Source organism: Leptodactylus fuscus, chromosome 11, assembly GCF_031893055.1.
Source record: "Leptodactylus fuscus isolate aLepFus1 chromosome 11, aLepFus1.hap2, whole genome shotgun sequence".
Classification (NCBI taxonomy): domain Eukaryota; kingdom Metazoa; phylum Chordata; class Amphibia; order Anura; family Leptodactylidae; genus Leptodactylus; species Leptodactylus fuscus.
Genome location: NC_134275.1, coordinates 36,822,584 through 36,966,762, shown reverse-complemented (window position 1 = coordinate 36,966,762; position 144,179 = coordinate 36,822,584). Strand labels below are relative to the sequence as shown.

At 43.6% G+C, this 144,179-nt stretch overlaps 5 protein-coding genes across 9 annotated transcripts in view; 2 read left to right on the top strand and 3 right to left on the bottom strand.

Moving 5' to 3' along the window:
• The window catches only part of PIP5KL1 (phosphatidylinositol-4-phosphate 5-kinase like 1), a 20,535-nt gene extending 15,849 nt beyond the window's left edge, over window positions 1–4,686 (top strand). The window contains exons 8-10 of the mRNA XM_075259688.1: window positions 1,233–1,345; window positions 2,503–2,665; window positions 4,136–4,686. Coding sequence (XP_075115789.1) covers window positions 1,233–1,345; window positions 2,503–2,665; window positions 4,136–4,568 — 709 coding nt within the window. The 3' untranslated portion in view covers window positions 4,569–4,686. The remainder of the gene's footprint in view (window positions 1–1,232; window positions 1,346–2,502; window positions 2,666–4,135) is intronic.
• Window positions 4,687–9,084: 4,398 nt separating this feature from the next.
• Window positions 9,085–9,975, bottom strand: PIGH (phosphatidylinositol glycan anchor biosynthesis class H). Its single transcript, XM_075259697.1, has one exon. The coding sequence runs from the start codon at window positions 9,899–9,901 to the stop codon at window positions 9,338–9,340; it is 564 nt and encodes a 187-aa protein (XP_075115798.1). The 5' UTR covers window positions 9,902–9,975; the 3' UTR covers window positions 9,085–9,337.
• A 5,669-nt stretch (window positions 9,976–15,644) lies between these two features.
• Window positions 15,645–37,264, bottom strand: SYP (synaptophysin). 2 transcript variants are annotated; one of them, XM_075259629.1, is made up of 7 exons: window positions 37,183–37,264; window positions 31,280–31,345; window positions 25,959–26,083; window positions 23,666–23,864; window positions 21,960–22,151; window positions 20,992–21,301; window positions 15,645–16,564 (listed from the first exon to the last, which is right to left on the bottom strand). In XM_075259629.1, exons 1-6 carry the CDS (start codon window positions 37,198–37,200, stop codon window positions 21,011–21,013), a joined length of 891 nt encoding a protein of 296 aa, XP_075115730.1. In that variant the 5' UTR covers window positions 37,201–37,264; the 3' UTR covers window positions 15,645–16,564; window positions 20,992–21,010. The 2 variants fall into 2 exon arrangements, with proteins under 2 accessions (XP_075115730.1, XP_075115731.1); XM_075259630.1 differs by having other exon boundaries at window positions 21,007–21,301.
• Window positions 37,265–47,775: 10,511 nt separating this feature from the next.
• On the bottom strand, window positions 47,776–120,532 carry CACNA1F (calcium voltage-gated channel subunit alpha1 F). 4 transcript variants are annotated; one of them, XM_075259660.1, is made up of 49 exons: window positions 120,426–120,532; window positions 120,104–120,290; window positions 116,464–116,740; window positions 115,103–115,208; window positions 108,837–108,976; window positions 107,860–108,002; window positions 106,267–106,419; window positions 101,942–102,138; window positions 100,104–100,207; window positions 96,070–96,230; window positions 94,651–94,734; window positions 93,651–93,732; window positions 93,363–93,389; window positions 91,811–91,971; window positions 91,450–91,675; window positions 89,253–89,460; window positions 88,347–88,467; window positions 87,908–87,986; window positions 86,715–86,757; window positions 86,231–86,276; window positions 86,005–86,140; window positions 84,423–84,552; window positions 84,272–84,331; window positions 83,239–83,345; window positions 81,478–81,565; window positions 80,007–80,114; window positions 79,362–79,414; window positions 71,369–71,515; window positions 70,535–70,736; window positions 68,832–68,990; window positions 68,109–68,219; window positions 67,894–67,977; window positions 66,445–66,465; window positions 65,614–65,742; window positions 64,445–64,510; window positions 64,252–64,343; window positions 63,653–63,812; window positions 61,819–61,946; window positions 61,269–61,365; window positions 57,451–57,553; window positions 56,106–56,207; window positions 55,841–55,971; window positions 54,300–54,404; window positions 53,980–54,218; window positions 52,259–52,381; window positions 51,003–51,157; window positions 49,822–49,928; window positions 49,472–49,735; window positions 47,777–48,517 (listed from the first exon to the last, which is right to left on the bottom strand). In XM_075259660.1, the coding sequence occupies exons 2-49, from the start codon at window positions 120,129–120,131 to the stop codon at window positions 48,230–48,232; spliced, it is 6,081 nt and encodes a 2,026-aa protein (XP_075115761.1). In that variant the 5' UTR covers window positions 120,132–120,290; window positions 120,426–120,532; the 3' UTR covers window positions 47,777–48,229. The 4 variants fall into 4 exon arrangements, with proteins under 4 accessions (XP_075115762.1, XP_075115761.1, XP_075115765.1 ...); XM_075259661.1 differs by lacking the exon at window positions 66,445–66,465 and having other exon boundaries at window positions 47,776–48,517; XM_075259663.1 differs by lacking the exon at window positions 94,651–94,734 and having other exon boundaries at window positions 47,778–48,517.
• Window positions 120,533–124,703: 4,171 nt separating this feature from the next.
• Window positions 124,704–139,920, top strand: CCDC22 (CCC complex scaffolding subunit CCDC22). Its single transcript, XM_075260670.1, has 17 exons — window positions 124,704–124,937; window positions 128,356–128,533; window positions 131,009–131,141; window positions 131,606–131,712; window positions 132,432–132,510; window positions 132,887–133,056; window positions 133,263–133,469; window positions 133,610–133,675; window positions 134,169–134,285; window positions 134,361–134,480; window positions 135,528–135,644; window positions 136,091–136,192; window positions 136,706–136,813; window positions 136,943–137,038; window positions 137,124–137,183; window positions 137,784–137,858; window positions 139,396–139,920. Exons 1-17 carry the CDS (start codon window positions 124,888–124,890, stop codon window positions 139,507–139,509), a joined length of 1,899 nt encoding a protein of 632 aa, XP_075116771.1. The 5' UTR covers window positions 124,704–124,887; the 3' UTR covers window positions 139,510–139,920.
• Window positions 139,921–144,179: the final 4,259 nt, after the last annotated feature.

Below are 144,179 nucleotides of genomic sequence, written 5' to 3'. Positions count from 1 at the left end.
GAAGACACCTGTTCCTTATGTAACTTATAAAAACGGGGCGTAAACCCATCAGGGCCAGGGGATTTGCCTGTCGGGGCCGATTGGATCGCAAGAGCCAGCTCCTCCTCAATGAAGGGAGAGTCCAAGGCTAATCTATCCATGCGGGAGATGGTAGGGAGAGCTGTCTTCCGTACATAGTCACAAATATTAGATAGGGCTGCGACAGGGTCTGCTGCGTCACTAGATTCTGCCAAGTTATAAAGGGACTGGTAATACTTGCAGAAGGCCTCTGCAATTTCTGTAGGGTTATGAAGGGAGCTGCCTCACAGCCCCGTAGGAATGAATGGAGCACCGGTCACGCAAGTGCACTGGTGTGCTATTCACAAGGAGGCCTTAGGGTGCATTCACACTGAGTAAACGCTAGCTTATTCTGAACGTAAAACACGTTCAGAATAAGTGGCGTCTAAAGCAGCTCCATTCATTTCTATGGGAGCGGGGATACGAGCGCTCCCCATAGAAATGAATGGGCTGCTTCTTTCACTCCGTGCAGTCCCATTGAAGTGAATGGGGAGTGCCGGCGTGTACGCTCCGGCATGAGCAGAGCTTGCCGTATACGCCGGCACTCCCCATTCACTTCAATGGGACTGCACGGAGTGAAAGAAGCAGCCCATTCATTTCTATGGGGAGCGCTCGTATCCCCGCTCCCATAGAAATGAATGGAGCTGCTTTAGACGCCGCTTATTCTGAACGTGTTTTACGTTCAGAATAAGCTAGCGTTTACTCAGTGTGAATGCACCCTTAGAGGGACTTTCAGACACTTATCCCCCTTCCTGTGGATAGGTAAAAAGTGTCCATAATGGGACAACCCCTTTAAATTCCATATATAAGTTTATGCTTCAGATATTTTTCTGTGCCACATGGATTGGATTTCCTAAAATGCTGGCTGTATATCTTCTCTTCTCAGCATATGTGTGTCTACGTCTGTATTATATTACTGTGTATTATCCTGTATCTGTATTACTATGCTGCTGTAACATACTGAAATTTCCCCACTGTGGGACTATTAAAGGATTATCTTATCTTATTGTAAAACTTGAAGGCTACTCTCCCATGGGACTAATATGATGTGTATTTGCCGCTAATATGAGGTGGAGTGCGGCAAATCCACATCATATTAGATCTGTGGGAACATAGCGTTAGGCCTTATTCACACACCAATAATAAAGCCTTAGTGTTTTCTTCTCTCTTTTCAGCTACGATATTAAAGGCTGTCATGTGAGCCGCTGGACTGAGCCTGAGCCAGAGGGCAGTAGAGTGCTGCAGGTCTTCAAGGATCTAAACTTCGAAGGCAATGTCATCTGTTTGGGTACGTCATCTCAATAATCACCTAATTGTTCTTAAAGGGGAGTGCAATGCCTTTAACCCCTATTGACTGGAATGATTTGAGCCTTAATGACCCATCCATTTTTGCATTCTTCTATCATCACATACCATGCCATGTCTAGTGGAGCGAGTCCCCTCCCTTCAAAACCATTTAAACACCATGGTTGCTATTGACTGCGGTATTTAAAAGGTTAAATGCATGGGATCAGCGGTTTTTTGATTCTGGGCATTAGGAGCGTGAAAAATTTTAGCCAGTGTTGGTGTACAAAAATAAATAACTGAACAAATTGTGCCCTAAAATTTAACATTGAATAGTATAAAATGTGGGCCTTACTAAAATGAGACAGGTAGTAGTGATAAAGTGATATGTGGTGTAACTTCACAATGTTGAAACTAGAGCAGGTATAGATAAACCCTGCCTAAAATCCAAACTCTAATAGCATATATGTCTAGTACTGGACACAAATTGGGGAAGGGAGACCCACTTCCACAAACATATAGAAACACCACCTATGCACACTTATTGCCAGGTCACACATATATACAGGACCCTAGCACTGCATAAAGGGCTAGTGATCGCGCCCTGTACTTGAAATACCATCTCAAACAAACATATAAAAACACATAGAAAAATATTAAGGCCAATAGCCCCACCTGACGTGTTTCTACCGGATCCGGATACACTGGTGCATCAGAGGCATAAACAAGCAGGCCCAACCATGCGTGCAATGATGCACCACTTACTAAAAGAAAGATAGTGTAGCATTTAGCTGTCTGTAATGTATAGCTGCAAGTACCAGCATTTGCCGCCCGTCCTGATATACAACAGGCACCTCCCCTACCCCGCGTCATCCATGGGCACACCCTGGCCCGGACCCTCACCCATCAGTGTCGTGGACGGTGATATAAGAGGTATAACGCTCCTTTGGGACGTCCCCAAACTCCACGATGCGTCGCAGCATTAACGTCCAAGGCAACCCCAGGTATACTGAGTGCGGAGCGATCATCGGAGGATACACAGCACAACACCAATGATAGAATGAATACAGGACACTAGAGGAGGACAATTCATCGGCCCTAACTAATAGAATATAACATATATAATCACACAAGGTAACTACAAAGTGAAGTCTTTTTCAGATCAGCAACGTTCCTGGCTGCTACGTCAGACTGAGCTGGACACGCAATTCCTCAAGAGCCTCAACGTTCTGGATTACAGTCTCCTTGTCGGATTTCAGACCCTACATCAAGATGAGAAAAACCAGAGCTGGTCTCTAGCCAACCTCATTGTCCGGACTAAAAGGTTGGGTAGACAGAAACATATGTGAACTTCTACTACCTGTGCTAGTGTATGTGTCTTCGAAAAATAAGATCTGTCCACTGCATGCCTTATGCACCAGATTTTAGAAATATGCGGGTGAGACGGCAGTCATAGGGGTAGAAGATCGCAAGGAGGGAGAACATGTTGTGTCTATGTATACTGTGCAGCTTCTGTGACCTGGTGACAGAACACTGTTCTACATTGCCTACAAAATGGCTAACTAGGCCTGCAGTTTTCTGTTTGCCAGCAGGAAAGGAAATTCTTCTAAATAATAATGATGATAATAATAATTGTTCATTTTGGGGCAAATATATGTCTTTGGTTATATGCAAACCTAATTTAAAGGGGTTGTTTGCAATTTGTCAGAAACAGCGCCACTCTTCAACATAGGATATACCTGGTATAGCAACTCATACATATCACAGAGCAAAAATACATAGATGGCTCTAAACTATCACAACATCAATGATTTCAAATCATATAAAATAAGACTTTTAGTAGATATAACTAGAATAAAAAAGTTCCAGAAACAATGGTACAGTAGTCATATATCTATAGCACATACACATAGAGCGTATACAGCAGGTGCTGCAGTACTCTAGCATGGCCACTAGACAGCATACAGAGCCTTCTTCTTGCAGCTTTGTACACTGTATAGTTCCGGTGCTAGAGGCTGACAAGAACAGTCAATCGGTGGAAATCGCCATGTCCTCCTTCCCTTCTCCATTGGATCCGTAAAGTGGAGGAGATTCAAAGTATGGAGGCTCTCACGACCTCCCTTCGGGAATCTCGAGATACTTTCATGTCAACATGGACCCCCTGGATCCTTTTTCAGGGCTCGCAGGCTTACAGGGACTTGATGGGCCGAACTGTTGGTGCGGAGTCCGCCTCTGGGGGCGGAAAGTGCCCCCCCCTTTTTTTTTTATTTCTCTTTCTCTCTTCCTTCTCCTCCCCCTTTTTCCCATATAGCTTTATAGTTCTTTGCTGCCCTTGCTGAGACGGGTTTGTCTTATGTGATTTTGCAGACTCGGATCTCCAAGCCCTATGTTATTATCATTTTGTTTGTTTGTGTTGTGTGTTCTGCTCTGTTTTTCTTGGATCTTGCAGACTCGGTTCTCCGGGCCCTGGGTTTTTACTCTTTTATTTGTTCGCATTGCCTGTTTTGTTTTATTCAAAAATAAAGAATTTATTTAAAAAAACAAAACAAAAAAAAAACAGTCAATTTGTTATGCTGCCACTTGTCAGACCCCCACTGATCTAAAAACCTCCCAAATTGTAGAAACTTCTTGTACTCCTTGCATTGCAATTTGTGATGTTCAGGATGGTGAGTGGGGCTAAGCTGCAATACCAGACACATCCCATAGACAAGAGTGACACTGTTCCTGAAAAAATGTAATCTTAAAAAATGATATGCCACAAGTATACTAATAATAATAATTCTGTGGGTTCCAGGTCCGTAAATGGGACAGGTAGTCCCACCACATCCCAGTGCGCTTCTGTTCCCGGTACTGTAGAGGAGGAAGGTGAATCCACTGATAAAGAGGAAGAGGGGACTGAGTCTAGTGGCACTCCAGATGTGACTTCTGCTAGACGTGTGCCTTTGAAAAAAGTTGGGCAGCAGGTCAGCACCGTGTCCAATATTTCTGATGTTATTGCTCAAAATCGTCGCCTGCTTCCTAACTACAAAAACCCACTGCATGTGATGGACGGACCGGAGCTGAGATACTTCGTTGGAATCATTGACATATTCACTGTCTATGGTCTGAAGAAAAGACTAGAACATTTGTGGAAGAGTATGCGCTACCATGGGCAGGAGTTTTCTACTGTCAGTCCTTCCCGTTATGCGCAGAGGTTGTGCCATTGGGTGGAGACGCATACCGTATAAACTAGCAGTTAGCTTACCATGAACATTTTATATACTCTTGGCCTTCAATGTTCCGTCATTGTCAATGCCTTCCATTGAATAATGGTCAATACAAGGGCACGATCAGCCATAATATTAGAACGGGAGTAAATGACATTATTATGTGACGACGGTGTCGGTCGAAGGGGGATATATTAGGCAACAAGTGAATTGTCAGTTCTTAAAGTTTGCAAGGCTAAGGATCTAATTGAATTTGTAAAGGACAAGATGTCATGGTTAGAGGATAGTACATATTCAAAGTGACAGGTCTTGTGGGGTGTTGTGTGGTTAGTACCTACCGGAAGAGATCAAAAAAGGACATCAGGTGAACAAGGGACAGGGTCATTGGTACTGAGGGCTCATTGATGCTTGTGGGGAGTGAAATCTAGGCCAACTAGCCCATTACCATAGAAGAGCTACCATCACTGAAAAACAGAAAGATGTCAGAACTCAGTTTGCTGTACATGGGGCTGCGTCCGTTTGCTGGGTGGTGATTGTATCCGGCACAATGAATTGGAGGGAGACCTCTTGCTCCCTGATGGGGATCACCTGAACCCCCTAGGCCTGGATAGGTCCAAGGCCATCAGATCTGGACCAAAGGGCAATAGAAGAAGCCGGCCTGTTCTAATAGATCTCATCTTTTATATAATGTAATTGGCCGGGTGCATGTGTGTCACTTACCGAGGGAAGAGACAGCACTGGGATACACTATGGGTAGAAGAAGGTGGTGGAAGCAGTGCGATGCTCTAGGCAGTGTTCTGCAGGGAACATTGGGTCCTGGCATCATGTAGATGTTACTTTCACATGAACCTAAACTTGGTACAGACCAAAAACAACCTTTCATGGTGGCATTGGTCTCTACTAGCAGGAGAAAGCCCCCGTCACATTGCAAAAACTTTTCAGTACTAGTTTGAGGAATATTGCAAAGAATAGAAGGCGGTGACTTTGCATCTAAATTCCTCACATGTCGATCTGATCTGTGGGATATGCTGGAAAAACAAGTCCAATCCACATAGGTTGCAATTCAAGACTCACAGGACGTTAAGGATCTTATAGTGACAGATCCCTTCAGACGTGTTGTGGATTGCATGGTCACAGAACTGGTGCGAACGGGATCTACTCATTAGCGGGCAGGTGGTTTTAATGTTATGGCTGATGGCGTATGCTACATGATCTTATGCCAAAGATACTAAAGGCCGCCAGTAGGGGGTGGTCTGCCTTTTTTATGGTGCCCATACACACGTGATACTGGTTGCCTTAAACAGCCAATTTCTGCCATTTTCATTCGCAATGGTTGACTGTCCACCAAAAACATGAATGACCAGTGTGGAAAATTTCTGGCATGATCAGTTGAAACTATGTGTATGGCATGATAGGCCATATTTGGTCAATTATTTGTCACTTTGCTCGAACCCCCCCCCCCCCCCCCCCCAAAAAAAAAAAAAAAACTAAAAAAAAAACTTGCTTCCTTGGCTGCCATTTATACTTTATTCACCAAGTTCCAGCCGTATTTTCGCCGTTACGTTTTTTTTCTCACGGACCAGTTTATCTTTATGGGTCAATTGGGCCTATGAAAACAAATCTGAGAGACCAATCTGTGAAAAACTAGAGCACTTTCTATTAGTATCACGGACAGCATATGGCCGAGGAACTTGTGTGAACATGCTCTTAGTACGGCATGCTGCTGTGGGATCATCTGTACGGTTTGCCTGGCTTTTCACCACTGTGGTACAGAATGCAATTTACAACCTGCTGAAAAACTCAGTTTATTATAATAAATATAATCGATGTACATTACGTAATATCAGTTGACATTTGTCAAGACACAAAAAGTAAGCGGCCATTTTGTAGTTGTATTGGTTTACATGGTGGACAAAACCACAAGGTAATAATTTAGTTACGTCTTGCTTTCCCAAAATGGCCACCTCCTCTTTGTGGTTGTGTACAACTCCAAGCTAGCTGTAATATATTGTAAGACAGAATATAATATAGCCAAGTATAATATAAGTTCAGAAACTCCAGTAGTCTGCCAAGGGTTAATAAAACTGCCGAATAATCCAGAATTTCTCAAGACAGGAAACGGTAAGAAATTGTAATTAAACTCTGATAATCCAGAATACAGGATATTATTGTGACTCTTTATTTTGGATTAAAAGAATTTTACAGTCAGTGCTCTTGGGTGCCCCCTGGTGGTCTTTTCATTCCATCTCAGAATGTTCACACCACACCTCTACTTAGCTCATGTGTATTGGTTATCTATGTTGTACTACATCCCACCCCTCATATAATTTTAATGGTGGATAAAAAGGAGAAGTGAAGGCAGCCTAAGGGTCCATTCACACAGAGGAAAATGGTGAGGAATTTGGTGTGGAATTTCAGTGCTGATAAAAAAGCCTCCCATCGACTTCAATGGGTTCCTTTTTCAGCTAAGGAACCCATTGAAGTCAATGGGAGGCTTTTTTTTCAGCGCTGAAATTCCACACCATTTTCCTCTGTGTGAAGGAACCCTAAGGGTCAGTGCACACAGAGTTTTTGGTGCTGATTTTGACGCTGAATCCGCCTCAAAATCATCCTCCCAATATTGGGAGGCTTTATTTGGAGGCTGATTTTGAGGCGAATTCAGCGTCAAAATCAGCGCCAAAAAACTCTGTGTGCACTGACCCTAATATATCCAGCAACTGCAACATACAGGCACTTGTAGTGCACCATTCATTTTGGCTGAACTGTACAATAGCAGGAATCGAGTCAATTAAGGCCTCATGCACATAACTATAGTGAATTTACGGTCTGCAAATACTGATCCTCAATCCGGGCATATACGTGTCTGTATTCCACAATCCAGCAGTTGCCTAATGACTATCAGACTTGCTACGTGTGACCACCATTTAAGTACACGCACTGAAGTAATCACAGGAAGGTCTATAGCAGGGTCTGCCTCTTCATGTTACACAGCCTTGTTTTAGGTCTCCTCTACTGAGATAGCATCATGAGAATGGACACGAAAATAGCAAACATACAAGGTAAGGCTCAGTTCACTTTTGCACCAAGATCTTAGTTAAAGACTCTGCTGCAGTGTCACCATGAAAATTGGCAGAAAAAAAAAGCTGCACGGAGGACTTTTTTTAAAATGACGGACAGCTGACAAACCCCATTATAGTCATTGAGGTCCATCAGAATCCATGGGTAACCACTATTTTGACCAGATCAGAACAAAGGAGATGCAACACTAGTGTGAACCATGTGTTACAGCAGGATAAGGAAGAGTGTGATATTCAAAGAACACACTTCTCTGACAGACTGAGATATTTGGAGAATCCAATAAGAGTAAAAAATGATGTCACTGCCCCTCTGATTCAGGCTCCAATGACATGACCATGTGTATTGTCAGTGTGTGACTTGTGTTTTTCACATGTAGCACACTGACCCATTCATCTCTATGACCCCATACACGTACCCAGGCCTGTGTATATGGCAGTGAGCTTAGGGTAAGAATCAGGACACTTCCTATACCTGTTTGTTTTGCAGCCCTGGCTCAAAGAGAGAAGTGAATGGAGATGTGGATACAGAGGCAGCATGGTCACGTCCATGTATCCTTACCGAGATAGTGCAAATGTGCCACTCACCTGAAATGCATAGTAACGTGCCATTTACTACTGTATGCAGTTTATAATCCTTCGATTGAAAATTGCGACCCAACAGAACTGCACTGTGTGAACCCGGCCTTAACATCTTGCAATGTCAATCAGCAGGATATTATTGTATAGAGATATGGAGTCACAGACAAAGATGTAATATTATCTAGAGATGATTGAGTAGGTATTCAATCGAATACTATGGTATTCGAAATACTCGTACTCGATCGAGTGCCATTCGCTGTTCGAATGTAAAAGTTCGATGCGGAACCAGCATTGATTGGCCAAATGCTATACAGTCGGCCAATCAATGCTGGTTCTACTCCTACCTTTAGAAGTCTTCTCCGTGCAGCTTCCCTGCGGCGTCTTCCAGCTCTTCATTCACTCTGCCAGGCATTGGGCCTGGGCAGAGCCGACTGCGCATGTCTGCTTGTAGTGCGGGCATGCGCAGTTGGCTCTGCCCAGGCCCGATGCCTGGCAGAGTGAATGACAAGCCGGAAGACGCCGCGGGGACGCTGCAAGGAGAAGACTGCACGGAGGATCCAGCCCGACCCTCACTCGTGGACTTGGTAAGTATAATTTGATCGAACGTTGCCTACCCCTGAAACGAGCATTTTCCCCCCATAGACTATAATAGGGTTCGATATTCGATTCGAGTAGTCGAATATTGAGGGGCTACTCGAAACGAATATCGAACCTCGAACAATTTACTGTTCGCTCATCTCTAATATTATCCCTTTCTAAATCATTATTGAGGTGAGTTAGAGAAGTTGTAACAAGGACCACAACACTGATCAAAGGCTTGGAGGACCCGGTTATGAGAAAAGACTGAAATAATTACATTTATTTAGGTTTAAGACATTTAAGGAGGGACAAAATTTACATACATATAAATACATAAATGATCCGTACAAAAAAAAGTATGGTTAAGTGAAAAACTGTTCCATTTGATGTCCCCTCACAATAAAAGGGAGCGATCCTCCCATCTGGAAGCAAAAATAAAATAAAGTTTAATCTCCAAAGCAGTGAAGGTGTTTTTATTCAATAGACAAGGACGACTCAAGGTCAGTGTTCTTCTAGTAGGATCTCCAAATGTCCGCTGTTGCTTTCAGGTCTCCATCAATTTGTAGCTTTGCTCCTGTGAGATGACAAGATCTCCTGACAGCTCCGGTAAATCTCCTCCAAGCAGTCCAGACGGGGTTGAGAGCTCTGGAAGATTGGAATGACCTGTGAGACCCCGGCCTGAGGGTCACTAGGGTCTTTGAGGAGGAGGCACAAGTAATAGTTGACTCTGTGCATGGAGATGCCTTCATTGATGACGATATCTTGGACCCTGCACATCTCTATGAAGACCGTATTCTCCCGGCCAGAGGCGTACGTCGAGGTTCTTTGGATCCCCAGGGAACCCAGGATCAGCAGAGACTCGTGATCTACCTTCACCAGGTGCAGATAGAGGAGAAGCCCTATGATGGAGAACAAGATGGCTGCTGTCAGGACAGCGTTGTGCTGCGTGTAGATGAAGATGACGTAAGCGATTATCCACACCACACATGTCCAGATGGTCAGGGAGCGGATAGAAATCTTGGAGCTGGTGATGGTGATGTCCTGGCAGGTGTCATTGTACACTTGCTGCTGCAGAGTGATCTTGTTCCCATAGATATCCAAATAGTCCTTCCCTTCCATTGCGAAAGGGCAAATGCTGAGTGCTAGTGTGCTACAGGACCTTTGGTGACATCACAATCATGTGAGAGGTCACATGACTAGAGACATAAAGCTGTGTGTTTTAAGGGAAGAACATGGCTGCCGGGTTAAAAGACCTGCGATGATGTCGTCATCATCATCATCATCATCACTGTCATGTGATCAGTCACACAAAGCAGTGCCCTCCCAAGAAAACAATGGCTGTGTGCTCTGGAAAGGAAAGAGTTAAAAAAATAAGTTCTCAAGTGAGCTCCACCCGCAGTACTGCACACGCTTAATATTTAACCCTATCATAGCCGAAGAGCACATCTTAGAGAGTTACAACTTGTGGCATTATTGGAGTTGTAGTTTCACAACAGGCGACTGTAATGTTCCCCCGGTGTCTGAACAGAACAGCTATTAAAGCAAAGTGACTGCGGGTTACACATTCTGGGACTTGTAGTTCTCTCCTTGGTTGCAGTGTGTCTCTGATACAAGGGCATATACACAGTCCCATACACACAATGGAATCTACTTGGGTATATATACATATGTGACAGATTTTTTTGCAGAAATTTGGGCAATTGAACATCTCTTCTTTGCATGTGAATTGGGTTGTTATGGCGGCAAGCACAAGGATTTCTGCAAAGCCATACCTCCCAACTTTCGAAGATCCGAAAGAGGGACAAAATGTGTAGCGCACACAGCGCGCCACGGCAAATTTAACTCCACCCACTTTTGTTGACTCCGCCCAATCTCATTAATTTTTCATGTGCCCCCACACAGTATAATCCTCCTACAGTCACCCGTAAATTATATGTCCCCCCTCTAACTCTCCCCCCAGTTTCATATACACCCTTCATCTTCCCCCAGTTTAATGTCCCCTCCATCTCTTTCCCAGATTCATGTCCCCTCCATCTCTGCCCACAGTTTCATGTCCCCCATCTCTGCCCCCAGATTCATGTCCCCCCATCTCTTCCCCAGATTAATGTTCCCCCATCTCTGCCGCAGATTCATGTTCCCCCATCTCTGCCCCCAGATTCATGTCCCTCCATCTCTGCCCCCAGATTCATGTCCCTCTATCTCTGCCCCCAGATTCATGTCCCCCCATTTCTGACCCCAGATTCATGTCCCCCCTCCATCTCTGCCCCCAGTTTCTTGTTCCTCCATCCCTGCCACCAGATTCATGTCCCCCCATCTCTGCCCCCACATTCATGTCCCCCATCTCTGCCCCCAGATTCATGTCCCCCCATCTCTGCCCCCAGATTCATGTCCCCCCTCCATCTCTGTCCCCAGTTTCATGTCCCCCCATCTCTGCCCCCACATTCATGTCCCCCCATCTCTGCCCCCACATTCATGTCCCCCCATCTCTGCCCCCAGATTCATGTCCCCCCATCTCTGCCCCCAGATTCATGTCCCCCCATCTCTGCCCCAGATTCATGTCCCCGCATCTCTGCCCCCAGTGTCATACCGTCCCCTCCTTCATCTGCCCCTAGTTTCATGTTCCACCTCAAAGTCTACACACAAAAACCACTTAAACCCACCTTTTCCTCGCTCCCCCGCTGCTCTCTCCACAGTCTCGCTAACACAGTTGTAGGCGTGATGTGACGTCATCATATCGCGCCTACACAGCCACTAGCCGGAGTGCAGCAGCAAAGCAAGGAGCTGAGCTGTGACATCTCCTTGCTTTAGTCGCGTATGTATTCAACTCAGATCTGCGTCCTCCAGACGCAGATCTGAGTTGAAATCGGGACATACCTCCCTCCAACCGGGACCGCGGGACACGTCACTGAAATCGTGAATGTCCCGCGGAAATCGGGACGGTTGGGAGGTATGTGTACCATGTGACGGATAAACATCATGGGCACAAGGAAGAAGCTGATCTGCAAGGCCCTGGGTGTAGGACACATATTGATGGCCTATCCCAAGAATATCCCATAAACATTTAAGTCCCAGAAGACCCCTTTAAATCCCTACACAACACTCTTATTGGTTTCGGAGACATTTTGGATCTAATGGACTCCCTCCAACTAAGCAAGGATGATTGGTTGTCTACTGAAAAGACTGCACATGTGAGAGAGGGAGAATACTGCGGAAAAAGCATGTCAGCCATGGACAGAAATCGGTATAAGGCTCTGTTCCCACATAGTAACACGCCGCGCATTCAGACACGTGTACACATGTGTCAGAGTGTGAGCACTCAAAACAGATTCCATTCACTTCAATGTTTTCAATGGCTTACGGGCGCTACACATTGAAATCAATGGGAGGCTTTTTAACCCATTGATTTCAAAGTGTAGAGCGCGTGAGCCGGCACACATTGAAGTGAATGGGATCTGTATTGAGCGCTCATACTCTGACACGTGTATACGTGTCTGAATGCGCGGCGTGTTACTCAGTGCGAACGGAGCCTAAGGGATCCCAGTCTGGAGACAGTGTTGCAGAACAGGATGTTGAACAACTATGGGGTCCATTTCAGCCTCCTGCCATACCCCACAATACGTGATCGCAGAGCACAGGGATCAGTCCAAACTTTTTAAACTGAGAAAAATTAAAAGCACCAATACACCGAAAATATAACCTGTATTAACATAAAAATCCCACAAACACACAACATATAAAACGCAAAGCAAGCAGTCAGATCTAAACAAATCTTCTGTACAGAGGCTGACCAGAATACAAAGAGGGGTTCAATGGTCTCCCTAAAACAGCGCCAATCTTTGGGCTGTGTTTGGTACTGCAGCTTAAGGTGACGTTACAGTGAACCTGTCACATGTAAGATGCGATGTAAGCTGCCGGGAGAGTAATACAGAGTACGAGGAGCTGAGCAGGTTGATATATCATTGTGTGGGAAATGATTCAGTATGATCTGTCATTTAGCCACTGAAATCTCTGCTCCATGTTGAAAAGTCAAGAAGGTGGAGCTATCAGTGATTGACAGCCTGACCTCTATGACTGTACATACAGAGCTAAGTGTCAGTCACTAATTGTACAATCACCTAGTCATGTGGGCGGTCCTACCAGTGATGACACCTATCTCTGTATGTACAGTTCCCATGACTAGATGGCTACCTTTATCTTATACTGCAACTTCCATGTCACAGGTTCCAGTTAAGGGCTAGTTGACCCAGAGTTTTTCGGCAGCAGATTTTGATGCAGAATCCGCCTCAAAATCCGCTGCCAAAAATGGCTCCCATTGACTTCAATGGGATCTGCTCACTTCTTTTTTCTGCTAGCTAGTAGTGGAAAAAATAAGCGACATGCCCCTTCTTACTGCGGATTCTGCGGCTGACTTAGCCGCGGCGTGAGACTTCCTCCCAATTAGGCCCATTAATTCGGGCCTAATCCGGAATGGGATGCTGCGATAGGATGCCAGTGCACTGCATCGGCATTCAGTCGCGGTTAGCCATGCGGTATGTTCACACGCGGAATCCATTTTCCGCCGTATGAACATACCCTAAGAGAGAACCAGAATCCAATCTTCATATGGTGAATTAGATTATACAGACGGTCAGGTTGTCCGTTATTAAGACAAAATAATCAGCTTTTTTTTTTCCCTAGAAAGAGCACCACTTTTGTTAATAGGCCATGTCTGCTATTGCACCTTACTTCAAGTCACTTGAATTGGGATGAGACAGCCTACCACACAAAACCACAGGGCAAAATGGCGCTGTGTGGAAGGATCCAATAACAGAGAACCTCTTAACACCCGTGCAACAGATGTTTTTTAATACGATTATAGGGACAAGTCTATAAAAAAGTTGTTAAAATGTCCCAAAACTCATGATAAATGTCTCTAATGAAGAGGGCTGGTATAACCAGGAAGAAGCTCTGCTCTGCCATATTATTTCATGTGTGACTAATAAGCCACATCCATGTAATGCCCCTTTCTGGTAGATCACAAGTACTACAGGACTATAAGCAGCTGTTACCTAAATGAGCATAATAATTACTATAAAGCAAATGCACCCATTTAAAATGCCAAACCAATCCATAGTGCTTGCAGACAATTCATGATCGGGTCTGGTCTGCCCAAATGGTTGATCATGTCCTGAGTCTCTGCCACACTCATACAGTAGAGCTCATGTCCATTGTGCTTGGTAAAATGGTGCCACCTAGCTGTGCAATAGTGGAAGCTGTGTTGTAAGGGTCCATATCACTTCTTTTTCCTGCGCACCACTGTCCAGCCATCAGCCTCCAGTTCCCCCCTCCTCAGGATCCCCGCCGTGCCCACTAGATGCTGATGTACTCAGTGCTGTAGAAGTGGTTGAGGTAGAAGTAGCCCATTAAGATGAATGGGAGAATCAGAGAGATTTCTGCAGCAAATGTGTCTTAACTCACCCTATATTCACACGATGCATTAATATCGGCCATCTGATGGCCATGTTACATTCAATATGTGAGAATAGTGTCTATTTACATGACCGATTTTTTTTTTTTTTTTTTTGACGATCCATTTTCGATCCATTTTCTCAAGTCTAGTGAGAAGAGGTTTTTTTATAGGAACTTTTTGGGGTGAATTTAATTTCCATTGTTTTATTTTTATGCCATTCATTGATGATGGATTCTGGGAGCCTCTTTGGGTCGCTCTGACTCCAAATATGAGGTAAGATGGTGGGTGCAGTAAGGTGCCAACATTCTGTGTAAGTTATGGCAAGTCAAGTCATAGCAAGGCAGCACCTACTTACGAACCTTCTTATATTTCACCCAGAGGGCACAAGGGGAGCAACACACATCCAAGGCCTGAAGGCCGCCCCCCACCCCAAATCTATGACAACAGAGGCTCACCATAATCAAAGTGGTTAGCTCACTATGCTGCTGTAGCTTTGTGTCATCCAAGTACCGTGCAGGCCATGGCTATGTAGCTGCCACTCCTTTGTACATTCATTGCCTTAGTGATGGTGCCCTTAATATCGATATTCTGTTATTATGGCTCATTGTTCCACCCTTTCAGTAATGGTGTCCCTACTTAGTGACTGCACTTCCATTCATTGGTACCCCCTTTGTGCCCTCACTCATTAATGATCCTTATAAGTGATGGTTCTCCTCAGTGCCCCATTGTTCGCACTCTCAGTAATTGTACCTCTTTGTGCCCCCACTCCTTAGTGGTTCCATGTACTAGTCAGCCACGTATTTACTTACTGGTCAGCAAGCAATGGCAGTGCTTCTACTGGTGGAGCAGAGGATACCATATAGAGAGAGAGTCCCAGATACTTGAATTAGGGGTACTGTACCCCATGATAGACCAATAAGTGTCTTGTGAATCTTATGTGGGGACAGGGCGGGATCCCTTCAGGGCTGACTTAATACAGTGATGTCATCATGACTAGTTGTGTTGGAGTGTCGTCCGAGCATCTCATAGCTTGTGTACCCCTTTATAGTGCACAGCTCCCTGCCCCACCATAATATGCAACTTCAGGTGCATCCTAGGGATGCAGTCGAAAGTGGCAGTCACCTGAAGATTTGGGACTTGCACTGTCCACCTTCCTGCTATGTCCACCAGCTAGGCCACATATTTCTCTGTGGTGTACACATCAAACTGTTCCTGTGTGACTTCCCTAGGGTCCCATAGGCAGTCATTTAATCTACCAGTATTTCTTATGTATATGGAAAGAAACCCAGACAAGAAGAAGGTGAACATATACTATGCGGCTGTTACCCCGGTAAGATTTGATTCCAGGACCCCTATGGACGACCACTCACCGGCTCCAGGTATAAGTCATGATAAAATACACAGACACACAACTTGTTCCAGCCTGTCTTTATTTTCCAGTCAGGATTACAACACGCAACTTTAGTGTCACAAACACAATATACAGCACAAAGGGGTACCAGGCATAGGCGATTTCAGGGTGGAGCGGATGTGCACATGAAGCGGACGGTAATAATGGGTGGGAGAGAGACGGGGGATGTTCAGTACCCAGAGTGCACGTAGCAGGGACTATCCTTGGACCTTCTTTGCCTTCTTGGATCCGTTGCTTTTCTAATCCACTCCAGAGCTTGTGCCATTGGACATGGTTGCTTTCACTGTCTCAACCTAACTATACTACACAGGGCAATCTGGCCTTCTAAGTGTTAAATTCTGCATCAATCCCTTTATAGTGCAAGAAGGGCCTACAATGCATTGCAATGTGCAGACGTCACAGATTGCTAAAGGAAATCTAGAACTAACCAGAAGCTTAAAAACAGTGCATATAGCGAGGGGGCCCCTGGAAATCTATTTCCCTGCCAGGAGGAGTAATAGGTAGGTCAAATGTCATCACTCCGTAACGTTACAATACTGTAGGGGGAACAGTTAACAACATGATGCGATGCAGCCATGCCCGCCTGGCAGGGAAAGATATTGGCAGAGGGATTCTGCAGAACTTCTTGGTAGGAAAAGGGTTAACATAGCAATGCTCTGCATGGTTCTGGCAAAGAGGGGGAAAGGGTTACACGGCAATGCTCTGCAGGAAGACAGTCTCTGGTAAAATGAGATGGGATTTTTCCTGTGTTTTGGTACAGATATATATCATTAAATATATTTATATATTATATTATATATTATATAAACATCACGGACACGACATTCTCCCATTAATATTCACTCGGGCAGCCGGGCTGCATCACTGCACATCAGAATATCACAACCTGAAGCTTGAGCTCACTGATCGGCTACAGAGAAGCCTGCGGGAAAGACGGGATAAGGAAACCAGGAAGGGAGGAAAACATAAAGGAGGTGAAAAGTAACGGGGAGAGCGACAATAAAAGGATAAATGAAAAAGAGAAGAGAATCATTAAAGACAGGCATAACTAGAAGGAAACCCTTCCCCCCCTCCCCCAAATGAATATTCCCAATTATTCCAGACCTCAACAATTCCTCTTTAAGGCTAAGGCCCTAAGGTCCGGAACTGAAGCGCTAAAGCGTTGTGGGAAGAACCACTGCGTGAACGCATCACGATTCTTCCCACAGCACTTTGAACAGAAAGTTCACAGAGTTTTCCTCCACTGACTTTCTGTTACAATTATATCTACGGGAAAGCCGCCAGCGTTTCCGTAGATATAATTGACATGCTGCGATTTTCAAAACCGCAACAATTTTTTCCTCAAAGCGGGCATGGGATTCACATGAATCCCATCCACTTTACAAATACTGTAAAACGCCTTGATTTTTTCTGGCCTAAGGGTGCATTCACACAGAGGAAAATGTCGTTGAATTTGGTGTGGAATCCGTGTCAGATTCAGAGCTGAAAAAAAGCCTCCCATTGACTTCAATGGGTTCCTTTTTCTGCTTGGCGCTGAATCTGACGTGGATTCCACACCAAATTCAGCGACATTTTCCTCCATGCGAATGCACCCTAAGGCTGCGGCACTACGTTGCGGAAACGCAGCTTTTTTTCATTGCAGATTTTGTCGTGTTTTTTTGAGCCAAAGCCAAGAATGACTACAAAAGGAATGGGAAAATACATAGGAAGTTTTTATACTTACACCTACTGTCCAATCCACTCCTGGCTTTGGCTTAAAAACGGCAACAAAATCAGCACAAAAAAAAGCTGTGTTTCTGCAATGTGGGGCCTCAGCCCTAATGGCGTATTTTCATCACAGATATTTGTAGCATATCTGCAGGATTAGGATAGAAACCCATAGAACTGATTTATCACTGCTGGTCCAAACTGGGTGGCTCAGAAATCTCATTTTGGTGATCATTGGGGGTCCCAGAGGTGGGACCTGTAGCTATCAGACATTTAAGGCATGTACCATAAATGTCTATAGTTAGACAAAGCCTTAAAAGGCTTAGGTATGGGTCTGATTACTTGGGGTAAAACTCCTGGGACCCCAATAGTCATAAAATGTGTGTCCTGAGTCCCCTATTTAAATAGAGAGGTGATTCTGCCACTGTATATAATTTTATGGGACTACTGGAGATATGTGAGATTTGTACTCTATTCTCTTCCATAGTCCCATAGTGATGGTTGAAATGTCAGCACCAAAGTATGACCTCTTCATCAAACAAGGGGACATGGGACCCCATTCTGATTATCAATTACATGAATCAGATAGGGGAAAAGGTTATCTTGCTATATAACCCCTTTATATTTAAAGGGACTCTATCAGCAAAATTTTGCTGTATGAGCCCCACATATACGTGAATAGCCTTTAAAAAGGCTATTTAGGCACCGCTAATCTTATTTTAAACCCCCGTCCCGTTTTAAAATAAAAGTATAAAAACATATATGTAAATCATACTTGAACGTGCACCCTGGACAGTGATGCACGATCTGACGTCATCTTCTGGCACGCCTACGTCTTCTTTCTTCTTCTTTCGGCGACGCTCTCCGGTCCTGGCTCTTCCACAGCTTCATCTTCATCCTCTTCTGGTGGTTCAAATCCAATTGGTTGAAATTCGCCGTGTGCGCAGTAGCGCTCCCTCCGGAGCTACTGCACACACTCCGGTGGCACTGCCATTGAGAAAAATGGCGCCGGAGTGTGCGCAGTAGCTCCGGAGGGAGCGCTACTGCGCACGCGCCGGATTTCAACCAATCGGATTTCAACCACCGGAAGAGGATGAAGATGAAGCCGGGGAAGAGCCAGGACCGGAGAGCGTCGCCGAAAGAAGAAGAAAGAAGAGGTAGGCATGCCAGAAGATGACGTCGGATCGTGCATCACTGCCCAGGGTGCACGTTCAAGTATGATTTACCTATTTGTTTTTTACTTTTATTTTAAAACGGGACGGGGGTTTAAAATAAGATTAGCGGTGCCTAAATAGCCTTTTTAAAGGCTATTCACGCATATGTGGGGCTCATACAGCAAAATTTTGCTGATAAGAGCCCCTTTAATACAACAGAACAATCTCTATCTAGAAAACTGCTCTTTTACAATAAAAGTCATTCAGATTCTATAAAAGACTTGCAGGAGATAAAAAATAATCTGCTCTTATTTAAAAACAGCGCCCCTCATGTCCTAGGTCGGTGTCTGGTATTTCATTTCAGTCAAATTTACTTGGGTTGCAATACCCGGAATTGCCTATGGTAGTGATTGGCGCCTGCTCATTGGTTGGATTATAGAAATTGCTTTTATGAATATGTAAAATCATGTGTCACATGCACAGTTATAGTAGTGCACTTCCCATTGGGATTCCTGGGGGCGCTGCAGCCACTGCACCACCTATAGTGACATCACTGGAGATATATTTACATCAGAGAAATATCACATCTTCTAATACGGGCGTGAAAAGAAGATGTCTGGAAGCAGAATGAAATCTGGTGGTGGGATATAGTGTAATAAGGGGAAGAGACAGTGGAGGGGGATGGGTGCAGACTTGTGAAAGGTAATGTGTCATGTGAGTGGGAGAGAAGGAGAGCGATGAAGGAAAAAGGATGGGGAATAAGAATATACAAATGTTGAGATATACTGTGGAGCTGGGTGGAGGGGAGACCAAGGCATATTGATCAGTAAGGGAACCATACGGTGTGGAAATGCAATGCAAAAAATGATTCATAGACATGAAGATGAGTCACAGAGACAATGATGGGGGTAGTGGTTGTGAGAATGATGGCTTACGAAGACAGACAGCAGAAGGAAAGGTAAAGGTGCCCATACACATTAGGTAAATGTCAGTCAAAGTAACCAAGACTGGCTGACCTTCTATTGAGTATGGGGGTATCCTGACTCTTCCCCCAATGCCGGATGTCAAGGTGGATGAAAAGTCAACATGTCCCATCTTATTGTCTTCAGGAAGATAAACCCAACGTAGGATTCTGGGAGAAGCTTATTCCCTTGTTCAAAACACATGCACACCCAACTAAGGTGTAGAAATTCATGTAAGGGGGGAGGGTAGGAGGAAAGGGTGACCAACGGCTACCAAAGATAAATGACCTCCTTTAAGAAGTTATGGTAAATAGGTGCAAGATGGCGGAATAGATGGAAGGTCAAATGAGACAGTATAAGAGAAATGGAATATGGCATGATCCATGGGAGACTGGTAAGATGTAAAGAAGAAGAGGTAGAAAGAATGCTTGACATGGCTACAACCATGGCAGGCAGAATCGGCATAAAGGCCAGCCTGATGAATACAAAGACGTCTGTCCTTGGACGATCCTTCTCAGGGAAATGGAGATTATACCATGTCTAGTACTATATTGCACAAGTAAAGCAATGTACATACGCATTGCTATAAAAGGCGCCGTACTGGGCCATACAGGACTACCATAAAGAGGTCCATACACCCTATAAGGATGTAAAACAGACAGGGAAATGATCTCTCCTACCGGCTGATTTCTGCTTGCTGTCAGTGAATAAGACCATATTCAGATACTACAGCCTTACTTCTCTGAGCTTCTGGTACAATTGCATCTAGTTTAAGCAGTTTCAGTAGATTTACGCTGCTATCAGAATATTGTCTACACCAGATATAATTGTAGCAAACCCTCAGCAATGCAACAGTCTAAAAGATATCCACATTGATTGGAGCAGTAGTGGACATCATGGCCGATAGCAATCTCCCAGTTACTCATGTACAAGAGGTTCTGCAGTAGATGAGATGTTTATTAGAAGGAATAATGTACCCTTTACTATGGCATATAAACCATATAACTCATATGACATCTCATCTGTGGCCTAGTGCTTTTATACAATCCTTATCATATATATATGTATATATGTATATATACAGTATATATATATATATATATATATATATATATATATATATGGCGTCCTTGTGCTTTTATACAATCCTTGTCTCCTATATATAGTTACTACTACTATGTGTGTGCTATATCCTATGACGTGTATGTTTGCACTGTAACTACACTAAGGGAGGATAACATTATAACTAGTAGTTATAGTATTTACTTCCCCCGCTTTGATTCTAACACCGGTTTAACCCTTCATTTACACACCATTTTGCAGCAGTTATTAACAATGCAATTTTTTTTCTTGCATGTCAGGATGCCATAGGCGTAGAATTAATTCCCCATTGACTCCAATGGAAAAAAAACTTAATGTCATATACATTGTTTTTTTAGGCAATGGAATGTTGTAGTCTTTGGCAGAAGTTGGGCTATCCATTAACCCTTGCTTATTCTAGGATGGATGATATTAGTTTTGCTTACCATGGAGACACTCACCAGCTCACATCTGGTTGGAGAACGAGGTAGGGACACCTTGCTGGCTATACCCCCCTTGGCTGTACCCCTGTTGGTTGTATTCAGGCTGTTGGCCGTAATAGTCGGGCTGATAACCTCCTTGTTGTCCATAAGAGTCCTGCTGACCGTAGCCCTGACCCTGGCTGTAGGAGTCTGGAGCAGGCTGTTTCTCCTGGGCTGGTGGTGGGTACTTCATGAACGGAGCGGTCCAGCCAGTCTCTTTAAATACGAACCAGACGTTTCCGAGCCAGATTATGCAATTCAGAAAGCCAAAGGCCTAGAAAAGAGGGAATACACCTAAAATATCTGAATTCCTTCCCAAAAAAAAGATCACACTGAAGGACTATTCTGGTAATTACAAGTTAGCCTCTCTCCACTAGATAGGGAAAACCCATCTAATTGGTGACCATGAGAATGGGGGTCCCTTGCACTAATGTCCAAGTGAAGTAGCAGTCGTTCAGGCACACTGGCGCCAAAGAAAGCCAAGTATAGTGCGCCACAATCTCTAGCATTCCTATATAAATGACACCTATGCAACCATTGCTTCATTCAGACGGGAGTACATGTGACCTTATGACAGGTTAGGGGACCTAAAACAGTCTGCAACTTTAGGGGATAACTTGTGTTCATGGGCAACCCCCTTTAACCAAAGTTTTTCCAAGATAAATCCTTATACAAATACAAGTAGGGCTAAGTACACACTGTACACACTGTAGGATCCATAGAAATAAACAGCATTCACCAACACGCTATTAACAGATCCATCATGTGATGAACCATAAAGATGTACGACCTTGGAGAGTTACAAGAAATGGCAATGTAATGTAACAGAATGGCCACTAGAGGTCACTTGTGTACATGTTATCAGTGATGCGCATTGTGAGAAGCTATGAAGAAAACAAGATGGCGGTGGCCTGGATAGAAAATGTACTTACCACAGAGGTATTCAGCCCAGACATCACAGGATCCCTCACTTCTTGACATTTGTTTTCTGGACTCTCACATGCAGGGATCTGTTCCTTGATCAGCTCGGGGTCAGTAGCCAACTTAATGTCAGACAAGCCCTTGGCCCATGCACTTGAACTTACCAGCCATAGGAAGGTAAAGACAGCTGTCACTATACAATCCTACAAGGCAAAGGAGGATAGGTCATCAATAAAAATGAATAGAAAAGCAATGTCAGCTATTCTTTTGACACCCCCATACATAAACACTCTTGGTCCGGCTGAGCATGCATGTGTTTCCAATAGGAAGAGGAGATTAAGGCCTCGTTCACATCTGTGTTGGTATTCCGTCCATGGGAGTCTGCATGAAGACCCCCCCCAACAGAATACTGAACGCAACTGCAAGCGGTGTGCCAGTGAAAGCACACGGACCCCATAGACTATAATGGGGTCCGTGTGCTGGCCGCCAGATCTCCGCAGGGATCTTGCGGACAAGAAAGTAGTTCACAATCTACTTTCCTGCCTGCATGATTCATGCGGGCAGTGCACGGCAAGCACATGGACCCCATTATAGTCTATGGGGCCTGTGTGCTTTTACTGCACAGCGCTTGCAATTACGTTTGGTATTCTATTCGGGGGGGTCCCATGCAGACTTCCCCGGATGTAATACCAACGCAGATGTGAATGAGAGGTAAGCCACTGCAAGGCAACTCATCCAGAAAAAAACTAAAGAACCAGGCATTGAAATTCAACATGGTTTTTATCCCAACATCATCTGTTGGGGGGAGAGTCAGGTGGACATCACGTACATTAGAAGGTTGAACCTACCAAAATCAGTAAGTTTGGATTACTTTCTGTAATGTATGCAGCCATGACAGTGTATATGAGCTCTGTTATCTCTAATTTGGATGGATTCACCTTAAAAGGTTTTTAGATTCATGTCTGACCCACAGGCTTGATCATCATTATGTGATCTGTGGGGGTTCTGACAACCAGACCCCACACAGATCAGCTGTTGCAGCAGCTATCCAGGAGTTGGAAGCTGCAAGCGGCACTGCTCATATTCAAGTAATAGAACAGTCCAATGTATAGAAGTGGTTCCTGGGAAGTGCACTTACTTAAATAGGAGCAGCCTGCACATAATCCCCGTCTACTGCAGAAGCATCTGTGCAGGGTCCTGGTCATGACTTATCCTGTGGACAAGGTCATCAGTATGAAAAAATCAATTTGGGGCTGGACAAGCCCTTTAAAGAGGACCTTTCATGTCTTCTAACATTGGAGGTGTTATATACCGCAGGTGAGGAACGCCTGCCCTGACTGTACAGAGCTATGGAAGTGTGCCGTCAGGGTGACGTTCCTCACCACTCAGCAATGGCGCTGAGCCGTACAGCCGGGCCCTTGGATGGTGCAGTGATATAAATGCCTAAATGAGTGGCACTGATATCTCTGCACCCTGGGTACAAACCAGCAAGGCTGACAGTGCGCTGAATTCAGTGTCAGCTTTCTAAGATATATCATACCGCCATGAAAGATAAAAGACTCATTATCAGCAGGGTGCCTGTAAATAAAGAGGCGATGTGCTCTGTGGACAAAGACAGCATAACCTGCGGTAAAACTGAGTTACTAATCCTATATTTACCCCTACATTAATATTTTACACAAATTTTCCGCATTTTGGATAATAAGAGCTGACTTACGATCATGGGGCCTTTGTTGTTCTCACGGTACTTGTTCTGTAGGAATATGTAGGTGACAAGTGCCCCAAGAGAGTAGAGGAAGGCAAACACTGCTATTGTGACGAAAAATTCAGCAGAGGAGGAATAATCCCCAACCAAGAACACCTTGGTCGTAGCACCGCCCCGGCATGTGGGAGCTTCAAAGTATTCCTGGTGCAGCCTGTGAGCGAGAAGAGGCGACAGAGAGCACAGATTTACTAATCCGGTCATAAAATACGCCAGATGTATCAAGACTTTATACTACTTTTGGATTGTCTAAATGTGTGCACAAAGTCGGACATGCAGGACTTTGTGTCAAGGTTAAAAAAAAACTGGTTTCGCGGCAGAGAGCATAAAACGCTAACAGGCGCTCAAGGCCGGACCTGGTCTGACAGGTTTGCATCTTCTGCCGGCAGAAGACGGAAACCTGAGTACGGACACCGAATGCTGGTGTGAACCCAGCGTCATCCTCACCCCTTTCCTGCTAAGCCACATCCACATACATGTGTGTATTGGAAATGTCTGTTCTTTATGGTGCTTTCATTTATTAATTCTATCTAACATGAGTTATGACACAAAAAAACTGCGTCAAATTTTGTGCTAGATGGAGCCTCTGGGATGTGGACTCTAACACAAATTTTGCCGACTGCTGTTGTATGACAAAGCTACGGTGTGACCCCATTCGCTTATATTAGTGAAGAAGTCGCAGGGCAACTTGTTCATCTTTGCACAGGAATTGCAACCAAAGTTGCAACGTATTTTTAGCCTGAATCAAGAGAAATGTACAGATTTACTAAACAGGAGCTTTCTGTTTACAAAAACCAGAATGGGGAATGGGCTTATTTACATGGTGAAGTCACACTGTGTCATTTGTGACAGTTTGTGTAAAATTTTTTAGAAACACAGTGGTGAAAAAATGAGACTTGAACACACAGTGTGAACAAGCCCTAATCAAATGGAAAGAAATGCCAGAATTTAAAAAAAAGGGTTATCTTGCATTAGATTTGTATGATAAACACTTAAAGGTCCAGGATTAAAAAAAAACATGGCTGCCACATGGCTGTGTCTAGTATGACAGCTCAGCTCAGTATGCCCAGTATGAAAACAGTGGACACTGAACAGACCCATTATAGTCAAAAGGGTCCACTGGTGTCCAAGGGTAATCGCTGTTTTAGTCATCCGACTTGTTGGCGGACCCGAATGACAGAGTATTTTTTCCTATTACTGGAATACTGCAGAATCAATACACATAATATTACATAAAGAAGTTGCTATCTGGGTAGTTGCCTACAATTTTCCTTAAACTCGAGTATAAGCCGATCCCAATATAAGCCGAGGCCCATAATTTTACCACAAAAAACAGAAAACTTATTGACTCAAGTATAAGCCGAGGGGGGGAAATGCAGCAACTACTGGAAAATGTAAAAAATTAAAATTGTCGGAGTTTTTGGGTGCAGTAGATGTTGGGTGGTGGGAAAGGGGTGTTTTGGTTGTCTGTCTGCCCCTTCCCTGAACTTGAAGACTGGGTTTTTTCCCCCCACTTGGAATTCAGCCTGGCTGACTATAGGGTATCCGCAGTGCTCCTATTAACCCCTTCCCGACGGAACAGGAGCACTGCAGATACCCTATATTCTTTTTTCCCCCTATTTTATGGGGGATTCTATACATTACTATTGCGGCTGGTCATAGACCCCCCCCCCCTCCTCAAGTATAAGCCAAGGGGGGCTTTTTCAGCACAAAAACTGTGCTGAAAAACTCGGCTTATACTCTAGTATATATGGTAACTATTTTTTAAGGGGTTGTTTTTTTTTAAAATAATTAAATCACTGTATTTGGTAATGCGGGTATTCCAAGCAATTTCTAGCGTGACATAATAGAGACTAGGAAGTAGAGAGCAGTGGGACCCAACCCCTTCTCTGGACAACCCTTTTAAGTGTCAGCTAATGGACATGGCACAGAACAAGCAGGGGAGTTGCTATAGGGCTGTGGTTCTCAACCTGCATTAAGCGTACCCCAGAGGACACATCCCACAGTCCCTGGGGGTACAAGTTGAGGCTATAAACCACTGGTCTGTATTCCATGCTAGCACATAGTGGGGGCCATTATATTACACATGTGGGGCACTGTGGAGGCCATTATGTTATGTTTGGGGGCCATTGTATTAAACATGTGGGCACTGTGGGGCCATTATACTACATGTGGGATACTGAAGAGGATTTTACATTGGTGCCCCTGGAGCTTCAAGTTACACCACCGAGAACAATTACACACTCACTTAAAGGGATACTCAAAGTCCACTTTGATATTCCGCTTGCTCTCGGTTTTGTTGCTACAGTCAATGCTCAGGGTGAATTGTCCGCTGTAACTTCCACATGTTGCAAAGGCAAAGATAGAAAATAGCTGGAAAAGAAGAACAAAAACATCAGGAAGGAAATAAGGAATGTGGACTAGAGTGTGAACATACCACGGCACGTCTGCATTACAGATAAAGAAAGAGAAGGTTATACAAGGTGAGAAAACTGCTCCATCCCTGTCCATAGGTTGTGTCTGGTATTGCAGCTCAGATCCACTGGAGTGAATAGGGCTTACAATACTGCACACAGGTATGGAGGGTCTCTGCAGTCTAACCTCCAAGCCCTGCAGGTTATTATCACTTCCATAGTATTCCAGTCCAGATGACATGGCCATTTATAGTTTTCTAATGTAAGTCTCTAGTGAATCCATAGGTGGCGCTTTACTATAAGCAGTTCCACAATGACATCTGTCTCTAAGCCATCTGTTCCCTCTCGTCCACATAGAAACTACAGTATAGACATCCTAGATGAACATCTATCTAGTATAGTGCTAGGGAAGGAAAATGGAGGCCATGATATCTCCAATAGGGAGAAACTAAAAACAGATTTTCTATGGTAATTTTACACCCTCAGGAGAAAACCAACCTCACAGAGGAACTAAAAAGTAAGGTTGCATATTATTAGTATAACCCTAAAGACAGATGTAGACCCAGGAGCGTAACTTGAGGTGGTGCAAAGGGCGCAGTTGCAGCGGGGCCCTGGGGCCTTTTAGGGGCCCATAAGCACTGGCATCACTATTGAGATTGGAGCTTCCATCTGGTCCATAAACCAAGGAGACCCACAGATTCCCATAACCACACTAAGGTTGATGAAATTCCTTAGCACTCATAACCATCACTATCAAGAATTCTCTGTAGTTTTGAGGTAGGGGGCCCCGGACAAAAGATTGCACCCAGGCCCACAAGACTTTAGTTACGCCACTGTGTAGACCTATAGAAGATCTACCAGTTTGAGGGCTTACAGAGGGGTATGGTAACCCAGAGGGTGGTATAGCTCAGTGCACAGCATGGTGACACAATGGGTAGTATGGTGACTCAGTGGGTAGACTAATTCAGTAGGCAGCATAGTGACTGAGTAGGGGGCATAGTTGAGTGGGTGGCATAGCTCAATGGACAGTAATGGTAAGGGCAGGTTCACATCTGCGCCCGGTCTCCACTTTCAGGTTTCCATCTTCTGCTGACAGGAGATGGAAACCTGGCACAGTGTCCACCCATGAGCGTTTTGTGATCTCCGCAGCTAAACCGTTTTTTTTTAACTGGACACAAAGTTCTGCATGTCCGACTTTATGTCCGGTTAAAAAAAAAAAATTTTGCTGCAGAGACCACAAGACGCTCATGGGTGAACACTTTGAAGACCCATTCAAATGAATGGGTTTGAAAAGTGACTGCTGGTTTCCGTCTCCTGTCCAGTTTCTCGGGCAGAAGACGGAAACCTGAAAGCGGAGACCGGGGCGCAGATGTTAACCCGTTCTGAGTAAGTGAGCGGTACAGTTTGTGGACACCATGGTGACTCTGTGGATAGCATAGTTTGGTTGTCAGCATGGTGACTTAGTGGGTGTCAGTCTGTGGACAGCATGATGTGGGTGGCATAGTTTCATGTGCAGCAAGGAAATTCAGTGGGTACCACAGCTCAGATGGCAGCATTTTGACTGACTGGGTAATATAATTTTTGAAGAACTCAGTGGAAAACAGTTTGTGGACAGCATGGTGACAGTGAGTGATATATATTAGTGGACTGCTTGGTAAGTCAGTAGGCTTCAAAGTCTGGAAGCCAGTATAGTATATTGTAGCATGGCTCAGTGGACAGCATGGCAACAGAGGGTGGTATAGTATGTGCATAGCATGGTACAGGTGGTATAGTATGTGCATAGCATGACTCAGTGGGTGGCATAGACTGTGGACTGTATGGTGCCTCAGTGGGGGCATAGTATGTGCATAGCATGACTCAGTGGGTGGCATAGACTGTGGACTGTATGGCGAGTCAGTGGGTAACATTGTCTGTGGGCAGCGAAACTGAGTAGGTGGCATAGTATGTGAACAGCATGGTGACTAAATGTGTGGCATAGTATGTGGACAGAATGATGACTCAATGGGTGGCATAGTATGTGGACAGGATGATGACTCAATGGGTGGCATAGTATGTGGACAGGATGATGACTCAATGGGTGGCATAGTATGTGGGCAGCATGGTGACTCAATGAGTGGAATAGTATGTGGACTCTATGGTGACTCAGTGGGTTGCATAGTCTGTGGACAGTATAACTGAGTGGGTGGCATAGTATGTGGACAGGGTGATGACTCAGTGGGTGGCATTGTATGTGGACAGCATGGTGACTCAGTGGGTGGCATAGTATGTGGATAGCATGGTGACTCAGTGGGTGGCATAGTATGTGGACAGCAAAGTAACTCAGTGGATGGCATAGTTTGTGGGTAGCATGTTGACAGTGAGTAGCATAGTTCAGTAGGCAGCATGGTGACTCAGTGGGCACAATGTGAGTGCTAGATAATAAACAAGAATTTTTCTAAAATGTAATACCCTTGGAGGAATCTAGAACTTGGAATGAGACATATGAAGAATCGCACTGTATGTAAATGTGTTATCACAGAAAATATGCCATGTTCTCCTCCTGCCAAATGTTAAGATGATAGGAAGTGGGAGGCACATACGATATCTTGAGTAGATTTTAAAGTTGGCAGTGGATCTCACCCATCTTGTGCCTGCTGTGTTCTGTATATGTTTTTTCTACATCTAGTGATATCACACAATGTTCAGCCAGCACGTGTAGAGTTAAAACGGTAGTGATGTAATTTTTTGCTGCATGGCACTTCACCCCTACCGCAGATAAATGGGCAGGGGGGCAGGTGGCTGTGCACATGGGCAGACTGGGCTGGATTTATGCTGCTGGTAATCCTCAGAAGGATTGTGACCTCCTGCATCTCCACAGAGACTGATGAGTATTTTTAGAGCATCGGCCATAGCAAACAGTAAAGAGGATTACACTGTAACCTGGGGTGTGAGAATGCACAAGTCATAGCGTATGCAGACAATAGGATGGGGCACAAACCCTGGACAGCCAGGAATATGGTAGAGGTGCTGCGATCATATGACTGACTGCAAGGAGCTTCAATTCACTGCACAATTATGCAGCGAGTGTGAATGCAGGGTGTACACAGCACCCATAACCCAGTTTGACAAGTATTCGTGTCTAGTCTGCCAGAGTAACACTATTTCCAGATTTGCAGATGTCAGATTAAAGGAATTTTAGTATAAATGATCTGAACTATCAATATTTCTGGATTATGAAATGCCAGATTAAAGGAGTTTTAGTATGAGTGAGCTGGACTATCAAAATATCCGTATTATCAGATATCAGATTTAAGGAGTATTAGAATTAGTAAACTGGACTACCAAAATTTCTGTATACTACTGAAATTCTTTTAATCTGGCATCTGATAAGAGAGCTGGACTATCAACATTTTTGTATTGGATCAAATGCCGGATTTAGGCTAAGGTCCCACTGGGCGGAAACGCAGGTCTAAAGCGCTGCAGGAAGAACCGCAGCGTGAACGCATTGCGGTTCATCCCGCAGAGCTTTCAACAAAGTTTTCCTCCGCGGACTTTCTGTTACAATTATATCTATAGGAAAGCCGCCGGCATTTCCATAGAGATAATTGACATGCTGCGATTTTCAAAACTGCAACGGTTTTGGAAATTGCAGCGTGTCCGCGGTGCGATTTTTTCTACAAAGTGTGGTTAAGATTCGCATGAAACACCGCAATTTTTACCGTGGCGTTTCCGCTGAGACCAAATCGCAGCGTTTCCGGCCAGTCGGGCCCAGGCCTAAAAGAGTTTTACTAATAGTGAGATGAATTATCCAAATTTTTGGTTTGTCAAATGCCAAATTACAAGATTTAAACTAAGATTTAGGCAAAGGCTCAATATGGCAGAAATGCAGCATTTTTTGTTGCAGATCTTGATGCGGTTTTTAGCCAAAATCGGGAGTGGCTTGAAAAGGAATAGAAAATATAAAGGAAGCTCTTAGACTTCTCCCTTCTGTTATATCCACTCCTGGCTTTGGCTCAAAAAACCTCAGCAAAATCTGCAACAAAAAATGCTACGTTTACACAACATGGGGCTTTAGTTGAAGGGTCCATTCACACGGAGGAAACCGGTGAGGAATTCCGGAAAAAGAAGCTAGCAGAACCCATTGAAGTCAATGGGAGGCTTTCTTTTCAGCGCTGAAATTCCACACCAAATTCCCCACCCTTTTCCTCCGTGTGAATGAACCCTTAAGGAATTTTAGCATTAGTGAGCTGGACTACAACAATTTATGGAATTTTAAATGACAGATTACAGATATTTTATTATAAGTAATCTGGACTATCAACATTTCTGGATTATTAAATTCCAGATTAAGGCTAAGGCCCCACATTGCGGAAACGCAGCTTTTTTTTGTTGCAGATTTTGTTGTGGTTTTTTGATCCAAAACCAAGAATGGCTGCCAAGGGAATGGGAAGTATATAGGACGCTCTTATACTTCTACCTTTTGCTCAATCTACTCCTGGTTTTCATTAAAAAAAAAAAAAAAAAGCAACAAAATCTGCAACAAAATCTGCCACAAAAAAAGCTGCATTTCCACAATGTGGGGCTTTAGACTAAAGTAGTTTTAGGATAACTGAGGTAGACCATCAAATATTCTGGATTACTGGATGCCAGAATAAAGGAGATTTACTGTATATGCGAGCATTTACTGATAGTAAGTGTCTTACAGTAGATACGGTAAGTAATTTCTGTCTAGCAGTTACCCACAATGTCTACTAAAACACAGTAAATGCCTTATTTCTTATACAATCCCTAAAACGGGACCCGCTATTACACTGGAGGCCTCTGTGCCCCTGTCATACAGGCAGTAGATGGAGGATACATTTATAAAGCTGGATGTACCGCCATGATGTACTCGCTGTTAGTCTCATCATTTATTTAAGGGACAAAGAACAAGGTTTTCTCACAACTTGTCACGCAACGCCTCTGCCTGGGCAACCTGCTACCCGGGGGTATACCACACCATGTACAGCACTGTATATACAAACATTATAATATACAGACAAGGCACAAGGTCACATATATACATGGTGATATATAGACAATATACAAGGTCACACACACATATATATATATATATATATATATATATATATATACACACACACACACACACCATAGGACAAGGAGGTTTACTCACCCATTCGAGAACTTTGATGAATCCCAAAGGCTCCTTCACAACACGAAACTGCCCCCCTGCCACCAGCTGTGGGAGACAATAGGGGTAAGCACAGAATATACAGAATACATAGGTCAGTCTGCCGCTGTCCAAGGTGCTGAAAGCTCATTTTCCCTGCTACCCTCAATCTAGTCTGTGCTATCCCACACATATAATATACTGTCACTGTGTAAATGTGGGAAGAATATGCAAATCCGCCTTCCATGATGTAATTAGGAAGACAGTTGCTGCCTCATTGTTGCAAACCAATAGAGGGCGCTCACTGGAATGTGCAAGCCTGTCTTAAGACAGGATTCCAGTGAAATAACCCAATAATGGCTGCTCCCTTTAGCCTCATGCCCGACCTTCCAAGAGGCCTTTGTTTAGCAATGACGCTGGGATTATTACCAGGTTATAGTCTCTCAATCGAGGACAGCTGTTTCGATCTGGTTGGATCTCATCAGCCCGATGTAGAGAGGACTATAACCTGGTAGAGGTGAGAGGCTTAGACAGGGTTCGGGGGATATTGTCACTCCTTAGGGAGAGACCACCATATAGGTGTGTGGAGACTTGTTAAGCCTTTAGCACTCCACTTTGCAAGGAACTATGGGAAGAATATGCAAATCCGCCTTCCATGATGTAATTAGGAAGACAGTTGCTGCCTCATTGTTGCAAACCAATAGAGGGCGCTCACTGGAATGTGCAAGCCTGTCTTAAGACAGGATTCCAGTGAAATAACCCAATAATGGCTGCTCCCTTTAGCCTCATGCCCGACCTTCCAAGAGGCCTTTGTTTAGCAATGACGCTGGGATTATCAAGTCTCCACACACCTATATGGTGGTCTCTCCCTAAGGAGTGACAATATCCCCCGAACCCTGTCTAAGCCTCTCACCTCTACCAGGTTATAGTCCTCTCTACATCGGGCTGATGAGATCCAACCAGATCGAAACAGCTGTCCTCGATTGAGAGACTATAACCTGGTAATAATCCCAGCGTCATTGCTAAACAAAGGCCTCTTGGAAGGTTGGGCATGAGGCTAAAGGGAGCAGCCATTATTGGGTTATTTCACTGGAATCCTGTCTTAAGACAGGCTTGCACATTCCAGTGAGCGCCCTCTATTGGTTTGCAACAATGAGGCAGCAACTGTCTTCCTAATTACATCATGGAAGGCGGATTTGCATATTCTTCCCATAGTTCCTTGCAAAGTGGAGTGCTAAAGGCTTAACAAGTCTCCACACACCTATATGGTGGTCTCTCCCTAAGGAGTGACAATATCCCCCGAACCCTGTGTAAATGTGATAATATACTGTATACCTTCAGAAAGTAAAGCCATTTATGGTCTGATGACATCATCAGTTTAATCAGTGAAGCAATTAATCAAAGCACTATATCAAAATGACGTCAAGGATATGGTGGCTCACAGGTTTCCTCTTTCTAATACTTCTGCCTGGTTGCCATGGACAGCTGTCTTGGTTTTTTATCCACTGATCAAGAAGTCGCATTGTCGCGTAACGTATTAGGGAACCCGACTTAATAAAGGGGATCTGCTTATTTAGGAAAATCATCTACGACATCGGAAAGCAGCAACAAAGAGCGTCTCTTACTCTGAGCATCTCTTGACACATTGGAACAATAAATAGACAGTTTATTGATTTCAAATGGGAACTGTGTAATGCTTAATTTCCCCAGTGGTGGCGCTGCAGGGAAACTGAATACTTGCTGCTGGGTTTCCACACCGATTACAGCTGATTAATGGTGATGCCTGTAGTGGTACAGCCTGTGATCGGATTATCATCATGGGACCCCCTAATAAAACGTGAAGAACCCACTTAACATGATATATAAGAGCAGTGGGTATAATAACTATAACATGTAGTAGTACTCCATCATTCAGAATACAGCCATCTTGAGGTTCATATTACAGATAGATAGATAGATAGATAGATAGATAGATAGATAGATAGATAGATATGAGAGATAGATAGATAGATAAGACATAGTCAGATAAATAGACAGATAGTAGACATGACAGATAGACAGGCAGACCAACAGACATAGATAGATAAAGATAAATAGATAATAGGCATGAGAGATAAATCGACATAGACAGATAGATAGACAGATAGACAGATAGCTAGAACAGACAGAGATACATAGTAGACATAAAAGACTGACAGGCAGGCAGAGATAGAGAGATCATAGACTGTAGATTGTATATATGAGAGATAGAGAAGCAGAGATAGATAGATAGATAGATAGATAGATAGATAGATAGATAGATAGATAGATAGATAGATAGATAGATAGATAGATAGACAATGATATACATAGAAAGACAGACAGACATAAATGAACAGATAGATATAGCAATAAATATATAAATAAGATAGAGAGATCAATAGATTAGAGATAGATAGATAGATAGATAGATAGATAGATAGATAGATAGATAGATAGATAGATAGATAGATAGGTATTACTCTCATAACTCTATGTTGTGGCGTTCCTCTGTTATTCCTCCTAGAAATATATAAACACTTGACTGCGGGGTGTTTCCAGTTGGGGAGTCTTACACAGTCTGATAAGAAGTCACACAGTGACTAACCACAGAACATGAATGGACCAAAAAGGGGCAGAAACTGCTGACTAAATCACTGGTAAAAAATAACCTTTAAAAAGTTACTTAAAGACAAATAAATTGAGTGTGAGACAGAAATGCACAAATAATATACTGCATATAGTGGGATGGCGATATCTTATCCTGCAACCACTTTTAGATTGTTATTTAGGGGTGTACGGTGAAATTACAGCCCACCTTAAGAATTGATGCACCCCCCCCCCCCCCCCTTTAGCAAGGATGGCATCCAGTTGTCAATTCATGCATATATTTCTAAGAGGAATAACAGAGGAATGGCACAATACAGAGTTCTAAGAATAGATAATCCATAATTGTTATTTGATAGGGAAGACAATTATTTCCTAAAGGAGACATGTCAGGAGAGGAGACCGCTCTACTTTAAGATGCCACCATGTACATTACTTCTGAACTATTGCTTTAGAGCAATACTAAGAAGCAGCATCACTGGTCAGGGTAAATGTGATAAGGGGGGATGTTGATTTTTAGAAAGTCATTACTACAATGGAAAATGACCTGATAACAGGGCTGATATCTGATAGAACAGTTACAGTCACTTGATATGGGTGAGTCACTTTTTAACTATCACACTGGCTAAAACCAGTGACTTCGCTTGTAAATAGAAGTGACCATAGGAGGGCGGTGCAGGTGTAGAAATTGATTTTTTGCATTGGCCCGTACATCTGTAGGACCAAAGGGCTGGCATATACCATCTCATGGAGGAAGATTTATAGAGGTGATTGTCTCCCATATGAGTGGACTACCAGGTCAACCAGACATTCTGCAGCAGGTCAAGAAAACATTGTATATCCTACTCTGTAACCTGACCTTAAAGGGATTGTCCAGAGGGGAATGATTTTTTAGAAACAGGTTCACAATGGGTCAAAAATATAAAAGTCTCAACAATCCACCACCTCTCCGTTTCGATGCTGTGCCAAATAAGAGATGTGATTGGGTGAAAGGGAATTTCCTGTATGTCCAGGTCGGAACAGGAAGTAAAGACTAGCAGAACTGTAATAGGAGTAGCAGGGGATCGGCGAGGTAGGTACGCCTTCACTGTAAACTCTTTAAGGAAATGTCTGTCCCCATGGTATATTAATAAAGGAGACCCAAGATGGATTGGTCCATGTATAGGCAAAGTCCTCAATTAAGAAATCAATGTGATGTATCCAAAAACTACTAGTTGGTGCAACAACCCCTAGTTGCCCCCAGTCATGATCTCATGTGGGTACTCTGAACCGGTCACATGATCTGACATCTACACAACGCTTACATAAGATGATCTATGGATCCGATCATACAGACAAGCCAAGTCAAGGGCAGACATAGTCAGCAGCAGGCCCCTGTGCATGTGTATGGGTCCTCAACAACTCATCATAGAACATCCCATTATTTCTATTACAGTATATTAATAATTGTGAGCAATGTCATTCAATCCAATAGACAAGGGTGGACAGAGGGTCCCTTTGTCCACAGGGCCCCCGTAAAGGTGTATGGGCCCCCAATAACTCAATACAAAATGCCCCCTTATATCAATAACAATCTATCAGTATTTGTGAGCAATGTCAATCAATTTAATAGACACTTATTGGCTGCTTCTAGGGGGAAGAGGGCCCCTTTACCTCCATGACCCGCTGTACAAGTGTATGGACCCCCAAAGTCCATCACAGATCGACCCCTTATGTCTATAACAATCTATCAGTAACTGTGAGCAATGCTATTCAATCCAATAGGCAGTGGTTGGCTTCTTCAGGTGGGCACAGGGCCCCTGTGCATATGTATGGGCCCCTTGCACCCCGATATCTGATCACAGAACACTCCCTTATGTCTCTAACAACCTATTAGTAATTGTGAGCAATGCCATGCAGTCTAATAGATAGAGAAGCTTTAAGTTGGAAGAAGGCCCTTTACCTGCAGGGCCCTCATGCAAGTGTATGGGCACCCTGCTTCCAAATAGTTCATCAAAGAGCACCCCCTTATGTCTAAACAATATATCAATAATTGTGAACAATATCATTTAATCTAATAAAGAATGGCAGGCTGCGTTTAGTTGGAAGGGGACCCCTTCACCACCAGGACCCTGTACAAGTGTATGGGCCCCTAGTATCTCATGACAGAGCGCCCCTTTATATCTATAACAATCTTTCAGTAATTGTGAGCAATGTCATTCAATCTTCTAGATAGCGGTGAGCTGCTTTTCATGGGCAGAGGGCCCCTTTACCACCAGGGCCCTGGTACAAATGTACAGGCCCCCAGTAACCCATCACAGAGCGCCCCCTTATGTCTCTAACAATCTATCAGTAATTGTAAGCGATGTCCTTCAATCTAATAGACAGTGGTTTACCTCTTTTGGTAAACAGAGGGCCCCTTTAGCTTCAGGGCCCCTATACATTTGCACCTATGACATGTCTGCCCCTGCACAAAGAACAAGACAAGCACATTGATAATAATCTTTTATATATTACTAGCAGCCCCATTTAGGTTCACATTTAGGATTTCTAAGGGATCATCCACACTCGGTCATCACTAACCACGCAGTTCTGTAAAAATCCCAATTTATCTCAATCCATAATCATTAACCTTGTTGGTGCCTTTGATGATTTAGGACGCCCCAAATGCCCTTGTGGTAAAACAGGCCACAGCAGGACGTGAATGTAATCTCCGGTCTCTGCCATCGTGACCCATCCGCGTCCTGTAACCCTTAGCAGTCACCCTCCACCATACCAATAAACACGTACCACGTACTGGAAGCCATGAACGCTGCCTCTTAGCCCATCCCCCATAAATAGATCATTGCTATTCTTATTGTAGAGGTATAGCATGACATACGGGCAGAATCTACAGCTTGTATTGTTATATACAGAGCAAAGGTTAATGGTATTACTGCATTGTGTGAACACGTACCCGCATGTGCATGTATTACATGCGGCATATACCAGTATATATATATAATCTAGGGGGTGTATATGTGATATAATCTAGATGTATAGGTGCATTTGTACCTATACGTGTTAATCCGGTCTCCTTCACCTCCCTCCTGTCATCTACACCCCCCTCCTCCCTACCATTTTCCTTCTCCCTATACCCTCCCTTTCTTCCATCTGTTTCTCTATTCTCTCAAATGACATCCCCTTTCTTGTTCTCCTTCCTCAATGCCCCCCATTGCTCCCAGCAGCATCTCCCCTGGAGGTGCCCCCCATATATACAGCAGCTGTACCCCTATTCCATGCCTCCCTCTCCCAGCCCTCACCTGGTTGACCACGTCCATGTCTGCAGGATGCTGGTGAATCGCGGCAGCGCGGAGGGGGGAGTGCGATTTATCTGGAAGTGCCTGGAGAGATGCGGCTGGGAAGCGGCAATGGACGGAACAGCTGTCAGCACAGTGGCCAATGGCAGGCGCGGCTAGGGGGCGCTGTGATGACGCCGTGACGTCACCAGTCTCCATCTTCATTGAGGGCAGCGATACCATAAATAGGGCTGGGGAAGCCTTGGAGAGGATTGACGTCTGCAGTGACCCCCAACACACCCAAAACACAGCCCACTACATTGTGTGGGCTCCTGTCTCACCAGCCTGACGGCTATGTGGGGCCCCTAGACATGATCCTGGCTCATGGAGTGCACAGGCCTGTCTGTCCACACTGATAGTACTATATACCATATACAGATTATACCTGGTAGTCAGGGTATATACAGTACTTACATAATATATACATACGGTGTAATAATATACAGTCATAACACAACACCTAGTTGCAATGCGTATAGTCATCTATTAATATAACAAGATACAGTACAATGCATATACAGGTATACTAACATAATATGATACAATATATAGGTACACTGTAGTAATATACAATTGTCATATACTAACATAACAAGATATAGTACAATACATGTAGAGATATATTAACATAATATGATACAATATATAGGTAGACTGTAATAATATACAATAGTCATATACTAACATAACAAGATATAGTACAATGCATATAGAGATATAGTAACATAATATGATACAATATATAGGTACACTGTAGTAATATACAAGTCAATAATATACAATCCATATAGTCATATATTAATACTAAACAGCATGTATACAGTGTAATACTATACAATCCATATAGTCATACTAATACTATAACAACATTCATACAATGTAATAATATACAATAAATAAACACAGTCATGTTTTGTATTTTTGGTTGTTTCCTATGTAGATGATGATCGGTTACTGCATTGTATGTTCATGTAGCTGATCCCATACATATCATACTATTATATATTATACTATACTATTATGTTCTTACACATACATATTGTATTGATGGTATCTATTTGGGCTGGATTATATCCCACCATATAGATTAAGAATGTAGCACTGGGGTTATACAGTAGTATGTATAATATGTGGATAGTGAATGATATAGGAGTATAGATTATTATACTTAGACATAGGGTGATGTTAAAATGTAAAGCAAGGGATATATCAAGTAATGTGGGTAGACAGTGAATTAAGTATAAGAGAAATATGTAAGAGATATTAGATAAAATAGATAAATTATTGGTAGAAATAGATAATGATAATAAGAAAGACAGACAAGACAGTCAAAAGACATAGATAGCAAGGAAAGTACATCAGTAAATAGACATAGATTAATATAGATAGAAAGATATAGATAGATAGATAGATAGATAGATAGATAGATAGATAGATAGATAGATAGATAGGAGGCAGATAGATAGACAGAGGATAGGCAAACATATAGGTTAACATAAATAGATAGAAAGACACAGGTTATTACATAGATGATAGATAGAAGGCAGATGGATAGACAGACAGACAAAGATTAAAAGGTGGATTCATAGACTGCTTAAATAAAAATAGAGAAATAGATGACAGGTAAATACATAGATTAATAGACAGATATAGATTGACAGATTCATAGATAGATGATGGGTAGAAAGACAGATTAAATAGATAGATGGAAATAGATAAATCTAGATGATAGAAAGACATAGATGACTGGATGGATAGATAAAAAATATACAAGTATGATATATATATATATATTTAGATGATAGATAGAAGGCAGATGGATAGATAGATATGAGATGGATAGATAGATAGATAGATACAATTACATAGATAGATACAATGACATAGATATTATGTGGATATAGTGTATAATTACATAGATAAGGAAATATGAGGATACATAGTATCTCCGGGTAAGTAAGAGTTAATCTCTCAGCCGTGTCACACATAGTACGGTATACACATACAGTATACATATATACATATATTTATAGGTTGTCCTTCCCTCTTGTGTTAGTTTATTAGGGTCTAGTGACAGGTAATGGCAGCAGCAGGCGGCACGCACAGAGGACATCGGCAGCCTCAGGATTCCTCCCGAGCTGCTCCTTTGTTATCCTCACTGCTGCTCTTCTTGCTAATGATAAGCAAGCACTACTGTGCCCACAGTTAAGATGGCGCTTACTAGGCATCACTCTTGTTTCCATAGCAACAGAGTAACGAGGTGTAACCGGATTATTACTGTCACCTCACAGCGGTTCTGTGTTGCGGCTTTTGCCTTGGTATAGACAGGGCTGCTGCGGTTAATGAAGCTATTAGACTCATTATTTCACACATGTAAAGGAGGATAAAGCCATAACATACACCATCCTAAAATGGGCTCCAGCTTAGCCTCTAAAATGGTTCCTGGTGATGTCACCGGAACTCGTGGCTGCCATCTTGGGTAGGGGCAGATACAGGGATTCAGAGTTGTGAGCTGGCCTCTTTCTAGTCAGTGTCCAGCCCCTGGGGTAGCAGTTTACAGTGGCCTATTGGATCCATGATATTATATGGATTATTTTATGCCCCTCAGGTTAAGGTTTAGATTTTTATTACAATTTCTGTTGTTTTGTTGGACCTTGTTCACACAACCACTTTCTTTATTAGTGTGGTAACCAATTTTTTTTTAACATACTGTGCATTGGCCCATTCATTTTTATGACCCCATGAATATGGTTAAGACTTTCACAGGTCTAGGTGGGCGCAATGCTGACCGTGGGTCCTAGTCCTATCTATTTTGTAGTCCAGGTTAATTTATTCTATTTGATGGGTCCTAGGCATACAAGAACAGCGATCAGATTACATCCAATTCAATCCAATTTTTTCATAGACCCGTACACGACAGCGGTCATCTACATGTAACATGCTCACGCTTCACACTATTTGTTCTGGCAGATATGACAGCAAGAAGAGCACAATATGTGATATAATCCTTGCCATCAGAATGACAAAACCATAATGTTCCCTATTAAATCCACAGGGGTCTGTTGGACACTATTGGAAATCGCCATGCTGCAAATTCAGCACGACGCTTATTTATTTACTTATTTATTATGCTTACTTATATAGCGCCATCATATTCCACAGCGCTTTACAGATATATTGTCAGTCACTGTCCCATATAGGATATAGAATGGAAGCAGGATCCGCGCTCAATGGTCATGTAGCGAAGGAAGGAGTCAAATGACTGTATTGGTAGGATCGATTTTTATTGGAATGAAGTACAGTACAGCACAACGCGTTTCGGGTTACAGAAAACCCTTTCTCAAGTGCATAAATCACTGCAATTCCAATAATTCAGCAGGAGAATCAGTATAGGATTCTGTTCCGCCACCATACATTTGTAGGGCAGTCCAACCTCAGATAGGATCTCTGGTGAGGAAATATCATCATAAAAAGCAGTAACCTTCCTGAAGGCTCCTATATGCTGAGACAGTCCCATATAGGGCTCACAATCTACCTTCCCTATCAGTATGTCTTTGGTGTGTGGGAGGAAACTGGAGTACCCCGAGGAAATCCACGCAAACACAGAGAGAACATACAAACTCCTTGCAGAGGTTGCCCTTGGCAGGATTTGAACCTAGGACTCCAGCGCTGCAAGGCCGCAGTGCTAACCACTGAGCCACCGTGCTGCTGTGACGCTTAATGTAGATGCCTCGTCTGCACAGGGACCTCTCAATGCCAATAGTACAGGTGAATCCACACGTCAGATTTGTTGTGCCATTCATCTTGTAGAAGAGCATGTGCTTGCCACCAAGACAATCCCAATTAGAGCATGTTCACATGGCTGATTTTCAGTTTGTGATAATTCTGTGACCAAATCCACGTGTATTACATCTCACTGCTATTAATTAAAATCTGAAGCGTAGTTCACACAGCGCAGATTTTTCTGTCAACCAAGAATGGATATAGCACTGAATGTTACAGTATTCGACTTCCACAGCAGATTTTCTTTCAAATCATCATCTGATTTTTTACCTTGAAAAATCATACATCTGAACATGTCCTTAGTGAACGGAAAGTTCTGCAACATATCTGCCATGTCTGAATATCTGCTAATGCATACATCTTTTTTCTTTTGCATTAATACAACTTCTTTTTTCAGAGGGGGATTCCAATAGGCGGCACGGTCAGCCATGACTATAATGGGTCAAACACATAGTCACTTGCCACTGATGCCCCAGTCTCAGCTGCCTCTACAGTGTATCTGCCACTGATGCCCTCATATAACCTCAACTGCACCTACAACAATGTCATTTACAGCGAATGATCCTAGGGTTACCACACAGCCCCGCTGCTTCCATGGAACAAATCACTATCTGAATGTTTAGAGGTCCAGGGCTAAGGTATACAGCACTATATCACTAAAATTAGCCTTAGTCTTGGATGTCTACCAGTTCACGGGGTACTAATGCACTTTGTGAATGTATGTTTACTACTCCCTCTAAATGACATGCAACATCTGGCAGGTGCAGTACTTTACTTGGCACTAGGATGGACCCCTTGGGGAATGGAGAGGGATCTGATGCATGCAACATAGCACGTCCCTCCTGAGTCCTAGGGATTACCTTACTATAAACTGTACAGTGCCTCTCTTATACAGGGGTTATGAAACCTATCTGGTCATCGGTCTCTAGTGGGATGGATTCTTTGCACTAGATATGACATAGAGAGAATGGAACCTGCACTGAGCCTTTGCAGATATATACAGTCCTATGAAAAAGTTTGGGCACCCCTATTAATCTTAATCATTTTTAGTTGTAAATATTTTGGTGTTTTCAGCAGCCATTTCAGTTTGATATATCTAATAACTGATGGACACAGTAATATTTCAGGATTGAAATGAGGTTTATTGTACTAACAGAAAATGTGCAATATGCATTAAACCAAAATTTGACCGATGCAAAAGTATGGGCACCTCAACAGAAAAGTGACATTACTATTTAGTAGATCCTCCTTTTACAAAGATAACAGCCTCTAGTCGCTTCCTGTAGCTTTTAATCAGTTCCTGGATGAAGGGATTTTGGACCATTCCTCTTTACAAAACAATTCAAGTTCAGTTAAGTTTGATGGTCGCCGAACATGGATAGCCCGCCCTCAAATGATCTGAAAACAAAGATTGTTCAACATAGTTGTTCAGGGGAAGGATACAAAAAGTTGTCTCAGAGATTTAACCTGTCAGTTTCCACTGTGAGGAACATAGTAAGGAAATGTGAAGACCACAGGGACAGTTCTTGTTAAGCCCAGAAGTGGCAGGCCAAGAAAAATATCAGAAAGGCAGAGAAGAAGAATGGTGAGAACAGTCAAGGACATTCTACAGACCACCTCCAAAGAGCTGCAGCATCATCTTGCTGCAGATGGTGTCACTGTGCATCGGTCAACTATACAGCGCACTTTGCACAAGGAGAAGCTGTATGGGAGAGTGATGAGAAAGAAGCCGTTTCTGCAAGCATGCCACAAATAGAGTTGCCTGAGGAATGCAAAAGCACATTTGGACAAGCCAGCTTCATTTTGGAAGAAGGTCCTGTGGACTGATGAAACAAAGATTGAGTTGTTTGGTCATACAAAAAAGTGTCATGCATGGCGTCCAAAAAAAACAGCATTCCAAGAAAAACACTTGCTACCCACTGTAAAATTTGGTGGAGGTTCCATCATGCTTTGGTGCTGTGTGGCCAATGCCGGCACCGGGAATCTTGTTAAAGTTGAGGGTCGCATGGAATCCACTCAGTATCAGCAGATTCTTGAGAATAATGTTCAAGAACCAGTGACGAAGTTGAAGTTATGCCGGGGATGGATATTTCAGCAAGACAATGATCCAAAACACCGCTCCAAATCAACTCAAGCATTTATGCAGAGGAACAATTACAATGTTCTGGAATGGCCATCCCAGTCCCCAGACCTGAATATCATTGAACATCTGTGGGATGATTTGAGAGTGGGCTGTCCGTGCTCGGCGACCATCAAACTTAACTGAACTTGAATTGTTTTGTAAAGAGGAATGGTCCAAAATACCTTCATCCAGGATCCAGGAACTGATTAAAAGCTACAGGAAGTGACTAGAGGCTGATATCTTTGCAAAAGGAGGATCTACTAAATATTACTGTCACTTTTCTGTTGAGGTGCCCATACTTTTGCACCGGTCAAATTTTGGTTTAATGCATATTGCACATTTTCTGTTAGTACAATAAACCTCATTTCAATCCTGAAATATTACTATGTCCATCAGTTATTAGATATATCAAACTGAAATGGCTGTTGCAAACACCAAAATATTTAGAACTAAAAATGATGAAGATTAATAGGGGTGCCCAAACTTTTTCATAGGACTGTATATATATATATATGGCAACGTCCTAATACTGAACACGCACCATAATATCAAGCAAAGCAACACCAGGAATAGTGTCGGGCAACACCAGAAAATGCCCCATCAGCTGTTTACCTGAGAACTGTCACCTCTTCATGGCCTACAAAGCACAGCCCCGTACGTTTATGCTGAGGCTCGGTATCACAGCTCTGCCCATTCACTTGAATGGGACTGTGCTACGCTCAGGTCATGTGACTGATAAACTTGACATCAAATAGCCTGTGAAGCTGAAGCTGCTGCTTTAAACAGCTGATCTGCTGGGTCCTAGTGTCAGACCCCAAAGATTTTTAATTTTTAGACACTGAAGATCATCAATTTAAACGTCCCAGAAAACCCTTTTAAAATGTACCAGGGGACATAGCGTAAGGTCCCAATATCCTCTATCCTCCCATTTCAATCATGTGATATCACCAAATCTTAAAATACGATGGGGAAGAAGTTGCCTGATGTGAAAGTAGACAGGATAAAACCTTAGTACACTGTTGGAAACTTCATGAAATGTATCACCATACATTTGATATAACTCACTACTCACCGCTTTGATGGCGCATTTTCAGCAATATTTTACACCAAAATGGTGCACACTGTCAATTTTCCAACTTAGCCATGACACTTTTTTTGTGCCAAAATTTTGTTTAACAAATGTTTGCCTGGTCTGGGAGCTGTGTGTGCTCCTTCTGTTGCACCCGTCTTTTTGCTTAGTTGGTTAAAGTCAGTGCCATGGAAGAGACTTCTGCTCTGTCTACCGACTTCAATACATTTCATTGGCGACCATCTGCACCCACAGAAACAGCTCATTCATTAATGAGTACTTGGCTCATCCGCCTTCAGCTGTGTTCTTCTGCTCTGTAGAGGTCATTGAAGTTTCCTTTCAAGAAATTCTTTTGGGACATGAAAACTAAAACCCTGGCTGACAAAGCAGCAAATGCTTAGGTAATGCAAATTCATGTATCGGTCTCCTGATATCTAGATTTGGCTCCTACGTCCAATGCTAGGAATAAGCCATTAATCTATATAAATGTGTAAATAATATATAATACGCAATACTGCTTTTTTATTTCTACCCTAAAAAGCAAGGTTTTCTTGGCAAAATCTAAACCAACCTCCCAAAGGCTCACCGATGTGCCCCCATGCCTGAGTCTTTGGGCAGTAAGGCTGGCCATACTCATTAGATGCCTTCCCACCTCCTCATGCACATGGATTCTTGGCTTGGTCAAGTGTGCATATGTTCTGAATGGGAGACAGGTTAAGCCATTGCCATAGACGACTAGACAGAAGCATGAAGCTCCTGGGCTACAACAATGAGAAATCTGTAATATGGCCATACCTGCCTTGCGCAATTTAGAATGGTTGAACTACCATTGAACATGGTAGTAACTAATACGCAGCTACTTCTAGAGGCTCCTTATCTTCTCGTGAACAAAAGGATCAGATATGTTGATATCCAAGTAAAGTCTGGAGGTCCCATACACATGGTTTAGCCAATATACATCTAACGTGTAAGGCCAGTTTCACTGACCCAAATCAAAATCCAATATCCATTTATCTGGTGGTGCATACTGGATCAAGTTGGAACTGAAGTCGGCACACTTACCTTGAGCACAGTATAATGTAGGCTGAATCGGTCAGTGAAAGGGAAGGCATGGGTATAACTCATAGGTTCCCACATAGGCTATGACTTAAGAATGGTGTCACAACCCATTTTGTGATGCAGGCACAAAAACATCCCAACAATTCCCCTTTTTGCGACGTGACCTACACATAGACAGGATACACTAAGAGCCTGCGGGATACAGGAGCATTCTACCAGGTCTAGGAGATTTGTCAGCTCCTCTGGGAGTGTAGGAAGTCACCCCTTAGTTCGGGAGCCTTCTGGGAAAGTTGGCAAGTATGATGCAATTACCAGGGTAGCAAGCATAGCAGCTACTTCGGGGCCCAACACTTAAAACACCCAAGGAAGCCTGTCTCTCCTCGAAGGTGAAGAGAATTTAGTGATCACTGTGGGTGAAGAGGCAATGCAAAATTGAATACAAATCACTAGGAAAAACACATGGTATAAAGCAGAGATCAAAACAGTCATGTAGTGATCATGCCCAGTACATTGCATGCTGCTAGAACGGGTCATGATAAAATGGAACTCCATTTAAACTTTCCTTATGGGGTATCATGGTGAGTATGTTCTACCCCTAAGACCTCATCTCATGAATTAAAAAAATACCGACCAACTTGTTCTGCCTACCTGCAAAACTAAAGGTGCTCATACACTGCCAATAGCGGTCAGCTTTTTCTCCCAAGCATGAGGGTCCATTCACATGGAGAGCGCTGAAAAAAATGTCTGCATTGAAGTCAATGGGAGGCTTTTTTTTCAGAAATTCAGCACCAAATTCAGCGCCATTTTCCTCAGTGTGAATGGACCCTGAATATAAACATGCACCCTCGACTCAGCTGAGCATACATGTATTCTGATGATAGAGGAGTAAGCTACTGCCAGACACTACTAGCTTCTTAATACACATTATATAGCCATCGGCTGACAGCCATCTCTCCGGACCCCTGACTACACATGGAGGTTTGGTTTGTCCAGGTGTATTTCATCAGCTGGATTCGAAGACTTCTATGTAGGGCCGCTCGTGCGTCATCTCACAGTGAATGTGCAGGTTAATAAAAAGAAACAAAATTTATTTTTTCAAGTGAAAATCCCTATTTACATTTAAAAAGGTAAAAAATAGAACATACAGATCAACATTGCCTTCATATACATCTTAGTAAAATGGATAGTTTTAAAGAGCTCTTCTTTTTCTATTGGTGACATTATTTTATATAGAAAGCTTGTATGGAACCTAAATCCTGCAGAGAAAATTCAGTAATATTCACAAATTAGTAAAAGATGATAATCCTAAACCTTAAAGTTGTATAAGTGATATGTAACTGCATAATATACCTGAATCTTCTCCCAAATCCTGAAATATATTCCTATCTGCTCATTGCTTCTAATTGTCTATGTCGGGCAAGCTCCAGTGACTACGCCTGCAGTCCAGCTTTAAGAACCGACCTCTATGTATGTTGTGGTGCTTTTGGTAAGAGTGCAAGTGTATATGGAAGGAAAATGGTGGAAAATATAGTAAGAACTTCCCTTTATGGACCATCGCTTCCATATGATGACACTGAAAAGTCTTTTTAGGATTCTCATTACTTATTGATATTTGTAGTGACTTGACTCCATGGGAGAGAGTCTGTCAGCAGCGCCTGTATATCCCCCCAGTCCTGCAGATAGATAGGTTAGGGTCATGTGAATCAAACTGTGTTTTCTTGTGAATCCCTACTTCTATTGCCGAGATATTACTGTTTCTGTCCACATGCAAATGAGCAACCTCTTTGGAGCAATGGCATCGTCCTCATTGTTCCACAGAGCTCATTTATACATTGAAAACAATGGAGGCACCAATTGATAAAGGGAACACACTGTTTGATTCTGGTGACTGTAACCTATCTGTGGGGCAGAATGATATGCTGGGTCCTGGTGACAACACAAAAAACTGTGCCCTGCCAGGAGTTTCATGGCATGGGCTCCCATGGTTGAGCAGTTACATGCAAGCCTTGTATCACTAAGTACAATGCCAAGTGTTGGAGTGGTGTAACGCATGATGCCAAGTGTCAGATGGATTGGTGTAAAGTACAATGCCAAGTGTCAGATGGATTGGTGTAAAGTACAATGCCAAGTGTCAGATGGATTGGTGTAAAGTACACTGTCTAGTGTCAGATGGAGTGGTGTAAAGCACAATGCCTAGTGTTGGATGGATTGGTGTAAAGTACAATGCCAAGTGTCAGATGAATTGGTGTAAAGCACACTGTCTAGTGTCAGATGGAGTGGTGTAAAGCACAATGCCTGGTGTTGGATGAATTGGTGTAAAGTACACTGCCTATAGTGTCAGATGGAGTGGTGTAAAGCACAATGCCTAGTGTCAGATGTAGTGGTGTAAAACACACTGTCTAGTGTTGGGTGAATTGGTGTAAAACACACTGTCTAGTGTTGGGTGAATTGGTGTAAAACACACTGTCTAGTGTTGGATGAATTAGTGTAAAGCACACTGCCTAGTGTCAGATGGAGTGGTGTAAAGCACAACGCCTAGTGTTGGATGGATTGGTGTAAAGTACAATGCAAGTGTCAGATGGAGTGGTGTAAAGCAGAGTGTTAAGTGTTGGCATAGTGTAAAGCACAATGACACCATGGGACTTTGGAGCAGTGGAAACATGTACGGTGAAGTGTTAACTCTTGCTTCTCTGTCTGGCATCCTGACTTACCACTCTGAGATGGCTAAAAGCCAGGCGAACAATACCTTCCTGACTGTACTGCACTGTAAAGTTTGGTGAAGGAGGGATATATCTATTTAGACGAGGCTTCTTACAGCCTCCAACTATGAGGGTTGTCTTCCTTTACATGTACAAGATTATTTTCTTACTGTGTGATCACGTAAAGACAAATCGGACCTGACAGTCGTCCATACTGATGTGTCATCCGCTCTTAATAAAGTTGCTTTGGCTAGTCTCCCTCTCAGAAGGAATAGAGTCTTAAAATGAGGACACGCACGCCATTTCATCTCGTAGCTCCTCTTCATCTCTACAGTGCACCGATTCTTCATCACTGTAAAAGAGTCCTTGCCCTATCATGTCATCTCCATTGGGTTTTCCTCCAGTACTTCCGCTCCAACTACTTTTTCGACTCTGGCTTAGAAGATCGCTGGCTGCACTCTCCATCTCATCGATGGTCATGTGACATGCATCTGCAATCTCACGTTTAGCAAATGCAACAAACTTGGGGTCTCGTGCGTAGAGGCCCAAACCCTCAGATATCAATACCTAGGGAAGAAAATGATCATGCATTTATTAAAGGGAACTTATCAGGTTGATATGGGACACTAAACCACCCAAAGGTCCTTATGGACTGAGGGTTTAATATCCCAAATACAGTAGCCATCTTTAATGCCATCCAATAAAAAAAAATAAAAAAAAAATCACTTATACTTACCAGCTTCTGTACTGCCAGTGCCAGCACAGTTCTTCAGTGAAGACATATGAGTACACCTTGACTTCAGTGCACATGCGCTGGACCTTGGGCACCAGAAGTACCAGAGAGGAGTTTGATGCGACTTATCAAACTCATGTCTAAGTATACAGGTTTCTCTTTTTAATGCAGGCATGGATGTTGTGGCTATAGATCTATATGGGACACTAAATCCCCGATCCATAAGGGCCTGTCAGGCTTTAGTGTCCCATATTGACCTAACAGGAGCACGTGGTCTTTAACCAAAGAGAGATGAATATTAGGAGGAGCTGTGCTTTGTCCTGCAGGTGTCCTATGTGGGTGCGGGGCGTTAGATAGTTAGTTGACCAAATGTCCCACCCAAAATGCAATTGTGTCTCCCCACTCAGAGTGAAGCGTATGCCTGCGCAATCCCTTTAAGGCTAAGACCCCATGTAGAGGGCAGGAGCAAAAAAGTGATGCTTCAAAAACCGTCACAGCAACATATTATGGTTTTTCCTGCAGAGCTTTTCACAGAAAGTCTGCAGAGATTTCCTCTGTGGATTTTCTGCTTCCATTATACCTATAGGGAAACCACCAGCGTTTCCATATATAATTGACATGCTGCGATTTTCAAAACCTCAACGCTTTCTGCATTGTGTGGATGGCATTCATTTTGCAGTGACTGCAAAATGCTGTGGTCTTTGCCACTGCATTTTCGCTACAGCCAAGCTGCAAAGTTTACGCCACATTGGGCGCCGGCCTAAGGAGGTAATTCCAAGCCTACTCACCGCCTCCACCAGGCTATCGGCACTCCCTCTCTTTTCCGTCAGCCTCTGACCAGGCACACGAAGCTGAGTGTAAGTGCAGTAAGGAGCCTTGCCCTCTTCCTCTCTATACCAGTGAGTGCAAGGGATGGTGGGCAGGCTGCTGTCTTCCTCCACCAAAATGAGCGGGGCATAAAGCAGACGACCACGTTTCGGGGGGTTGGCCCAGGAGTGTGGACCACTTGTTGGATAGTTGTTTCTTTGCCAGGAATCTGAGCTTCCATAAACCTACAGGAGATAGAATATGATTGAAATGAACATTCAAGAAAGTAAAGATGGAAGATCCTAGAGTGGAGGAGACAAATACAACTCACTCTGGTTCGGCAGGGTGGCGCGTTTTGGTGGTATGTTCCTGGGATAGGAATATCGTCACAGCTTCCCTGTCTTTTCAGGCACTGGATGCTGAATGAAGATTTGCTTCCTATAATGAAAAGGAAGTGTAATAATGCTTATTAAGATACATCCAGACAGGACGTGTATGCTGGCGATTTCTGCTGCAGAACATCCATAGTATACTGTATGTGCCCAAAATCTGCAGCAGGAAACAAGCTACAAATCATGTGTTTTTGATGCAAATTTTAGCCTATACGGTGCAAAGGGTGTAAAAATCTGCAGCATATATTGACATGTTGCAGATTTTATACCACAGGTGAATTTATGGAGAAGATTTTTGTTGCAGTGTGTGGATGCGGTTTGTTTAAAGGGGCTGTCCAGGATCTGAAGGTAATTGACATTAATGACCTATCCACAAGATAGGTTTTCAGTATCAGATCGGTTGGGGTCTGACCCATGGACAACACACTATTCAGCTAATGCGGCTGCATGAAGCCGTATATAAGGTATAGGTTCAAGTGAATAGAAGTGGTGCTGCAGTTCCAGGAGCCACCACAATTGTGGCGCACAGGCCACATGACAAATGAATATGACATCACTAGCCTGTAAAGCAAAGCACTGCTAATGCTTCAATCAGCTCATCGGTGCGGGGTCCCAGGTTGGATCCCCACCAAGGAGATAGTCTAAGGACAGGTCCCATCAATATTAAAGGGGTTATTCACTTTCTAATATTTATGGCCTGTCTTTAGGATAGGTCATCAATATTAGATCTGCAAAGATCGTTCACATGGGACCTCCGCAGATCGTCTGCTCCAGGACACTGAAATCTCTGGGGCATTGCAGCAGTATCTAAAGCTGCGACTACAGTTTGTAAGGTCAGTGAGCAGCGTGGCTCCCAGTATGTAAACATTATTGGGCACTGTCTAGAAGTAGCTTATCTGCGGGGGTTCCTGGTTCTCACGGATCTAATATTGATGGCCTACCCTATGAATAGGTCATCAGTATTAAGAAGTGGATAACCCTTTTAACTCCAAGAAAACTTATTTGGTGCAATGTTCTAACTGATAGCAAGATTGCAGATATCTTGTGGGATTGATCACTAGGGATTTGACTGGTGTCTCTGTCCCTTAAATATAGATGTTCTTGTTCTGTATTTCCAAACCTGGGGTAGGGGGTAAAAGTCGTCGGCGAGGGGGTACTCTGCCATCTACAGTGCCATTAGCCCTCGGAACTGCAGGAGGCGCTGTAAGTGGGGACGGGAAGTTTATTCTCTCTTCTGGAGACACAGCGCGTATCAAGCCCTCCATGTTTTGCATCCTAAGGTAAGAGAAAAAAAATAATTGCAGAGAAATATAGAATGACTGAGATAAAAATGGCATTACACAAAATGATAGATCATATCGGACAGGTTAATTTTTAACATGTCTGATCCTTTGTGTCCTGCAGAGGTAAGTGGCGTCTGGCAGCCATTTATCTACCCCGGAAGGCAAATTGGCTCATTATGTCCTATGAGGATAAGTGCTGTATCACTGCACTTTTGGTACAATGTAAACAGCCAGCTGTAGAGAAAAGCTGTCAATATCAATGCGTCTGACTGGGCTGAGCTACATAGTGATATGCTGAAGCATAGTCCTGCACACGGTGTATAGAAATGCTACAACAGGACAGGCTCTCTTTTCAATAGATGTGGTATACCAGATGGAGGATTTTCCATGTGATGTGATCCGGTCTGCTGAGTCTCAGGGTTGTGTGTTCAGTCCATATGTAAACCCTGGGGGTTTAACTCTTGGACGGGTGATGAATCGATCTCTGCGAGATAGCATTGCTTAACAATGCCAGGAAAACAAGGGAACCTCTGCCTACATACTGATGGATCAATGTCATGACAGAATTCATCTATACATATTCCTTCCACACAATATCACACTGAATCGCTTCTAATTCCCAGCCCTTATCTAGATAGAAAGAATTTTCAATCAATTTTTGGAAAATCGCCCAATGTTAAAGGGGATGTTCAGGATCTGAAGATAATACTGGATACTGGTAGATATTGATCTACATGATAGGTCATCAGTATCGGATTGGTCAGGGTCTGATGCAGGATCAGCCAATGTGGGCCACTGGAAGTAAGAAGTATATCACTGGAGGCAGCCTTGCTGCTATTCAAGTGAATGAGACTGAGAATGCAGTTCGAGGCTCTACCACTAGAGTGTACAGAGCTCTGTACACTGTATACACTTGCTTGAATAGGAGCAGATCTGTTTCCAGCTGTATACTCTATATATGGCTTCTGGTGGCATATACATAGATATAAATATATATTCTAGATATGTTTACCACCAAAAGACATGCTGACTGAACTTCTCCTACATTGTATACATAATATACCATCACAGCAGGGCTACTCTCTATATATACCTCTCTGTAACACTGTTCATGGAATATACAGGCGAGGATGTCTTATGTCTTTGCTCATCTTCAGGAACAGTTTCTTCTTGCTCGTGCACAGTGGGTGGCACAAAGGTTGTGTCCGAGCTTCCTCTAGGAAAAACAGGAAAAATCGATGCACACATTTAGTAGTGGCAGACTTCTTTACTATACCTGATCCACATCGAATCTGCAGATAACTTATCTTTACAGACTTTTCTGCAGATTTGCATCTATATCCATAAAAATTTTAATATTTAACTAAGATTTTCTTATGTTATTGGATATAGGACAAGGCCAATGCAGATCCAATAAAGGTTACAACCCATAATCCTTCCAAATTCACTATAAATATCTATTCTGTCGTCCTGTATTCTACTTATCAGGAGCCATATTATTGAGTAGTTATTGTCGTTGCCCTTTTCTTGTGAATCTACTCCTCTGGAGGAGAGGAATTCCTCTTCATTTTCCGTCTGCCATCTTCCAGGCATTGGTATTCTGTCAGGGCTTTCCTCTGATGACTAGGCCCAGATGAATGGGATGATCAGCAGGGAGTCTCGAGGTGCGGACTCTGCTGACAGATCAAGCAGGACGCTTATCTTTCACCATCCTGCTGTGATCTCAGCTTTCCACTGAAAACAATGGGAGGCAGAATCTGGTTGGAATCCACCCCCAAATCAGCGTCAAGTTCCTACATGTGAATGACACCACCAACTTTTTTTTTTTGCATTTCCTGTACTTCGATCCATGAAAAATAGATGGACTCAGAAGGCATCCATGTTCTGTCAGTGATATTCAGGAACATATAGACTAGAATAGAGCTTTGTGCTCAGCAAAACGGACCAAATTATAACATGTGAAAATAGGACAGATGTCTGCACCCATGAAAATCAATGGGTGTGAATGTAGTCTGTGAATAACATGGACATCATATCTCTGCAAAATGCAGACGTGTGAATAAGCCCTTAGAGTAAGTTCACACAGAGTTTTTTGGTCAGGGTTTTGAAGCCATATTCGCCTCAAAACCCTGACCAAAAAGAGGGCTCCCATTGAAATCAATGGGAGCTGCTCAGGTCTTTTTTCCAGGAGCCGTTTCTTCCAGCTCCTGGAAAAGAAAAGCGAGGTGCTTATTCTTCAGGCCGAGTCGCCTCGCGATTCGGCCTGAAGACACACCCTCCTCCGGACTAGACTCATTCATTGGGCCTAATCCGGAGCAGAGCGCGCGGCTAGATGCCAGTGCAGTGCACCAGCTTGCATTCGTGGCTACCCGGTTTTTGGATCGGAACCTGAGGCGGCCTCTGCCTCAGGTTCCGATCCAAAAAACCCCTTGTGAACTTACCCTTTGAGTCCGCTTACACCTTCAGGTTTTCAGATTCAGGTTTCAACATCAAAACTGTGTGTGTGGATCATAAAGGAGGGGAAAGCATAGAGGATGGGTGCTACTTCTCCTCTTTCTTGTCACTCCACTCTTGGATTTGGCATCAAAAACTGCATCTGAAAACCTGAAAGTGTAAACACACCCTGCCGGCAGCAGTTGGCATACAATGTCCTGATTATACCAGGGCTGCTTTATGTTATGGAGTAAACAGCAGGAGGTGGAGGTAACCGACACTTGTCGCTATAAATATCAGGAGACACAGTTAACTCATCCATGACCATCAGCTTTCTGAAGACTGTCATAGTTTCGCTCATGTTAGCTACGCCTGGTTCACCTGCGTGTGCTGAGTGGCCTTTTCTTCGTACTTGTCCCACTGGTCGGTGTTGGAGGAGGAGGCAATAGGCTGTCTTTGGATCCTCCACCAGATCGACTGACTAAAGATGATCTGCGGGGGGCAGGAGCTTGCTCATCACGTCCTCCGATAGAGTTGGTGAGGGAGAGTACAGATGAAGAAAGCTGGCGTTCCTTGACCAAGTCTGGTGCCCCCTCACACAACGCTGTCTCCTCTACCACCTAAAATGAAGATATAATTGATAACTTACTCAGACGGGCGCTCATATTCTCTATATTTCATTCTGTTAGCTGATTCCATACCTGCTGCCCCATTCCTTTAAATGCAGAGAGGTCATCTTCTTCCAGTTCACAAGATAACGCTCTTCGAATCTCGGATCCCAGATCTTGTAGGCTTCGCAGTCCAGCCTGGAGCACAAGGAGGGACCAGAAATTAGCATTGAAAAGATTGGCATTAACAAACAAAGATGGAGTGATGTGATGGCAATGTGATTTTGCAGGAAATGGTACGTTCACATTGACATTGTTTATGCCGTCCTTCTGATCCATCATAGGACCAGAACAACAGATTAAACAGTGAAGATGATCTGTGTAATAATGAACAACAAGAAATCTCACTGACTTTAATGGGGTCAGTCAGGCATGACACTTTTGGAAAAAAAAAGTCCTGCTTGAAGGACACCAGTGCAGATGTGAACAAAGTCTTAGAATGAGTAATAACTTAGTCAATGCCAGGCCATTGGGAGCTATGGGTGGACAGGGGTTAGCCATGTGTGGTTACAGCACTGTCTGGTCTACCCTTCAACTTTATATAATGACCTATTAGCTTTAAAGCGTATTCCCATCCCATATAATGAAACCCTGAGGAAATAGGGACACTGAGGCCTTTTTACTATTTTCCTCTGCACATCAGTGCTTCAGCCACCTAGCAAACAGCAGCTCGCCCCATTTACTTAAATATAGATGTGGTGCAGTTCTCATGTAGAGAGGGGGCTGCTATGCAGTGAAGTTGCTTAGACCCCCTTAAAGAAATATCATGAAGTATTGTTGCTGCTAAAATAATCTGCATTAAAATCTGGTTTGCGCTGGATTGTGTACATACTCAACTGCATTGAGCAGACCTGGATACCTGGACGACAGAAGGGCCACTGACCAGTAAGGCTTCATGCACATGTCATAATGTCTCATTTGAGGATGAATGTGCAAGGTCCCATTCTGATGAAAATACAGCAGGTCCGAACCTGTTCCATTTTATCAGAACACAACAGATCAGAAACCCCCATAGAGGTAAGTGCATAACGGAATGCACTTGGATCTCAGTCCCGAGTGTCATCTGGCTGCATCCTCATTGTAAATCAGTCCTGGCTCGGATGTACACTCAGTGATGTGCATGGGGTCTAGCAGTTTGTAGTGTGCATCTTAGGGGGCGTTCACACTACCATCGGTGTCCGACAGGTAGTGTCCGCTACTAATGTGCGTTCAAAATCTTGCACGGACATTGGCAGCGGACACTAGCTGTGTCCGTTACATTTTGCTTTCATTTAAATGGAGATCGGGTGCGTTGTTTTACGTGTTGTTTTACACGTTTGCCTGTCCTTAACTGTCTGTTCCTAAAGATGACCGACTTTTCAAGCGGACAGAAAAAACCTACATTGTCTTTGTGTGCCCAAATACTGGATCTGTTCATTTAGTTCCCTAATAGGGACATATTATGAAATCAACGAGCACAGAATTTAGGACCAATTTATGTGAACCAATGAACGTGTGATCTAGGTTGGCATTCAATATATACTGTACATATAGCTTTTATTTATTGTGCTACAGTGTGCATGTTGGTTAGTAACCTGTAACGTGGTAGAATTGCTTGGTAAATTTTCTGTTCCAAGTAGACCCTTTTCCTTCCTACGGCGAAATTTCCGAAAATAATCTTGGATCAGGAAAGTGGCGTAAAATTTCCCCACCGTTACTTCCTCCTCTGAAAGATTAAACACAAACAGGACCATGTTTCTTTATGCTATATAGGCCCAGGTGACAGAACAAGGGCGACAGACAGCCCTCTATAGGAGACATATTAGTCATGTACATATGTATAATATACAAAGGTTGGACCTTCTGGGGGAGGGATGACTTCATCTAGAATCTTCTGCTTGGTTCTTTTCCAGATTTTTTTGATGACAGCTCTCAGCTCTTCGTTTGCAGCTTCCAGATTCCCTAAAAGACAGATAGATAATTATCATAGGAGGCCTGCTAAAAATATAATGAGGCCAAACACTGCACAGAGCTCCGCACCGCCAATACAGTTTCACACATCTCACAGGTCCAGATATCTTAAGATAATAATAGCACCTTACAGCAGGCAGCATCTGACTTCTGCATTGTCATACCGATCGGCTGGAGCAACAAAGACCATGCCAAATCAGTCACCTAATGACCCCAACCCTATTTCTGTATTTATAAACATATTACCAGGGGGGTATATAGGTTTTTTTAGAGGGGTGGGTGGAGGGTGTTGTATTGTGTGGTGGTCATGGCGCATATTGCATGGGTGAGTAAATGTGTGTGTGTGGGGGGGTGAATCAGGGGGGCACACATTATAAGATCACCTAAAGGCCCCCACATGGTATAATTCTCCTGGGCCCTACGCAGTATAGTCCCTGAAGAACACGCACGTATAGTGTAGCCCAATTACCACACAATATAGCCCCCCAGGAACCTTATAGTATACAGCCCTCCAAGTCCCACACAATCAGGAACCGCACAGTATACCGTAGTTACACTAGGTCCCACATAACATACTACATAACATCTACATATACCAAACAATATGGTACCCCCAGGAAACCCACAGTATAGTCCCCCTAGGTCCCATATAATATATTGTGCCACAGATCCCACCCAGTATAGTTTCCCCAGGAACCCTAAAATATAATCCCCTCTAAAATCCAAATATACTGTCCCCAAAACCTCACAATATAGAATATAGAACCATCCAAGTCCCACACACACTTGTGTATGGCCCAGCATTTTACTCTCAGTTGGAATTATTTCTCTAGCCCCACCATTCCTGAGTAATCAGTGCTCTTAGTTTCAGCACCTATATGCAATTTCTACTCACTATTGTCAGATGGGCGGTCCCAGACTATATGCTCCAGCCCAGGACCACTCACCGTACAGTAGAGAGACTAATCAGCATATCTAGTGCTGAAACTAATGGCTCAGATTGCTCAGGAACGGTGGGGACTAGAGAATAAAATTACAACTGTGCTGGAATAAATGTAGCATTGTATAGTATTGAAGGGTGCAAAGAGTTAAAGCTAGTGGAGGTGGTGAAAGGTCCCCTTTATAGACCTCTATTTAATATTACATTTCCCTTGCACAGCGCATTGGTGGCCCAAAGTTGTCTCCACTAAGAAAAACCCATAAAAGCTAAATAATATTAGTAGAGACACAATACCTTCCGTTTTTATCCTTAGTGAAGTCCGCACCAGGGCAAAAAGAGTAGCATTGAATGTCACAGTACCATCCGAGTTGAGGGGCATATTCATCGCAACCAATCTCTGTGGAGACATTTAGGATGGAAAAAGTAAGTACAAGCGTCCCTCAGTATAATGCCAGAGAACCAAGCGCACAAAAATCCCATTCCAAAATCTGTCCCCATGAGTCTTGTTGCCATGGACACGCCGATTATAGAATATAGAAGGCTTTTTATTAGTTGTATTGGATAAACAATATACTATATGTGTCTGTGTGTGAACAGTAGCCAGGACGTCAAGCAAAACACAGCAGATGCCATCGTATTTCCTGACATTTTAGATATCATAGCATAATAGGAACTTAAAGAGGAGCTGTCAACACTCCTGATATGTCAGTTTTAGTAAATACATATGTTCCTATGAAATTACAATTCTGGAACATCTTTTCTAGAATTCTCTATTGTGCAGTTCTTCTGTTATTCTTCTTGAAAACTGGGTGCTACCATTTTTCTTGTAAAAGTGGGTGTGTCTTACACAATCTAACACCGGCAACTCTGATTAGACAATGTGACACTTTGTAGGGACACCACCCCCAAAGGGGCAATTAAACTGGGGGCAGATAAAGGGGGACATTAAGCTGGTGGTAGATGAAGGGGGGCATTAAGACCGTGAGAGATGAAGGGGGGGTATTAAGATGGTGGCAGATGAAGGGGGACATTAAAATGGGAATAGATGGAGGAAAGGGCTTTAAACTGGAGGGCAACATTAAACTAGCGGCAGCTGGAAGAGGACATTAAACTGTGTGTGTGGGGGGGGGGTAGCTGTTTAATGTCACCCTCCAGCTGCCCCATAGTTTGATATCCCCCTCCAGCTGCCCCAGTTTAATGTCGCCCTCTAGTTTCCACCAGTTTAAACTGGAGCATGAGAAAAGGAACTTAATACTGTGTGGCAAGTGGAGGGGAACATTATAATGTAGGGGCATGTGATGTTAGGATGATTGTATTAACATTATACTGTGTGGGGGCAAATGGAAAAATAGATGACAATGAGTGGAGTCAATTTAGATGTGGGTGGAGCTAAATGTGTTGCTCCGCACATTTTGTCCTTCTTTCTGTCCTTTAAAAATTGGAATATATGCATTACCCAGATGTTAATTTAGTCCTAAATCTCTAGGAGGAATAACAGTAATGGCACAACACAGAGTTCAAAATTCTTAGAGACTACAATTACTGGACATGACAAGAGGTGTGATAGGTCCCCAGTAAAGGGGCTGTCTTCTGTGGGCAAAAACAGTCCCTCAACCATCCCACACTGCTGTAATCTGCTGTACACTGTGGCAAGCAAGGGATCAACTCCTCTGCAGCACCACCACAGGGCAAATGAAGAATAACAATCAAATCAAAAGACTGTCCATGTAATAGGGCCTTCTGAAAGAAAGACATCTCTTTGTAGCTACTTTTGATGAGAGTCGTAATGTGTTTTTTTTCTGATGTACGATAGGTTCACACTTGCGTTTTGGGTTGCTGTTCTTTGGGTCCTTCTGGGGATGTGAAAAATGGAAACCTTATCTGCTTAGAAAGTGGTTACCCGTGAAAACCACCGATTTTAAGCGGAATAGGGGATGGAGTCCCCTAAAGCTAGCGTGAATCAACCCTTATACTATATACTGATGAAAGGACATTAATATGTGATATGTAGGGGTCAGATACCCAAGACCTCCATCGATCAGCTGTTCTCATGAGCATCATGACTTCTTCCCTGTCCTGAAAAGAAAATTGGTGCAGCAGCAACTTAGTCCCATTAGAGTGAATGGGACTCAGCTGCAATACCAAGCACAGTCCCATGATACGTATGGAGCTGTGCTTTGTATTCAATGAAAAAGCCGCAGAACACACCCAAACACTAGGACCTCTTCACCCAAACACTAGGACCTCTTCACCCAAACACTAGGGCCTCTTCACCCAGCTGATTGGTAGGGTCCTGGGTATCAGACCCCCCACTTATCACATATTGATGACCTATCCTAATGATACATCGTCATCAATGTGTAAGTGCCGGAAAACCACTTTAAATGGAATTATCTCCTATATTAACCCATAATTCCCTAATGGGAAATATAAGGTAAACCTACACCTAGATATATACAGCTATACCTTTATATACTATCATTCAGAATCACTCAGGAGCTTTCTGATAACAGATCGGGTAGTAGAACGGAAACCAAATTCATCATGGCTTCCCGATCAGCGCAGCAGAAGGTTCACAGATGGTTTCTGCTGCAAAGATGTAAAGTGATGCCAGTAATAATAATATATTAGTGCAGGTTTAGCTAACATCGTTCTGGCTATAAGGATCTTTCCTTACAGTACTAGGGACAGAATAGACAGGTTAATAAAGGATAATTAGATTTCATTTTTGCAAATGGAAAATCCTAATCACATACCCATGCAGGAAGCTAGAAAGTAAATACCCCCCATGCTACAAAGCCATAGTGAATCCTTGAAAGGTTGTCGACTGCTGAATCACAACTGAAGAGACTCATCACAATGTAATGCCGCGGAGACATATGCAACAAAAGCTTTGTCCCCCCCCACCAAACGTGTGAGTCACAAGCAGTGAGAAGCAGATGTGCGCATGCAAATGGTGCAGGATTTCATTTTACCAATGATGCCGCTGGCACACCGGGCAGCTGCACCCTGTGGACAGACACGGCTATGAAACAGCAACAAATAGTGAGACAGAAGTCAATTGGAATGTACTCCATTTTTATTTCTGTATTTTTAAATCCTATGCTAAAATGAGGTCTGCATAATCCCTGTCCTTACCTCACTGCTGACCTCTGCTGGATGAAGACGTATCTCAACTCTGTGATTTATAGCCAGAATCTAATCTAACACATATGTTAGGGGGTGTTCACACTACTGTTGGTGTCTGCTCAGTAGTGTCCGTGGCTATTGTCCGTACAAGATTTTAGCAACGGACACTAGCTGGTCCGTTTGCAATTTTCATTCATTTCAATGGGATTTTATGTTGTGTCCTTTAGTGTCCGTTTACAACCATGCAGGACTTTTCTGTCCATTTGAAAAAGCAAACAGCAAGTGTCCGTTTTGTTTTGTTTTTTTAGTATTGAAGTCTATGGGCAACAGACATATAATGGATAGTAGCTGATAGCCATCAGTTACTGTCTGTTTGTGTCCGTTATCATAGGTGTCCATTTTTTTTGTTTGTTTTTTTTTTTTTTTAAATGCACACCTCTTGAGTGGACACCAATGGTAGTGTGAACTCTACCTTACAATGACCAGTACCACACTACAGCCTCTGTCTGCACTGCAATGGCAGAATACAGGCTGCTGTAACCAGAAAGTAACAAGAAACTCCTGAACCCCTGCAGCATTGTCATTGGATATCGCTTATAATTCATATATTGCCTACACTTGGTCACAAAATTTGTTGGCTTCTCGTAAATCCTTAATAGAGCAGACATCTAGTACAGCCGCCCAGTTATTGTATTATAAGGTCCAGATGTCTCCGCAATAAACTGCGAATGACATCAAAAACTAAATCTGGTATTGAAACATTAGGTTTAACCCATGGAGCTAAACTTAAAAGCAAGGTCTCATCAGAAAATAACCAAGTTTTTAGGTTACACATATTTTTTTTTCAATTCCATGTCACTATAATGTCTGTTTGCCTACACTCTGTGTATACCTGACCTGTATCTGGCCTGTTGGACTGTGACAATTTTCGAGGTTTATGATTTTCTTGATCTTTGTCTCAATAGGCAAAACTATATGTTTACCTTACATGCCACGCGGTGTGGGCACAGCTTCCCAAAACCCAGAGGAGGCTGGATACGTCGTAGTAAAGTCACAACATCCAAGTGTTTGATACGACCCCTGCAAAACCAAAAAGGCAAAAATCCATGTATCATTTTGTGTGCATGTGCTGCTGAAACGACACGTCCAATCCACCTTTCTCTGTGGGTTCCATGTAAAACCGATTCTCCTCTACAGCAGCCGCGAGACATCAGAGCTGTTCACCAGTGTGTCCTTATTAGAAAAGGGTTGTCAAATTGGAACAAGCCCTTTAACTTTTATAAACTTTATACATTCAGCTTAGTTGCCTTTTAAAGGGCACTATAAATACCATCAGTGTTAAAGGGGTTTTCTGAGTCTAAGATATTAATGACCGATTAGATCACCAAAAATCAGATCAGTGGAGGACCAAGACCACACACCCCACCAATCCAACGGCAATGTAAGTTAGAAGGAATTAACCAGCAGGTAGCGCACAATATAATAAATAATACTGATATGAAAGGTGATGATAGTTGTTCTTGAATAACTTACTTTGCTTCAGGGTCATACTCAGACCAGATCCTCTTGAATTCATCCAAATGATGAGGGCCAAGAATTGACCAATCTCTTGTGAGATAATCGAAATTGTCCATGATGACGGCGACAAACAAATTGATGATCTGAAATGAAAGAAACTAAATGAGTAGTTGCTTTACTAAAGAAGGCCTTTCACCATTTGTTTTTTATTCTTTAATAGACGTGTCTCCATAGATTCCAGCACGGTTGGAATTTTTCCTCTAGTCCCCACCGTTCCAGAACAAGCAGTGCAGTTCGTTTTGGTGGCTGATATCCTATCTAGATTCTCTTATATAAAGTGGTTGGTGTAAGGCAGGAGCAAAACTGAGAACTCCAATCAGAGATGGACAGTGTCAGTTCTCAGAATCACAACCCTTGTCTGCTCCTGCCTGACACCATCCACCTGACATTAGGGAGTCTAGCTAGGATATCAGGCATCAAAACTAACAGCACTGATTGCTCAGGAATAGTGGGGGCAAGAAGAAAAATGTCAACTGCACTAGAATCAGGGAAGGGGCAGGTATTAATAGATGGAAAGAACTCGAGTTGGTGAAAAGTTCTCTTTAAGGATAAACATATTAGTTGCAGCAGCAGCCATAGCAAGGCCCTGCCCACCTGTGGTAGCCAATGGGCTCATGATGCAGCAGGTAAAACTGAACCATTACACGCAACATGATGCAAAAACTGCGGATAGGCAGGGCTGGTGCCGCAACACACGTCTGCACCCTGAGAACAAACAAGTCAATTAATACGGAGGTAATAATAAACTGCTGGAAACAAGTGCTCCCTATTATTAGATGGACCGGCGGCTCTGCATTATGGTGCTAACCTCTGTGAAACTTATTAAAATTGATTTCTGAGGTGAATCCTCTCAGATTTCTACCAGGTTTTGTGGCCTGAATACCAAGCAGGTCCTATCGGGCTTCAGGAAGGGTTCAGCTTATATTACATGGAAATTGAGTCGCCTAATACATCTCGGCAGCCGGACTGCATTATAAGATGGGAAATATGAGGTCTCAGAAATAAAGCCAAGAGGAGGATAATGAGGCATTTGCATGAATTTACCTCAGAAAACCTCACATCGCTGGTTTGCAGTTGCAGATGGATACAAGAAGGGCTTGGGATTGAGGACAGTCACCATCCCATCATTTTACAATAAATGACTTAGGCTTTATATATGATAATACCAAAGCCTAAAAAGCGTCCTAGCTCCTTATACATGTTCCTGAGTCGTCCTCTTGTGTGTGTGTATATAGCCATTCCTGAAATACCTTGATCTAACAGATACACAGTACAGGGATTAAGGGTCCTCTTACAGGCCCAGATGAATACCAGAAGCCATTACATTGCTCATAGGTGTTATTACCCAGCTTTCTGAATGGCATATAAATCTGCAGGTAGTGACAACGCTCTGTGTGCTCCCTGTGGTGCTGTTCTGTCTGTGTATGTGCCACAGTATTTTGGTACGATATCTGCCATTACATTCATGAACTTAGAATATTAACCTGAAAATTACAAATGAGCAAATTTTGGTCCTCAAAAGCGTCTGCACAGAAGAATGACTTGGTAGCAATTCACATGATGCACAATACATAGATGGATGATTCGACAATTTGCTGTCTCTCAGCCATCGTGACTCTTTATCGTCGGCACTGGTGGCGCTATCACCTAGCATTGAATGTGTCACTGGGAACAACAGTATGGAATACATTGCGTTGTCTGTGGTCCCCAGTGAAAACAAGGACCAATGTCATCAACTACAACATGATAGATACGGAACCGGCATTAAAGGAACTGTCTGATGACTTACCAAGAAAGCACAAAGCATAAAGAAGCTGATAAAATACACAATGGCAAAGTTACTGCCACAGGTAAACTCCTCTTCTGGAGCAAAGTCGGATTCACTGTCACATCTCTTGCCTGGTAAACTGGCCAACATGATCTCTTGCCAGGCCTCACCTGTGGCACATCTAAGAAGAAGAAGAGAGGACCAGTATAGCTTAGGTCTAAAGCCGGCCATGCACTTTAGATATGCTCTTTTGGATGACATGCTCTTCAAGCTGACAATCTAAAGATCTGATGAAGGGGTGGGATCCTGTGTGACTCCAAAAAACCCCGAAACGCGTAATCTTCAAAATAAACATTTTCAAGTTTTTATTTATCCATTTAGTCCGAGTGAGCGCGTTTTACTCTCCTTATTGGTATATCCAATACGCATTTGCTATTTACTAAAACCAACAAGTCAGGAGACATGGTCCTCTTTAATATTGTGTATAATATTTTATGCGGCACAGGAACCTTTGAGGCCCCCTTGGGGTCCAGGGCCTGGCAATGACTGCTACTCCTGCACCTCCTACAGCTACACCACTTCCTCCATCATCTTCATCACATGGCTAGTTATACTTGTACCTGAAAAGCAGTAGCACAGCCTGGGGGAAGGTCTGAAAATTGTTATTCCGGTTTATTTGAGTCCCATCCTGCATGGCGATTTTTCCAAATGTCTATGCACAAGAACAAAGCAGAGGTTAAAGGGATAAAGTCGCCTCACACTGCAACAGTAAATGGACAGTGGTAAGTCATTCCGAGTACATGTCTGACTCACCTGCATGCCAATGACAGCATAGATGAAAAATATCATTGCTATCAGAAGAGCAACATATGGCAAAGCCTAGAGGAGGAAAAATCATAGGGAGAGATGTGAAAAGTCTCATAAAAGAGCATATATAGTAATAGGCAGATACTGAACCTGCCGCTGCCATACAGAGTGAAGGACAGATCACAAGCCTTCCATTACTGTATATAACCTATGTGTAAGGTTGTAGATCGACCACAGCTGGGAATACACAATTGTTTTATTCTATACAGATATATGCAACTTAACTGGTAAAAACACATAATATACAACTAATATACTTACCTCAATGGATCTGACTACGGAGACCCCCATCAATCCTGAGAACGGGGATGTTTTACCCCCGCTGTACATTGAGTCTAACTGCAGCCGTCCTGAATGTTGCTGTGCTGCTTGGTGGATGGGACAAATCCGCGCTCCTGTTTACATTGGCCTGAGATTGGTGAGTGTTGTACTTCAGCTATCTCCAGTACTCTTATTGAAGTGAAAGGGAGCACAGATGTGTACCGTACCGCATAGGCGTTCCCAAATTCGGCGACAGCTGCAGGCTGACTGAATGCACAAACGGGGTAAAACCTGGATCAGTGGGGGTCTCAGTGGTCAGAGCCCACAAATCAGAGATTTATCCTCTATTATGGCATAGCCCCTTTAATATAGTTAATTTTTCTATTTGGGGGTGTTTAAAGGGGTTTTCTGATTTTCCCCTTGTCACTTACTAGTAAAAGCCAATGGCCCTATGTATTTTCTAGTTGTCACATGTTATTTCAACTTATTATTTATACTCTGGATAGGTAATAAGCATCTGATGGCTAGATGGCGCACCATTAGAAGCCACACCAATCATGAAAGTGGGATCTCACGTTCCTGTTGAAATTGAGCGAAAGTCATACATGCACACTTCTGCTCTGTTCTCCATAGGGCTGATTGAGATAACCAAGTACAGCATATGGCCATCTTTGGCAGCCATATAGGCTTTGAATGGAGAGGCATCACACAGGTGCAACCTTTAATCCATTCCAACAGGGGACACAGGGTCTCTATTTTAGGGGGTCCCAGTGATCAGTTACTGTCAGTCAGGTGATAAGGTGTTATATTAGCACAACGGCATAAGCTTGGGACTCCACATTGCATGCACTCACCTGGAAGGATTTTATAAATGTCCATAGCAATGTCCTTATACCTTCCCCCTTACTGAGCAGCTTCACCAAACGCATCACACGAAAGAGGCGAAAGAAGGTAATAGATATACGAGAGCTGTCCTCTGAACTCTGGGAAGGAGAAGAAAGGAATATGGTATTGCTCCACATTTATGATATTCCACAATCTAAATATACATGAAATGAGCTGCAATCCACAATAGCAGCATACTGGACGAGAGACTAAGACAAGGGTATACAGCGACTGACTACATTCACTTACATTACTGAAGAGCAACACAGCAATAACCAGAGAACCCTGAAAATAGTGGATACCCCCTAGCCTGCGCTGTGAATCCATCTATGCATGGCCAGAAGGGATGGATTATATTTTACATAAAGTAATGGCTACGCAGTGGACTGTATATATGGTAAAGAATACATGACCAGATTTTTCTATACACATTTTGCTTTTACAATTGATGGCCTATTTTTAGCTTTTGTGAGGTACACCATGACTCCACATGAAGCGGCCAGCCCTTACTCATGTCCCTGACCTCGCTCGATCTGTAGTCGCCTTCTTCTATTAAGGAGCTTTTAGTAATAGGAGGAGAAGAAGGAGAAGGTTTCAACAGGTTGGAGGGATTAAAGTTACGAGGAGATGAAAGCCTCTTATTGAGGTCTCTTTACAGTTGATACAAAACTGCACGAAAATGTGACCAGCGACGTGGCCGGAATACTGAGTAGTTGAGTACAATGTGCATTGTAGCATTCATGGGGTATTCGGATACAAACCCTCCGGTCTACATATTCATGAAGAATTCAATAACCTACCTCCCCGACATGCCATCCATTCTGCAGGACACACATATAACAAGAGCACAGGGTGGTAAAGGATGATGGTGATGATGGCGATGAATCCATGGTGCATGTGACAGTGTATAGAGAGATAACATTAATAACATAGAAGCCTTATGTTATCAGCTTACACAGTACATAGGATCACATCAATGACTACAAACACAAGCATGTAACATAGTGATTCTGATGCAACACAATGGAAAACACAGAGAATGAGAGTCCAAAGACCCCTGATCTGCATTGAGAGGTGGAAACACGTTTATACAGCTCATTCCATTCACTTCTATTGGGATTATAGAGAAATGCTTGTCTATTTTCCGTAAATCCCTCAGAAGTGAATGAAGAAAGCCGCAATTACATGTGGCCACCTCTCCATTCATTCCCCACATGGATGCAGCAGCATGTGGGTCAAGGGTCTCAGGACCCTTATGTGTACATATCAACAAAACAGTCAATTCTTTCTTTAAATAGGTTCATAAAGTGGGGGTCCAATGACTGGTGTGAATTAGGCTGGATTCTCTCACACATACACCACAATGTTAATAGACATGGGAGTGAAAGCCATACTTAGGGTCACGCCGACCTTCTCTTCTACAAATAATGATGTGGTATGAACAACAGCTATGGGATGTCTTACAACGCAAGAGGATATGATGCCATGAACCAGCACAATTGAGATATGGAAGAAAAGTTGGCTTCCTGGATCCCAGGACTGTGAAAATGGGTGCAATATTGGAGTAAACCACAGTCAAATGCAATTTTTTTGGTGGCATTAGTCTTTGAATAATTTAGGGGACTCACATGTCCTAATGGAGCATATGGAGGGGGGGGGGGGAGACTCTGCAAAGAGAGTAGACCAGAGCACAATGGGAACAACATTCAGCTGAATGCTTCTGCCCCTTTGGTTCGGCGATCAGCAGGGGTACTTTAAGAATATAGTCAGATATCTTCCTTGTAAAATACAATATATAGAGTTTCAAGTATTAAGGGGGGGGGGTTTCTCACTGAATATATGTATCCCCTTATCCACAGTGTCAGACTGCCAGCTCCCTATATGACTGGGGTCTGAAAGTGCCCCTGAGAGTCCCATGTGAATAAAGCGTTGGTGCACATGCGTGGTCAATGCTCCATTTACTTCTATGGGACTTGCAGGATGGCTCCAACAGCCCTATACAAGTGAATCAAGCATGCGCAGCAGTGCTTCATTCACATGGGGCACTTGCCAGTGGTCAGATGTGTATCAGGAGACAAAGACCATTTTGGGAAATCCTTTAATGTAGAATGCTGATCCTAGGATCTGTCCGATTGCCAAAAGGGTCTGTATGAAAAAGTTAAAATTGACGTACTAGGACTTTCTTTCAGCCCACTCGCTATATATGCAAGTATACGGATATACGTCATCACTATCAGTCCGCTACTCACATTGACTTCTGTCACTGCGATGTCCACAAGGCTGCCCACCACGATTAAAGCATCAAACGTGTTCCAAGCATCACAGAAATAATGCTAGAAGAACAGAGCAAGAATACATGTAGAATTGTATACCACATATAGTCAGGGGTGTCCTATATATATGTTCTATATATATCATAACTATATAGAGAGAAAAGCAGGATAGTCGAATACAGGAGACTGACCTTAGGCCTGAATGCAATGAGCTTCAGCACCATCTCCACAGTGAATAGACCCGTAAACACCATATTTAGGATGTCCATGGCATAGTTAAATGGCTTTGACTGTTCGTAATGCTTCAAGAAAATCAAAAAATATAATTATCAGACATCTATTATATCCATAGAAAACTATTATTATAGACACGTATATGATATATCATTACAACTACATCTACACACTTCAGCATTACCTACTACACCTCTAGAACAAAAGAACACAATATTTTTTTGCCAATATACATTTAAAGTGGTTTACAGAATTTTTATATCAATGATCCATCCTTAGGATAATATTATATTGGTGGGGGTCTGACACCTGGCACCCCCACTTATGTGCCTGGCATCACCGGAACTCCACAGTGAAAGGCGCCAGAAGTAGACAGCGCCGTCCATTGCACAGTGGCCCTGTCAGGTTACTGCAGGTCAGCTCCCATTCATTGAGCTGCAGAAACTCTGCATGGACAATACATAATGGAGGGAGCTATCTTTTTCCAGCTCCGTCCACTGTATAGTTCTGAAGCTGGCAGCTGCTAGGAATAGCTCATCCCCCCAATCTGATATTGATAACCTATCGATCTATAGCTTGGAAAAACCCATGTAACCCTTTATAAAACCAAACTCCAGACTACTCTAACTTATCTCCATAGACAATAATGTATGCAGGATACAGATGACATTGTAAATTACCTGCATGGCCAGAGCGATGGTGTTGAGAAGAATTAGCACAAACATAATGTACTCAAAGCCAGTGGAGTTGACCATGTACCAGACCTTGTACTGATATTTTTGCTTGGGGATGTATCGGCGCAGGGGCTGAGCCTTCAGAGCATATTCCACACATTGTCTCTAAAGAAATGAAGATACTCAATTCAGAAAAATCTAAGCAAGAGTCATCCAGAATGGTGATTCATCTTCAATTGCTGTTAGCCGAATGCTAATTCTGTACAAAGCTATTCTTCCCAATGCTTCCATACACATGCAGGCTTGGCCTTACCGAGCATCGCTATGTTTCTGATGGGTAGAAGGGACTAGCAAGAGTTTGTTGGCTGCTTATCTCTTGTGAGTACCATAGACCAGAACCTGCTGAAGTCCAAAATACCAGTCCTTCTTTTCTCTAACATTTGTCCAGACCAAGCCCCAAAATCCTGTATTATATCCATTACCCGTGGGAGCGAGGAAGTCACATCTCCCAGATATAAAAGCATGTCATCAGCATACAACGATACTTTTTCTTCTAGGTCACCACATTGGAAGCCCACAAAATCCGAAGCATCCCACAGAATGCAGGCTAGGGGTTCAATAGCTAGGGCAAATAATAAGGGAGACAGCGGGCAACCCTGTCTGGTGTCCCTGCTCAATTGAATATGCTGTGACAACGTCCCATTCACCCGCAGTCTGGCCCCCGGGAGATGATATAGCAATTGAACGTAGGTTAAAAACCGAGGTCCAAACCCCATCGCCCTGAGGACAGCCCATAAATAAGTCCACTCGACACTGTCAAAAGCTTTGGCAGCGTCAAGCGACAACACTGCCCTAGAGCCAGTAGAGGCCGAGACCAGCTGCAGGTTAAGAAATAACTGTCTGAGGTTGATAGCTGTTGAGGAGTTAGGCATAAAACCAGACTGATCAGGATGGATCAGCTCCCTAACAACCCCCGATAGGCGAGTCGCTAGAATTTTAGCTAGTAACTTGACATCAACCGTCAAAAGAGAAATGGGTCTGTAGGAGTCTAGGTAGAATGGATCCTTCTTTTCTCTAACATCTGGTGTTAGGGGAGAAGATGCACTAAAGAGATTGGTGACTCTGCTCTTGTGTGCATGGGCACCTGCCATTACTAAAGGGGATTTTGTGTAGTTTTATCTTAGCTTGAATGAGACTGAGCTGCACCATGTATCCAACAAATGTGATGTTATTGTTGGAGGGAAGGGGCTGCTGAGTTTGTGACTGAAACGGTCTCTTCAAACAGTTGAGCGATAAGGTTCCCATGTGTTGGACCACCACCCATCACATGTTGAAGACCAATCCTGATGAAAGGTCATCAATGTATGGCCCAAAAAAAACCTTTAGGCTGGGCATACACTTTAGGTACCTGTCGGACGAATTCTTACAAGTGCATGATCAATTCAGCCAAATGTGCATGTGTACTCAATGCATAGAGGGTAATAAGCCAATGCCAGACTCCTATGGTGGTGACTTATCTCCATTGGGAACAATGGATTGGGCAAAAATCAAACATCCTAACCCTTGATTTTCAATGTCTGCCATTGGCAGACACCCTCCAAACAAACTAGATGGTTAGCTGGTCCCACTGCCATTGGCACATTCAGCCAATATTCCTCTAATGTGTATGGCCACCTTTACCATCTAATAGGTCTTGTGTCTCTAAGTACCTGGTTCTTGTCCAGCTCACAGTTCTTATACTCCTGCTCACCCTGCGCTCGAAAGGTGATGATCACAAAACCCACGAAAATGTTCATCATGAAGAATGCAATAATAATGATGTAGACGATGAAAAAGATGGAAATTTCCACCCGGTAATTGTAGATCGGGCCAACATTTTCCCCATTGGCATCGATGGCCTTATACAATAGCCTAAAGGAAGAATAAGACAGAATGAGACCAAAGGTTACTCTACTGGAAATGCAAAGACTCACGAAGAATTAGACACCAACCACCTAAAGCAAGATGTAACCAGGTGAAGCACATTAAACCACCAACACCATTAGAGATAGGTCAGACTCACCTGAATGTAATGCCCTTATCCCCATGTAAATATCTGCTTTCATTACTGAGATATTAATTTATTTCAGAATATACAAATGAGCTGTCTGGGGGTCGGCTCTACTTCTCCAAACTGCTATACTTCACAGTGTCTGGCTAGATTTCAGCATAGCTGGAGTATTGGAGAAGTGAGGGGCAAATCAGTTTGCAGCAGCGAAGCGGCCCTCGGTGCTCCAGACTGCTCATTTGCATATTCTGAAATAAATTAATATCTCTGTAAAGGAGATGAGGATTTTCATGGAGAAAAACATGTTACATTCAAGTAAGCCTGACCTATCCAACTGTGTTACTGGTTTACCCTGGTGATCGACTTCCTTTAAGGGCTTACCTGTGAGATCACATATAAAAAGAAAGTCTAATCCGTTTTCAGAAATATGGCTAATACTATCTGAGGTATCAGGCACGTACACATGTGAACCACTATTTCTCTTGCATTGACTTACGCTGGCCAACCCTCGAAAGTGGATACAGTAAAAAGTGCCATCATTCCAGAAGGGACATTGTCAAAATTGAAGTCACTGTTGTGCCAAATTCTCTCCCGCACCATTGGGTGGGTGACATCCCCGTCTTTGTACACAATGAATGTGCCCCTGTAGTAAAAACAGTGGAAAACCATCAGTAACAATTGGTCTTTATGGACAGATCTGGTGTTATGTGTGTGGGACACTGTAGATTTATGTATTGGAAATGGGAAATTCTAGTTTTGTAGAAAGTCTTGGTATTGCCTGATATATTCCAAAACCAGTGACCATCAGACAAGCACACAACAGAGATTCATCACAACTTATGGAAGGTTTTATGTATTAAGTGGGGTGGGAGAGTTAGAAGTCATAAATGTTCAGTATATACTATGCTAGCCAATAGAGATGAGCGAACACTAAAATGTTCGAGGTTCGAAATTCGATTCGAACAGCCGCTCAATGTTCGTGTGTTCGAACGGGTTTCGAACCCCATTATAGTCTATGGGGAACAGATACTCGTTAAGGGGGAAACCCAAATCCGTGTCTGGAGGGTCACCAAGTCCACTATGACAACCCAGGAAATGATGCCAACACCTCTGGAATGACACTGGGACAGCAGGGGAAGCATGTCTGGGGGCATCTAACACACCAAAGACCCTCTATTACCCCAACATCACAGCCTAACAACTACACACTTTACACACTCAATACCACCTCTCTGACAGTAGGAAAACACCTTGAAACATGTGTATTTGGCACTTGCAGTGAGGAGAGCTTGTCACCAGCAGTGAATTTGGCCCTTGTAGTAAGTTGAGGTTGGCACCAACATTTGTTTTGAAAATCAGGGTGGATTGAGCCTCTAACCAGCAGAGTTTGGGCAAATTCATGGTGGAGGGAGCCTCTAAAAACCCCAGTTTGGACCAATTCATGATGGAGGGAGCCTCTAAACAGCCCAGTTTGGGCAAATTCATGGTGGAGGGAGCCTCTAAAAACCCCCAGTTTGGACCAATTCATGGTGGAGGGAGCCTCTAAAAACCCCAGTTTGGACCAATTCATGGTGGAGGGAGCCTCTAAACAGCCCAGTTTGGGCAAATTCATGGTGGAGGGAGCCTCTAAACAGCCCAGTTTGGGCAAATTCATGGTGGAGGGAGCCTCTAAAAACCCCAGTTTGGACCAATTCATGGTGGAGGGAGCCTCTAAAAACCCCAGTTTGGACCAATTCATGATGGAGGGAGCCTCTAAAAACCCCAGTTTGGACCAATTCATGATGGAGGGAGCCTCTAAACAGCCCAGTTTGGGCAAATTCATGGTGGAGGGAGCCTCTAAAAACCCCAGTTTGGACCAATTCATGGTGGAGGGAGCCTCTAAACAGCCCAGTTTGGGCAAATTCATGGTGGAGGGAGCCTCTAAAAACCCCAGTTTGGACCAATTCATGGTGGAGGGAGCCTCTAAACAGCCCAGTTTGGGCAAATTCATGGTGGAGGGAGCCTCTAAACAGCCCAGTTTGGGCAAATTCATGGTGGAGGGAGCCTCTAAAAACCCCAGTTTGGACCAATTCATGGTGGAGGGAGCCTCTAAAAACCCCAGTTTGGACCAATTCATGGTGGAGGGAGCCTCTAAACAGCTCAGTTTGGGCAAATTCATGGTGGAGGGAGCCTCTAAAAAACCCCAGTTTGGACCAATTCATGGTGGAGGGAGCCTCTAAAAACCCCAGTTTGGACCAATTCATGGTGGAGGGAGCCTCTAAACAGCTCAGTTTGGGCAAATTCATGGTGGAGGGAGCCTCTAAACAGCCCAGTTTGGACCAATTCATGGTGGAGGGAGCCTCTAAAAACCCCAGTTTGGACCAATTCATGGTGGAGGGAGCCTCTAAACAGCCCAGTTTGGACCAATTCATGGTGGAGGGAGCCTCTAAAAACCCCAGTTTGGACCAATTCATGGTGGAGGGAGCCTCTAAACAGCCCAGTTTGGGCAAATTCATGGTGGAGGGAGCCTCTAACCAGCCCAGTTTGGACCAATTCATGGTGGAGGGAGCCTCTAAAAACCCCAGTTTGGACCAATTCATGATGGAGGGAGCCAAGGATAGCAAAGATCCAGTACTGGTTGTCCTCCATGATTTTGACAATATGCTTGTCGGTTGTAAAGCACCCCAACATGAACTCAGCCATGTCTGCCACAGTGTTAGTTGGCATGACTCCTCTGGCCCCACCGGAAAGTTCAATCTCCATTTCCTCCTCATCCTCCATGTCTACCCATCCGCGCTGCAACAATGGGACGATTCGAAGTTGCCCGGAAGCCTCCTGTATCACCATCACATCATCGGACAACTCTTCTTCCTCCTCCTCCTCCTCCTCCATTAAACGCAGTGAAGCGGACAGATGTGTGGACCTACTCTCCAGCTGTGACGGATCGGATGCTATCCCTAACTCCTCTGTGTGATCTGAGTTATCCCTGATGTCAATCAGGGATTCTCTCAGAACACACAAGAGCGGGATTGTAAGGCTCACCATCGCATCCTCAGAGCTCACCCTCCTTGTGGACTCCTCAAAGACCCGTAGGATGTCACAAAGGTCTCTCATCCATGGCCACTCATGGATGTGAAACTGAGGCAGCTGACTTTGTGGCACCCTAGGGTTTTGTAGCTGGTATTCCATCAAAGGTCTCTGCTGCTCAACCACTCTATTCAACATCTGAAACGTTGAGTTCCAGCGTGTGGGGACGTCGCACAAAAGCCGGTGTTGTGGCACATGCAGGCGTTGCTGGAGAGATTTTAAGCTAGCAGCGGCTACTGTCGACTTGCGAAAGTGGGCGCACATGCGCCGCACTTTCACCAGTAGCTCTGGAACATTGGGGTAGCTCTTTAGGAAACGTTGCACCACTAGGTTGAAGACGTGGGCCAGGCATGGAACATGTTGGAGTCCGGCAAGCTCCAGAGCTGCTACCAGGTTCCGGCCGTTATCACAAACGACCATGCCTGGGCCCAGGTGCAGCGGCTCAAACCATATTGCCGTCTCATCGAGGAGGGCATCCCTCACCTCGGAGGCAGTGTGCTGTCTGTCCCCCAAGCTGATCAGCTTCAGCACAGCCTGCTGACGTCTACCAACGCCAGTGCTGCAACGTTTCCAACTCGTAGCTGGGGTCAATCTAACAGCGGAGGAGGAGGCGGTGGCGGAGGAGGAGGCGATGGCGGAGGAGGAGGCGGTAGAGGAGGAGGAGGAGGGGGGTGTTCTTCTCGTGTCCCTGCCAGGAATGTTAGGCGGGGAGACGAGGTACACCGGGCCAGTTTGGGAAGCAGTCCCAGCCTCAACTACATTCACCCAGTGTGCCGTCAGTGAAATGTAGCGTCCCTGTCCGCATGCACTTGTCCACGCGTCGGTGGTCAAGTGGACCTTTGTGCAAAGCGCGGAACTAAGGGCCCGCCTGATGTTGAGTGACACGTGCTGGTGCAAGGCGGGGACGGCACACCGGGAGAAGTAGTGACGGCTAGGGACGGCATAGCGAGGTGCCGCAGTTGCCATCAGGTCCAGGAAGGCGGGAGTTTCAACAAGCCGGAACGCCAACATCTCCTGGGCCAGCAGTTTAGCGATGTTGGAGTTCAAGGCTTGCGCGTGTGGGTGGTTAGCAGTGTATTTCTGCCGCCGCTCCAATGTCTGAGAGATGGTGGGTTGTTGTAAAGAAGCGCCTGATGGTGCCTTTGATGGTGCAGGAGAAGGAGATAAGACAGGAACAGGGGAGGATGAGGGAGAAGTCAACAAAGTGGCGGAGGCAGATGAAGTGGTGTCCTGGCTCGTCCTCTGGAGTGCATCGCCAGCACAGTCAGCAGTGGCAGTGGCAGAGGCAGTGGCAGAGGCAGTGGCGTGAACGGCAGGCGGCCTTTGTCCTGCCGTTGCTGCCTGCCACTGATTCCAGTGCTTGGATTCCAAATGACGGCGCATTGAAGTGGTGGACAGGTTGCTCTTCTCAGAGCCCCTAATCAATTTCGAGAGGCAAATTGTGCAGACAACACTATATCTGTCCTCGGCGCATTCCTTGAAAAAACTCCACACCTTCGAGAAACGTGCCCTCGAGGTGGGAGTTTTTCGGGGCTGGGTACGAACTGGAACATCTTGGGAGATTCCGAGTGTGGCCTGGCTTCGCCTAAGCTGCTGACCTCTGCCTCTGCCTCTAGCTACCCTTTTTGGTGCTGCACCTGCCTCAACATCCACACTACTTTCCCCGCTTGACATCCCCCCTGTCCAGGTCGGGTCAGTGTCCTCATCATCCACCACTTCCTCTTCCAACTCCTGTCTCATCTCCTCCTCCCGCACAATGCGCCGGTCAACTGGATGCCCTGACGGCAACTGCGTCACATCATCGTCGATGAGGGTGGGTTGCTGGTCATCCACCACCAAATCGAACGGAGATGGAGGAGACTCTAGTGTTTGAGCATCTGGACACAGATGCTCCTCTGTTAGGTTCGTGGAATCGTGACGTGGAGAGGCAGGTTGAGGGACAATGAAAGGAGCGGAGAACAGCTCTGGGGAGCAGGGACAGTTGGGGTTATTGTTCTGTGAAGCTTGGGAATTTTGGGAGGAAGGAGGACAAGACTGTTGGGTAATAGGAGGAGAGGAGGCAGAGTCTGACTGGCTGCTGGACAATGTGCTGTAAGCGTTCTCTGACAGCCATTGCAAGACCTGTTCCTGGTTCTCGGGCCTACTAAGGTTTGTACCCTGCAGTTTAGTTAATGTGGCAAGCAACCCTGGCACTGTGGAGTGGCGCAATGCTTGCTGCCCCACAGGAGTAGGCACGGGACGCCCTGTGGCTTCACTGCTACCTTGAACCATTCCCCCGACCTCGCCCACGGCCTCGTCCACGTCCCTTTCCGGGAGCCTTGCGCATTTTGAATTCCCAGTTAGAAATTGGCACTATATACCAGTAGCAAAAATTGTGGGTGCACGTAACCCCAATATATTCTTTGAATTCCCAGTCAGACAATGGCACTATATACCAGTAGCAAGAAATGAGGGTATTTGTAACCCCAATATATTCTTTGAATTCCCAGTCAGACAATGGCACTATATACCAGTAGCAAAAATTGTGGGTGCACGTAACCCCAATATATTCTTTGAATTACCAGTCAGAAACTGGCACTATATGGCAGTAGCAAGAAATGAGGGTATTTGTAACCCCAATATATTCTTTGAATTCCCAGTCAGACAATGGCACTATATACCAGTAGCAAGAAATGAGGGTATTTATAACCCCAATATATTCTTTGAATTCCCAGTCAGACAATGGCACTATATACCAGTAGCAAGAAATGAGGGTATTTATAACCCCAATATATTCTTTGAATTACCAGTCAGAAACTGGCACTATATGGCAGTAGCAAGAAATGAGGGTATTTGTAACCCCAATATATTCTTTGAATTCCCAGTCAGACAATGGCACTATATACCAGTAGCAAGAAATGAGGGTATTTGTAACCCCAATATATTCTTTGAATTCCCAGTCAGACAATGGCACTATATACCAGTAGCAAAAATTGTGGGTGCACGTAACCCCAATATATTCTTTGAATTACCAGTCAGAAACTGGCACTATATGGCAGTAGCAAGAAATGAGGGTATTTGTAACCCCAATATATTCTTTGAATTCCCAGTCAGACAATGGCACTATATACCAGTAGCAAGAAATGAGGGTATTTATAACCCCAATATATTCTTTGAATTACCAGTCAGAAACTGGCACTATATGGCAGTAGCAAGAAATGAGGGTATTTATAACCCCAATATATTCTTTGAATTCCCAGTCAGACAGTGGCACTATATACCAGTAGCAAGAAATGAGGGTATTTGTAACCCCAATATATTCTTTGAATTCCCAGTCAGACAATGGCACTATATACCAGTAGCAAGAAATGAGGGTATTTGTAACCCCAATATATTCTTTGAATTCCCAGTGAGACAATGGCACTATATACCAGTAGCAAAAATTGTGGGTGCACGTAACCCCAATATATTCTTTGAATTACCAGTCAGAAACTGGCACTATATGGCAGTAGCAAGAAATGAGGGTATTTGTAACCCCAATATATTCTTTGAATTCCCAGTCAGACAATGGCACTATATACCAGTAGCAAGAAATGAGGGTATTTGTAACCCCAATATATTCTTTGAATTCCCAGTCAGACAATGGCACTATATACCAGTAGCAAGAAATGAGGGTATTTGTAACCCCAATATATTCTTTGAATTCCCAGTCAGACAATGGCACTATATACCAGTAGCAAGAAATGAGGGTATTTGTAACCCCAATATATTCTTTGAATTCCCAGTCAGACAATGGCACTATATACCAGTAGCAAGAAATGAGGGTATTTGTAACCCCAATATATTCTTTGAATTCCCAGTGAGACAATGGCACTATATAGCAGTAGCAAAAATTGTGGGTGCACGTAACCCCAATATATTCTTTGAATTACCAGTCAGAAACTGGCACTATATGGCAGTAGCAAGAAATGAGGGTATTTGTAACCCCAATATATTCTTTGAATTCCCAGTCAGACAATGGCACTATATACCAGTAGCAAGAAATGAGGGTATTTATAACCCCAATATATTCTTTGAATTCCCAGTCAGACAATGGCACTATATGGCAGTAGCAAAAATAGTGGGTGTATATAGCCCCAATTCTATTGCTAGGGGACTTGCAGTGTATTTCTGGGGTGAAGGTGGGGGGGCACACCGTTGGAACGGGTATCGGGGGTATATATCGGGTATACGGGAATACACTGTCAGTGTATTCCATTCAGGATCCTGGGAAAGCTGGGTTGCGGCGATTGAGCCCGTCAGTGCCACGTTACACTGACAAGCTTCTCCCTGGAATTTAGCTCTTATAAGAACTGTTGGTTGTCTTCTCCTTCCTATCCTAGCCTGTCCCTGCCTACCCAGAATCTAAGCCCTAGCTAACTGGACGGAAACCTCCGTCCCCGGTGAATTGCAAGCTCAGAATGACGCGAAGCTGGGCGTCGCTGTTCTTTTATATTAGAGGTCACATGTTTTCGGCAGCCAATGGGTTTTGCCTACTTTTTTCAACGTCACCGGTGTCGTAGTTCCTGTCCCACCTACCCTGCGCTGTTATTGGAGCAAAAAAGGCGCCAGGGAAGGTGGGAGGGGAATCGAGTAATGGCGCACTTTACCACGCGGTGTTCGATTCGATTCGAACATGCCGAACAGCCTCATATCCGATCGAACATGAGTTCGATAGAACACTGTTCGCTCATCTCTACTAGCCAACCCAAATGTGCATAGAATTGCCTGTATATCTTTGGTAGTCAGCATGCATGACACTGGAATCCATCAAGCCTGAGAGTTCACACTACCGTTGGTGATGGTCAACAGCGTCCGTAGCTATTGTCGGACACTAGCTGAACCGCCAGGAAATCCATTAAAATTTCCATTCATTTCAATGGGATTTTATCTTGTGTCTGTTAGTGTCCGTTTACACCCAATCCGTCAGAAATCCTTTTGTGTCCGTTTGAAAAAACGAACGGCAAGTGTCCGCTATTTTTTTAACATTGACATCAACAGGCAACGGACTTATAATGGACACTAACTGATAGCCAAAAGTAACTGTCTGTTATTTTGTGTCTGTTTTTTCTGCGCATGCTCAGAAAACAAAAAAACGGACAGTATAAAAAACGGACACTAACTGACAGTAACTGATGTTAGTGTGTTAGTTTTTTTTAATCGATCCATTAAAGAACACAACCGTATCTGATCTATATAGACTGGCCGAATATTTTCTTCCCACAGCTGGCCAAAAAGAGTCAATGTTTGGTATGATCAGCCATTTCTGTCTGATCATTCACCAACTTGCACTGCACTTTTCATACATAAAATCTGCACCCGTGAATGGTAGTTTAGTTACAGCTTCCGAAACCTAATGTATATGGCTGCCTTTTGGCTCCTATTACTATTTACAAAGCACTTACTTGCACTCCTCTGGTCTATGCTTGGCCTCATCGGTGCAGCTGTAGAACTTGCCCTGCAGAGAGTGATAACGGAAGAGGACGAGTACAAAAAAAGAAATGCCCAAGTAATGATTAAAAAAAGTAACAGGAAAATTTGTGTAAAATCTTTTATGCCAAAAATACAAATTTTTGATTTACTTGACAACTTTCTCCCAGAAAACTTCCCTTTAAACATGCACGCTCAGATTAGATAAGCATGTGGCAGTTAAGCCGCTGACACTTCTGGTATCTGGATTTGCCCAATTCTTATTTGTTCCGATAGGCAAAAACAGATGGGGGGGGGAGGGTCATAAAGGTCACACTGACCTTTTTCTATACAAAAGATGAGAAAGGGGAGATGATCAAGCACCTGCCTCTCTGATCCAGCATGGAGATATAGTGATATGAACATATTAGAAGGGAGCATCAGTTTTGCTTTTGTAACACTCCAATCCTCCCAGCATCTCCTTCCATTCTTACACTGTCTAAAGTTGCCAGGGGAGTGAAAATCCCAGGGCAGAGGAATGGATCCCACCTGAACTCTCTCTATGAGCTTGGTGTAGATTGGCATTTGGTTGAAATAAGAAACTGAACATCAGAACCAATAAACATATGTATGATTTTTACCTTAAAAAGTTGAACCCCAATACAAGCAAACATGAACTGGAGCAGAGTGGTCACTATCATAATGTTACCGATGGTGCGGATTGCAACAAACACACACTGGACGACATGCTGCAAAAACAGAGGTACCATTTATAAGTAGTGTAAACTACCTGAAGGAGTTAAAGGGATTTTCTGGGACTTATATGTTAATGACGTAGTCTTATAATAGGTCATCCATATGTGATAGATGGGGGTCTAACACCCAGGACCTCCACAGATCAGCTGGTGAGTACAGTACTGTACGTATCATTGCGGCTGCGCTTAGCTCCAGTCACTTGAATGGAACCGAGGTGCTGCTGTGCCATATGACTGATGAACGTGATGTCATCAGCACAGGGAAGAGTCCGCCCCACTTATGAGGCCTCTTTAAACAGCTTGTAAAGGGGTCAGGAGTGTCAGATCCCCATCGTTTAGGATAGGTAATTAATATATAAGTCCAGAAAACCCCTTTAACAGTCTACAGTCCCCTAACCACCCAACATCTTACACTGTTAAAGGAGTACAAAGCCTACAAGTGAATGTGATATTAATCTTGGAGGGGGGAAGCTCCTGCCGCAGCCACGTATCTAACAGCCAGATACAGATACAGGACATTGCAGAGGAGGAAAGAGGTATGGGTATATCTCTGGGACACACATAAGATCAAATAAAAGGGATATATGAAAGGGAGCTTGTCACCAGACCCCAGCATATCACCCCAGCCCCGCAAATACATAGGTTAGGTTCGCCTGAATCAAATGGCATTTTCCCCATTCTGAATCACCAGATATCATAATGTTTGTCCATATGCAAATTAGTTATTTGACACAATGATGGTGTTGTCATTGCTCCAAAATGCTAATTTGCAAACTAGCACAAATGGTAATATCTTGGCAACAGACGCAGCGATTCACAAAGGAAGTACAGTTTGATTCTGGTGACCCTGATCTATCTATCTGCAGGGCTGGGTTGCTATGCTGACCTCTGATGATACTAACCTATTTATCTGCAGGACTCGGGTGATTTGTTGGGTCCTGGTGACCCTAACCTATCTATCTATAAGGCTGGGTTGCTATGCTGGCCTCTAGTGACACTAACCTATCTATCTACAGGGCTGCGTTGCTATGCTGGCCTCTGATGACACTAAGCTATGTATCTGCAGGGCTGGGGTGATATGTTGGCTCCTGGTGACCCTAACCTATCTGCAGAGCTGTGGTGATTTGTTGGGTCCTGGTGACGCTAACCTATCTATCTGCAGGCTGGGTTGCTATGCTGGCCTCTGATGACACTAACCTATCTATCTGCGGGGCTGGCTTGATATGCTGGGCTCTGGTGACACACTCCCTTTAAGGATTATTTGTCTGGTAATTTTTAGCGTTCCTTTAATAATGTAGAATTTCATAAGTAACAGTGGATATTTTTTACATCAGGTCCTACAATGAAGATTTTTTACCTTAAGCCCCTTGGCTCGGTTAATGGCTCTCAATGGACGCAGCACTCTCAGTACACGGAGAATCTTTACCACAGAGATGGCACTTGAGCTGCGGAAATGAAGACAAGGAGTTTAGTAAAGCTTGAACCCAGTAAATCTCCAGCTTCAGAAAATGACTGGAACTGCAGTAATCAGGCACAGCTTCTGCATGGGAATAACATGTCCATTTTGGTGGAATCGGCTGACTATGTATTGTATATGGGAATGTCATGACTCTCATCTGAGAGCAGATATCAGGTGGGCAGAGAGATTGTGCATGCTGGATTTTTATGTGTTTGATCATTTGTGGTTAGTAGAGATGAGCGAGTAGTATTCGATTGAATACTTTGCTACCATAGGAATGTGTAAGCGGCCGATTGCGAAGGGGTTAAGCGCATCGAATATTCGATACGCTTAACCCCTTGGTGATTGGTCGCTTACACGCATTCCTATGGCAGTGAGGTATTCGATCGAATACTACTCGCTCATCTCTAGTGGTTATTTGTATCCGTCAGTGCCTGAGTCCACTCTTTCTATTGGCTGGGCCTGAGCACGCATGCGTATGGGGGGTTCTGTATGAGTAGCTGTCAGCTGGCTCTATGAGTGTTCATTTGACTGTTACCTAAGTCTTACTAAACAAGTTAGATAGCTATTGGCCATACACCTATTTGGCAACCACCTATCTTGAAAAAAGGGCTTTATTACATAAAATCCACATATAACAATACAACATCCCTTGACAAAGCCCTAACGGGCGAAACGCGCGTCGGGTGTGGAGTGGAGTGGGATATTCGGCCCTCGGGCCTACACGGTCTGTATGCTATTGTTATTATAATTATGTATTTTCTGCACCATCCATGGGCCTATATGTTTATCACACTTTGGTAGGAGATTTACAATTGTGGCATGTGGCTCCTGCTATTATAGCAATATATTTTGTCCCTTGGTAGCTGCAATTGTTGTATATCTGCTGCTTCATACATATTTGTGGGCCTATGGTTATGCTATTTATATCAATCCATCTTGTATGTGCATACTTTCCACTTTTCCCATCTTCACTCTTATTTACTGGATAACTCAGTTGCCCCCTCCTCAGTTTTTTTGTATTTTTGTATTGTTACATGTTGTATTGTTATATGTGGATTTTATGTAATAAAGCCCTTTTTTCAATTTTGCTTAAACCTTTGTACCTGGTGGTTTTTGATGTTTTCCTATTGAAATTACACCAGAGATTGTACCTATATGTGGTATATGTTTGTATAACCACCTATCTTGCCCAACTCCCCCATTCACATACATGCCGTGTCCTGAATGCAGAAATGGAAGAGCGGCTTATTTCCCAATATCAATCCCACTCCCTGATCCTTGTCTCTCCGACATTTGCCAACTGGGGAGAGTTAGGAAGACCTCATTCATGCTATAAGGTTGGAATGATCTACTGAAATTAGTGGATTCGGCTGACATGTACCTAATGGGAATGGTCCATTAAGTGTCAGATTTCCACTAAGAGAAACCTCTGAGCAGTGTCAAAGGGTATCAGCCTTCTAAAGAGCCCTTTTGTTCTGCACAGCAATGCTGTTCGGAGATGGCAGACCTCACCAATGTAATCTTCTCACATATATAATATTTTGCTTGGATTTCCCCTTTAACGAAGTCCTAAAATGACATTTCTGTTTTGTGGCTTGCGTTCGGCTCTGTTCTCTGGAGGATGAATGAGGAAAGAAACAAGTGTTCCTGACTCACTGGATCCCAAAGGAGATGAGAGACACGCTAACAACAAGCAGATCCAGGAGGTTGAACCAGTTTCTGCAGAAAGAACCTTTGTGCAGGAAGGCACCATACGCTGTCATCTGGAGGAGACACAAGGGGCGAAGGGGAGACGGAACGTTACACAAAAGGATAGTAAAAGGCAAATGAATCAAAGGAAGCAAAAATCACATTGTGAATGGCTCTTGGGAGAGCATTATAGCTATACAACATAATGTTATATTGTACATGGAAGTTCTATTATATTACATATAGCCTGGAAGTAAAGTGAATGTCATGGCTCCTGTATATGATATACATTATGATCCTATTCCAGTTTCCAGTGGATCTGAACTTACACCATTGACCTGGGTCAGTCTGGGTTCCAGTAGTTTTCAGCACAAGATCAACACAGTATATGCCACCAAAAACATCAGAATGGCCAATGGAATTGCACCAGAATCTATCGGTGCTAGTATGAATGGTGTCTAATAATGATGTTTGCTTTGTGTAATTGACTACTCCTCAAAGGGCTGTTGTCAGTACTGGGTGTACACTGGTTGTATTTTGGCATATGCCTGGACCCATAGGGCTTGGTGGAGCCTATGCAGATCTGGGTAAATCTGCATTACGCTGTCAAGCTGGAGCTAGGTAAGACCTGAGCCTGATATTACTCTGTCACCCAAAGGCCAACAAAAATCTGCAGCACATCATGAATACACATTTCTATCCAAACTACTGTGCCCCTATTTTGGTCTAATGTACATGGGGTGTCCTTTACTCTCACGAGATTGCTGAGCGCTCTACTCCATTGTCTCCTTCAGTCCCACAGACTCTGAATGTGCACGCTTGACGACCACTCCACTGAAACTCCACCTTAGGAAGCTTAATACCCCTATTCTATCGATCGGTGTGGGTCACAGCAGTGGATCCCCAGTGATCAGACACTATCACCTATCCTGGGACAAAACTGAAAAAAAGAAGAGGAAGCCATGGACAAAAGGGCAGGACACAAGTAAATTGTTCCCACCTTTAGAAGGATCTCCACTGTGAAGATGGAGGTGAACGCATAGTCGAAATAACCCAAAATCTGCAAAAGCAAACAATGTGTCAGTGATGACAGGAATATTATAAAGAAAATGACATCCTCTTATATCTTCATACATCTTCATAGTACTCACGTGATTCCGAAAAGAGTGGGCACGTATTGGATCTTCTGCTGCCAAGGAGATGCTGCTTAGAATAATGAAGACCAGGATGAGGTTGGTGAAAATATGGTGGTGGATCAAGCGATGACAACCAACTCTTAGTCTGAAACAAGAGGGTGATCAGAAACAGGAACCCAACGTAAAAAGAGAAAATTTATTATTTAATATTGTTAATATGTGATTCATCAGAAACTTATCTTACTAATATAACTTTATGAGATTGCTCTGTGATAAGAGGAGGGCATAGAGGGACATCTCCCTGGGTAGAACCTCGATCTGTGGGATCGCCTCACCATCTAACATACACAGTGTCTGCCCAACAGTAGATGTCCTGGGAGATTAGGAACGATTGGTTGGCATTCAACTGCCCAATCTTTTTGCCAACGCCAGGGATGTCTGACAGCTGCACAGTATACACACATTGCTTGGCTGGATCAACCATGCAAGTATATGGGAGGATCAGAAGAGATCATTGTAGGCCAAACAAGTGCTTAGTCTACAGCTATCTTAAATGTATGGCCAGTGTTAGAGTACAGTTCTCCTTCAAAGACCCTATTTTAGAAAAATTCTTCTTAAATTTTCCTTACAAGCTTCACCAGGCAAACCATGATAATTTTTGGACATTTTTTGCCTTCCTCTGGATCAACACTGTAGGGGTCTGTAGGGTTATAGGTTGGATTTGATGGACTGACGTCTTCATCCAACCTCATCTACTATGTAACTATCACTAAAGGTCTACACTCATGCCAAAAGAGGAACATGTAGAATAACGCCAGTGCCCTTGTTACCAGTCACAGAATGTTTAGCAACCCCCAGTCAATAGTTAAGGTACCCACAACATATTAGATGAATTTCAACCAAATCCATCAAACTTGGTGGAACTGACCAACCATCTAATGCATGTACTAACTCTCCCTGAGACAGACGTCAGCAGTTGGACATATTGGATTTAATCATGGTCAATGCTTTTGTTCTTCAGGAGATAAGCTGCTGCCAGAAGAGTACAGTAGTGACTTACTCCCCTCTCCTTGCAGAGAACACCTGCATTCCCTGCTGAGCTGAGAATGCAATATGTACAGCAATGGTCAAGAGGAATAGCTGTCAAGTGACCACTGGCTAAAATCTCTGACCACCCTCACTTTCTCCTCTTCTCTTACTTCTTCTTCTGCCAATGTCCTATTCTTTTGTTATTGTGCTCAGGTCAATGTTTTCCTGCACCAAGCAGTTTCTGGTAAGTCGTGGACAGGACAGCTTGACTTCCCTGCTGAATACAGGAGGTATGCCTCCTCCCAAAATGGGTGGTACCTCCATAGTAAGCTCATCCTCATGGTCTAACAGGCGCTACTTTTAATATATAGGGTCAATACAGACACCAACAAAACCAGAAGCTTACAATTGACATCATTCCTTGGGCCACTGGAATTCAAAGTGTTAAAACTAGATTCTGAAGATCTGACAGATCAGTCCCTCAGGTTCTCGCAACCCCAGTCACACCATCTATAGGAAAAGTGCTCAAACTACAGGAAACTAGAAATAGACAGATAGAGCCTCTCACAGATTGGTGTTGCTGAGAATGAAGAAGGCACTGCCCTCTGGTATTGGAAGAACTTTCTCCTTTGGTGCAAACTCTGCAAGTTTATCCAGGTGAGAATCTGGCAGACTACCCTCTTCATCTTCCTCTTCTTCAGCAGCTGAGAACATAAGGAGACATTTCCCAACCTCATTCATAAATGACAAAATTGTAACCATCAATACAATACAGCGAGGCAATGTCTACTTACATTCTTCACTTCCCTCTTCTTCCTCATGTTCTTCTTCAGTTGGTGCCTGAAAGATGAACATACATGCATTCAGAAAGACAACATGTTTTCTATATGGGTTTATGTGAAGTTAGAAAGAAATATGGCTTCTTTCGTCTACAAATAGCCCCTCCCGTGACCAGGGGCTGCGTCTGGTATTGCAGCACAGTTCCATTCAAGTAAATGCAGCGGAGGTGCAATACCAAACAAAGCCCATGGACAAGAGTGGCATTTTTTGTGTAAGAAAGCAGCCATGTTCGTGTAATCCCATACAACCTACTGAAGTAGTCAGACCTCCTGCCTGACTACTGAGCTGAACAAACTCTGCCTGCCCTGACCTCAGTATGTAGTGATTACTACAATATTACTATACTACTTCTATCTCTTTACACACTTCTAATACAGCCTACTGTAAAATATTGACAATCTTGGGAAATTATATAGGATTATAACATGTAAGCCTTACCTTAGCTGAGTTGTCTTCTTTCTTCCCTGACTTCTTGCCTCCCCTGATGAAAGTAAGTAGAAACAGGTGACATTACAGCTGTTACTCTGACACTAAGGGGGCATTCACACGGAGTAACGCGGCGCTGATTCTGCCACGATAACTCGTGGCAGAATAAGCGCTGGTAAAAAGACTCCCATTGACTTCAATGGGTTCTGTTTAACGCATGTAACACATTGAAATCAATGGGAGGGTTTTTAACCCATTGATTTCACTGTGTTATGCGCATTAAGCGGAACCTATTGAAGTTGATGGGAGTCTTTTTATCAGCGCTGATTTTGCCGTGAGTTATCGTGGCAGAATCAGCACCGCGTTACTCCGTGTGAATGCTCCCTAAGGTTGGCCATACAAAGGAGATAGTTCTGTGCTGGACATTTGTTCAACTGACAGATAACCCCTCTAATCTACCCATAGATATGCACATTTGGCTTGCATTTGTTCTCAACAGGGAGAGGGGAATACTGTCCTGCAAAACACCATAAAAGGATCAGCCATGTTGAAATCCAGCAACCCGACCTTTATTTCCATCTATATCTGCTATCAAAGAAGAATCAGGTGGCCTTCAGACAAATTAGGGAGGGTTCACACGATGTCTTTTGGCTCGTAATCTGGCACGTCTACGCCGTGGGAGCTTTTGCGGGCCGTATACGCTCCCATTGATTTCAATGGGAGCCAGGATCGTATACGCGGCGCTATTTTGCGGCTTACTTGAGTGTTGCAAAGGTATTTCCGTGTCCTCTTTTTACCTGCTTTCTGACCTTAGACTTGTTTCTTGTACCTGACTCTGTGCTACCTACCCTGACCCATACATGTATATTGACTGAGAGTCCATGCTACTTACCCTGATCTACTGCCAGACAGCTGTGCTGAACATACTCTGCCTGCTCTGACCTCAGCCTGTTCTCTAACCATCTCTTGCCTGTCCCTTCGGTGCCAGACACTGATGTCTCTTGACCCACCTGAGTTAGATGTCATTGTAAAGAGACTGCTTCTAGAAGTAGCGACTATGTGGTTCCTTGCAGCAAGCCTAAGATCTCTGTATAGGGATCTAAGGTTGCAACCTGGGGATGACTAAGACAATGCCCTCAAGCCTAATTCACACTAAGTGTCCACACTCGATGAGTTACAGTCTAGTAATCTGACGTTATTCTCACTTCTTATCTTTGCTGTTAATATTGTCTCCATCAGCCAGATTGTCCACAGCGATAGCCAAGAAGACATTCAGTAAAATATCTGTGCAGAAGCGTCAAGGGCATACTTATATAATTCGTGACACATACCAAATATTCACCTCAATCCTCACGTAAACCTTACAGAACATTCTGCATTATATGGGATTATTTGCACAATAGATGGTCATAGGCAGAAGCAAAGTATCATCTATTTGTATTGGCTCTTACCTGGCAGGCCGTCAGTCTGACATAATCTAGCAGATTTGGCTCGGTCTATCAGTGTTTGCATGGTAAACACAGCAGTCTAGGGCTGTACATTGTGGATAGATACCTATATCAGTAGACCACTGCAGCACAGTATATACATTAACTATATGTAAGGTATTTATAGATACTTTAAATCTAAGATGTTATAGGATACAATTTCCACATATGAAGAGGATGATGAAATACACGCAGACCAGCATTCCAGGAAAGAATGGACCCCCGTATGCCATGATCCCATCATACATCACTGCGTTCCAGTCTTCACCAGTCAAGATCTAAATATTAATAAGAGAGAAAGTGATAAATACAGTAAATACATCAAATATCAAATTGGTGCAGTCCGACACCGAGCACCCCACTGATCGGTTAACTTAAAAGATTTTGCCAGGCTAAATAATTGATGACCTATCCTTTGGATGGATCATAAATTAAAGATCGACACCTGGGCCCCCTCACCGATCAGCTGTTGAAGAGGCAGCAGTGTTCCAGCGAGAGTTGCAGCCTTTTAAGTACTTACCATGCACAGTGCTGTATATTTGTTTAGCGGATATGCTTGATATTGCAACTCAACCCCTTCACTGGAAAGGAACTGGGTTGCGATCAGGCCATGTGACCGAAGAAGGTGACATTACACGGCCCGTGAAGGGGAAGCAGTGCTTATTGAGCTTTGTTGTCACTTCAAGCAGCTGATTTGCAGGGATCATAGGTGTCGGATCCCCTTCAAATTAAAAGTATCAGAAAAACCCTTTAAAGGGGTTGAAGGGCCCCAAATTGATTCCTATGGTGAACTATTCACAGGATAGATCATCAGTAGCTCATCCTTCAGAGTCTGATACCCAGACCCTGCACAGATCAGCTGTTTTAGTAGTCTCCAGGCTGGCAGAAGCTGCTAGGAATGGCCGCCTGAATAAGATCAGTGCTGCACACGTTCCCCATGCACTAGTAGCTTCTGACATCCAGATTATATACTGATCACCTATCTTGTGGACCCCAACCAACCCTAAGGATATGAAAGTCCAGGAATCCCCACTTTATAGAATTCCCTTTCCACAGCCCTCACCTGGAATACAGTAAGCAGCGCCTGTGGGAAGGTGTCAAAGGTACTTCTTTTGGTTTGGGTCTCATCAAAGTTGAATTTTCCACCAAAAAGTTGCATCCCAAGCAAAGAAAAGATGATGATGAAGAGGAAGAGAAGGAGCAATAAAGAAGCAATGGATTTCATGGAGTTCAGCAGTGAGGCGACCAGATTACTTAGCGATGCCCAGTGCCTGGTGGTAGTGAGGGAAGAGACAGAAGCCATGAGGAAAGACACAACAAAAGCATAACATTTATACACCAAAATATATAACTTCTATCACATGAATATGTGCAGGGTATAAGGTACATATGGCACAGACTGAGGCATAAACTAGCAGGTGACTATGATATCTATGGGCGATATTGGATATACATCCCAGCTGGGACGGGTTATCAGGTGCCTTGGTCTCTACCCACCAAGGAGGCCACACCTTAAATGGTACTTATTGGCACTTCAAGCTCTTAACATGTCATATTGACAAGTCTGAAATTTTGTTTCTGAGCCCCCACTGAACCCAGAAATGAAAGGACCAGAGGCGTCACTTGAAGCTCCTGGTCCCCAATGCTAAATTTGTGATTGGGCCCCCTACTTACCTTCTGCCATTTAGAATAGTGGTATATTTCATATATTACAGAGGGACCTTTAGGCCTTGTCAGAGTCTAGGGCCTACTAGTGACTCCTACCGCTGCACCCCATATAGCTACATCCCTGCACACTGCATTTAGCCAGTACTTCTGCCCTGGGAATGTGTCACCCTCTTGTGGCCAGCATTCATATTACAATTTTCATAGGCACTGGCATACTGTGTCTATAGGTAAAGGTGGTTCTATTTATGGCAATTGTGGAGAGACAGGAGGCAACCAAGGTGGCAATCCTTACATTCCACAATAAGTTTTTTTCCCATCTTTTCCAGACTCCTGAATGGTACTCATCCTTATTTATAGAATGGCTCAGGAGCATGGAACGAATTACAGCAAAACTAGGCCCATTCAGGAGACTGAAAAAGCTGTAAACAAGCAGGTGGTCACTTAGCTCCTTGTCCCTTCTGTATTTCTTCTGTCTAGGATGATACATTATTGCCAGTATACTACCCACATTGAAAAGGAATACGGTATAGAAGAGAAGCTGCAGACATGATCAAACCTCAAACGGGTTCTCAATATCATAATATGGCTGGGTATCTACTATTGTATTCTTGCTAAGATGTCTGTAGGGTTTCTGGGAAACACATTTTACAAAGATTCCTTTGTATGGTATAGGCCTCTCAATTAATACCCCGTAGAGCCATATTGTCCTGTGAATCCCACAAAGGATCTCAGGATGAAAGTGTCCCAAGCAGGCGCTGCTCTCTACGGGCGCACACCGCACAATGAAAATCATTACTGCTACTATATAAAGGAGATGGCGGCTGTGTTATGTTCCTGGACGAACTCGGTGTACATGTAAAGGTATACTAATATATTGAGTGGATCTTAAAGGGGTCTCCCAATTACCAATTATTCTGAAATAATAATAGCATGGCAGATGAGGAAAGTCACATCAGATGTCTAGTCGCTCATTCCTAATAAAGTGGTGGATATGTAGCCATTCTCCATTATAATGGATGGGTTACAAGGAAAGGGCCGAACATCCACTATCAAGGCAGGCATACACATTAGAGCAACGTCAGCGGAACCATTTAAAGGGGTTTTTCAGGACTTAAATCGTGCACTTGTCGTCCTGAATACACTTTACTATGGGTATGTGTTGTTCTCTCACCTTCTGCTAGTATAGGCATTGCAATTCAGTCACAATCTTTGGTATATTTCCTAAAGTTGCTCTTTATTTATACTGATACTTTGTCCTATAGGACTTACATCTATTTATAGGGTATCCCCAACTGTATTGGCCACTTGGCCATTTATGTTTAGGAAAGCCTGCTATTGTGTCACCTATTTATGCTGCTATGACATGTATTATGCATGAATTTACTGTATGGCGCTGTGCATGGTAAATAGTGAAGAGGCTGCTGCAGCATTAGTTACCCACCAATCTTCAATTGATGACTTAACCTATGGATAGGTCATCAATTGATAAGCCTGGAAAACCCTTTTAAGTGCTGCCTAAAGCTATCTCTACATTGAATTACAATTCACACAGACACTCAAACTCATATGACGGCACACCTCGTCCTGCTGACCTTGTGACCTTGAAGATTCTCAGCAGCCGCACACAGCGAAGTACAGAGATTCCCAGTGGGGACATGATATGGAACTCCACCAGTACGGTCTCCAGGATGCCACCGCATACCACAAAGCAGTCAAATCGATTGAAGAATGAAACAAAATAGGCATGGAAACCCAGACTGTACAATTTCAGGAGCATTTCCAGAGTGAAGAGGGACAGCAGCACCTTATTAGCATAGGCTGGAAAATAGGAAGGTTGGTTTATGAAAAGGGTAGATAGGAAGTGGGCAAAGAAAAGACCTCCACTAAATATATCAACTACGTATAATGTAAGGTAAGAACCAAACCCTTACATGCTATCATAAGCAGATCTACCTTGTATCTGGGTCAGCCATTCAGGCTGCCGGTAGTGCTCGGAGGCTATGGTCAGTGTGTTCAGGAACACCAGGATCAGAACCATCCAATAGAAAGTCACAGATTTTACCGCCAGACGACATTTCCTCCGGAACGCTCTGTTCCATCGTTTCAGTTTCCGACTGTTGAAGAAGACATATGGGTTAATAAAAGCTGATTGATATAGCATGGATACATTCCAGGGTTTGGAGTATGTGTGGACACTTAGGAATTTGGACAGGATTTGAGAAGTTCTTCAACCTCAAAATCCTCTCCATAAACTCAGAGATGCATCTCTGGTGTAGCAGAGCTCAGCGCACACTCAGCTCTGCTACATCTCTGGTGTAGCAGAGCTCAGCGCACGGCCAGCTCTGCTACATCTTGGGTGTAGCAGAGCTCAGCAAACACTCAGCTCTGCTACATCTCGGGTGTAGCAGAGCTCAGCGCACGGCCAGCTCTGCTACACCTGTGCGCTCAACACTGCTACATCTGAGATTGGACCACAATGGAGACTGCTGTGGACCGATCTTAGACTCCGCTTCCTCCGGCAGAACCAGCGTTGATTGGCCAAATGCTTTTTTTTTTTTTTTTTTTTTTTTTTTTTAAATGTAGATTGTGAGCCCCACATAGAGCTCACAATGTACATTTTTTTCCCTATCAGTATGTCTTTGTAATATGGGATGGAAATCCATGAAAACACAGGGAGAACATAGAAACTCCATGCAGATGGTTTTTTGCTCTTGGCGGGATTTGAACACCAGGACTCCAGTGCTGCAAGGCTGCAGTGCTAACCACTGAGCCACCGTGTGGCCCCTATTGGCCGAATGCTGTACTCTGTATGGCATTCGGCCAATCAACGCTTGTCAATATATTCCTATGGGAAAAAGTCAGCTCCCGCATATCGCAAGCTGACAGGGATCCCAACCAGATAGAGCCCCAAAGAGCTGTTTGAGTAACATTCCCACCTAAATAAAGGTAATCCCTAGCTAACCCTGCCAGTACATCTATCCCTGTCTCACAGTCACATAGTTCACAGTCTCATATTACCCGAATTTGAAATCGACCATTCGTATAAAGTGGAGGTCACCTGATTTAGCCAGCCAATTACTTTTTCCGATTTTTTTTTTATGCCTCCGTTGTCGTAGTTCCTGTCCCACCTCCCCTGCACAGTTATTGGTGCAAAAACAGCGCCAGTGAAGGTGGGAGGTGATACAAATTTTTAGTGCGTTTGCCTCGTGGTATTCGATTGTAATCGAATACCTCGAACGGCCTGATATTCGATCGAATATCAATTCGATCAAACGCCGTTCGCTCATTTCTATTTATATGATGTATTTTGTGACGCTTAAGCTGACATAAAGCCATTATTTTTCTTCATAATTCTGTGCGCAGCCTCAATAAATTTGAGAGAATTATCACTGAGAACACATTGTGTTCTGGTGGTCATTCCTTCCAAGCTCGATATAATTCATTGATTTGGACATCTTCTAAAAATCTGAGAATAGAAAGGTGTAATAGAAGTTGTATTACTTACCAGCAACCTGTCTGGCCCAATTTGCTCCTGGAAGTGCAAAAACAAAAACAAAAATATATATGTATATAACAGCATAAATTAGAATAAAAAAACAGGAAACAAAAGGAGTACAAATATCGATATTGTCTATAGACTGAACATGGGTCATTAGAAGGCTTAGATCATGTGAATATTCTGATATCTACTCTATATAATGTGAAGAATTCATTCACAAGATCACTGATCCCTATAGAAGACCCCCTGAGTTATATTCCGGGGGGCCATATTAAAATCTAGGCCATGCCTTACATGCACAGGGAGCAGCAGTTAGTATGTTCATCGTCTATATTCTCGGTGTTGAGCGACGTGGTCTCACTTGCAGGAAGGCTGGCTGTAAAAAGATGCAAAAACAGTCTGAATAAACATTGTATTCAGAGGTTTTATGTGTTATGTCTATTACTTACTACCTCGGCCCTTACATTAGTATATTACACATGACTTTCCTCACAGTCACTGCTGAATACAAGATACAGAAAGGGGATACATACATATACACGTACATGTGTACATATAAAACATAACCGTGACATCTAATGAAAATGCAAATCAGATGGCCGAATACATTCGGATACGGTTGTATATGACATAATGGAAGTACTAAGCGTTACTGTTATTAAAGGATAGATCAGCAATATCAGATTATTGTGGTTTTGACACTCGGTACTCCATGGATTAACTGATGTCAGTGGCTGATACACAGAGAATGGAGTAGGAAGCAGGTAGCGCTGTTCTCTGTGTAGTGGCAAGACCTGGTACTGCAGATCAGTTCCCATTCATTTAAATGGGACATAAGCTGCAGTGACTTAGTTCGACCACTACACAGAGAATAGCGCTGTCTGCTTCCTGCTCCATTCCCTGTGTATCCGCTACTGTGAACAGCTAGTCAATGGGATTGTCTGGTAATGGCTTATCTTCCGTAAGAATTATCTGGGTATGTTGAAAATCACCATGCCCTACCATGTTCTGTAGGAACACAAATCTCTAATGACAATGTCCTAAATCCTTAGACATCCCATATCTACATCACCCAGATAATTCCTTAATATTCCCTTAAATATACGTCTTATCTTACTATAATATATTACTAGATATAATCTATTCACCAACACTGTCACATCACGACACATATTAGTGATCGGACCACATGACACTGGTAAGGGAACAGGACTGTGTAGGGTTTACACTGCGAGCCATGAGGTACAGAATGGGGGACTAGTCACAAGTACAAGTACACAAGCCAAAGAGTTACTGTGGTTTTCTGAGGAATGGTTAGGATGCATTAACCATTGAAGTTTCCCCTTCCTCCTCCCCGTCAAGTCAGCCAGAGAGACGCCTGTATGTAAGAGACAGACGGACATTGCACACAACAGACATATAGACATTGTACACATGAGAGACAGTAACATAGAATATGACACTGTGACTGAGAAGGGACAGACAGACGTATCAGAAAGGCTCCAGGACTCCGGTGTAGATGTCTTCTAGGACAAGGAGACTGGCCCTCAAGGAATAGATTCACAAAAAAAAAGGCTTACAGAGGTAAAAATAGACAGAACAATTTGCCCTTACTAAAGATGGAGGCCTGACTTTAACACATTGTTGTCCTATAAACCTAAACATAGAAATAAATATTACAGTATTTTCTGGAAACTGATAACATTATCTAATAAACATGGGGTCAAGATTTTATTATTTCAGAATAGTGAAAGAGTTAATATCATCCCTAGTGGTTAAGGGGTTAATGCCAACTTCCTTGATGGCTAGGTTACTACAGAAGTCAATGCCGATATCCTTGGTGGTCTAGGGTATTGATCAGGTCATCTTCCGCCAAATCTGGGAGAAATGTCTCACCCTTTTAGGGAAGGCAGATGTTATAGGGGTGTATTCTATGTATTCCGCTCAGGTTCCTCCTCTTTAAGCCAGACTGGTGAGTGCTAAACATCAGTGGTTCCTGCTCTTTTTTACCAGTCCTGACCATCTACTATATAGACAGCCATTTCTCTGAATGTCAGCTATATAATACCACATTACGACCCTATGCACACCACTGAGTGTGCTCCCAATGTGGGGACAAGTTTGCAGCAGAATGCAGTCGGATGACACTTGGATTGAAGTCAAAACGCACTCTGTGATGAATTCACATCTATTTGGGGCTTCCATTCCGATAACATGGAACAAGAGCGGGTCTAACCGTGCAAGTAGAGGGCTAGCAACAACCTTTCTATATACAGTATAACAGCTTGTCATCAATGGCTACAGGAGCCGCTGGCTCCATTAAAAGAAGGGTGTCATGAGGCAAATCCCTTTACTAAGGATCAGTGGGGGTGCACTTTGTGCATATGGCGATCAGCAGTGTGAAGTGGCCTTGGTTCTTGAGCAAGTGCTGCATCCTCTTTGGTATTTACTTTGATCTGTTGACCTGCATGCTGTACATATAGAAATGGCAGTGCAGGGCATTGCAACTTCATCCCATTCAGGTGAATAGCCTGAAGCTGCCATATCCTGCACCACCAATACTTAGTAGACAGCGTGTAGGTAGACGGACTGATGGAAATACTCAAGCGGTTATGCACTTGCAACAGCATGAACTCCTTCAAGCAGCTAATTGGCAGGGCTGCCCAGAGATGGACCCTCACCAACCTGAAGTCCGTTACAATCTGGTACTTACGGTTGTGTCTTTCATCTCTCTCTTCTCCTTCTGGTTCAATATCCTCAGCCTGTGTGATCCAATCCAAATACCCTTTAAGGTCTTCCTCCATTTGCTGCTTCTCCCTCAGTTTCTGGAAGTCTCCCCTCGCTTTGGCTTTCTCTCTTTCTTTTGAGAACTCACTGCGACAGAATTAGAGAGAAGTGAGGAACAAACCATGTAAGCACCAACAAATCCAGACAAGAATTCTACTTCTATGTATTAAAGTGGGCCAGGGATATGTCCGCAGGGAAAAAGAAGCATTACACAGCTCCCATTAACATTAGCAGGCTGTCCATTTAATACATAGATGTGCAGGGTCCGAGAGAGAAAGACTCTCTACAAAGCCACTTTCCGCACTGTTGGTTTAGGGTGCTGAAGGAATAACTCCCTAGTAAGATATTTGGAAATGGGCTTTCTACTCTAGACAACCCCTTTAAGAAGCTAACGACTTGCAGTACTGTACAAATACTTATAGTGTACATGATAAGAGAAACATTACTATTTTTTCCCCAGAAACACTGTCACACGTGCTCTAGTTTGTGTCTGGTGTCTGCACCACTGGTGTGAATGAGGTTTATATCAGTCGAAATACCAGACACAACTTGTGGACAGATGGGGCACTGAACAACCCCATATAAACCCAATAAAGAAGTATTTCTTTCTGCATTGATTCTGATACAGAAAAATGATGTTCACGTGGCTGAGTGAGTTAAAAAGAATTGCAAAGTTTAAGCTGCAATTTTGGATGTTGGGTCTGTGTGTCTGCCTTCAATAGATCTAAAGCTTTGTTCCTGGGCTGATCTAACCTTCTACAGTCTGTGGGAGATCTAACCTACCTTCTACTGACCTACAGTGATGCCTAGGAGAATGTGATCCCCCTGCTTGCAGCCAACATAAGTTCTCTCCTAATTTTGTACACTGACACAATGTACCGTATTTTTCGGACTATAAGACGCACCTAGGTTTTAGAGGAGGAAAATAGGGAAAAAAAATTTTGAAGCAAAAACTGGTAAAACATTTAATATATGGGAGTTGTAGTTTTGCAACAGCTGCAAGGCCACATTGACAGGTGACCCTGCAGCTGTACGGGGACGCATAGAGTGTTTTTTTTTGCGGGGCCAGAAGTACTTTTTAGTTTACCATTTTGGGGAATGTCTATTGCTTAGATCACCTTTTATTGAAAAAAAACCGGTGGTTTAGGACATATGATCTTCTACTTTTATATATATATATTCTAGGGACAGGAGGTGATTTAGAACTTTTATTTATTTCATATTTTTATTATATATTTTTAAAGCTTTTTTTTTTTTTTTTTACTATTTTATTCCCCCCCCCGGGGCTTGAACCTGCGGTCGCTTGATTGCAAGTCCCATAGACGGCAATACAACTGTATTGCCGTCTATGGGACATTCTGTCTATTAGTATTACGGCTGGTCATAGAGACCAGCCGCAATACTAATATAGCAGTGACAGGCCTGGGAGCCTCATTAGGCTCCCGGCTGTCACCCGAACAGGTCGGCTCCTGCGATATCGCCGCGCAGGAGCCGGCCTGCATCTTTACAGGTACGGGGGAGGCACAGGTTCGGGGGAGAAGGGGCCGCTGATACTGACCCGGCATCCGCTGTACTAGAGAGGCGGATGCCGGTGAGGGATAGACGCCGGGGCCTGAGACATCGCTGCCCTGCCCTGCATGAAGCCAGCTCCCGCTGTTGGCTTCATGTAGGGCAGAGAAGCGCAGCGATGTCGCAGGCCCCGGCACCTGTAATGGCGTCTATCACTTGCCGGCTTCCGCCTCTCTATTACAGCGGATGCCAGGCGCCACATTCGGCCTATAAGACGCACCCTTCTTTTCCCCCCAAATTTTGGGGAAAAAAAGTGCGTCTTATAGTCCGAAAAATACGGTAATACTCCCCCTACCTCCTGTGCTTTCCTCCCTATCTACAGCCTGTGAGATCTGCCTTCCCTAAAAACAACAGTTACCTCTATGTCCACCGCCTCCTCACTGCTATCTCTTACAATAACATAAGGGGGCTAGGAGTGGTGTGTGATATCAGAAGAAGCAGAACATCCATCTAAGTGAAAGCGTTACACTGAATCTACATCATCAAAAAGGTAGCAAATTGTACCATTTAGAAACTTGCTTAATTTTGAATTTAAGAAACATCAAAGTTGTTCATAACCTTTATACAGTGGGGCAAAAAAGTATTTAGTCAGTCACCAATAGTGCAAGTTCCACCACTTAAAAAGATGAGAGGCGTCTGTAATTTACATCATAGGTAGACCTCAACTATGAGAGACAAAATGAGAAAACAAATCCAGAAAATCACATTGTCTGATTTTGTAAGAATTTTTTTTCAAATTATGGTGGAAAATAAGTATTTGGTCACCTACAAACAATCAAGATTTCTGGCTCTCACAGACCTGTAACTTCTTCTTTAAGAGTCTCCTCTTTCCTCCACTCATTACCTGTAGTAATGGTACCTTTTTAAACTTGTTATCAGTATAAAAAGACACCTGTGCACATCCTCAAACAGTCAGACTCCAAACTCCACTATGGTGAAGACCAAAGAGCTGTCAAAGGACACCAGAAACACAATTGTAGCCCTGCACCAGGCTGGGAAGACTGAATCTGCAATAGGCAACCAGCTTGGATTGAAGAAATCAACTGTGGGAGCAATAATTAGAAAATGGAAGACATACAAGACCACTGATAATCTCCCTCGATCTGGGGCTCCACGCAAAATCTCACCCCGTGGGGTCAAAATGATCACAAGAACGGTGAGCAAAATCCCCAGAACCATGCGGGGGGACCTAGTGAATGTACTGCAGAGAGCTGGGACCAATGTAAAAAAGCCTACCATCAGTAACACACTACACCGCCAGGGACTCAGATCCTGCAGTGCCAGACGTGTCCCACTGCTTAAGCCAGTACATGTCCGGGCCCGTCTGAAGTTTGCTAGAGAGCATTTGGATGATCCAGAAGAGTATTGGGAGAATTTCCTATGGTCTGATGAAACCAAACTGGAACTGTTTGGTAGAAACACAACTTTTCGTGTTTGGAGGAAAAAGAATACTGAGTTGCATCCATCAAACACCATACCTACTGTAAAACATGGGGGTGGAAACATCATGCTTTGGGGCTGTTTCTCTGCAAAGGGGCCAGGATGACTGATCTGGGTACATGAAAGAATGAATGGGGCCATGTATCGTGAGATTTTGAGTGCAAACCTCCTTCCATCAGCAAGGGCATTGAAGATGAAACGTGGCTGGGTCTTTCAACATGACAATGATCCAAAGCACACCACCAGGGCAACGAAGGAGTAAGAAGCATTTCAAGGTCCTGGAGTGGCCTAGCCAGTCTCCAGATCTCAACCCTATAGAAAACCTTTGGAGGGAGTTGAAAGTCCGTGTTGCCAAGCGAGAGCCCCAAAACATCACTGCTCTAGAGGAGATCTGCATCGAGGAATGGGCCAACATACCAACAACAGTGTGTGCCAACCTTGTGAAGACTTACAGAAAACGTTTGACCTCTGTCATTGCCAACAAAGGATATATAACAAAGTATTGAGATGAAATTTTGTTACTGACCAAATACTTATTTTCCACCATAATTTGAAAATAAATTCTTACAAAATCAGACAATGTGATTTTCTGGATTTGTTTTCTCATTTTGTCTCTCATAGTTGAGGTCTACCTATGATGTAAATTACAGACGCCTCTCATCTTTTTAAGTGGTGGAACTTGCACTATTGCTGACTGACTAAATACTTTTTTGCCCCACTGTATATATAAGGCACCAAAACACAGAGCATTCTCCAGGTTATCTCCAGGGTACTGCTAGCGAACAAGATATAAAAAATTCTAAGTCTTAAAACATACAGGAAGATATTTGAACCTTCATAATGAAAATTACGTGCTAAAAAAGCCAAATATATTTGATGATGATCACATTTTTCATAAAAAAGGACAATTCTAGAAGCCTTTACATGATCCCATCCATAGAGCACACTTACCCACTCAACACACCCAAAACAAGGTTTAGAACGAAGAATGATCCAAAAATGACCAGACTGACAAAGTATACCCAAGGAAGCTCATGGCCCATGGCGTCCTGCATCTGTAGACATAGATAAAGGATGGATAAAATGAGATGGTTGAAGTCATTACATCATAATGCAAGATACAGTATGTGATGGGAGCGATCATTTAAAAAAATGGAACAAAAAAAGAATTTAAGAAATTCTATTACAAATGCAACAATGAAATATCATTGAATTAGCATAGATCAGTGATGGCAAAACTTTTAGAGACCGAGTGCCAAACTGTAACCCAAAACCCACTAAATTATCGCAAAGTGCCAACACAACAATTTAACTTTAATACTGTGTGGATCAACAATTACGGACTCACAAAATACAGTCGTGTGAATGGGGCTTTACTGAGCTTTCAATGATACAAACAACTTTATACTGAAAGGTAGTAGTTTGCATTTGCTACTTTTGAACAAGTAATGATCACTATTTACATCGCACAGGATCTGTATTATAGTGACCGTGCAATGTTATTACAGCCTGTACTAATAGCACATGTCTCCTATAAAACAGATATTGTTCGATATAAATAATGAGGAGCCCCCACACAGTACAATCTGCTCCAAAACAATCCCCGCAAATTACAATTTGCTCCACCGTGATCCCCACACAGTACAATTTGCTCCACAGTGGCCCACACACAGTATAATCTGGGTGCCCACAGAGAGGGCTCTGAGTGCCACCTCTGGCATGCGTGCCATAGGTTCACCAACAAGGAGAAAGGTCATCAATATTTTTAATCCAGAAAACCCCCTTGTGGAGCCCCATGTGGCATAATTGGCACAGAAAAAATGCAGCATATTACAGTTACTGTGTAGTGGATGGGATTCTCTTAAATCCCATCCCAACAGTGCAGGAAAATATGTGCTGCGGACACGCTGTGGTTTTGGAAATCGCAGAATGTCAATTGCAGAAGTGGTTTCTCTATAGGTATAATGGAAGCAGAAAGTCCGCAGAGGAAACCTCTGTGGACTTTCTGTGAGAATCGCTGCAGGAAGAACCGTGATGCGTTGCCGCTGCCTTTTATCCCACAGCATGTATGTGCCTTTGGCCTTAGGGTGAGTTCACACGGAGTAAAGTGTCGCGTGATGTGGCACGTAGACGCCGCGTAAGCTTTTGCGGGCCGTATACGCATTTCAATGGGAGCCAGGATCATATACGCGGCGCTATTTTGCGGCCGCAAAATCACGGCCGCAAAATAGCACCGCGTATACGATCCCGGCTCCCATTGAAATCAATGGGAGCGTATACGGCCCGCAAAAGCTCACGCGGCGTCTACGTGCCACATCACGCGGCACTTTACTCCGTGTGAACTCACCCTTAAAGGGATTTTCCCAGTATGAACATTTAGGCCTCATGCACACAGCTACAATTTTATCTGTAGGACCATTATTGTGTTAGGGTTTGGGCCCACTGGAGTATCCTCCGGTGCTCTTGTGTGCCAATCTGACACTTTATGGCTATTATCTATGCGTACATAGCAAAACTCATCCGAACAAGAGAGACCATAAAACGCCAAGATCTCAACGTCTGTCATCTCATGTCCTAACTCAGCTCAGAGATAAATAACTGTGCAATGGCTTTTACTTAGAAGTAGTAAAAAGTGAGCACTGCTAAATATGGGAAAAGGGGGCACATATTATCCCTGATTAGTAAGGGGTGGGGGTCACTGGAGGCTGTAAAGGGGGAGAGATGGCAGTAACACTAAGATGCCCTAAATGAAATTTGGTATGCTAAATATGGCACGTCACCTTACTCACCCAGTACAGAACATCTGTCCAGCCTTCCATAGTGATGCACTGGAATACAGTCAGCATAGCAAAAAAGAAATTATCAAAGTTTGTGATTCCCCCATTGGGTCCTTCCCACTTCCCCCGACACTCTGTGTTGTTCATGTGACATTCTCTCCCATGACCAGAAAAGGCGCAAGGGGCGGGTTCTTCCTCTGCGACAATGTCTGAAACATATGAAAAGAAAATGACTCGGATCATTCAGGAATCAATCAAGAGTATAGTCCAGGACTGCGGATGCTGTCACCTCCAGATGGCGCTATTGTATCATAGTAGAACATGTTTAAGATGACCTAAGAAGACAGAGCCTGGAAATGGAAACCAACTGTAAGCCGATGGCTGGTCAGGTAAAGGGGGGGGGGGGGTGTACATCTCACTCAGACTACTCAGGTGGGTGAGATGAGAAAACTCCAGGAATGTTTGTTCTCAGCAGACAACTTTCGTCTGCTGAGAATTTTGGTAAATGCTCAGTACTGGGCTGGATTTTTAGGAATGACAGGTAGGATTGGTAGTGGGACCTGTCATTCCACCCCCCTCCAGTCCACACGTTGGGGATGTTCCGGCAGCGACTTAGCTGTTGAGAGTCTCCTTGTCAAGGAGGCTTAAGAAGCTAGCTCCAGCAGCAACACTTTGGCAGAGCTTGGCTGGAGAGCCAAAGAGAGAGGTCATATTTTTGGAGCTGTGTCCTGAATGACTCAACTGGCTTTTGGATTTCTGTTATTCTAGGTGAGGTAACCTATTCTATGTTCAGTTAGAGCCTAGCCGGGCAGGGATCTATTTTTTTATTGTTTCCTTTTATTGCTGCACTATATTTTTGAGTGAAAATAAACTCTACCTTTGTTTTGGACTAAAGAAACTGGACTTGTGTGTCTATACCACCCCACCTAGCAACCCCAGACCCTGACACAACCAAGACATCTAGGACATATTGGGACAAAATATTATACTGGTGCTAGAGATGCTCATTGCTTAGTCCAGAATCTCCAAGGTTTAAAGGTTTTTTTTCAGGGCCTATATATTGATGACTTGTCCTTGGGATAGATCAGAAATATCTGATCAGTGGGGTTTTGACACCTGGGCTATCACAGATCAGCTGTAGCGTGCAGGCGAGTGCTGCGGCCTCATCACTGTATACCAAACACAGTGATTTACATATCATATGGGTTTGTCCTTGGTATTGCAACTATAACCCTTAAAACAGCTGATCAGTGGGGGTCCCAACCAATCATATATTAATGACTGGTGGAGCTGCAAGGAAATGGAACACCTTTTGCTGGGTTCCCCACGGGTTACAGCAAATATCTTGGGTTCTCAAAAGGTGGACACTTTGTGATCATTGTCAGGGGATCTGTCTATTAACTTGTAATTTGCATTTTTTTCTATGTTTCATGTTCTCACAACTGTTAAAAGCAGAAAATATGATATTTCTGGAAGAATATATAGACATGTAACTTAAAGGGAGTCTGTCAGCAGGAAAATCGGTATCAAACTTAAGACATTACCTTGTGGAGTGGCTTCTACTCTTTCCAAATATGCCTTTCTTGTTCTGCGTTGCAGCTCCATTCTCATGAAAATTAGCATTTTACTTTTGCAAATTAGCTGAAAAGGGTTTTAGAGATGTGTCCTTTCCTGCCAGGGCCTCACTTTCTGCTCTAGATAACGGCTCCTAACTACAGACAAAATCTGGCAAACTCGAAGATATCATTCAAGCAATGGGGGATGGATTATCTAGAGTGGAGAGTGAAGCCCGGACAGCAGAGGACACATCCGTAAAGCCCTTTCAGCTCATTTGCATGCAAATGAAATGCTGATTTTCCTGAAAATGGAGCTGCAACAGAGAATAAGAAATGCATATTTTGAAAGTGTAGACATCGCCCTACAATTACTAGATACTTATTTTCCTGCTGACAGGCTCCCTTTAATGCGGTGTCCCTCCTAAGGATATTGTCAGCACTGAAACCTGTGACTGCAGAGTGTAATAATGATATCATAATGTACTGGAGCCCCAGCCTTATCTCTTTAAAGGGATTTTGTAGGACTTACATTTTGGTAACCAATCCTTGGGATCAATATTAGATCAATGGGGTCTGACACCCAGATAAACTTATTGAAATAGCAGTGCTGCTCCAGTGAGCATGGCGTCCTCTTCAAGGGCCGTGCAACGCCATATTCATTCGTTGCATGACTTATTTGCAGCTCAGTTTCATTTCAGTGAATGGGGCTGAACTGCAATACCTGGCACAGCCACTATACAATATATGGCGCTGTGTTTGATAAGTAGTGAAGAGGCTGCAGTGCTCGTCCAAATGTTGTGTTCTCCTCAAACAACTGATCAGTGGGGGCGTCAGGTGATGAACCCCCACTGATCTGATATTGATAATCTATCCTAAGGAGACTCATAAAACCCTTTTAGGCTAGGACCCAACGTTGCGGAAGCGCAACTTTTTTTGTTGCAGATTTTGTTGCAGTTTTTTTGAGCCAAAGCCAAGACTGGCTATAAACAAAAGGACTTATAGGTCTGACTTCTGCCCAATCTATTCCTGACTTTGGCTCAAAAACTGCAGAGAAATCTGCAACAAGAAAAGCTGCGTTTCAGCAATGTGCCTTAATATGAAATTCTCCTTTAGATTGTATTCACATGTGAAGGTTTTGCTGTTTGTTTGGTTTTTTTTGCAACTTTTGTAAAAATTTCAATAATTTAAGTACTGCATCTAAAACCCCCAGAGGAAGTAATGTAAAAGACGACTCATTGGACAAGCTCTTTAAAAAGAAGACCCATTAAAATTGTGGTGTAAATTGCAGCAAAAATGTGACCTGTGATTCTAAAAATTGTAGCAAAAAAAAGCGAACAAAAAAAAAACCTTGTCACATAAATGTATCCTTTGTATTGCCAAATGTTACACAGCAAAGAGCAAATCAGTGATCCACATCATCGGCCCTAGTACAGGTTTTTTCATAGCAGCTGTAAAGTCAAAACCTGCCTTACAGCACTGCTGCAAATACTGATTTCTATTATATATATTGATTACAGTATATTTCATTGTGTACGCCGCAGCACAGAGGACTCAAATATCCTACCAGGGCCAATAGCACAGAGTCTTTAGTTTAATGAGATCTCTAGCTGGTCTTGGCCCGGAGCGCCTGCCGTGGAGAGAAACATATGGTGATCATAGGCAGTTCCACAGCTTAAGAAGAATGAAAACATTCCTTGGGTTTTCTATGAACTCAGATACTGTAATCTTCACCGAGCTGCTGGCCTGAAATGAGTTCCTAGATCAGTCCTGCGATGGTTAATTACATGGATGCACCAGGAGGAGAAGAAGTCGACCGTCCTTCCAGATAGATCTCTCTTGTATACCTTTGCTGTTTGTATGATAGATATAGCGGGACAAACGTCAGTGATAAGATTTACAGGGAGACTGTCAGCAAGATCATAGACTAATGGAGCAAATCTATCATGGTTTGGCTGCCAGAAAACCATGAAAACATTTGCAAATTTTTAGGGTGAGTGAGACTTTTTGTGTAAAAAAATTCCACTTTTTTAAATTGTAATGAAAATGGAGCTGCAATAGTGCATAAGAAAGGCATATTTGGAAAGTTTAGGCGTCGCCCTACAATTACTACTTGGTCTGAAGGGGGAAGGGACCATATCAAAAGTTCACCACAGGGCCCCGCCATTCCTAGTTACGCCACTGACTCCAAGTACTACTTGGGATACTCCTTCAAAACCAAGCTCCATCTCCGCTCCTTTAATGCTGAAATACCACACATGTAAACTTCTTGCACATGCGCAGTACAGACCTTTATTCCAGGCGACTGTGCAGCGCATGCAATGGAATTCAGAGGCAATGTGCAGAAACAGTATTTGAGAATGGGCTGGGGACAGGGAGGATGAGTAGGGGTTGTTACAGATGGGCCGAGGGGCAGGGGGCCAGGGCACTTGGGTTTGGCGGAGTCAGAATGAGATGGCTTACGGTACTTTGTGTTTAGTTTATACTAAGTGTTACTTCTGCTTCTGAACATAAGTCAGTGTTCATTTGTCATGTGGTCTGTTTGCAATTCAGTCCCACTCAAGTAAATGGGTCTTAGCTACAATACCAAGCACGGCCACTATACAATATACGGCATTGTGCTTGGTATTCAGTGAAGAGGACGCAGCACTCACGTGAATGCTGCAGTCTCATCCAACAGCTAGTCATGGGGGTCCCAGGTGTCAGACCTCCACCGACCCGATACTGATGACCTTTCCTAAGGATAGGCCATCCCTATTACAATCCATTTGTTTACAGAAATACCTGAGGCAATGTAGAAGCAGGTCTTGTGCATTCGTCCAATAAAAAGTTCCAGCCCAATGATGGCATAAATGATAATGACAAATAATACCAGTAAAGCGATGTGGAGCAGGGGCACCATGGCTTTCATGATGGAGTTTAATACAATGTGCAAACCTGCAAGAAATATAAAAACTGTGAATACAATAAACTTACAGTAAGTTACTAGAACAGCGGTCAGCATTCCAACTATTGTGGGACCACAACTACCAGCATGCATGCTTCATCTGCTCCTCCTGAAGCTTCCATAGCAGTTAAAGGAGAATGCTGAGAGTTGTAGTGATTGATCCCTGTACTCTAACATCGCAACATTATATACAACTCAACATAAAGCATTACAGCAATACAGCCTAGAGGTGGCAAGATAATGGAAGATTTCATGGGTATATGAAATACTAAAGGAGTCTGCACAGTGAATTAGACTGTAATTCACACTACAATGGGCAATGATCATGAAAAGCTGCATGAGAACGCCAACCATTAGCAATCGCGACCTGATCTCATCATCCAGCATCTATCGGCAGATGTTGGGAGTCACTGGTAAAGCCCGCTGTGTTTGCATTCAGCATATTGATGGTCACATGGAGTACAAACAGTAAAGAGGAAGTAATCTTTATAATTTGGGCTCCAAGATGAATACCGGACGCCCTAAATCTAGTTATAAACAAATCCACAGAGATGTGCACATTCATCACTGGCATACACCGCTAGGGCGCCATATGGCCAACCCTGTCCTGTAATTACAACCATTCGTCTTAGTAAAGTGAGCTTGAAGAAACCAATGAATAGACTGTTTAAAGGAACACCAAAGGCATAAAATACACAAAAACATCCCAGTACCGTCTTCTACTTTCCCTTGAACCTATTTAGTCTCATATAAAAACTGAGAAATATGTAAAGAAGTATTCTCTTTGTGTACCAGGAGCTCCACCATGTCCCCGCTGCTCTTTCTCATTGTCCTATAGCTGGCTGGATTAGGAGCCTCCCTGCTGTGTCCTGTCTGCAGTACAAAAAAGATCATTAAAGGGGTTTTCCAGGAAAACTATATTGATGGATAGGTTATCCATATGTGATTGTTGAGGGTCCCGGGTTCTCCTATGCAGGTAAACAGGAGCTGAGCTGCAGTAATTCCACAGCCTCTACCCCAAGAACAGAACCATTGCTTCTAGCTGTGTCCTCTGTAAAGTGACTGGTAAGAATAAATGATCGGTGAGAGTCTCAGGTGGCAGAATAGGTCATTAATATCAGGGACAGCTCGGACAAGCCCTTTAAGTTCCACCCCTCTATGAAGTTCTGCCCCATCTTTCAGTCCCAATGACATAGGTAAGCAGCCATATTGCTGATTCTAGTGTTTGGTCTGTTTGGTAAAAAAAAAAAAAAAAAAGAGTGCACCAATAATGCACCCAATCCCCCTGCCCCCCCCCCCTCCCCCTGCTCCCTACTCATCAATCTGCGGGCTGGGTTAATATGCTGGGTTGTGGTGACAGACTCCTTTTAAAACTTATTCAGAAACCTTATAGAAGAAGCCTCATCTCTTCTCGATAATCTAATGCTTACTTGGGACACCGGATACAAGTCGCAGAGGCCTCAGTACACGAAACGCTCTCAGGGCTTTCACATCGAAACCTCCTGGCTTTCCACTCATGTGATGGGCATCTCCTTGCTTGTGTGAAAATTGTTCCAAAATGACACTGAAAAGCCTGGAAATGAAAGTTATTATAGGGAGTGAATGTAAAAAAAAAAAAAAATTAGCTATACAGGACATTGCAATGACCTTATCTCCTGCCACAAGAGACAGCCATGAGGAGGTGCAGTTCACATCAGGCAAGGCTGTGGTAAGGTGGCTGAAGACTCTCCAGGATAGGTGCTATGTAGGGGAAACTTCAGATTTTGTGCATGTCCCTCAGCAACAACAACACATGATCAACTTACTGTGTCTTCTGCTGTCTGACTTAGATTATGTTCACATGGGACCTACACACTGCAAATTTCCACCAAGTAAGTTTGGTTGGAAAATAATTCCCCCTTAGCACAGGTCATTAATATCTAATTGGTGGGGGTTTGACACCCGGAAACCTCTGGAGATCAGATATTACAGAGATTGCAGTATTCAGGTGAGTGCTGCAACCTCTGTACCGAATACCAAGAATAGCGCTGTATACTGCATAGGGGCTGTCCTTGGTATTGCAGCTCAACCCCATTCAATTGAAGCAGGCCATGAGCAGCAGTTGATCAGTGGGGGTCTAATGTGGGGCCTCAGCCTAAAACTGCAACATGTTAATTTATGCTGCAGATTTTGCACCCTTGCAATGTATATGGTAACATCTACAGAATTCCCAGCAACTATACATGAAATCGGCAACAAAAACTCACAATTTGGTGCATTTTTAGCCGTTTCAGATTTTGGGCGGATAAACTGTGGATTTTTAGAGAGGGTAAATATGAAGTATATATATGTCCACGTACCCTGAAACTTCTGGCAGAAGTCAAGAACCCGAGCAATATTGAAGCTACCCATGACCATATTTACTTACCCAATAACTACAATGACAAAATCTAAAAGATTCCATCCATTTCTGATATAGGCACTGGGGTGCAGAACTAGTCCATAGGCAATGATCTTCAGGAAGCTTTCCACAGTGAAGATGATGAGGAAAATATACTCCACTTGTTCCTGGGATGAATGAATATTGTCATTACATTGGATAGAGGCATGTACACATCTATAGGTGCTCTATCTTCTATGCAGAGTAGACACTGAATACCTACAATGGTCATCTTATCAGAATATAATGCAGAAGTAGTGGACCTTACTAAAGGTAAATATGAAGATGTCCTCTATGGTACCACAATATCAGCAGGTTATCCCTATAGGATGCATAGACACCAAGCCATAAATTATGTAAAAGAGAACAGAATTCAGGCCACCTTCTGTTCCTCCATGGTTCAGTTCTGATACCTTAATGCAGAGGTGGGGCATTAAACTGAGGGGGCATATGAAGAGGGACATTAAACTGTGGGGGCAGAAGGAACAGGGGCAATAAGCTGAGGGGCATATGAGGGGGGACATTAAACTGGGGGAAATATGAAGAGGAACATTAAACTTTGGGGACAGATAGAGGGGGCATTAAACTGTGGGGGCAGATGAAGAAGGACATTAAAATGGGGGCAAATGGAGGGGCATTAAACTGGGGGCAGATGTAGGGGGGCATAAAGCCTGTGACAGATGAAGGAGGACATTAAGATGGTGGCAGATGAAGGGGGACATTAAGGTAGTGGCACATGAAAGCCGACATTAATATGAAGGGGGTTGCTGGAGGAGGACAGTAAAATGGAGATAACTGGAGGAGGACCAGATTAAAATAGGGGCAACTAGAAGGGGACATTAATCTGAGGGCAACTAGAGGAGGACATAATTGCCCCCCTCTAGTTTCCCACAAGTTAATGCCCCCCCTCCAGCTGCCCCCAGTTTAAAAAGGATCTTTCACTGATTGGGGCACAGGCAGTTCTATATACTGCTGGAAAGCCAACAGTGCGCTGAATTCAGTGCACTGTTGGCTTTCCCGATCTGTGCCCCGGGTAAAGCGCTATCGGTCCCGGTACTGTAGCACATTACAGTCAGAAGGGACGCCTTCTGCCCAGCAGCGCCTATCGCGCTGTACTGTGGAGCGGGGAGGAACGCCCCCTCCCTCTCCTGATAATACTCGTCTATGGACGAGCTGTGTGAGCAGAGGGAGGGGGCGTTCCTCCCTGCTCCACAGTACAGCACGATAGGCGCTGCTGGGCAGAAGGGCGTCCCTGGCTAACTGTCAGAAACGCCCTTCTGACTGTAAAGTGCTACGGTACCGGGACCGATAGCGCTTTACCCGGGGTACAGATCGGGAAAGCCAACAGTTTTCCAGCAGTATATACAGTCCTATGAAAAAGTTTGGGCACCCCTATTAATCTTAATCATTTTTAGTTCTAAATATTTTGGTATTTGCAACAGCCATTTCAGTTTGATATATCTAATAACTGATGGACACAGTAATATTTCAGGATTGAAATGAGGTTTATTGTACTAACAGAAAATGCGCAATATGCATTAAACCAAAATTTGACCGATGCAAAAGTATGGGCACCTCAACAGAAAAGTGACATTAATATTTAGTACATCCTCCTTTTGCAAAGATAACAGCCTCTAGTCGCTTCCTGTAGCTTTTAATCAGTTCCTGGATCCTGGATAAAGGTATTTTGGACAAACAATTCAAGTTCAGTTAAGTTAGATGGTCGCCGAGCATGGACAGCCCGCTTCAAATCATCCCACAGATGTTCAATGATATTCAGGTCTGGGGACTGGGATGGCCATTCCAGAACATTGTAATTGTTCCTCTGCATGAATGCCTGAGGATTTGGAGCGGTGTTTTGGATCATTGTCTTGCTGAAATATCCATCCCCGGCGTAACTTCAACTTCGTCACTGATTCTTGAACATTATTCTCAAGAATCTGCTGATACTGAGTGGAATCCATGCGACCCTCAACTTTAACAAGATTCCCGATGCCGGCATTGGCCACACAGCCCCAAAGCATGATGGAACCTCCACCAAATTTTACAGTGGGTAGCATGTGTTTTTCTTGGAATGCTGTTTCTTTTTGGACGCCATGCATAACGCCTTTTTTTATAACCAAACAACTCAATTTTTGTTTCCAAAATGAAGCTGCCTTGTCCAAATGTGCTTTTTCATACCTCAGGCAACTCTATTTGTGGCGTACGTGCAGAAACGGCTTCTTTCTCATCACTCTCCCATACAGCTTCTATTTGTGCAAAGTGCGCTGTATAGTTGACCGATGCACAGTGACACCATCTGCAGCAAGATGATGCTGCAGCTCTTTGGAGGTGGTCTGTGGATTGTCCTTGACTGTTCTCACCATTCTTCTTCTCTGCCTTTCTGATATTTTTCTTGGCCTGCCACTTCTGGGCTTAACAAGAACTGTCCCTGTGCTCTTCCATTTCCTTACTATGTTCCTCACAGTGGAAACTGACAGGTTAAATCTCTGAGACAACGTTTTGTATCCTTCCCCTGAACAACTATGTTGAACAATCTTTGTTTTCAGATCATTTGAGAGCGGGCTGTCCATGTTCGGCGACCATCAAACTTAACTGAACTTGAATTGTTTTGTAGAAAGAAATGGTCCAAAATACCTTCATCCAGGAACTGATTAAAAGCTACAGGAAGCGACTAGAGGCTGTTATCTTTGCAAAAGGAGGATGTACTAAATATTAATGTCACTTTTCTGTTGAGGTGCCCATATTTTTGCACCGGTCAAATTTTGGTTTAATGCATATTGCGCATTTTCTGTTAGTACAATAAACCTCATTTCAATCCTGAAATATTACTGTGTCCATCAGTTATTAGATATATCAAACTGAAATGGCTGTTGCAAACACCAAAATATTTAGAACTAAAAATGATTAAGATTAATAGGGGTGCCCAAACTTTTTCATAGGACTGTAGAACTGCCTGTGCCCAATCTGATGAAAGGTCCTCTTTAATGTCTCCCACCTGCTAACCCCCACAGTTTGATGTCCCTCTCCAACTGCCACAGTTTAATGTCCTTATCTAGTTGCCCCCAGTTTAAACTGGGGAAGCTGGAGGGGGACATTAAACTGTGGGTGCACCAGGAGAGAGACTTTATACTATGGGGTCAATTTGAGAAGAACACTATAATGTGGGGGTATATAATATTAGGGGGACTGTAGGAGCATTATATTGTGAGGGGAGCACAAAGACAAATAGATGAGAATGGCTGGAGTCAATTTTGAAGTGGGTGAAGTGCACTGCACATTTCGTCCCTCTTTCTGTCCTCTGAAAGTTGGGAGGTATGTAGTACAGGGATAATACACAAAGTGATATCACAGTACAGGGACAATGTACACAGTACAGAGATAATAAACATAGTGATGCTACAATATAGGGTACTAACTGTACCCTAGGTCTCAATGGTCCTCCTTAGTTTCATGTAAATGACTTTGACTTGCAAGCACTTTCCTTCTGAAGAACTCTACTATACTGTAGGAATCCAGCATTAATATAGAATACAACAGTAATAGCAATAAAACTATAGATCACAGTAAAGGTTACAAAGTATCATAAGTATATTTTCTATTCAGCCATGGTGTACAGCCCTGGCTCAGCCCTGACACCCTCCTACATACGGAGGGGATCCCCCTCCACCAGGGAAAAGCCCATAGCTCTGGATTAAAACTCATTACTGGTTGAACGGTCTAAAATTAGCCATAACCACTGGAGCTTAACGTGTAAATCAGACGGGAGGGAGGACAATCCAGCTGTCTTCAGATGCCCTCTCTGGAGTCCCTAATTCCATGTGCTCTGAAGTTTGCTGGTGTGAAGAGGGCACTTCTCCATGGCACATATAAAAGTGACTGTATAATATACAGAGAGGTAGTGAATCTGTATGAAATATAGTCTAATATATGAAGATGTGGCATAGTAACACCACTAAATATCCGACCTTGTAAAATCATAGGTTCACCCATAGGTTCTGCTATAATGGCTGAATACGTGAAAAGATGCAGATTCTGAATATCTAATACAGCTCTCTTTCTGAAAAAAAGACAATTGTGCCAATAGCCCCACATGTTGGAAAGTTGCTGACAAATAATTCAATGTCCGACCTATTAAAAGGCCTTGCAACATAACTAGGATGTAAATAAACCAGACACTCATCTGTTGGCAGTTGTTGTGCGGTGCTTACCCCTATCAGTGCAGAGCACAGAGTACTGGTTGAATGGGTGAGAGGCCAATGACAGGGATCTGGCTGGTGCTGTTACTCCTTAGCAGTAGCACCAAGTAGGTGTAAGGAGTCTTATTGGACATACAATACTTACAACTACTTGATTTAGTAGCGGACACTAAGGTACTCTGTCTGGTATCGGAGATAACAACAACTCCAAATATATAACCATTTAGATCCTGCAGTCAATAGCAGGGCTTAATAGGAAGTTTGTCAGCATTATGTTGACATCAATAACATTCTGCAATACAATAGTATTATAGTTCATTACATCAGTGGTCAAAAGAGAACATGGTCTAGTCTACTAGTAGACTACAAAAATAAAAAATAATATAAGACTAAAAAAAAAAAAAAAAAAAAATTATAATTAAAAAGTCTAGATAAAAAGGACTAAAAAAATAAAAAAACAATCAATATATTTTTAAGAAAAAGTTTATAAAAATTCCCAGTAAGCACATTTTTCCCATAACAGAATGCATTATTATGCAAAAAAAAATAAATCTAGATCTAATATCACAAAACACATTTATTCCACATGCTGGACACAAAGGTAAAAAGAAAGCTAAAAATAATCCCAGAAATGCTGATGACATAAAATGTGATCAAAAAGTCATATACTGTATAGATCAAAGTGATTCCAATGAAAAGCATAGCTTGTTCTACAAAAATAAGCTCTTTCTATTGAAAAACAAAAAAGTTATGTCTCTCAAAAGATGGCAATGCAAAAAATCCTCCAAGTCAGGTATTGCCATGATTGTCCTGACTTGCGGAATAAATCTAAAAACTTATTTATACTGTATAGTGAATGGTGCAAAAGTTACAAAATGTACAAAAACAATGCCAGAAAAAGTTAATAAAAACCCCAAATTATGCCATTGTAAAGAAAAACTCATCCTGCAGAAAAACGAGTCCTCAAACAGCTATGTACTGTATATTAATGGACAAATAAGAAACTTATGACTTTCTCTGTGTGGCAATGAAGAACCCTATATGTTTTCCATCCAAAGGGAAAAAACCTGTGTCTTTACATATTTACATGGTTATTAAGATCCATTAAGATTAACCTACAATTCTACAGTGTTGATCCAGAAGAAGGCAAAATATCCTAAGGGTACATTCACACAGAGGAATTTGCTGACTTTAGCATTTCATTGGGGGTAGTCCGTGGCCTAATATGATGGAAAATGAAGAGGAATTAAATTTTCCTTTTCTTTCGCATGAATGTACACTAAGGGTCAAATGCCAATTTCCCAATATTAGGGAAAAAAATCTTCCCAATTCCAGGAATTTGGCAATATGGATAAATCCATGAATCAACCTCTCAGCTAATAACTTGATGTTCAGGAAAACTTCCTCTGTAACATTCATACGGCCTAGTAGGAAAATATCTTTAAAGGGTTGACCCACAAAGATTACGCATTGTCATGAACCGTATTAGGAAATTATTACCATCGCAGACATTTTTGGGCTACCCTTTGGATATGATGAAAATGCCTTACTAGTGCAGGTCTTAGCTCTGGGACCTGCATCTACCACAAAAATCAAGGCCTGGGACCACGGCCACTGTGGATGAAGAGGTGGCCACACATGCATGGCCTATAGGAATTCTGAAAACAGCCAAGTTAGCATCTCTGAAACTCCCGAAAGTGCAGGTCCCAGAGATGGAACACATACCTATAAGACATGATATATCCAAAGGAAATACTATAAATGTCTGAAAGCCTGTTTTATAAATGGGGGCCCTGTTCAGAATCTTCACCTCTTGCCTACAGAGGACAGTGAATACATAGAGCATTTCTCTCTTTGTAGAACCGATCCTGGAGTCCATTGATTTGAATGGGCACTGTGTAATATTTCATTTTACCTGCAGTGGCGCTGCAGGGAAAATGAACAGTTACTGCCAGGTCTCCCCTCAGAATGCAGTCGATCCCTCAGGATCCAAGTATGGGGGGCAAGTACAGTAAGTAACACAATATAAACCTATGCCAGATAAATTGTATTTACCAGGTTATGGTTTGCGGTGTTGGAGTCATCTTCAGGAAAAGGGATATAGACACCTAATGCCACACAATTTGCAAAAATGGTCATGAGAATGAGGATATCAAAAGGTCTTAATTCATTATTTTAAGGAAAACAGTATTTGATGCTTACATGGTCACTAACTTTTCAATAAACCTTGCATATTTCAATAGTAGAGGCAAGTATAAGAAACTTTGCAGTAAGTCCTAATACAATCTGTTTGGACAGGTGACACAATGTAAATTCAATGACATATCACATTACATGCTGCCCATAGATGTCTATGGAGGAGGAGCTGATTGATGAAAGAAGCCAAATCACACTGTAATATGGTGCTGCAGCTAATAGTAAGTTTTCTATCTTAGCCCAAGTGCTTTATTCACATCAGTACTGTTCATTGCTTCTCTATAAAGTCCTATATGGTACTGCTGCTTCTGAGTAAGTGAGATACAGTTATGGTGGAGAATCTATTATTTTCTATTGTGTTGTATATAAGAAAAATCCTAGCTAGCAGTACAAAGGTACCTGACAAAAAGAACTGCAACTCTTAACTCCAAATATTACTCTGTTGTAGCAAGGACTAGGTGCTAAATTACAGCGGGGCCCCTGAACATGCTGATCCCCCCAGGAGGTCTGTATAACACATGCTCAGCAGATGTCTGGATTTTGTTGTAAAATCGTGCCCCACAGTTCTCTAGGGTTAGTCATGCTGGAAGTTTCATAACAGCATGAGAGACAATGAAACCAAGTATACTGAAAGGCCTGGAATGTTCCTTTAAACCTCCTGCTTCAACATGGTATTTTAAAGTAGATATAGAATCTTATCACATGACTCTGTGTGTACCATTGCAAAATTAAAGGGGCTTTCCAGGAATTTTATATTGGCTTATACTTAGTATAAGTCACCACTATATGATTGGTGGGGGTCTGACAACCGGAAACGGTTCTCAGCTGCCAACATGTGCAAAAACTATGCAGTGGACAGAGTCTAAAACAAACAACTCTATACACTGTATCATATCCGTTCCTGACAGTCAACTACTTCTAGCTCAGTCCACTGTATAGCTTTGGTATCCAGCGGAAGCTGAAGACAGCTGTTAGGACACAGTGCCAAGTGTTTCCATGGATCAGATTTTGATATCCTATCCTGAGGATAGGCCATCAATATTAGATGCCTGTATTACTACACAAATAGGTGTAAGGCATGTTCAGTATCATCCTGGAATCTGGGAAGCCTTAATGGTGGCCATAATGGCTGTCACCAGCTATCCCCAGAAAGTGACTAGAAAGGCTCTGTCAATATTGCATTTGACACAAAGATGGCCGTAACACCTTAAGAAGGATACTTCCACTCTACAATACTGATGCAGGCCCTACGGATTGGGTTGTTGAGGTACAGACAAAAGAGAGCCCGTGGACTACGGTGAACCCCGCTGCCTCCTTGGTTCTTGTGCTTGCTGTAATGCTGCCGCTTCTTGTGGGCCTGAGAGCTGGCTGTAGAGTTGAGTGTATCAGTGCCATTCATCATCACTCCGTCCACAGAGTAACGCCAACATGTCAGCACTGCCTCCGCTGTTTCCATAAAGGGCTCCGCCTCCTCGCTGGAGTACGGAGGGGCAGGGCCTGCAGGAAATGAACAGGTTAATAAAAATCTGACATCCATATCCAAGAATATCATATGTCCTACAAGGTTTAATGCACAAATCTCTGGGGATAAGGATCACTTTAAGGATAGAGCTACGCTTCGACTTTGGCTGCAACTGTTGTCACACAACAAAACATTGTTGGGTTGCCCTGCAATTCCTTCACTTATGTGAGTAAGTAAATGGAGTTACATTACGACCTAGGGTCGTGTTGGTGAATCTATGGCATGTGAGCCAGAGAGGGCACTCAGAGCCCTCTCTGTTGGCATGGGCGCTGTCACTGTGATTGCTCACTAATGGGGAATCCTATACCGGACTCCCGGTTAGTGAACGAGTGCTTCTTTCAGCTGTAGGTGCAAATGCACCTACAGCTGAAAACTGTCAGTTCGGTCCGCGAGTCCACAGCTTACACTGACTCCAGCGTGTACCCCGACACAGGCGCGATGACTTAAATCATCAGCGCCTGCAGAAAGAAGAAGTATGCTACTTACCTGCTTTTCGTGGGACTGAAGGTAAGTAGCTTATACTACTGTGTGGAGTATATAATACGGTGCGTGGGGCCTACTGTGGAGTATATAATACTGTCTGGGGGCCACTTTGAAGCACATTGTATTGTCTGGGGGTCACTGTGAAGCACTGCACTGCACTGCATTGCACTGTTTAGGGGCCACTGTGCAGTATATAATACTGTGGGGGGGGCACTGTGGAGCATATAATACTGTGTGTGTGTTGGCCACTGTGGAGATAAAAAAAGTGCATGGGGGGGCCACTCCGGAGCATATAATACTCTTTGGGGGGCCACTGTAGAGCATATAATACTGCATGGGAGCCACTGTGGAGCATATAATAATGCCTTGGGGTCACTATGAAACAGATTGTACTGCGTAGGGGCCACTGAGGAGCAAAGTGGGGGCCACTGTTGGGCAGATTGTACTGTCTGGGGTCCCTTCACTATTTATATCAACTATGTGATAGTAGTACCGACTGTAATAACATTGCAGGTTCACTATGAAACAGATCCTGTGCGATGTAAATAGTGAACATTATTTGTTCAGAAGTGCCAAATGCAAACTACTACCTTTCAGTACAAAATTATTTGTATTATTGAAAACTCTATAAAGCCCCATTTATACGACCGTATTTTGTGGGTCTGTAACTGTCCACAATTGTGGATCTGCACAGTATTAAGGTTAAATTGCCATGTTGGCACTTTGCAATAATTTAGTGGGCTTTGGATTGCAGTTTGGGCACTGGGTCTCTAAAAGGTTTGCCATCACTGACCTAGGGGGATGTTGTAACGCTGCTTCTAGTTGAGCAGTGTTCAATTTTTTAGCAATTCCAATCTCATACTCGCAGTACTCTTTGAATAGAGGTGCAACTCTATTCACTTGCATTAGTAAAGGACTTGCAAGGTGACACGATGATCTTTGGTCATACAACAGGAGCCAAAGCTAAAATCAGTGTTTAACCCCTTTCTATCTGAAGGGTCCCCCATTGATAAGATGATCACAGAAAGACCCAATGCTAAAAAAACAGGACATTGCAGATTCTGCACTAAAAATCCACAGTGGCTTCAAAGTCCCATCTACATGTAGCAGAAATATTCTGCATGTAACTTAGGGCAAACTCGTTTTTTGGGTTTATTTTAACCACAACATGATCATTCATATTCAGAAAAGTCACAAGTTTTCTCTGCAGATTTTATCCTAGGGTGAAATCCAGATAGAATCTGCTACAGATTTGCATTTGACTTATTGAGCATACTCTATAAAAGACAATTCACACATACCAGTAGTAGCCAAATCTCCACTTAAAAGGAATCTGTCTCCACCAAACCACCAATATGTATGCAGCTGAGGTTTAGGGTCTCAAACTTGGCAATATCAAAAACGACTGTTTTATCAATCTTGAGAAATCTATTCTAAAACGTATTAGAGGTGAGTCCAGGACTCATCTTTTTGGCTCCCGGCACATGCGCATTTCACTAATGAAGCTGAAGACAGTAAACTTTGCATTGTTGCATGTATACTGCACATTGGACACTTATAGTAAAGTGAGATGTACTATTCTTGACTTTATCTGCACAATGTACATTTGTCCAAAGCCAGGAAGATGCACAATACGTATGTGCCGGAAGCCAAGACGATGAGTCCAGGACTCACCTCTAGTAAGATTTATAGTACATTTCTCAAGATTGACAGAATGGACAGTTTTGATGCTGTCAGTCTTGGGACCCTAAAGCCCAGCTGCATCACTACAAACTGGTAATATATCACCGACAAATATGGTTCCCCCTAAATGAAATTCATGATGACAGCAATTGACAACTTGGACTATGGACTTTCGTGTAATTTAATGGCTGTACTTTAGTTTGGTTATAGCCGATTTGATCACTGTCTTACTTTTCATGTCCTCGGAGATCAGCAGTATTATACACCGCTAGAAAGCTGACTGAAGCATACCAGCAAAGCTGAATTCAGCACACTGTCAGCTTTGCCAGTATGCATCTGGCTGGGTACAGGAGATATCGCTGCCATTAGTTTCGGGGGGCTTTACAGCCTAATGTCATAGTCACTAGCAATATTGGCTGGAGTTGAAATTGGTAAAAGGTTACTGACTCTGCCTTATAAATAAAATGATAAATTATTTGTAACTATATTATGCAATTTTTCATACCGGATAAATAATTAACCTTAATTAATGAGATACATAGTTTATTACATATTTACATTAATAGGAATTGATAGAATTAGAGGATCTTTACTGCTTCTGACTGACCATACCTGTCAGCCAAATATGAAGGAGTCAGAGCAGTAGTCAGTCTATAGGTGCCTAATCATAATTGGTGGTCTACCGTATCCACAGCCCTGCCCATAGTAAATCTACATAGTTCTGCAGTGATAACATAGATGATTTCACTTCATACTTGAGCCATTCCAGAAAGCTGAGTGACAACCTCTCTTAGGGTTTAATTCACTGTCATATAGGTTGTCACCCACCTTTCTATAACTAATACAAGGCTGGGATGAAAATTTGTAGGGTCACCAGTAGAGGATAAGTTGCAGATCTTAGAGGGACAAGCTCCGTGTTTTAGCTGATGGCGGTATTATTTAGTCTGACTACTGCCTATACCTCTCAATGTAAGTGTTACAATGGTTGGGACTCATTCCAGCGCTCTATCCCTTAATCTTTCTATACACACGCCTATCAATCACTTACTGCTGAGCTAAGTACTTTTTGGCATTGGGTACTGATTACTTTACTACCTATCTACAGTCATTACCTGCTGCTACTGTAAAAATCAGTATTTACCAACAACGTAATTTTTGGTAGCCTGTCTTACCCGTCCCATTTTCCGCAGGTTCTGACATCTTCTTTACAGGAAAGGTATTAGGGGATTCTGGGACCTGACGCCAATCATCAGTTTCTTAGCGGCGCATTGGGTGACCTCTCCTTACATATAGGCCAGCAGCCCTGAACCATATCCTATAGCTCTCCCGGCATACTGTATAGCTGTCCTCTTCATCAGGCTGCGGAGGAAGGAGACAGATAGAGATTAGTGGATGGACAGATGTAGTAAGTGAAAGACTCAGGGTGTGATACGCTTTATTGGAGGCATGTAGGTAGGCATTACAGTGTATCTAAGCAGGCTTTGATGAACTTACCTGGTGGTAACAAAGGGGGCAGTTTCTTCTCCATTTTTTGCTCTTCACTACCCAGCAATGCCCAGATCCAGCTGGGTTCCCAGAGCCTTCTCCCTCTTCCCTCCCTCCGCCAAGGGATTACCACAGATTGAATGCTGAGCCTTTAAAACAGGTGGGGGGAGGGACCTGGGGTGGCAGTGACATAGGGAATGTGTAGAGGATGCAAAGCCTCATTATATTTATATAGAGATTTTCAGATTTATATAGAGACAAGTATTGAGATACAAGGGAGCTATGGAATTATCCATAGGGTGCGGCAAAAGGAAATGGCACCCCTTTAAGGGATAACAGTAAATAATCAGATACTGAATGTAGACATATAGACGCTTAAGTATACATTATGGATATAATATAGGTAACAGATGCTGGGTGAGATTTGCTAATAGTATACATTAGACTGCCCAAAGAATATCACTCAAATCCATAGACCATAAGTGGATGGAAGAGTTCATCACGTCTATTTATCTTACAGGAGTTATTGGCGACATCGCAGAATTTTTACACCGAACCGTGACAAACCACCACACATCCACCACTTATTATCCATGTCAATTCCAGTAGTCATCCAAGGATTTATTCCGATCGCCATATTTGAGGTCAGGAAGGAATCTTTTTCCCTAAACTGAGGACAAACCAATAACTAGTATTTCAGGGGTTTTTCGCTTTCCTCTGGATCAACATAGCAAGTAGTTATTTGGTTGGAAATGAAGGACCTATTTCAACCATACTTGCTATGTAACCATATGGACATGGACATACCAGCTACAAATGTGGTGATAATGGAAAATACTGCCGGAAGTGACTGCTCCTTTACTTAGTGGACTTTCAGAAGTTAGCATCTTTCTCCTTCACCCAATGGCCATGGACCCTCAGAAGATTGCATCTTGTGCCTTTTCCCACCAGCTATGGACCGCAAGAAAGTAGTGTCTTGCGCCTTCACCCTCCAGCCCTGGATCGCTTGAAGGTAGTGTCTCGTGCCTTCACCCACCAGTTATGGACCACTAGAAGGTAGCGATTTGCGCTTTCTCTCACCCTCCAGAAGGTAGCGTCTTGCGCCTTCTCCCACCCTCCAGAAGGTAGCAACTTGTGCCTTCTCCCTCCCTCCAGAAGTTAGCTGTTAGGATGGGCTGGGACCTCCGCTGTGTTGCACGGAGGCTCCTGGCCTGCTCTGTGTCCAGCGCCGGAATGGCACAGATGGTCCCGGCACAGGGTAGGCTGGAAGCCTCCACTTGAGTCTCCTAGCCTTACAATCATTATACTCAGACCCCCCCTAGTATAATGATAGGAAGGCTAGGAGAGGTGAGGGAACATAAAAAACACTGTTACTTATCTCTCTAAGCAAAGGCTTACAATCTATGAGGGAAGAGAGATAGAGACAGAAGGTGAGGGGAGAGGCTGTTGAGATGGTGATGTAGTAGAGTTATTGGAGGTTGTAGGCCTTCCTGAATAGGTGAGGCCAATGAAGAACGGGTAGACTGGGTAGTTTAAGGTAGACTGGAGGGGGCGAGAATATTTGCCTGGAGGCCATGTAGACGGGTGTTATAGTAATCTAAGCGGGAAATTATGAGGGCATGTACTAGCATCTTTGAAGTTTCAGGGGTGAGAAGGGAGTGGATTCGATGGACGTTCTTGAGTTGGAGGCAGTAGGAGGTGGTGAGGGTTTGGATGTGTAATTAGAAGGACAGGTCAGAGTACAGGGTTATCCCAAGGCAACGGACCCATAGGACAGGGGTAAGTGGGGTCCCATTAACTTTGATAGATGGGTCAGATAGAGGGGCTGTACGAGGTGGGGAAAAGATGATGAACTCTGTTTTCTACATGTTGAGTTTGAGAAAGTGGGATGAGAGAAAGGAGGCTACGGGTGCTAAACACTCTGGACAACTTAGGGGGCATTCACACTACGTAACGCCAGCGTGTATCACAGCCGTACACGCCGGCGTTACAGCAGGGCTGCCGAACACTTCCCATTCATTTCTATGGGAGCCGGCATGCGAGTGCTCCCCATAGAAATGAATGGGCTGCTTCTTTCATTGCGAGCAGTCCCATTGAAGTGAATGGGAAGTGCCGGCGTGTACGGCACGGCATGAGCAGAGCTTGCCGTATACGCCGGCACTTCCCATTCACTTCAATGGGACTGCTCGCAGTGAAAGAAGCAGCCCATTCATTTCTATGGGGAGCGCTCGCATGCCGGCTCCCATAGAAATGAATGGGAAGTGTTTGGCAGCCCTGCTGTAACGCCGGCGTGTACGGCTGTGATACACGCTGGCGTTACGTAGTGTGAATGTCCCCTTAGAGGTAATGTCTGGTCCAGAGAGATATACACTGAGTGGCCAAAAGTCACGGGAAGTTTTGTCCCAGTGTCGGATATGACGCTCAAACGGTGTAACACGATGCGGCCTATGGCACTAGAGTCGCCAGGATATCTGAGCAGTCTGATGCAGACAGGTGTCTCGTAAACATGCCAGCACATCACGAGTTAAGTGACTTTGAACGTGGGATGATGCCAGACGCATGGGGCATAGCATTTTGAAGATTACCTGGGAATTTGGGTTTCCGAGGTCAACAGTGTCTCGGGTGGACCTGCAATATCGCAGAGACAACGTTGGCAGCCACGTAAACCTGCGTATCGGTCGACCATGATTGTTTGATGAACAGACATCATGTCACCTCCGCAGAGTGGTACGGGGCTCTCGACGGTCTACTGTGGGTCAAATCGCTGCCAATTTCAATGTGGAACGCCAGGACCCCATTTCCACCAAAACTGTACAATCAGAAGTGCACCGCATAGGCTTTGGGCGACGCCCTACCCATGTCCTTTTACTGACGTCACAACACAGAGCTTGAAGACTGGCATGGGCCCGTGACCATTGTCATTGGACCATGGAACAGTGGTGGCATGTGGCATGGTCTAATGAATCATGACTCCAGTTGTACAGAGCAGATGAGCGTGTGAGAGTGTGGTGTATGCCCCATAAAGCCATGGATCCTGCATGCCAACAGGGACGTGTCCAGGCAGGAGTTGGCTCCGTCATGGTCTGGGCCTTGTTCACATGGTTGCAATTGGGCCCCATTGTCCGGGTGCAGGAATCAATGACCGGTGATTGATACGTTCAAGTTATGGCAGACCATCTGCACCCCTTTCTGGTGTTGGAGTTCCGTGATGGGGATGCGGTGTACCAACAGGACAATGCAACATGTCATTACTCGTTGGTGGCATGGGACTGGCTTAATGAATACACCAGTGACCTCACGACCCTCAATTGGCCTGCCCGTTCGCCGACCTCAACCCCATAGAGCATTTATGGGATGCTGTGGATACCAGTGTCCACTCCATGGACCCAGCGCCAACTACACAGGACCAAGTGTGGGCTGCACGGATCAATATCCCTCTAGAACCCTTCCAACACCTCGTGGAGTCCATGCCTCGTCGTCTTGCTGCAGTTATCAGGGCTCGCAGAGGGGCAACCCACTTTGTCACCATAGGATGCATTGGGACTTGGATCCTTTAAGATCCTGGCAATGCCAGCCATGAAAGTTCGGCAAAATTCCTTAAAGAATATTATAAAGTAGGCAGAAATAAAAGTCATGCGTGCACCATTTTTAACCTTTCTAAAATAAGTGTATTTGGTGTTAATACTGTCCCTGATTAAAAAAAAAAAAAAAAAACCCACAAAAAAAAACCATTATTTGGAGCTGACAATTCTGAGCCTGTAACCTAGCAACACCAATGCTTCACTAAGATGACATTGTACTCGTGTGTCTGCACGAATGCTAGTCTATGGACACAATGTCAAACCGCACATTATCTCCCCATGGACTTACCGAGCTGCGCCATGTACAAAAACTAGACCAAAAGTGCAGTAACTGACAGCAACCAATCAGCTGCTAGCTCTCATTTTTCTAAAGCAGGTTTGAAAATAAAATAATCAGTCTGATTGGTTTTTCCTCTGTCTATATTGGTCAGAAGAATTCCGTCAACCTTAAGATCCAGAATTGGTAATTTTACACACACACCTAAGGAAATACCGGATAACACGATGAATATGTAGGTTATAACACCCATCAGCACATAACGTTTCTATCAACCAGCATTCCGTTCTGGACTACATCTCCCATCATGCGCTGGAACAAGAGTCACGGCTACAGTCACTTCCGGTCATGGGAGACGCTCTTCTCTGTGAATGGGGAGTGCGGCGAGTGACGGCCGCGCTGCATTGTGGGGCGTGTAGTCCGGAGGTGAGCTGTTTCCTGTGTGCTGTAGTAAGTGTGAAAGGCAGAATCTATTGAGGGGATAGGAAGCGGCTGTCAGCTGCAGGTAGGCTCCGAGCCGGCCCGCTCATAGACATGCCAGTATAAGGGAGCAGCTCACACCTAGGTCAATGTATATAGAGGCAGGGGGAACGTAGAGATCCTATAGAGAGCCATGGAGGAGGTGGACCGGATCCTCATTCACACTCTGAGGACTTGTGGCACGTAAGTAGCCATCAGGGTACATCATGTGATCTGTGTGCAGCTGGACCTTCATAGGGCTCAGGTCATGTGACTTATCTATGCACCATGTAGTCATGTGACTCTGTGGGTATGCAGGCATCCAGCTGTCTTATGTGTCCTTATAATGTAACATACTGTCACTGTCATGTGCCTTCTGTATAGGTCTGTGGGCTCCTTCATCATGCATTGTCATGTGACTTTCATATGTTCTCACACCCTTGTAATGTATTAATGTTGTGTGATCCTCCGAGTCTTCATGGTGGATTTTCATGTGACTTTCTAATTCAGAAACTCAAGAGTATCTGTGTTGTGCCTGCAAAAGTGTATGGTTTTCCATGTGGCGGTCCATATAATGTCCACATGTCTAAGTCCATCTACACTGTACAATGGACTGAAATAGTGCATGCTACAGTCATGTGACTTGGTGCATTGACTTCTGTGGGTTTGTGTGCAGTCTATTACAGACACAGAAAGCCCAAGGACCAAAAATGCGGTTGTGAAGTTCAATGTTCTTATGTCATGTGACCTGTGCTGCTATCACTGATTGTCATTTGACTTTCATATCTACTAAACCTTTTTATACTGCTGTATGTATTGGCATCTTCATCATGTGACATCCATATGTACCAGCATCTTCATCATGTGACATCCATATGTACCAGCATCTTCATCATGTGACATCCATATGTACCTACATTACTTATGTGTAAAATCAACTGTGAAAACCTGAACAAAATGTCATCTGATCACCAGCATGTCTTCACTTTAAGTAGTTGTACAAGACTCCAAATATTTTGACTTATCTACAGGATAGGTCATCAGTCTGATTGGTGGGGGGTCTGACACATGGACCCTGCAGTAGTCCACTGATCTGGCTGCCTCCAGGCTCGGAAAGCTGTATACCTTCTATACTGCTGAAAGCAGCTGCTATTTAAGTGAATGGGAGTAGAGCTGCAGTTCCCGGCACCACCACTGCAGTGTATGTCTCTGTAGCAGTGGTGCCAGAGAACTACAGCTCTGCAGCCATTCATATGAATAGGAGCAGAGATGCTTATAGCTGTATACCATGTATACAGCTTCCGGCAGCCACATCAGCTAATTGGTGCAAGGTCTGGTACTGGACTACCACGGATCAGTTACTAATGCCCTATCGTGTGAATATATCATCCGTATCAAAACCACTTCATATACTTGGTCAACCTCTTTAAGGTCGTTGTCTGATCACAGACAACCCCTGTAATATGAGAGCCGGGGTTGTGGTCACCTAATTGCCATGGACCATCTCCCGTAACTCCCCGGAAAACAGCTGATTTTAGAGTAGGCGGTATTTGGATATGTCCAACCATAATGGATGTGCTCTGTGAGATTTCTGACATTTTTTTTTAGCGTCTGTCTGTGTATATTTGAGTTGTACTACAAATATAAGTTATTCCCTGTCCATAGAATAGATATGTGTCTGATTAGTAGGAGTCGGATCTCTGGGAACTCCACCAGTCACAGGACCAGGGGCAAGGAATCTGCCCCTCCATGTAGCTCTATGGGACTGCTAAATAGAAGTCGCATACAGCGCTGTGCTACCTGCAGACCCATAAAGATGAATGGAGTGACAGCAGTCATGGCTGTGAATTCATAAGTAGGACTTGGGAGCCCTATTCTCATGATCGTCAGAGGGCCCATCAGTTGGACTGCCATTGATCAGACAGTTCTATCCTATATTGTGGATAATTTCATAAGTGGTGCAACCCCATTAAAATCTCTTTTCTGTTACTGTAGAGTTTCCTAAAGTACATCCTTACAGAAATTCATCATCATTTCCTTCCTGTGTGAACTTGACCTTACATGTTATGCTGCTGATTTTCAGCCAGAGCCTTGCTATTCTCCAATGCCTAGACCTGCACTTAGCTAAAGCTCTGTCTACATCTGCTTTGGAGTCCTCACTGCAGTTTCTATCTCATTTAATGGAAACCATAGTGTAGCCTGCATTGTTGTTTTATTCCAATAAAATGACCAACGCCATGACGGAAACCCATGGAATCAGTGGCCATTAGTGTCAGTTGTGTGACACATCCATCACTTTTTGTCAGAAAGAACAGAAATTAGATTTGCAATGCAGCTGTGAACATCACATTCTCACTTTGTATTTGCCTTATCCTGTTAGGGCACATTTATTAAAGGGGTTCTACCATCAAGCACACTCCCCTATCCACAGGAAAGGGGATAAGTGTCTGATTGCTGGGGGATCAACCACCATCCACTGAAAGGAGAATGTGATTGGAGATCAGTTCAGCAACCCCATAGGAATGAATGTTGGTCACATAAGCGTACCGGCATTCCATTCTCAAAAAGTCTTCAGGGGGATTTTCGATCTTCCATTTTCCTGATCACTCGCTGACCCCCAGCGATCTAATACTCATCCACTGTTCTATTGAAGTCCTTAAAGGTTTCTAACTTTGATAGCTTATCCTTAGGCAGACCACCGCTACGAGGCAGTGTGGGAAAGCAGGAGAGACTTCAATGAGGCATCGCTGCAATACCTTCACTCTCCACTATCAGTTTGCCTCTGTACCGGTGGTCTGTGGGAGTCCCAGGTGTCAGACCCCCACAGATCTAATACTGATGGCCTATACTAAAGATAGGTCATCGTCATCATAGAAACTCGATAACCCATTTAATGGCACAACCCCTTTAATTTTCCACATCACTTTTGTTCCAAGGCTCATGATCATTCACGCCCTTTTACGGCCTGAACTCTGTGCCAGCTATGAGTTGCCATAGATTTTGTTGCAAGCACACGACCCTGTTGGAGGATGCGCCTGATTTATGTGGAGACATGTGCCTTGTCATAAATGAGGCGGAAACATTCTTAAGATTATACTAAACGCTGGTCTTGACTTAACTAGTAATGAACGCCTGCAGAAAAGCACGTACACCGATGTAACAGAGCCTTATAGGGGTTGTCCAGGATAAACTATAAATCTTCCCATAAACTAAACCCTCTCCCTCCGCCTAACTTCTGATTTACTTGTATTAAAAAAAAAAAAAAAGTATAATTACCTATATACAACTACAGGGGAAATGTATGTCTGACCATGGACGGCCTATGTTCCCTTGTGTGACGGACACTTTTTGTCAGCGCCACACTGCTCTGGTTCTTATAGGGGGCTTCTCTGTGAGGACCCCTTTATAGGTGGGGAGATTGATCCAAACTAGTGCAAGGATTAAATGGAGTAGTTGTCCATAGCAACCAGTCAACTTCAATTCTCTCTGAAAAATGAAAGCAGCATCCTGATTGGTTGCTATGTCTACTGCTCCATTTCTATCTCTGCGCCAGTACTGATATGGCTGCCGCCGGTCTCCGGGATGTGGATTTCTTCATGTGGTTCACTTTTCTTCCCGACAGAGAAATCCCAGAAGACGTGCAGAGTGTGCGCCAGTTCAACACCGAGCTCATAGTGGAGGCCGTGGTGAGATGTCTGCGTGTGATAAACCCGTCCGTGGGCTCCAACCTCAGCCATGTTCTGCCACCAGGGATGTCGGCTCGCTTCCGTATAGGCACCAGCCTGGCGCAGGCCTGTCAGGTGAGCTCATTGGGGGAGTCTTGGTGAAATACAGGATCAGGCTTTAAATCTGTGCCAGCAAATACAGTTGCCATGAGAGCGGATACTAGCCTGGGTAGTCGTGCTTTGTATTGTGGATACTGTATCTACTGATCACCATTAGTTTCTGTGTACTACGACATTACTAATATACCTGTATGAAAGGGCTTGTTCGAGAGCCCTCCTGATACCTATGCTTATGTTTAAAGGGAGTCTGTCCAGTCCAAAATGTCGCCCAAACCAATAATAGAACCTTATAGAGGCCTTTAGTAGGAGCAGAAACATCGATGATGTAATGCAGAGCTAAACATCTTTCTATGGATCTGTATTGGATATGTAAATGGGCCCACAAGTGCATCAGAGGCGGAGCCTGATTGACCAGATTTGCCTACAAAATACCTTGATAAAGGCAGAGGCTAAAAAATGTCACTTATGGCTAAAATGGCAGCGTGCGGAAGCAATTCCAAAGGACAATTGGAGCACTTGCATCTAGGACCTGACACGTTTAGACAGCCCAGAGTTATCAAACTGTCTGATACTATTTGATAAACATGTTATATACTTTGACTGTCTAGACTAACTTTACACCTCCTATTAGGGTATTTTCACACAGAGTTTTTTGCAGGCGGATTTTGACGTGGAATCCACCTCAAAATCCGCCTGCAAAAATGGCTCCTATTGAGTTCAATGGGAGCCGCTTGCTTTATTTTTACGCTAGCTAGTAGTGAAAAAAAGAAGCGACATGACCTATCTTGTGACGGATTATGCAGATGAGTCAGCCACAGCATCCGTGGCTTGAGACACCCTCCTGTTTAGGCCCATTCGTTCAGGCCTAAACAGGAGTGGGATGCCGCCACGGAATGCTGATGCTGCATTGGCATCCTGTCGCAGTTAGCTACGTGGAAAGTTCACAAGTCGGAAAAGGTTTCTGCCATCTTTTCTACCATGTGAACATACCCTTAGTTGGTTTAGCTTACATTATAGACTTCAGTGGGGCAGCGTTGCACTGCCTACACCCGCCACCATAGCTTGTACAGTGAGATACCTAAACAACCTTATCCTAAGAATGAGCCACGAATACCAGTAACTGTGGGTCTGGTGAACCAGGGGGCGCAGGATAAGCAATACTATACAAGTAGAGAAATGCACTAGTGAACATGAAATTTTTGAGGGACACCACTTTTTTTTTTTCTGATGGTCTGTTGTGGCACAACACAATTGAGGGAACAGAGACCTATGGTGTATTGTGTCCCCTGGTGGCAGCTATAGGAAATAACAGCTGACTAGTATTGGATTTTAAAGGAATACACTTCGCGTACTTCATTATACATTGCATTATATGCATTAATAAGGAGCATTCTTTTTTTTATTTTTATTTTTTTTTATTGTGAGCATTTTACAATCTGATTATTGTGAGCATTTTACAATCTGATCAGTGGCGTAATTACCGCCGTAGCAGCAGAGGCAGCTGCCACAGGGCCCGGGACATTAGGGGCCCAGTGATAGCTGCTGCTATCATTATACTCGGGGGGGCTTTTCGGACCCCCGAGTATAATGATCGGCGGCCCGGGAGAGGTATGAAACATAAAAAACACTGTTACTTACCTCTCCACGATCCGGGCAGGCTTCGGCCTAGTCATCTGACGTCTCATGACCCCGACCTGCATCCCGGGTCATGTGACGTCTGACGTCATTGAAGATGGACTACTTCGGAGGCCGACAGCGTAGGAGCCAGGAGATAGGTGAGCAACAGAGGGTATTTTTTATGTTTTTCTCCCCCTGGGTCTCCGATTATTATACTCTGGGGTCTGAAAAGACCCCAGAGTATAATAATTGTTTATGAGTGTCCACAGTGGGACATAATACTGTGTGGAGGGGCCACTATGGGGGATAATACTGTGTGAAGGGGCCACTGTGGGGGATAATACTGTGTGGAGGGGCCACTATGGGGGATAATACTGTGTGGAGGGGACACTATGGGGGATAATACTGTGTGGAGGGGCCACTATGGGGGATAATACTGTGTGGAGGGGACACTATGGGGGATAATACTGTGTGGAGGGGCCACTATGGGGGATAATACTGTGTGGAGGGGACACTATGGGGGATCATTCTGTGTGGAGGGGCCACTATGGGGGATCATTCTGTGTGGAGGGGCCACTATGGGGGATAATTCTGTGTGGAGGGACCACTGAGGGACATAATAGTGTGTGCAGGGGCCACTATGGGGCATGTCAAAAGTTCGCCACGGGGCCCTGCCATTCCTAGTTACGCCACTGAATCTGATATTATATTCACATGCCCCTGTGGCTGGACTTTTGCCTCTACCGTGATCCTGATTTTTTTTCCTAGCAATACCTATGGTGGGTTTGTTACATTTTATGCCACTGGCATTTAGGGGTTGTGTTTGTTGTATGTAATGCAGATTGTAATTTTTTTATTCTTTGTATAATTCAGGACCTGGGATATACTGGGGAGGTTGGTTACCAGACATTCCTATACAGCAGTGAGCCTGATATTCGAGCACTTTTGATTTTCCTGGCTGAGAAACTTCCAAGACACTCCCATGAAGATGCCCATCAACCAGCAGGTAAAGATCTCAAACTACCTGAAAGAGGAGTGCTATAGAGAAGGGTGCTATAGCGGATAGATTCAGCCATACCACGGCACCTTACTATGTCTATTGTTATGTTTTATAAAGGGTTTTTCTGTGTTTTTAAGAACATTGGCTATGAGCATTGAATGGTATAAAATAAAGAAATAACTTTTACTCTCTTATTAACTCCCCCATTGCTCTTATGGTCCCAGCAGTCACTGGTACCCACATGTACACCCATGAGCGCTGAGACCAGTGATTGGCTATAGCAGTGAAATGAATGATGTATCTGATGTCCTTGTAGCTGGACTGACAGGGACCACCAAAGTACTGACGCTGGAGTCAGAGGGGGAGTTAACAGCCAGTTTAGTTGAAATTCTGCACATCCTCTAAAAAGATAGGTCACATGACATTGAGGCTTTGAAAGCAGATGGCAGTCCCTTTATTGTCTCCCTTAGGTAAATCTGCGGTGCTACAAAGAGAGATTGCAACCAAAATAAAGCAACAGCTCTCTCTTCCATGGCTGCCACCATCTTGCCGAACGACAGCTGCAAAACGTTCTCAGGTGGGTTTCTTTACTTTCCTTCAGCATGGCAGCTATTGGGAAACTACGACTTCCAACAAGCACACACATCCAGGGAACCGCAGCTCTGCAATTACAGCTGAGCCATGCGGGATTAGGGTGTTTGACCCTCACAGATCAGATAGTGATGACTGTAGATAGGTCCCCTTCAAGTTCTGTGGGGAAGGAAATGGGGTAATAAGTGGTGCGCATTGAAAAGGATAGGCGAATGTAATACAAGGTGACAGTGAGTGTGTTGGAGCAAGGGCAGCGCTTTCTAATGTCGCTTTAGTCTGGCTCATACCCTTGATAACCTTAGCCCAAATGGGCCGTATATTAGGTGTAATGAACCCATGGAAATGCATTATGAAGCTGACAAATGTAATAGCCACTATTTAAAGAGGTTTTTTTCAGGAGTATGCAGAGTATGTCTGATTCCAAGATATGCCATAGGGAACATATTATAAGACCAAGGCTTTGGATGTGGTTTGATTCTCCATTATAGAGTAGATCCTGTCCCGCTCTGTGACATCAAAACATAACCCCTTATTGAAGTCAATGGGGCACAGAAGACACTTGGGTGTCATCGGAGTGCATTCTCCTATGAAAACATCGCCCCTCCTCAGGGTGCACACCCGTTCTTGTGCATATAGTCTAAGACTTGGTATTTTAGATATATATTTATGTGAAGTTTTGCTTTGTGCTTTTCTTCTTTCCTGTAGAGTTTATGCCGGTTACATCGCTTTCATGCACAGCCTCTGTCTCTTGCTGGAGATTCTTCATCCAAATCAATACCCCCTGGTAAGGGTTGATGTGCAGATACGTTACCTTCAGCTGCCATACATTTGCACACTCGAGTATGTATTCTCAGCAAGAAGTGGGGAGTAATCTGCTGCCAGACACGTCCGAGAGGCAGATTATCTTCTGTGATGTGGGGGTGCCTTGACGTGACAGATTTACTATAACTAATGCAAATTAAAACAGAAAACATAAGCGGCCAGAGCCTCGTAATAATTTTGGATCTGCCACATGCTTACAATGTTTGGACCAGTTGGCTCTGGTCTTAATAAGTAACCCTGTTAGATCCTATGGGAATCAGCACATTTAACTGACATGGGTATGAGCGCTTTTACAATGGTTGGTTCTCAACTCGCTTGGATTCTTCTTGTGCTTGTAGAACGGAAGGAGTACTGGGAGAGATACCTGCCTTTTGTTAGCACACAGCTGCCTCACGCCTACTCTTTAGCCGCCTCGCTACTTGAGAGGAACACGTCTGACCTCAGTGCCGTGCAGGAGTGGGAGCTGGAATGGAAAAGCCAGGGCCTTGCCTCACGTTTGTCTCCTGAGGTGAGTTTGGAAAAAGACATCTGCAACAGTCAGGGAATATGTCATAGAATTGAATGGACGGTTCTACAACTTGTGTTTGAAACTATAAAAATCACAACACTGTTCACTTCAGTTACGCACAGTCGGTACTTACTTCAGGTAAAATCCATCTTTAACCAATGTGGGTGCCTATTTTAAGTCCTGTATACATGGCTTCTCCCCGACAGGAGTACCGCAGCAGGAAACGCCAACGCTTGCAGAAACGGATACAGGATCAGCTCCGCCAGTGCAGCCAGCAGCTTGCAGAGAATCATGTACCTGGACCGTCCACACAAGACCTTATGGACATGCTGAAAGCCTTCACTGTGGAAGGGGGAGTGGATCAGAACAAAGGGTCCAGGTTCACACATGCTCAAAAATTCACCCACCAGCAGGTAACTTCGTATTTATTGTATAGTTTAATTTTTGTGTTTAATAAATCTGTCAAATTTGCCAGGTGATTGATCACAGATTCATGTAAAACATAATTATTTGGTAAATGACCATCTTATGGCTGACTTTTTTTTTTTTCCAGGACCCTCAAGTATTATCTGAACAGATGCAAAGAGTGGCTGAAAGTCTTCCTAAAAAAGACTCGCAGGTATGGAGCCATAGTTTTATTTACTTATTTATTTTTCTTATTTGTATAGCGCCATCATATTCCACAGCACTTTTACAGACATTGTATTGCATGGTAAAGGGGGTTTTTAGGGAATAAAGGACTGATTTTCCCATCGTTAGGATGGTCCATCAATGTGTGATTGGTGGGATCTCACCCATTAGCAAACTACTTCAGCATCGGGACCCCTCATTGTTAGGATAAACCATCACTATCAGATTGGTGAGGGTGTCCTAGTGGACCCCCAACAAACAGATGTTCACAGCAGGTTCGGGAGAATAAGTAGTGAATGGAGCCAGAAGCATATCACTAGTGACCAGATCTGATTGAATAGGACTGAGCTGCAATACCAAACACAGCCACATGTACAGAGGAGTCACTTGGGGTTCATAAGGTTCAGGAACAGTTTGAGTCTTATTTCCAGCCTCTGCAGTATTTGCTGACTTCCTTTACTTTCCTCCTAATTCATTTTCAGGATGCGCAAGCAGAACAGGAAGAGCTATCCTCTCTGCAGCAGCACGTAGAGCATATGGAGCAGGATATCCAGGCCCTGGCAGAGAGCACCAAACTTCTTCACCTCACCATCACTCAGGTATGAAGGGAAGTGACATAATGTCTTGTAAAATAAGTTTTGCTTTAAGAGCAGAAATAACATAGTTTATTGCAGGCGGAGGAAGAGGCAGATAAACTTAAGAAGCACTGTGAAGAAAAGGAGAACGTGGTGAAAGTGAAGAAGAGAGCCGTGGAGTTACTGCCTGATGCCGAAAATAACCTTGCTAAGTTACAGGTAAGGTAGACAATGATTAGCATCCTAATGCGTATCCTAGATAGAGGGATAGGTTATTATTCATATTCATTTCGTATCATGAAAAAGTGATTTTACCATGCTGTATCCCTCGTCCATTTATACTGATGTCTAAGTGCTACTACATCATCCATGTGTACTAAGATCTGAGCACTACTACATCATGTATGTGTACTAAGATCTGAGCATTACTACATCATCCATGTATACAGAGATCTGAGCACTACTACATCATCCATGTATACAGAGATCTGAGCGCTACTACATCATCCATGTCTACTGAGATCTGAGCGCTACTACATCATCCATATATACTAAGATCTGAGCACTACTACATCAACTATGTGTACTAAGATCTAAGCACTACTACATCATCTATGTGTACTGAGATCTGGAAATTACTACATGATCCATGTGTACTGAGATCTGCACACTACTACATCATCCATGAGTATTGAGATCTGGACACTATAGCTACACCCATTCTACATGGCACACACTATACAATATAGCATGTTTATCTCTAGGTGAATCTATAGGTTTTGAAATTAACTCCAACCTGCCTGATTCACTCTTTCCCCTGACAAAAGCTGATGGTCTATATTACTCACTGATCTGCAGAACCAGAACACAGACCTCTTATCTGACAGCAAACACTGTATGCTATAAGAATATAACCTAATCCAGTGCTGAGGCGACTCCTGCAGAGGCTTGTGTAAATGGCAGCTGTAATGGATTCCCTTGCTAATAAGCTATTAGTAGAAGTCTGCTGCCTAACAAACCACAGATGTACGAGCCCCTGGGCACACAGTGGGCACTGCTAAATCATTTCTCATTCTCAGGCAGTTGGTTAAGATCTGCACTGAGTCAGCTTTGCTGTATTTTTGGCCTTTGCTAGTTTTCCTCTAGAGACTCCACATATGGCCACTAGTCATTCTGTGGATATGGTGCTAGCGAATACCCTCTGGTTACGGCAACTGGTATGTAGGAACGTGTGTTATACAGCTCCCCATATTATTCTGTTTGCAGGCTATGGTAGACAGCAGTAAGCAGCGGATGGCGAACCTTGTGGGACAGTGGGAGTCTCATCGTGTTCGGCTGGTGGATGAATACCAAGAATTGAGCAAATTACAACAGGAAAAAGAGGTATGACATAATATCCATAGATAATCTGTATGTTCTTTACATCCAGTGTCCTGGGTGTCTCATCAATTTAAGGAGGTGTCCCACAATGGACATGTAACACCTATCCACAGGACCCCAATCACTCCCCTCGCCGGACACTTGCAATGAGCGAATGTGAGTGATGCACTAGTTTCTGCGTTCCAAGTCTGTGACACTGATGACAGTGGTAAAGCGCTGTACTTGTCTCCATTAGAGTGATTGACTACATGCACATGTTTTTGTACACAGTGCCTTATTTATCCTCAAATATTTATACCTGCTATATCGCACTATACTCACATTGTAGTGCCCTGTCGAACCTGCTTATGCACTATGACGCTTACATATTATTTTGAACAAATTACATAGCCCTTACTTTCTTTGTGTACTGTATGTAATGCATGTTGGTATATTCTGCTGTCTAAAAGGATGAATCTTCACGCTGGGTGAAAGACGTCAAAGACTTATACGATAAAATACGAACTGCAGCAGATGAAGCCAGACGCAAGGAGGAACTACACAAACAGCTGGTGAGGAGACTGTGTATGGCAAGACAGGAGAAGTGTGAATTACTGCCCTACAGGTACAAAGCTGTTGCCCCTAGTGGCCAGGTTCCAACATTACTCTGGATACCACATAGTACCCGTACCAGTGGAGCAGTTTTCACTAATGTCCTCAGTGTGTGCAATTTGACTGCTATGTACTAAGACCATCGAACCCAGAGCTAATGTCACAGACTCCTTGTATATAGCAAGTGTATCTACAACTGCAGGCGGCATTAAAGGGATTGCGCCATTAAGGACACTCATCCACAGTGTCAGATCGCTGGTGGGTATGACCACCGAGAGAATGGAGGAACGAAAGTCGTACACTCTCCTTGAGAAAGGTGCGCGTACGTAACCACTGCTCCATTCATTGCTATGGGGTTGCCAGGACTGCAGTTTTCAGCAGCCCCATAAAAGTGAATAGAGCGCTGGTCACACACACGCAATGGCCTTTTATTCACAATGGCACAACCACTTTAAATCTCTTCTTCCACTTAGGTTTCTGAGTATGAGTCCCTGCCTAAGGATGTCTCTCGCGCTGCCTACACCCAACGAATCTTAGAGATTGTAAGCAATATTAAGAAGCAAAAGGAAGACATCACCAAGGTAATGTAAAAGCAGGCTTCTCCGACTTAATCACAATCTTCCTTTGTCATTGCTTGTACATAGATGCCATGTATTGGCAACTTTTACTATAGTTGGAGATTTCTAAATATGTTTTATTTTCTTAATTAGATCCTTTCAGACACTAAAGATCTACAGAAGGAGATAAATAATCTGACAGGGAAAGTTGACAGGACTTTTGTGGTGACCGATGAGCTTGTGTTTAAGGTACAGACCCTTACCTTGTTCTAGGCCGTGCTTGTAGTTAGTAGGTCGTGTGCACACTGACCTGTTCTTTATGTCTCATACACAGGATGCCAAGAAAGATGAGCCAGTCAGAAAAGTCTACAAATACCTGGCTGCCTTACATGAGGTACAAGATGAAGGAAGAGTGCTGTGTGCTTTCCTTAAAGGGGTTTTCTGGGTTTATATATTAACCTATCCTATCCTTAGTAGGTCAACTATATCAAATTGGTGGGAGTCTGATACCTAGCACCCCAACAATCGGTTGTTGGAAGTGGCTGCCCATGATAATCATTGGTCACATGGTCTGTTGCAACTCAGTCCCATTCAAACCAAGCACATCCACTACAGCATGTATAGTGAAGGGGCCTCAGCGCTCATCCAAACACTTCAAACAGCATATGGGTGGGGGTGCCATATGTTGGACTTCTGCCAACCTGAAACTGATGACCTATCCTAAGGACTGCTAATATCAGTATAACTGTATATCAGTATAACTTTATAATATCAGTATAACTTTTGGACATAAACCTTGAGTACACCCTATTGCAGCTAGTTGAGTAGGGGTCACCTATCACTAAGCTCCCATACCTAATCCACATGCTTAGCAGGGGGATCTGCTGTATACGGATCCAATCCAGATCACCCCGTACAGATGCATCCTAACCAATATTCTGTGGTTATGTACAGTATATTGTCTTACAACTTGCTTCATTTTTTTTTTTTGTAGAACTGCAGCCAACTAATCCAAACCATTGAGGACACGGGAACCATTCTGAGAGAGATCCGAGATTTAGAAGAGCAGGTAAATTGTGGTCTCTGGTCTAAGTCACTTAAGACATAGATCACATCATATTATATAGAATATTATTGACTGCTGTTATTTGTAGTGGACAAGATCCCCCGACACCCCCCTTCCCCCACTGAGATTAAAGATTTCCTCCCGACACAGAAATTCTTGAGGGTTTTCTGGAAGCTCCTGTAATCCAGTGTGTGTGACAGCAAAGAAGTCAATGGAAAATCCTGTAGTTCCACATTTCATTAATTCATGCCATAGCCATACAGTAGCTATCAGCTGACAATCTTTTCACTTGATTCCACCATAGACATGCACACCTAGCATGGCCAGGCATGCATATTTTTTGGTAATAAAAATCTGAATTTCCTTTTCACACATTACAGCATGACTGATATTTAAAGGGGGTTTCTGCCCCCCAGTTATTTTTCACATTGATGACCTGTCCATAGGATAGGTCCTCATTATCTGATTGGTTGGGATCTGACAATTAGACCCTGCACTGATCAGCTGATCTGGCTGCACCAGAAGTTACTGCACTAGATAAGGCATTAAAGGGGTATTCCCATAACCCTTGTTCCCCAACCTGCAGGCTCTGTGCTCAGTTCACTTCCTGGTTTTCTTGGCACATTGGTCGGTGGGGTTTCAATTGCTCTGCTATCTGCTATGTTTGCAGTCAGTAATGAGGGATTGGTTGTAAATGCATTCCCACAGTTGATGTAGCAGAGCTGGATTTGAGTCAGTTTGTAATACATACAGAGGTACAGGACTCCCTATCTCAGCCCTTATCAGCCAAATTCAATTAAACCAGCTTATAAGTGGTAGAGCAGGAGATAAAAATCAAAAATCTTGGAGCTCTCACCTCCCCCCTCCCCTATCTGAGGAGCTCTGTTGAGACATACACAGCTCAGATCTGCTTCCAGCACTCAGCCCCTCCCTCCCCTCCCTGAGAGCAGGCAGCTACTTCACTGAGGGACTGAGCAGATAAGCCCTGGTAGGGGGCCCATGGTCATAGAAACGCATATAAACAATGAAGTGAATAAATTAAGATAACAGCCAAACAAAGCAGTTTTGATAAAGCAATGTATTTAGAAAAAGTCTTAAATCCACATAAACTAACAGTATAGATAGGATCCTTGTTATGGGACAACCCCGTTAAGCAGCTCAGTCCTATTTAAGGAATAGGAACAGCAATTCAGCTTAGTATTGGGGACACTGCAGTTTTGCACCTATTATTTGATTAGGAGCAGAGCTGCTTCTGACCAGTGGAGGTGGTAACATCAGCTGATTGATACAGGGTCTGGGTTTCAGACCTCCACAATCAGTTACTGATGACCTATACAGTGGATAGGTTTCATCTGTATCAAAAAACTGGGAGCTGGAAATCCTCTTTAAAGGAAAATGGCTAGGTTATGTGCCTGGCTTCATGGATCTATAGCAGAGAGCACTGTGAGTTGTAGGTAAGCGATCCGTGGAGCAATACCACAGTCTAGGGAACATCACCTGTATCTTGCTGCTTAACGTCTTTTTTTACCTCTCCCTGCAGATAGAGACAGAGGCAGCTAAGAAGACTCTGAGTAATCTGCAAAAGATCTTGGAAGATTACAAGGCCATTAAACAGGAGAACGCTTTGCTGCTGAGTCGCATAAGGGAAACTTAGAGAAGCTTAACGTTATGGCGTCTTCTCGCTGAGGCTTATAGCTGCGGTGACTTTACCATCCTGTACATAGACTGCACATTTCTCATCATACCGTATTCACATCCATAACAAAATGGACTTCTTTGCACAACTTATTGTGCTTGATATGCTGTTCAGAATGAAGCCTGCAGAGGGCAGTACAGAGCAAGTTATTTGAAATTCATGTTCCATCCTGGTGAAGTGTGCAGTACTTGAAGCCTAATGCGGAGTGTAGATGCCTGGTGATCTAATCCGTACCTTTTTGTTTTTGTTTTTTCGTTCTTGAGAATCCTAGCTATGAGACAACAGGTTTCTGTTACGGAGGAAACAAATCATTTTGTAACATTCATATCTGTAAATGAAAACATTTCTATAAAGACCAATTGAAGCTCATATGTGTGTCTTGTTTTCTTAAGCCACTTCCACATGTATATTGGACAAGTGTGCCAGCCTGGCAGTGGTTGTACTGTACACGCAGTAGCATAGATCCCTATGATCCCTACTGTTACAGTCAGTAGACTGATAACCCGGCATATTAATCCAAAATATAGATGCAAAAAAGTATCCAGCAGTATAACACTGGTCAACCCAGTGCATGCAGATATATCTATGTCTGCTTGTGTGGTTGAATCTATGCCTGTGTATCCTTCTATTTATGTAGGTAAGTGTGCATTCATATTGCAGATTATTGCATTTATGTTATGAATGCATCCACTTTGCAAATGCAACATTGCCGCGATCCAGTCACTGCAAAAATAATTTACAGAGTTTGGCACTTTTATGACCCTTTTTTTAGTTATGGCAGCATGCAAGCTTCGACACCTCAGCACTCACTGTAATTGGCTGCGATGGACATATACTATACTGTGATCTTTGACCATATTACAGCTGTCACTTAGTTCTAGTACCATATCCTTGTAGTAAGCATGGTTCCTGTGCCGTAGCTTTGGTTATAGCACTGTATTTATGCAGTAATCTTGGTTCTTGTACTGTATCTATGTAGTAACTGTGGTTCTTGTACTGTATGCATGATGGTTGATTTTTGTACCATATCTATGTACTAAGTTTGGTTCTGCTACTGTACCTGTGTAGTACGCTTAGGATTTGGAGCTGCATTAACGGAGCTGTGCCATTACATAAACTTCTCCAACTGTGAGCCCAGTGATGTGAATGGGGACCCAAAAGTCTCCCAGAGGTCTTCCTGTGAATGAGACACAAGTGCTGACAACTCCATAGAAAGAAAAGGCAGGGGTGCGGCCTGGGACCCGATGTGATAGGATGCTAGCTCCTAACTTGTCTGCTCTAGCGTGGGACCGCTAGCTTTACCCAGTGACCCCATGGACAAGAAACTGCCTAGGACCACTACCTCAGGAACCTCTGCATTGCTGGTCCAATCTGGGCAGCCCATCCTGACCGCATATCTTCAGCTGGTGCGAAGATATGCGGCCACGAGGTGGCGGCCATCTTGTCCGGCCTGCTGGCTTCCTTCTCTGCAATGCTCTCAGTGGCACCTCCGCTGCCTCAGCACTGGCAACCTGCAAGTGCTCAACCCCTGGAGCCTCTACCTCAAGCTCTGGAACCACCATCTCACCGGGTCTCCTGCTCTCAGTTACCAGCTCCATCCTCCAGCCTGCTGCTCCTTTGTCAGACTCCCCTGTGCAACTCCAGGTCATGGCTGCCCCTCAAGTAAAGGCACACTCGCCTCCCTCCCTTTCCAGCCTCACCAGAGCTCTACCCTGCCATCCTGCATAGTTGGGGATCACCTGGCTCCTCATCACTCTGTGGAGTGCCCCTCCTTGCACCCCAGCAGCCACACATGCAGTCCTCCTTACCAAATGCCTCGAAGGAAGATGTAGACTTGGGAGCAACTCCATCTTTGTCTCCCAGCCTTCCCCTCCATCGGCTCCGCCGTCCCAGATTATGGGTTCTAAGGCACAATGTTACCACTGGTGACTCAATGAATTCCTCCTCCATTCCCAGACGTTCCAAGCTGCGCTCCACTCTGTCATACTCGAATGTTTTAACACCAACATGGTTTCAGTCCCCTCTGTTTCCACACTCTAGGACGCCCATAAGGCAGACGTGAGAGGCCACTAAATTGTGCTGGGAACGTGACTTAGGACAGACAGGAAGGCTAAAGAGGAAACTCTGGCCTGTAAGATTAGATCCCTGACCGAACGCCTGACATCACATCCGTCTCTGTCACTACTCCGTCAATTGGTAACTGCTAGGGCTGACCTTCGAGATCTTGTTACTCAGGCTAACCGAGATCTTCTCCAGTATGGACGCCAACATTACTATGAGAGTGGAAACAAGGTCCATACCCTCTTCGCTAAAACTCTACGAGACCACCGGGTATCAACTACTCCCCATGCTATCCATGACCCTCAGGGCACACTCCATCACCACCCGGAGTCTATAGCAACCGTTTCGAGATTATTACTCTAGGTTATATAATCTCCCCTCATGCAATAGACGCAATCCCTCTTCTCCCAATTTGGCATTGTGCGCCTATCTGGATTCCTGTCACCTTCCAGTGCTCCCCCCTCAGCACTCACCTCACTAAATGCTCTGATCTTAGATGAAGAACTAGTCGCTGTCCTTGAGGGTCTCCCTTATGGGTTTACTTATGCATACTACAAGACTTTCAAGTCTGACCTACTCCGTCATCTGCGTAGTCTCTTTAACTCTTTCCTGGAGGCAGCCCCAATCTTACACTGTATGCTTCAGTCCCATGTTACTTTAATTTCCAAGCACCATAAGGATCAAAGAATCATTAGGAATGCTCCAACTATCACCTTAAACTTTTCACTAAAATTTTAGCTAATAGGCTTGCCCTCTGGCTCCTGTCTCTCATCCACAAAGATCAGGTGGGTTTCGTCCCCTGTCATCGGGGGGGGGGGGGGCAACTCCAGATGGTGGGTGGACTCGATTGATGCAGCTAACCGTCACGCTACCCCTACCTTGCTTTTTTAGCCTGGATGCGGAGAAGGCCTTTGATCGGCTTGATTAGTCATTTATGATTGCTACCCTTGAAAAATGTGGGTTCTCTGGGGGCTTTCTCGCGGTCATACAGGCTCTCTACTCTCTCCTCTCTGCAGTGGTTAAACTTCCTAATGCATCCTCTCCCGTTTTTCCTAATCGTAATGGGACCCATCAGTGTTGCCCCTTATCTCCCCTTATATTTGCCTTATGCATTGAACATTTAGCAGCCCAGATAAAAAACAACCAGGATATTTCAGGGGTATTCATGTGGGACAGGGAATTTAAGATTAGTCTCTATGCTGACGATGTCTTGTTGACACTTACTAGCCCTCATACAACCCTTCCTAATGTTCTCAGTTTCCTGAAGGCGTTTGGGAACCTCTCGGGCTACAAAGTTACAAAGTTTGAGCTATAAAGTTTGTTAAAACAGAAGTCCTGCCCCTGAACATCCCCGCCACCACCCTCCAATTTGCTTCAATCTATGACTAGACCCTCTCACCTACCTCCTTAGTCTCCCCCTGAGGCATCTGGGTAAGAAAACTTCTAGGTTGTTCCTTTATCTATGCACAGTGGCTAAGACGCTTATTGCCCCCCAAGCAGTTGGTATGGATGAAGACGTTTGTAGCCTGGAATATTTAACCGCCTCCCTCAACTATAAGATGAAGGGCTTTGCTGCGATCTGGTCCCACTGGGATACTTACTGTATTATACTGCAAGGCTTCTAGGGCCCCCACTTTTTATTTTATTTCTTCCTCCTCTCTGTTTTTACCCGTTGTCTTTGTCTTTTACGTTTCCCTGTTTTGCTGTCCTTTGATTTTCTGCATTGTAACTTTTTGATGTTTTTAGTCTGATCTGTGAATAGGGGATAGGTGTCTATAATTACACAGCCACTTTAAGCTATTGCCATAGACTCTGGCATGAGTGAAAAACTGGTCGGGAACTAAAATATTTTCAGGTCTTGAGCCAACCACAGGGGTACCCATAATGGAGTGTGCCATCACAAGTGCCTTCATAACAGTATGTCAGCCATAGGTGCCCCTAACAGTATTTGTCAACATGGTACCCCTCACCCACACAAGTAGTAACGTTTTACTGGCAGTTTTTGTTTCTCTCTTCAGACCTGAAGTAATATCTGTCACATAATAGACACCATGAGCACCCCTTTCTAAAAATACCCCAATGCCATATAATGGGGCCTGTCTGGGGTTACATTACGGTGCCCATTGCCTTCATGGAAAGATCAGTTCCCGAGCATCCCAGTATTATCTAATGATCTGGGCTTCTCCGCAAAATCTACAAAAATGAACATGAGGTTCTTACTTATATGTATTGATCAAGGTGTATGAACCCACTAGCACTTACCAGCAATCTCTATATAGTGGGATCCCTCACAGTGTCCTCAGGGGTAGTAAACCAACAGCTCAACAGCCTCCCCTACTGGCTGGCTAAGCCCCCAGGCACAGCAATAGCAGCTCCACACCATGTGAACCTTTAAAATTACTGAGCTACACAAAAATGTGGGAAATTGTTAATATTACTTTTCGATGTAGTCTTTATTTTCCATAAAAACTGGTATAGAAATGAATAAAAGCAAACATGGAGAACACAAAGTACTTTAGGAACTGAATGAGTTGAACCTATGATTTATAAGAAAAAAAAAAAAAGGG

Coding starts and splice junctions, on each gene's coding strand:
- PIGH (XM_075259697.1), bottom strand. CDS start 9,901: ATGGAAGGGAAGGACTATTTGGATATCTATGGGAACAAGATCACTCTG.
- SYP (XM_075259629.1), bottom strand. Junction 26,084..31,279: donor TCATCAAAGTTCTCGAATGG/GTGAGTAAACCT, acceptor CTTCTTTTCCAG/CTATTTTCTATCTTTGCCTT. Junction 22,152..23,665: donor ACAACAAAGGCCCCATGATC/GTAAGTCAGCTC, acceptor TTTGCCTTGTAG/GATTGTATAGTGACAGCTGT.
- CACNA1F (XM_075259660.1), bottom strand. CDS start 120,131: ATGTCAGAACCTGCGGAAAATGGGACGG. Junction 63,813..64,251: donor GCTGTGCTACTGCTTTTCAG/GTACAAGTATAA, acceptor TCTTCTTCTTAG/ATGTGCCACAGGTGAGGCCT. Junction 55,972..56,105: donor AGTCATCCCTCCCCCAGAAG/GTCCAACCTTTG, acceptor TTAATCTTTCAG/AGGAGGAAGTAACGGTGGGG.
- CCDC22 (XM_075260670.1), top strand. CDS start 124,888: ATGGAGGAGGTGGACCGGATCCTCATTCACACTCTGAGGACTTGTGGC. Junction 133,470..133,609: donor AAAAATTCACCCACCAGCAG/GTAACTTCGTAT, acceptor TTTTTTTTCCAG/GACCCTCAAGTATTATCTGA. Junction 136,193..136,705: donor AGGAACTACACAAACAGCTG/GTGAGGAGACTG, acceptor TCTTCCACTTAG/GTTTCTGAGTATGAGTCCCT.